Here is a 134,681-nt window from a genome sequence, read left to right as displayed (position 1 = left end):
GCGGGACCTGCCTGACCACCCATGCCGAAAGTATAGGGAATGTAATTTGCTAGCACTATATTTAACCCTATAACTTTCCAAGACACCATAAAACCTGTACATGGGGGGTACTGTTTTACTCGGGAGACTTCGCTGAACACAAATATTAGTGTTTCAAAACAGTAAAATGTATTACAACCATGATATCGCCAGTAAAAGTGAAGTTTTTTGCATTTTTCACGCACAAACAGCACTTACAGGGACGATATTATTGCTGCAATACTTTTTACTGTTTTGAAACACAAATATTTGTGTTCAGCGAAGTCTCCTGAGTACAACAGTACCCCTCATGTACAGGTTTTATGGTGTTTTCAAAAATTACAGCGTCAAATATAAGGCTTGTGTTTAATTTTTTTCACATTAAAATTCGCCAGATTGCTTACGTTGCCTTTATGACCCTATGGTAGCCCAAGAATGAAAATTACCCCTATGATGGCATACCATTTGCAATAGTAGACAACCAAAGGTATTGCAAATGGGGTATGTCCAGTCTTTTTTAGTAGCCACTTAGTCACAAACACTGGCCAAAATTGGCGTTTTTTGCATTTTTCACACACAAACAAATACAAACGCTAACTTTGGCCAGTGTTTGTGACCAAATGGCTACTAAAAAAGACTGGACATCGCTTATTTGCAATACCTTGGGTCGTCTACTATTGCAAATGGTATGCCATTATGGGTGTAAATTTATTTCCTGGGCTACTATACAGTCTCAAAGGCAACGTAACCAATCTGGCGAATTTCAATTTCAAATGTAACACGCTATATTTGACCCTGTAACTTCCCAAAACACCATAAAACCTGTACACAGGGGGTACTGTTTTACACGTGAGACTTTGCTGAATACAAATATGTGTATTTTATTGCAGTAAAAGCAAACAGTATTATGACATTGACAGTTAAAATGTCATGAAGAACGAAAAAAATAAAAAAAAATCTTATTTTCTCCCATTTTTTTCATATTAAATTATGTTTCATAGCCAAATATTTGATATTAAATGAAAGCACTGTTTCCCCTGAATAAAATGATATATAATAAGGGGGGGTGCATTTAATATGAAAGAGGTGAATTACGGTTGGACAGACATATAGCGCAAATGCCAGGTTTTGTTTACGTTTTGTTTCGTTCACAACTTGTACATTTGGCTGCGGTGTTAAGGGGTTAATTGACAAATACTTCAAAGCACCTGGCATCACTACCCTGACACGGACCTATTGTAGGTCTTGCACCATTTGTGCCAAGTGCAACCCCGGGAAAGTTATCAAGGCTGCTCCTAACCACCTGGCCAGGCCACAGTATCCCTTCCAGAGGATTCAGATCGACCATATTCAGATGCCAAAGAGTGGTTGGTACGAATATGCACTAGTCAGGGATGGACTGACAGCCTTCTGGGCCCCCGGACAAAATTTGAGCAGGGCCCTACGAAGACAAAATATTAAAGGAGCACTATAGTGCCAGGAAAACAAACTCGTTTTTCTGGCACAATAGGGTCATTAGGTTCCCCCAACCTGCTGGGCTGAAGGGGTTAAACTGTTTAAGAACAGTTTGACAACTTACCTGGGGTCTGCTGGGATATGAGGCTGTAGTAGGGCATAGGAGCAGTGGTGTGTGTGAGTGGTGCAGTTTGTGTGAAAGGTTCAGTGTGTGTGTGTGGGGGGGTGTAGTGAGTGAATGTGTAGGGTGTGTGGGGCAATGTGTGTATGGGGGCAATGTATGTGTGGCTGTGTGTCTGTGGGGGGGTGTAGTGAGTGAATGTGTAGGGTGTGTGGGGCAATGTGTGTATGGGGGCAATGTATGTGTGGCTGTGTGTGTGTGTTGGCAGTGTATGTGTGTGTTGGGCAATGTGTGTATGGGGAGGGCAGTGTGTGTGGGGCAATGTATATATGGGTGACCAGTGTATGTGTGTATATGGGTGGGCAGTGTATGCGTGTATAACGGTGGGCAGTGTGTGTATATATACACACACACACACAAACATATATATTTATATATATATATGGGCAGTGTATATATATATATATGGGCGGGCAGTGTATATATATATGGGTGGGACGTGTGTATGTGTGTGTATATATATATATATATATATATATATATATATATGGGTGGGCAGTGTATATATATGGGTGGGCAGTGTCTGTGTGTGTATATATATATATATATATACACACACACACACGTGTATATATGGGTGGGCAGAATATATATATATATATATATATGGGTGGGCAGTGTATGTGTGTGTATATATATATATATATATATAGAGAGAGAGGCAGTGTATGTATGTATATGGGTGGGCAGTGTGTGTGTGTATATATATATATATATATATATATATATATATATATATATATATATATATGTGGGCAGTGTATGTATATGGGTGGGCAGTGTACATATATATATATATATATATATATATATGTGGGCAGTGTATGTATATGGGTGGGCAGTGTATGTATATGGGGTGGCAGTGTATGTATATGGGGTGGCAGTGTGTGTATATGGGGTGGCAGTGTATGTATATGGGTGGGCAGTGTATGTATATGGGTGGGCAGTGTATGTATATGGGTGGGCAGTGTGTGTATATGGGTGGGCAGTGTGTGTATATGGGTGGGCAGTGTGTGTATATGGGTGGGCAGTGTGTGCATATGGGTGGGCAGTGTGTGTATATGGGTGGGCAGTGTGTGTATATAGGGGCAGTGTGTGTATATAGGGGCAGTGTGTGTATATAGGGGGCAGTGTGTATATATGGGTGGGCAGTGTGTATATATGGGTGGGCAGTGTGTATATATGGGTGGGCAGTGTGTATGTATGGGTGGGCAGTGTGTATATATGGGTGGGCAGTGTATGTATATGGGGGGGCAGTGTGTGTATATGAGGGGCAGTGTGTGTATATAGGGGCAGTGTGTGTATATAGGGGGCAGTGTGTGTATATAGGGGGCAGTGTGTATATATGGGTGGGCAGTGTGTATATATGGGTGGGCAGTGTGTATATATGGGTGGGCAGTGTGTATATATGGGTGGGCAGTGTGTATATATGGGTGGGCAGTGTATGTATATGGGGGGGCAGTGTGTGTATATGAGGGGCAGTGTATGTATATGGGGGGGCAGTGTATGTGTATATGGGGGGCAGTGTATGTGTATATGGGGGGGCAGTGTATGTGTATATGGGGGGGCAGTGTATGTGTATATGGGGGGGGCAGTGTATGTGTATATGGGGGGGGGGCAGTGTATGTGTATATGGGGGGGGGCAGTGTATGTGTATATGGGGGGGCAGTGTATGTGTATATGGGGGGGCAGTGTATGTGTATATGGGGGGGCAGTGTATGTGTATATGGGGGGGGCAGTGTATGTGTATATGGGGGGGCAGTGTATGTGTATATGGGGGGGCAGTGTATGTGTATATGGGGGGGGCAGTGTATGTGTATATGGGGGGGGCAGTGTATGTGTATATGGGGGGGGCAGTGTATGTGTATATGGGGGGGGCAGTGTATGTGTATATGGGGGGGCAGTGTGTGTATGGGCCTGCTTACCTGTACAATGAGATGGTTTTCTCCCTCCATCTTCCTCAAGCAGCACACTGGAGGCCAGGATCCTCTTCTCACCCTCCTCCATCCATGCTGTCAGTGTGCTCCGTGTGAGAGGGAAGCAGGGGGTGTGAGGTCACTTCCTGCCCCGCCTCCCATCCTCACACAGAGCACGGAGCAGGGAGAGAGAGACCTGGCAGTGAGAGCTGGTATAATGCTGCCAGGTCTCTCACGGAGTGGAGTGGGGGGATTGATGGGTTGCAGGGGCCCTTGGAGTCATTATGGGCCCCTGCAACCTTCTTACAGCACTTTATTTTTGCATAACTTACTTCTGCTGTGGAGATCTTTGATCTCCACAGCAGAAGCATGGCTGTGCTGCCGGGCCCCCTGACTGACTCGGGCCCTCGGTCCATGACCGAACTGCCCGACCTGTCAGTCCGCCCCTGGCACTAGTTATAGTGGACTTGTTCTCTGGTTGGCCGGAAGCTTTCCCAGTAACTAATCTTACAGCGAAAACCACAGCAAAACACCTTCTTACAGAAATTGTTTGCCGGTATGGAGTTCCAGAAGTATTTGAAAGTGATCAAGGAACTTCCTTCACCGCCCTGCTAACAAGGGAAGTCTGGACAGCACTGGGGGTGACCCTTGCCTTTCACACACCCTATCATCCTCAGAGTAGCGGTAAGGTAGAACGCATGAATGGCACGTTGAAAGCCAGAATGCTCAAAATGTCCCAGGAAACTAACATGCCCTGGCCCGAGAGTCTTCCCTTAGCACTGTTCAGTGTACGTTATACCCCGAGGGGGAAATTCAGTCTGTCTCCCTATGAGATTTTGTTCGGTACAGCACCTAGGTTAGGCTGTTATTTTCCACAGCAGCTTCAGATTCAGTCAGATGCTATGGTAGACTATGTAACTGCTCTCTCTAATGCCTTGACCAAAATCCATGCCCAAGTGTTTTCTTCTATTCCAGATCCAGAGTCAAACACAGGCACCCACAAGTTACTTTCTGGTGACTGGGTTATGGTTAAGAAATTCCTCAGGAAACATACTCTTGAACCAAGATTTGATGGTGCTTATCAAGTACTACTGACTACGGCTACCTCAGTAAAGTTGGCTGGAAAGAATTCCTGGATACACGCTTCACATTGAAGAAAGTACCTGATCCAGAGGAAGCCACCCCCGCTGAATCATGAGCTTCCTGTGTGTACTTTTGCTGCTAGGCCTGATAGAGGCCCAACAAGTTGCTATTACTAAAAATAATCATGTTTACACGTTTTGGTATAATTCTTCAAACACACATGTGGCCACATTTACTTTTGATTATTGTGACATTGTTACTTGCACTTTTCCACAGACACAACACTCTGCCATATACAAGGACATACCCAATAAAAAGAACCCATATATCTGCGTAACAGGGGGTCATTGGGGACATCACTGTAGTTCCTGGAAATCAGCCGGATGGAACACTGGTAGACCCTGGGGCTATAAGCCCCAATGTGCCCTAGACAGAGTTGACAGAAATGGGAAGTCCTTATTGTATAGAATGACACTGTGTAAGCCTACACGGTCAACCCCGATGAAACTCACATTAAATATAGAGCATCCCAGCCCAGGGGATGCTGGGGAATACGTATTGGAAGGGAGGTGGTTCACATAATCAATTGGGAACTTTCTATTTACAAGACATGCTCACATCACCTGACTGGGTAGGTACTACTCATATGACAGTCAATCCACTAAAACCTCACATTAAGACCTTGAAAGACATGGTTGCCATTGCTAACCCCACTTTTGAAGACACAATGGCAGTAGAAAATAGGTTCTCAGATACTAACCTATGGCTGGAATGGATGAGATATAATGCCAATTCACACAACAAGACTAATTGTTATGTATGTGGTGGGGCTAGACCCCATTTGGGTACGGTGCCCCTTAATCTACCTTCGGATGTTGAATTGTGTTTTCTAAGCCTTTATGTACAATCGACCACTAACTCAACAACATGTGAATAATGGAAGAAGGTGTATCCCATCACCCAGGGAAATGTTAGACCACCTGATGGAGTAACAGTATAGCCAGGTAATTACACCTGTTACACAATCCATAAAAATGCTGGTAAGTTTATGGGCAAGTTCCCGTCTGGCTATTGTGCTACCTATAATGACCCACCCATGACGTTGTTGGTCAATCACGTCAAATCAGTTGGGGACATTTATTGGCTATGTGGTGATATGCAATTAAGATCCCAACTAGCGGGCCAGTGGTGGGGAGAATGTACCCTGACCAAAGCCATAATGCCCATCCATATCATCTCAGATAATCACCAAGGCCCACTTGATTCCCCACACTCATATTTCCGAGTTAAAAGAGAAATCCCCCTCCGTGGGAGTTTTGACCCACATGTTTATATTGATGCCATCGGGGTGCCAAGGGGGGTGCCTAATGAAGTTAAAGCTAGAGATGAGGTAGCAGCAGGGTTTGAATCCCTGGTTCCGCTAATCACCGCTAATAAGAATGTCAATTGGATTAACTATATCTACTACAATCAACAACAGTTTGTTAATTATACTAGAGATGCCCTACAGGGCCTGGCGGAACAGTTGCAAGCTACCTCCCTAATGACATTTCAAAATAGGATGGCCCTAGATATGATTTTGACAGAGAAAGGGGGTGTATGTAAAATACTCCCAGACACCATACCATGTTGCACCTTTATCCCTGACAATACTGGACCCAATGGGAAGTGACTATGGCAATAGAGAAATTGGACAGTCTCTCTGACGAATTACAAAAGAATTCTGGGGTCCCCAACACATGGGATAGATGGTTTGGATGGATGAATGGATGGCAAAAGACCTTGTTCCAGGTTGGAATGGCGGTCCTCACCGTGACAGTCCTTTCCCTCTTCCTGACTTGCTGTGTACTACCTTGCATACAGAAATACTTACAGAAGACAGTAGGGCAAGCCATTGATAACGCAACTCCCACGTTTTTACACCAAGACGTCAATGACACAGAATGTGACACGCCACACACACCCCTCCAGTCTCATCGGTTCAAACAGACAACTGCATTCCTCTAGGGATAGCATAGGGATAACGTCTGTCTTCACGGGCAGAAGTCTCTCGTGAGAGAAGTAGTGGGTTAGCCACCGCGGGATACCCACGGAGTGAAGCGTTCGAGGCTTGTTAAGACAGATGAGCTGCAGCCAATTAGGGACATATTAGGGACAGTTGTAGTTGTCTCCCTAGTAAATAGCCATTTTAAGGGGGGACTGTTGTGGACATGAAATATTACTCAGATTTTTCTAGTTAGTAAAATGTCTATTTACTTTATATAGTTCTTAATCAGCATTTATAATTTCATAATATGATTTACTTAATTTACGTAAAATGGCCGTTAGGGCCAGGGAGTTTCCCTTAGTCATCGAATAACACCCTCACTAACAAGATGGCGCTGGAATCTGGGGGAGACCCGCAAGATGCCAGTGACATCACACCCGGTAGGACGAGCAATAAATCAACCACTTAACCCCTAACCAATTATTGATGTATAAATCAATGTTATCTCTGACAATGCCTATGATGTAATTTTGCTTTATAAGGGGCATGCCACCCCCTCTAATAAACATTCCTCAAGTTTTTCATTAACCTGAAACTTGTGTCCGGTGTGAATTACTTCAGGGAGCATGCACGCACTGTTTCTTTAATTTGGCCAGGGGCAGATACACAAAATAATCAATTTATTGATTGATTTCCACTTCATGTATATCGTCCAGTTGGTTAGTGGCAGTGCACCAATTCGGGTTTGCCTCCATTATTCTAAAATTTCAGACAGCACTTTATCCCTAAATTTTTTTATTTTGTAAATGCTTAATTTTCCACTATGTAGCATACAAGCTATAACTCATACACATAAAATTATCTTCTCTGAAATGAATTAGAAATTTTAATATTTTATACTCATGTTTAAAGACTTCACAATTATGGTGTCTAACTCTCCACCCAAACATGAAACTAGTTACCACTAAATAAAAGGCACCTAGAGAAAAGTTGAAAACACAGGTTGAAAAGAAAAATAAATCCTAACTTTATTAAACAACTAAGTGTCATAAAATCACTCAAATATAGTGTAGTGTGTGTGTGTGTGTAAACAAATAGAAACAACAATTCTGTAGCTTTGTGTCTACATCTCTAAGCTAAACTACCAGAAGACTAGTAGCTTACTAAAGGTTGGTTGCCTAAAAATCCTTTGCATTCGGTTGGGCTTTTTTTCTTCATTTAGCTAGGCTACCATGGTTATCTTTTAACCAAGGTTTACAGATTGCACCACATTTATCCTATTTACGATTTGCAGTATAATAATCCTTTCACATTATTAGCTGGTATTTTATCTGGCTACTGACTTCCTACCACAAAATTTCACCATCTTGTTTCCATTTCTTTGTAGTTATGATTTTAATCACCAGAAAGAAATGAATTGACATAGTTTTGTGATCAGTTGAGAGCAAACCTATATTTAAATTAAACTAAATTCTCTCCAGCTTAGAATCAATCACAGAATAAGAACGTTTCTAGAAATATCCAAAGAGCCTCTAAACTTCCTGTTCTTTACATCTCCAAGGAAAAGATGACGAGGCTGCAAATTTAGATATTTCAAGAGAGACTAAGTACCTCCTATTTATTCAACACTTTAAAGTGTATTTCTTGCTTGTTGAGAAAATGTGTTATTCTCCAAACTTGGGACTATTCTTCCATTTTGATCTTCAGTTCTGCCACAAGTTAAGTGCTGCAGATAGTGAATCTTGATTTATTATTAGCAAAAGCAAGCCAGTCTAATTTCTATACATTTCTATAAATAAATAATTGATCCACAGAGATATTAAGTTTTGCATTTTTAGACTTAAAAAGATGGAATCTGATATAGTGTCTTATTCTCAGAATTGAAAAGTTATCAAAATGTAATAGATTCAGAATTTCCAACAATTGCTCAATAGATTTTAGGTTGGTTTTTTTTCATTAGATTGTCAATTTTTAGAGCATCTAATTCAGTCTATCTGCTCAAGTCTAAATCTTTCTGCGACCGGCATATTTTTAATTATCTTGTCCTTTAACCCTGTTTGCTTTTTAAATGAAATCCATTCATAAATTATATTTTTACCACTTCAGATTTAGTTCCATACATCAGGTTCCTTAGCTTTTTAAGATAGATCCATAAGACGTTTTCCAAGTCAGAAAACCTAGACATTTCTTGTTCAACATGGAACCAGTCTTTCTGCTTACATTGCTCAATCTAAACGTTATGTGCCTGCATTAACATGAATGTAAAGGAATATCTGTACAATTGCTGTACAATGGGAATTCCTAAGTAGTTGATGCTGTCCTGTGTCCATTGGAAACTGAAGATTCCCAGAATTTGCCACTGCATACCCTCTGATAAGGCAATACTTGTTGCTTGAGATTTTTCTAAATTCATTTTATAATTTGGCATTATACCATATCCTTCTAATTCACTAAACATTTGGTCCAAAGAGTTCTCCAATGCTAAGAAATACGTCATCTGCATACAACTTTAATTTGCATGCGATATCATCAATCTTAATCCCCCTAATATTTTCCCTATTCCTAATTCTTTCAGATAAGGATTGTAATGATAATATATACAACAATGGAGACAAAGGATATCACTGACGGGTTTCATTTTTAATATCCGTCTAGAGGAAGCAATAACATTGGAATCTGTTTCTCAGTTGTTAAGTCAATATGTTTCCTGGTATTACCATTTGCCTGAGTTTAAGCCAATCTGCCAATATAACTGAATAGATTTTGTTGGCGGCATTGATCAAAGAGATTATCCCTAAAATTATTCTTATAATAATTATTCCTTATTTAATTTTGTTAAAACCTGGACCTGCTCTCCGCCTTAGTTTAAAACCTGGCAGAAATCAAAACATCACAGTCTCTGCTTGTCACTTCATGGGACATGTTGCAGTTAGCATGCTATCCTATTTTTATTAGCGTATCTCCAGTAGCAAGGTCACTTGGGTTGCTTAGTAGGCGGTGGTTTGCATTACATTTTGTTGCTAAAATGGACGCTGGGTGCTTGCATTCCAGGTGCTTATCTCAGGTTCCTCCAATTAGTCCTGCCAGGTGCTAAAAAGGAGGAGGTGCATCAGGGCTGTGGATGAGGCAGTCACATAGAAACACAAGCATGGGCTCTGATATATTTCACCATAAAAGGAGAGTATAATGTAGGGTGCATTTGTGTTGTTGTGTACCTTCACCTCAGCCCTGTGCACATTACAGACTTTTTAAAGTAGACAAATACATCCTTTATGAACTTGTTTCACATTCATTTACAACAGACTTTGTATTAATGACAGAGTCACAGCACTCCTTGTTGACCATTTTATTTCATATTATATTATATGCTTATAGAGCAGGATCAGGCAGTGAGCTGATGAGCACTCTATTATGAGATTTGCCTGTATTTTTTCCCAAACAGCTTTTTTATTTAAAAGTTGCCAACGGTTTGAAGGTATAGAGACAGACTTATGTCTGCTATTACCTTGGCATTGTATTTTTCTAGAGTGCCAAGGAAACAGATCCGTTGGCTGTGATTAGCTACATTAGGAAATGAGGCTGTGATGAGTGATCATCAGTGTAAGAACCAAAGAAAATCTGTGGGGTAGCCTTTCGTAATAATCCCAGACCCACTTAGTGAGCATAAATTAAACAATGCCGTTTTCAAAAGTCAAAATGGTATATTAGACTAGGTAGTGCTTTAGTAGAATGAGATAATAAACTCTTTCGACATATGTTGTTTTTAAAATCTTTCTTATACAGTGAAACATTATCTTAAAAGTTACACCAGATGGCTATGCTGCCAGCGAGGACAAGCTGAGTGGAGCACTTTGGATGCCTATTGCCTGCATGTTGTGTGCTGATTATAAATGTCCAATATGCACAGAACCGACATTAGCCAGCCGAGAGTTCTTGTTCCAGACTAGCTATTGAAGTTCTACTAATGCTGCCTGGTGTGGAGTTACAATGCCGCCTGGCATTAAAGGGATATATCTCTGTTTGTGTATGATTTAATGTCAGTGTTTATTCTGATTGCATTTTTTTAGAGACGCATTATTTCTTCCAATACAAGCCTGTAAAAAAAACAAACAATTTTATCTCAAGACATGGAGGCTCATATTGTGCATATCTCTTTCTTTATTCAACCCCTTAAGGACGGTGGACGTGCTATGTCGTCCTTGGGGACCCGGCTCTAAACGCTGGTGGGCGGCATAGTACGTCCCCGCCGTCTTATTCACTTACCTGCTCCCCGCGATCCCCCACCGGCAATCGCGATGGGTGGACTTGCCTGGCATCCTAGGCAGTCCCCCTGTGTCTGATCTGGCCCTCCTGGGCCATGTGATCGCGAGGTCCTTGCGAGGACCTCACGATCACATGGATGGAGTAGCCGTCCATAGCGGTGCCAGCAGGGGGAGTGCCTGGAATGACAGGCAGTCCCCTGCTGCATGAAATAAAGTAAAATAAAGTTTAAACACAGTTTAAAATTAAATATATATATATATATATATATACACACACACACATGCACATACATTCACATACACTAAGTGTATTTTAATATTAATATATATACACTGCTCAAAAAAATTAAGGGAACACTTAAACAGCACACTATAATTCCAAGTCAATCACACTTCTGTGAAATCAAACTCTCCACTTAGGAAGCAACACTGAGTGACAATCAATTTCACATGCTGTTGTGCAAATGGGATAGACAACAGGTGGAAATTATAGGCAATTAGCAAGACACCCCCAATAAAGGAGTGGTTCTGCAGGTGGTGAACACAGACCACTTCTCAGTTCCTATGCTTCCTGGCTGATGTTTTGGTCACTTTTGAATGCTGGCGGTGCTTTCACTCTAGTGGTAGCATGAGACGGAGTCTACAACCCACACAATTGGCTCAGGTAGTGCAGCTCATCCAGGATGGCACATCAATGCGAGCTGTGGCAAGAAGGTTTGCTGTGTCTGTCAGCGTAGTGTCCAGAGCATGGAGGCGCTACCAGGAGACAGGCCAGTACATCAGGAGACGTAGAGGAGGCCGTAGGAGGGCAACAACCCAGCAGCAGGACCGCTACCCCCGCCTTTGTGCAAGGAAGAAAAGTAGGAGCACTGCCAGAGCCCTGCAAAATGACCTCCAGCAGGCCACAAATGTGCATGTGTCTGCTCAAACGGTCAGAAACAGACTCTATGAGGGTGGTATGAGGGCCCGACGTCCACAGGTGGGGGTTGTGTTTACAGCCCAACACCGTGCAGGACGTTTGGCATTTGCCAGAGAACACCAAAATTGGCAAATTCGCCACTGGCGCCCTGTGCTCTTCACAGATGAAAGCAGGTTCACACTGAGCACATGTGACAGACGTGACTGAGTCTGGAGATGCCGTGGAGAACGTTTTGCTGCCTGCAACATCCTCCAGCATGACCGGTTTGGCAGTGGGTCAGTAATGGTGTGGGGTGGCATTTCTTTGGGGGGCCGCACAGCCCTCCATGTGCTCACCAGAGGTAGCCTGACTGCCATTAGCTACCGAGATGAGATCCTCAGACCCCTTGTGACACCATATGCAGGTGCAGTTGGCCCTGGATTGCTCCTAATGCAAGACAATGCTAGACCTCATGTTGCTGGAGTGTGTCAGCAGTTCCTGCAAGACGAAGGCATTGATGCTATGGACTGGCCCGCACGTTCCCAAGACCTGAATCCAATTGCACACATCTAGGACATCATGTCTCGCTCCATCCACCAACGTCACGTTGCACCAAAGACTGTCCAGGAATTGACAGATGCTGTAGTCCAGGTCTGGGAGGAGATCCCTCAGGAGACCATCTGCCATCTCATCAGGAGCATGCACAGGCATTGTAAGGAAATCATACAGGCACGTGGAGACCACACACACACTACTGAGCCTCATTTTGACTTGTTTTAAGGACATTACATCAAAGTTGGATCAGCCTGTAGTGTGTTTTTTCACTTTAATTTTGAGTGTGACTCCAAATCCAGACCTCCATGGGTTGAAAAATTTGATTTCAATTTTTTTTTATTTCTGTGTGATTTTATTGTCAGCACATTCAACTATGTAAATAACAAAGTATTTCAGAAGAATATTTAATGCATTCAGATCTAGGATGTGTTATTTTTGTGTTCCCTTTATTTTTTTTAGCAGTGTGTATATATATATATATATATATATATATATATATATATATATATATTGATACCGGAGAAACTGACGGAAGCCAAGCACAGAGAAGTGGACACAGGTTTCTTCAGGAAGGAAGAGATTCTTTATTCGATTCACCGACCGGGGCTCAGAGGGACTAATGTCACCAAAATACAACAAGATCTGAGCCCAGAACTGACTGTGTAAATGCATAATATAGACATATAGCTCCTCCTATAGTTAACTCTTCCCACATATACTCTTTACCCAATCAGCTGAACAAAGCCTAACTTCCCTTACCTGTTAGACCACATGGCTCACCCAGAACAATGGAGGAGGGGAAGTGTTTTCAGTTTCTACATTCCTGAGTGCCTGGGACTGATGCAATTCATAATTCCTGCTGAGCTGCACAATGTTGATAATCAGCTTGAAAAACCATTGACTAGGCCACTGACAAAACTGCAAATCCTCAATGTCTATAATGATGTGTTTACTGGCCCAGTAGTATCTGTCCAGGAGTGGTTCATTTTGAACTGGATCCTACCATTCCACCAGTACAATGTGCCAATAGCCATTAAGCCACAAGTAGAAGTGCAACTGGATATGTATGAAGCTGACGGACATCTTACATCAATATCAGAGCCAACTGATTGGATAAGCAATAGTTAATAGGAAGCCTGAAAATATTAGAATTTGTATTGATCCAAAGTTTCTTAACATGGCCATGAGAAGGTCACACTACATAATGCCAACACTTGAGGATGTTTTGCACAAACTGCCCAAAGCATGGGTTTTTACACTTGTTGATGCAAGAGATGCCTTTCTACAGTGCAAACTGATGAAAAGAGTAGCTACATGACCACCTTCTGGACTCCCTGAGGCCAGAAGAGATGGCTCAAGCTGCCATTTGGAGTCTCTGTAGCCCCAGAAGTATATCAGCGAAAGCAGCATGAACTGTTAAGTGGGCTCCGCGGAATTGAACCAATAGCAGATGACATTCTTATAATTGGCTGCAGTAATACAGATGAGGAATCTGAGCATGACCATGATGAGAAGCTAGTAGCATTATTGGATCGCTGCAGGCAGGTAATGCAGAGACTCAGTGTAAAGAAATTAAGAGTCAAGGTAGAAGAAGTCCGCTTCCATAGACATATCCTGTCTCAAAAAAGGCTTGAAAGCTGACCAGTGGCGTACATACCAGGGTCGCAGGGGTCGCGGCTGCGACCGGGCCCGGCCCACCAGGGGGCCCGGCCGCCCCTGCGACCCGGTATGTACCCATAGGGCCAGCCTCTTCTGCTGGGGGGCCCAGGAGCCGGCCACCTCCGGGCCCCCCGAGGCTGGCCCTGCTGTCACCCGGCTGGCTGGCGGGCGCGCGAGGGAGCACTGTCCCCTGGGTTCTCCCTCTTCAGCTCCCTCGCGCACCGTACTGAAACCGGAGCCGGAAGATGACGTCATCTTCCGGCTCCGGTATCAGTACGCGGCGCGCGAGGGAGCTGAAGAGGGAGCACTCAGGGGACAGTGCTCCCTTGCGCGCCCGCCAGCCAGCCGGGTGACAGCAGGGCCAGCAACACCACTGGACCCCAGGGAATCCCCCCAGCTCTCACACAGGTAAGGAGGCTGGGGGGATTAAATTAAAAAAAAAACAAAAAAAACATGTGAGTGTGTTTAGTGAGTGTGTTTAGTGAGTGTGTTTAGTGAGTGTGTTAGTGAGTGTGTTAGTGAGAGTGTTAGTGAGTGTGTTAGTGAGTGTGTTAGTGAGTGTGTTAGTGAGAGTGTTAGTGTGAGTGTGTGTTAGTGAGTGTGTTAGTGAGAGTGTTAGTGAGAGTGTTAGTGAGAGTGTTAGTGAGAGTGTTAGTGAGTGACAGTGTTAGTGACAGTGTTAGTGAGTGTGTTAGTGTGTGTGTTAGTGAGTGTGTTAGTGAGTGTGTTAGTGTGTGTTAGTGTTAGTGTGTGTGTTAGTGTGTGTGTGTGTGAGTGTGTGTTAGTGTTAGTGTGTGTGTTAGTGTGTGAGAGTGTTAGTGAGAGTGTTAGTGAGTGAGTGTGTTAGTGAGTGAGTGTGTTAGTGTGAGTGTGTTAGTGTGAGTGTGTTAGTGTGAGTGTGTTAGTGTGAGTGATTGTGTTAGTGATTGTGTTAGTGAGTGTGTTAGTGTTAGTGAGTGTGTTAGTGTTAGTGAGTGTGTTAGTGTTAGTGAGTGTGTTAGTGTTGGTGAGTGTGTTAGTGTTGGTGAGTGTGTTAGTGTGAGTGTGTTAGTGTGAGTGTGTTAGTGTGAGTGATTGTGTTAGTGAGTGTGTTAGTGAGTGTGTTAGTGTTAGTGAGTGTGTTAGTGTTAGTGAGTGTGTTAGTGTTGGTGAGTGTGTTAGTGTTGGTGAGTGTGTTAGTGTTAGTGAGTGTGTTAGTGTTGGTGTGTGTTAGTGAGTGTGTTAGTGTTAGTGTGTGTGTGTTAGTGAGTGTGTGTGTGTTAGTGAGTGTGTGTGTGTTAGTGAGTGTGTTAGTGTGTGTGTCTGTTACTGAGTATGTTTGTGTGCGTCTGTCACTGAGTGTGTGTCTGTCAGTAAATGTGTGCGTCTGTTCATGAGAGTGTGTGTGTGTGTCTAAAGCACTTACCTTTCTCCAGCGCCGGGCTCCCTTGGCGCTGGGGATCTCTCCGTCCCGATCCGCCTCTCAGCTCCGAATGCACATGCGTGGCAAGAACCACGCGCGCATTCAAACCGCCCATAGGAAAGCATTACTCAATGCTTTCCTATGGACGTTCAGCGTCTTCTCACTGTGATTTTCACAGTGAGAATCGCAGAAAATCCTCTAGCGGCTGTCAATGAGACAGCCACTAGAGGCTGGATTAACCCTCAGTGAAACATAGCAGTTTCTCTGAAACTGCTATGTTTTCAGCTGCAGGGTTAAAACTAGAGAGACCTGGCACCCAGACCACTTCATTGAGCTGATGTGATCTGGGTGTCTGTAGTGGTCCTTTAAGTGTATGTGTTTATGCATGCACTGGCGTACATACCGCGGTCGCACGGGTCGCAGCCCTGCGACCAGGTGCCCGCCGCCATGTGTTGCGGCCCCAGCCCGCGCAGAGTAAGCGCGGGGGGGGGGCTACAGATCAGTTTTCGCACCGGGGCCCCATGGGTTGTGTGTACGCCACTGAAGCTGACCCAGATAAGATTAGAGTCATTGTAGACATGCCACGACCTGGTGACACCAAAGTAGTGCAGCATTTTATTGGCTTTGTCACATACCTAGCAAAATTCATTTTGCATTGTTCTGAGGTGTGTGAGCCATTGAGAAGGCTTCTTGTCAGGATCCTATCCTGACAACCAGGAACATGTTTAATTTTCTTCTGTTATTATTTCATGCAATACCTGTTTCTCACCACTAGTGGCATCCCTTACCACTAACCTTGCAAGTCACCTTATCATCCTCACCTGCCTGGACTAATGAAAGGGCTTCATAAGGCTATACCCTGCTCACAACAGGGCCTTTACATTGAGAGAGAGAGAGAAGTTGTGCTCTGCTCCTGGCTCTTACTGAGATTTGTTATAACCTGATAAAGACCTGTACCTAACTCAACTGAATCCTGACATCCTGCTCCAACCTTACTTACATGCAACCATCTTGATTCATCCAATTCAACCCTGCTTTATTTCTAAACTGGACTTTGGTTTCATATTGTTTTTCCCTTATGGACATTATTATTTGCAAGTATCCTCAAATACCCTGAATCTACAGTTTTGTTTATAATCCAAAGAGGCTGTATTCCTGTTTAGTTTTTACTAATTGTTTTCATATTTCCTGTATTGGGGCATATTGCCTAAACGTCAATTTCACCTTCTACTTGCTCACCTGTAATTCTGTTTTCCCCCTTTATCTTTATTATTCCTTTTCTCTGTTTTATCTTGTTCTTCCTATTATTTCCTTTGTCTGAACCATGCCTGAAAAATCAAATAAACTACCTGAAATAAACACCGGCATAAGTCTCCTGTCAGACTTCTGCAGAATCATGACACTTCTAGACAAAGATGCAGTTTGACATTGGCTTCCCATGCATTACCAGGCAGTGGAGGAAATAAAACACTTGATCACAGCTGCCCCAGTGCAGAAATATGATGTAAAAAAGCCTGTTGCAATGGAAAGCAACTCAAGCAAAAATGGCCTAGGATGTGGTCTATTGCAAGAAGGACAGCCAGTTGCATTTGCATCCAGAGCACTCTTCAGCTGATCAAAATTATGCTCAAATTGAAAAGGAATGTTTATGCATTGTTTTGCCTGTCAGTGGCTGCTATACACTCAAATTGCAGTGTCTTTATTTATATCACCTGAAATGGTTTGTGATCATAGAGGTAATGATGGATCATTATCTCTATGGCCAGGATGCAATCATAGCTGAAACTGATCACAAACCGCTAATAGGTTTTGGCCACTGTAACGGACCGTTTTGCTCAAAAGGGGATAAAAATCGTTTAGGCGATAATCCCCTTTTTCCTGATACACAGGCAGCTACTGCAAGCACCAATCTCCCGACTGGAAACACACGAACACTGGAATAGCTGAACAAGAAAAGCATACGAACAGCTTACACTCCTGGCAGTCAGCATACCCTCCAATTCCCCCCAAGAACGAGACGACACTTCGGTTTGAGGGTTAAGCAGAATCTCTGGACTGGCACATCCAGCCTGGCTTTTATTTCCATCTCACACATATAAGACTGCCCACAGGGGAGGTGTAAAATATCCAATAGCATCACGGGTGCAACCCACACATCCCCTCCCCTTAGTGTGACACATAATCCCATTATTCATACAGTTTAAAATATACTTTTTACACAATATTTATAACTTCAAAACCATACATCACATTCACATAAAATTACATATCCACAATCAATCCATTCAGGGGAACAACATATTAAAAAATGGCATGGATCAGACCAGGGGTTCAAAAGTTAGTAAAGTATCTTTTAAAACCCCTAGCTTTCCAGCTCAGACCGGTTTTACAGAGCCATCTCTCCTGGAGAAGTAATCCAATTACCTCCCAGCACAGAGACAGACTCCATTGAGCACATGGGGACACAAAGACAGTAAAACACTTTAAAATACATAAATTCACCTTTTACACATAACACACAGACATTTCACATATCCCCATATAGCTGGGATCTGAGCGCACAAAACTACCGAATAGCGCGCAGATCCTATTCACACAGTTCACTTGCCATGGAGCCGATGTCTTTAACTACATGAATGGGCTCCATGGCATAGCTATCTGGGTTAACACATTCACATAAAGTCTGGTCCATAGTCCAAAGGCAAGAGGCGGGCAAGCAGCCCCCTCCAAGGACACGTGGCGAGGTCGGTTTTGCCACACTTCTCCCCTTTACCCCCCAGACTAACAGGGTATCTGACCTCCTGTCGGTCAGTGCCCTGGTTAGTCCAGCAACCCACCCACGAAGCACAAACAGCAGTACCTCCCACCCACAATAAATGTTTACTCCACCTGGATAAAGTCGCAGCTTGTCCAGGTTCAGGTTCCTCACCACGGCTGTGCGGGGAGCTGGTAGACTGCCTTGGTGGGTTGCTGAGTGGACAGAGACCAGCGGTACTCTGCCCTGGTGCCAGCGCTACCACTGAAGTAGCCTGATTGGAGCCTGGTTGTGGGAGGGGGAGACCGACCGTCTCCCCTCTGGGTACACAGCTCTGGGGCTGGGGGACAGGACCGACCATCCCTACCCCTTGTGCTGCAAGTGCAGAGACTACGGTCCCATCTGCACTGTTGGGGGGTGTAACATCTCCCCTTGGTGGGTTAGGCTGCCGCTGGAGAGAGGGTGTAACAAGCTCCTCTCTCTGGACTGTCAACTGCCGCTGAGGAGAGGGGTTAACAGGATCCTCTCCCTGACACTCTCTCTGCTGGTGGAGAGGGGGACCAGCTGTCTCCCCTTTCATTATTTTGTCCTGCTGCTGGGGTGCGAGACTGACGGTCTCAGCTCCCTGGGGTACACACTGCTGCTGGGAGGGAAGGATTGCACCCTCAGCTCCCTGGGGTACACACTGCCGCTGGGGAGGAAGGTCTGCACCTTCAGCTTCCTGGGACTTACTCGGCTGCTGGGGAGGAAGGACTGCACCTGCAGCTCCCTGGGACACACACTGCCGCTGGGGAGGAAGGACGACACCTTCAGCTCCCTGGGCTACACACTGCCGCTGGGGAGGAAGGACGACCCCTTCAGCTCCCTGGGACACACACTGCCGCTGGGGAGGAAGGACGGCACCTTCAGCTCCCTGGGACTTACTCTGCCGCTGGGGAGGAAGGACGGCACCTTCTGCTCCCTGGGATACACACTGCCGCTGGGGAGGAAGGACGACACATTCAGCTCCCTGGGATACAATCTGCTGCTGGGGAGGAAGGACGGCACCTTCAGCTCCCTGGGACTTACTCTGCCGCTGGGGAGGAAGGACTGCACCTTCTGCTCCCTGGGGTACACACTGCCGCTGGGGAGGAAGGACGGTACCTTTGGCTCCCTGGAACTCACACTGCCGCTGGGGAGGAAGGCCGGCACCTTCAGCACCCTGGGATCCAATCTGCCGCTGGGGAGGAAGGACGGCACCTTCAGCTCCCTGGGCTACACACTGCCGCTGGGGTGGAAGGACGGCACCTTCAGCTCCCTGGGCTACACACTGCCGCTGGGGAGGAAGGATTGCACCTTCGGCTCCCTGGGATACAATCTGCCGCTGGGGAGGAAGGACTGCACCTTCAGCTCCCTGGGATACACACTGCCGCTGGGGAGGAAGGACTGTACCTTCAGCTCCCTGGGATACACACTGCCGCTGGGGATCCTCACAGGACCAGTCTAGGAGATCTGCTACCTCGGGTACCGCTGGTTGCTGTTGGGAAGGAGGACCGGTTGTCTCTTCCCGGGCCTCATTGATGAGTCGCAGGTAATCCCCCTCCAGGTTCCATTCTTTGGCGACCAAATACTGTAGGTCTGCCTCGAGGTCAATAGCGCTAGGGAGCCCCAGCATGTCTTCTCGGTCGTAACACAGGTCCCAAAAACGAGAGTCGGTCGCTTTCCCAAAGTCCTCATCGTCAATATTATCCCAAAATCGGCCAAGTCAGTGTAATCTCCGCCTTCTGGGAACTCATATTCTGCCATCTCGGGGACACACTGAGCTGCGTACCATTGTATCGCCTGGTATGCGTCGTCTAACGCCAGTTCTGCATATACTAGAATCTCGAGTCTAGTCACCCACGCTTCTTCGGTCTGTTTTCTCAGGAGGGGCATCAGCTCTGCCATTCGAGCCATGATTCGCTGCCTTCTGCTGCGGCGCCGATCCCCTCGCGAATACTGTACTTCCTCTAGGGCTTCGTCCCACAACCTGGCTCTGACAGCCTCTCTGTACATCAACATGTCCTCCTCTGAGACTGCTCCAGACCCCAGGACGTAATCGTTCAATATATCTTGAAACTTCTCCTCCATTTTCTGAGTTCCTTTGTAGATAGGGTCGCTGTACGGGTACTAGCGTTGCCCTCAATTTGTAATCCAGGAATGGTGTTGTCTGTAGCTGTCCCTCTGGTTGTAGGAACGATCCTGCCGCTTGCCACCAATTGTAACGGACCGTTTTGCTCAAAAGGGGATAAAAACTTTTTAGGCGAAAATCCCCTTTTTCCTGATACACAGGCAGCTACTGCAAGCTCCAATCTCCCGACTGGAAACACACGAACACTGGAATAGCTGAACAAGAAAAGCATACGAACAGCTTACACTCCTGGCAGTCAGCATACCCTCCAATTCCCCCCAAGAACGAGACGACACTTCGGTTTGAGGGTTAAGCAGAATCTCTGGACTGGCACATCCAGCCTGGCTTTTATTTCCATCTCACAAATATAAGACCGCCCACAGGGGAGGTGTAAAATATCCAATAGCATCACGGGTGCAACCCACACATCCCCTCCCCTTAGTGTGACACATAATCCCATTATTCATACAGTTTAAAATATACTTTTTACACAATATTTATAACTTCAAAACCATACATCACATTCACATAAAATTACATATCCACAATCAATCCATTCAGGGGAACAACATATTAAAAAATGGCATGGATCAGACATGGGGTTCAAAAGTTAGTAAAGTATCTTTTAAAACCCCTAGCTTTCAAGCTCAGACCGGTTTTACAGAGCCTTCTCTCCTGGAGAAGTAATACCAATTACCTCCCAGCACAGAGACAGACTCCATTGAGCACATGGGGACACAAAGACAGTAAAACACTTTAAAATACATAAATTCACCTTTTACACATAACACACAGACATTTCACATATCCCCATATAGCTGGGATCTGAGTGCACAAAACTACCGAATAGCGCGCAGATCCTATTCACACAGTTCACTTGCCATGGAGCCGAAGTCTTTAACTACATGAATGGGCTCCATGGCATAGCTATCTGGGTTAACACATTCACATAAAGTCTGGTCCATAGTCCAAAGGCAAGAGGCGGGCAAGCAGCCCCCTCCAAGGACACGTGGCGAGGTCGGTTTCGCCACAGCCACCCGCAGCCGATGTCCCCTAAAGTTACAGGCAAGAAGGCGGTTGCTAAGACACGCTACTTGCTGGTGCCTGTCTCCAGAACCTTGTTGACTGATGGTCATAAAGCTATCCATAATAGTGTTATTACCAACGCAAACTAGCCTTACCATCAGGCAGAATGGAGGCATTAATGGAAAAGTGCCAGAGCACTACCTGATAATGACTCAGAATCTGAATTTGGGTTTCAAGAGAAGGCTTTGATGAAGTCTGCCTCAGAGTCTGATGACAGCTCTCCTGCTGCCAAGTATGTTGGCAAATTCCCTAATCCTAGCTCTGTCCCGTCACAGGCTCTAAAAGGTGATTCAAAACCTGGGACCCATACAGAAGCTATTTTAGATCCATTGGGAGATCCGCTCTTTGACCCGGAAAAACTGCATCATCCCCGGTCAACAGAGTGGGTTCCTGTGGACCATATTGCATCTTAACTGCAGTTGAGGGTTAGGCGTCCCCTCTTAGGCTACCCGGAGTAAGTTCCAAGCTGAATGCCCTTACCCTTTGGTGCTGGGCCGTGTGTGTGTGGACACTTGAAGTTAACCAGTTTTTTACTAAGCTGGGGTTGAACTCCTGTCACGGCTCCCGATATCTCTGCTGGCGTGGCTGCACTCAAACATAGCAGCCACGCTCCATGCTGCCCAGAATGCTTCTTCAGGTCTATTGCCAGTGGACGACATTTCTTCTTGTGGCTCCCTTCTGGCTGGTGCAGCCCTGGTATCCTCAGGTCCAGGAATTGGCCATCGAGGTTCCCAGACTGCTCGGGCTGGACCCTCTTGTCCTACTGGATCCTGAAGGACGTCCTCACCATCTGGTGCTCAACAAGTGGCTCCCCCTGTTGGTGTGGCTGATTTCAAGGGACCTTAGGATGTCCTAGAATTTTCAGTCTCGGGTAGACTCTTTCTGGCGGGCTCATGGGCCTCCAGTACTAGGGCCGGTTACTGCTCAGCCTGGCACATCTGGGCTGCCTGGTGCATGGCATGGAACCTGGATCCCATTTCAATACCTGCAATGTAGATTCTCCAGTTCATCTCAACACTTGGGACATGAACTGCGTCCTCACACTGTTCGTGTCCTGGCCTCCGAATGCAGAGCTGTTGCTTTTTACCAGTTGTCTCCTAAACTGGTGACTTTATTTTGTCTGATGTCAAGCAAAGGTGTGTCTGACATTTGGGCTCCGGACTACTCCGGAAGGCTTGGAGTTTGATATCTCCAGGCGCGCTAAGACCTCCTTCTGGTCTGTGTTTTACCCTGCATACTCTTCTAGGCTGCATTTGTGCCCGGTCTCTTGCCGCGAACACAGGACTGCCTCCGGATACCTTCTTGTGGTTTGCATTCCCTGTCTGAACAGATGCCATTGGATTGTTCTGTGATGTCTAACCAGGGTTACACCCTGTCCTTTGTGTTTTTCAGCTTGATGTTCCATGGGTTTGAGCAGGCCCGTCGCTACCCGACAGGCAAGCCAAGCAACTGCTTGGGGCCCCGAGCTGGCCTGGGCCCCAAGCAGAGCCGGCAGGGCCGCCATCAGAGCATGCGGTCCTGGGGGGCCCGGACTGCACAGGTCGTCCGGGCCCCACATTCAGTGGGTACATACCGGGTCACAGGGGGCCCGGTATGTACCCACTGGCACTGGGCCAGCCTCTTCTCCTGCGGGGCCCAGCAGCCGGTCACCTCAGGGCCCCCCAGAGGCTGGCCCTGCTGACACCCGGCGGGCGCGCGAGGGAGCACTCACCTCTGAGTGCTTCCTCTTCAGCTCCCTCGCGCACCGTACTAATGCCGGAGCCGGAAGATGACGTCATCGTCCGGCTCCGGCATCAGTACGCGGCGCACGAGGGAGCTGAAGAGGAAGCACTCAGAGGAGAGTGCTCCCTCGCGCGCCCGCCGGGTGTCAGGGACAGGGACAGCCAGGGAGGACATTTAAGTGAGTAGGGGTGGGGGAGAGGGACGGAGAAAATTTGAGTGGGTGGGGGGGGCGAGGGAGAAAATTTGAGTGGGGGGGCGAGGGAGAAAATTTGAGTGGGTGGGGGGGGCGAGGGAGATAATTTGAGTGGGTGGGGGGGGCGAGGGAGAAAATTTGAGTGGGTGGGGGGGCGAGGGAGAAAATTTGAGTGGGTGGGGGGGCGAGGGAGAAAATTTGAGTGGGTGGGGGGGAGAGGGAGGGAGGAAATTTGAGGGAGTGGGGGGGAGAGGGAGGGAGGAAATTTGAGGGAGTGGGGGAGAGGGAGGGAGGAAATTTGAGTGGGTGGGGGGGAGAGGGAGGGAGGAAATTTGAGGGAGTGGGGGGAGAGGGAGGGAGGAAATTTGAGGGAGTGGGGGGGAGAGGGAGGGAGGAAATTTGAAGGGGGAGGAAGGGAGGGAATTTGAAGGGGGAGAGGAAGGAAATTTGGGGGGGAGAGGAAGGGAGGAAATTTGAAGGGGGGGAGAGGAAGGAAATTTGAGGGAGGGGAGGGAGAGGTAGGAATTTGAGGGGGGAGAGGAAGGGAGGAAATTTGAGGGAGGGGGGAGAGGAAGGGAGGAAATTTGAGTGAGGGGGGAGAAGGGAGGGAGGACATTTGAGGGAGGGGGGAGAGGAAGGAAGGAAATTTGAAGGAGGGGAGAGGAAGGAAATTTGAGGGAGGGGGAGAGGAAGGAAACTTGAGGGGGGAGGGAGGAAGGAAATTGGAGGGGGGAGAGGAAGGAAATTGGAGGGGAGAGGAAGGAAATTGGAGGGGGGAGGAAGGAAATTGGAGGGGGGGAGAAGGAAGGAAATGAGAGGGAGGGGGAGAAGAAGGAAATTGGAGGGGGGAGAAGGCAATGAGAGGGAGGGGGAGAAGAAGGAAATTGGAGAGGGGGGAGAAGAAGGAAATTGACGGGGGTAGGGGGAGAGATTGACATCCATCACACACACACAATGCACCCCTTGCACACAGAAAAACACACAATGCATTACACACAGACACACATACACAAGCAATGCATCCCTTCCACACAGCAACACACAATGCACCCCTTCCACACACTCAGTGCATCCCTTACAGCAGTGTTTCCCAACCCAGTCCTCAAGGCACACCTACCAGTCCAGGATTTAGGGGTGACCCAGTTGTGTCTAAGGTGTTTTTTCTTTTTTTTCTAAAAACACCATAGACAAAACTGGGTAATCCTTAAATCCTGGACTGGTAGGTGTGCCTTGAGGACTGGGTTGGGAAACACTGCCTTACAGACACACACACTGCATCCCATACATACACAAACTCACCTTGCAGCCCTTACACATACAAACACAGATTCACACAATGCATTCCTTACACACATCAGGACATCCCCCCCCCCCACACACACCCCTGTGAACATTACTCATTGGTGGAACATGAAGGTGGACCCTGGGACCCAGACCTTGAGCTGTGTAAATGGCCCTCAAAAAATGGAGCTGCTTCCCGTTCTCCCAGAACATTGATTTTTGTGACCACAGTTACAAACCGCCTCCAGAGAGCCTGTTCTACACCAGACCAGTGGAGCCAGACGGCAGCTGAAGCCCATCATCATCCTCATCTGGTTGTAAGTAGGCAGTCTAGTATATTATTCGTGGCATTAATCTCTAATTTACCTCACATTAAAGGGACACTATAGTCCCCAGAACCACTGCAGCTTAATGTAGTAGTTCTGGTGTCTATAGCCTGTCCCTGCAGGCCTTTTATTGTAAACACGGCGGCACTGCAGCACTGTGTTAGTTAACATGGCAGATCATATGGGTGGGGCACTGTGATGTCACATGGGGGGCGGCAAACTTTACTTTTGCCTAGGGCGGGGGGAAGGACCCGGGTGCAGGCGCCGGGGGGCCCAGACCTTGAGCGTGCATGTGGGGGGTGGGGGGGGGGGGTTGGAGTTTGGGGGGGCCTCCATGTCCGTTTTGCTTGGGGCCCCCAAATTCCTTCAAACGGCCCTGGGTTTGAGCTGTTGTTGGTCCCCGTTATTCCCATCATGTTCTTCTTTACAGCCTGGGCTGCCATTCATCTCACTGTTTAAGATGTCTATTTGCCGCAGTTCTGGTTCCTGGTTACTACTTGGCGGTTTCTTCACTGTTGCTGTTGGACTGTTGGTTTACCAAAGAAAGAAAAGAGGAAGTTGGGGGTGTAATCCCGGATTGTATAGGGATGGCTATTCATGAGGGGTGGAGTTTGGGTGGTCACATGTTAAGCATCCTTTTTTCTTATTGTTTATTTTCTTTGCAGCTGTATTTAAGTAAAGAAAGAGATTTTCAAAATACTCGCCACTGACTTTTCATCATAAAATAGCAAAATCATGTAATTGTTGAGCTGACAATATGCATTGAACACCAAGAAAGCAAAAACAATAAGCTCCTTTTTAAATCATAATGATAATGATAAGTACAAGGCCAAATTGACCCTCCAGTGGTTACAGAAGAAAAAGGTGAAGGTTCTGGAGTGGCCATCAGTCTAGTGACCTTAATATCCACACTGAGGAGATATCAAACGTGCAGTTCATGCAAGACGACCAAAGACTGTGCCTGGAGGCATTTTGCCAAGAAGAATGGGCAGCTATACCTCCTACAAGAATAAGGGCCCCATATACAACTATTACAAAAGACTGCACGCTGTCATTGATGCTAAAAGAGGTGCTAAAATACACAGTATTAAGAACTAAGGGTATGCAGATTTTTGAACAGGGGTCATTTTTTTTTCTTTGATGCCATGTTTTGTTTTATGATTGTCCATTCTGTTGTGACCTACAGTTGAATATAAATCCCATAAGAAAAAAAATGTGTTTTGTCTGCTTACTTATGTTTTCTTTAAAAAAGAATGGTACATATATTAACAATTCTCCAAGGGTTTGCAAACTTTTGAGCACAACTGTAGTTGAGAGAGATGTTCAAATATAAAATATTAACAAGCTTTGAGAAAAAAAAAATAAGAAAACAAATAATAGAGCAATATAAAATTAAATTAAGCAATGTAGTAAATATGCCTGAAACATTCAAGGGTGGTATATCAGCCCAGTCCTAGGATATACGGCAATCAGGGACACCAGATGTCTTCATGTTGTAATATAGCAATATATGAAAATACAAGAAAAAAAAAATAGTGGGCCGATGGCAGGGTATATAATATTGTAAATTATATATCAAGTGAATGAAGGAAACCTACTTACAAATGCTTGATGCTCTGGAAAAAATAGTTTTACATTGCAGGGTTAAAAGACAGGGTCACTGTACCTAGACCACTTAATTGAGGTGAAGTGTTTGGGGTTTCGTAAGTGTCCCTTTAGAAAACTAATCAGTGGTTTCATTTGGTGTTCTGTGTGTCCTTTAATGTTTTTAGATGGCTATGGGTGCAAGACCGTTAAGGAAGTATTCCATGTCAGTTTATACATTAAATATGTTTTTTAGAAATATTTTTACGTTTAATCTTTCTTTGCCCAGATGTACTTGTAGAAATTATTTACTACTGAAACCTGACAGTTTCAGGGATGTAGTCCAATTTGCCTATGTTGCTGCAATAATATGTGGGTCAAACATTTAATTTAACAAGTGTGTAAAAAAAAAAAAAGCTATCAGAGTAAACAATTACAGTTTTATTCTCTCTCTCTCTTTTTTTTTTTTAATAATTGTTTATTTTTTTCAGTGCATGAGATCAAGACAAGCTTTGTAAAGACATTCCAGCAAGAGTATATAGATAAAGAATCATGTCAAGGAGTTACATGAGCCAGGGGAGGTGTGGCAAGGGCTGCATAAACAGAAACAAAGTGATTTAACGCCTAAATTACCAATAATTGTGCAGTGACATTGCAGGGGCGTGATCTACACACCAAAACTGCTTCATTAAGCTAAAGTTGTTTTGGTGACTATAGTGTCCCTTTAATAAAGCAACAGTAGCTTCAAGCTTGAAAATAGGGGCCCAAAAGTCTATTATGTTGACAAAATTCAAAGTTCCTCACAGAGCTCAGGCTTAGTGCGACCGTTCGGCATGGCAGTCAGGTCGTTTTGTTCTCTTGATGCATCACTACATGTGTTATACTTCATCATTTACTTTAAACAATCCATCATTATGCACAGATACAGTTAATAGAATTACAGGGGCATATTTACTCTTTAATGTAAGTCATACAAAATTAAAAGTATCCCTAATACATGATAATCACTTAAGCTTACTGGAGTGCACATGATGCAAGGAAACTATGGATGCAGCCCTTTGTTTTTCTTTATAAAACAGTTTTCAATCAACTTGACAAACACAGGAGGAATTTTCTGTACCCAAAGCCCCTCATCTTGTGATGTCGTAATGAGGAACTTGCATCTAGCCTATCGATTTTTCTGTGAGGCATTGGTACACATTGTATATTCACACCATGCCTTAAAAGGCTTAAATAGACAGATGATTCAGACAAGCTAATGTGTGTTTTTTAGGGTCACCAATTTACACAATGATGTAGCCTGCATCATTTGCAAGGGGACTCACCACTTTGGAGACATCTAATTTCTTGTGCAGTCAGCCTGTGAGTACATATAATGAGCATGCATGGTGTGTTTAAATCAAAAGGTAGATCATTTCACAATTTTTTTTGTCATTTTAATATTTGCGTTCTCAGTCCTGTTGCTGCTTTATTTTGTCTAAATGAAAATCAGTGAATCAGGTAAAAATATTATTTTGAGAATTTCGATTCTTATTCCATATAATGAAAATGTAACCTGCTTATGTACATGTACAATTATTTTTATAGTGCCAACATATTTCACAGCACTGTGCAATGGGAAACAATACAAACATTGTATTCTAACAAACCATGTATGACATACAGCAAAGGTAGGTAAAGAGGGCTCTGGCAAAACGAGCAAGCAACAGAAATAAGCTGAAGATCTCTTTAAAGGATAGTCGTTCTCCTCAATGTTGTCTTTACTTTACTTGCTGTAAAACACAAAATGGTATTTCAGCATTAATAACCTGTATTCTATGGTTTCTATGAGTAAACAGTCCTTAAAGGGACACTCTGGACCCCTAAGGACTTCAGCTTGCCTTATTGCAAAAAAGGTTTTGGGCCCCCTAGTGGAGCACCCTAAGGTGGCGTTCTGGGCACCTAAGGTGTACCTAAGGCACACTCCAGCCCTGCGGGTGGGAGGGGGCCGGAGCTGAAGAAACTTCCCTAGCTGAGAAGTGTAAACAACAATGGAATCTAACCAAGTGTTATACACATTTATCACAAATCTCTCAAGTTTCAAGTTTTTCTTGCTTTATTTTGGTTTGTATATATGTTTGGAAGTGTTTGCTCGCTGTTTAAAAAATATAATGGTCAGGGATGTATGTCCCTTTAATAGCTTTTTTGGTTACTCTACGAATAGCTGTGGCCTGATGGAATAAACGTCTACTTTATACAATAAAGATTGTTATAAAAATATTTTTAATTTGCATAAACTGAGTATACAATTCTGGGGTAAAGTACTCAGGGCCGGTGCAAGGATTTTTGGGTACATAGGCGAAGATGTATTTTTCCGCCCCCCCCCCATTCAAAAATAACATCTTCACCTATGTGCCTCTTAACTAGCCCCTCTCCCCATCCATTATTGGTCCCCTCCCTTCCCTGTCCCTTTGTGTTCTTCTGACAGTCACACACACTCAATGACAAACACAGAGACTCACTGATCTGACACACACTGATTGACACTCATTGACAGACACACTGATAGTCACACACAGACTCAATGACAAAGATACTCTCACTGATTTGACAGACACTCACAAACACACACTGACAGACACACACATACACTCACATGCAACACTCATACAATCACTCACAGACACACATACACTCACTCACGCACACACTCAGTCACTCACAGACACACATACACTCACTCACACACAGTCACTCACTCACAGACACACATACACTCACACACAGACACACACTCACTCACACACTCTCACACAGACACACTCTCACACAGACACTCACACACTCACACACAGACACACACACACTCACTCACAGACACTCACACACACAGACAGACACTCACACACACAGACATACACTCACACAGACAGACACTCACACACACAGACAGACACTCACACACAGACAGACACTCTCACACACAGACACATCACATACATTCACAAATTATTTGAATAAATAAATAATATCCACCCAGCCTCCCTACCTGGAGAGCTGGTGTGGATCATTCCCTGGGGTCCAGTGGGGCTGGTGGGCGGCGCGCGGCAGTGCTGCGATCTGCTGATGCCGCGGGAGCCGGAATATGACGTCATATTCCGGCTCCCGCGGCATCACTAGACAGCGCGCGAGGGAGCAGAGCAGAGAGGTTAGAGCTCCCACGCCGCGCCTGATCGCAGCACTGCCACACTGGGGGCGGAGATGGTGGCCGGCAGGAGGGAGATTTTTCCCTCCTGCCGGCCACTGAAATCTTGCGCCCCCGGAGCCGGTGCGCCCTAAGGCGGCCGCCTGTGCCGCCTTATGGACGCGCCGGCCCTGAAAGTACTAAACCATGGAATGTTCCTGCTGATTGCTCCACTTATAGAAAATCCCCATAACCTGTTTTATATTAATTTCACCTTAAAGGGACACTCCAGGCACCCAGACCACTCCCACTAGCCTTAACCCTGCAAGTGTAATTATTGCAGTTTTTTTTTATAAACTGCAATAATTACCTTGCAGGGTTAACTCCACCTCTAGTGGCTGTCTACTAGACAGCCACTGGAGGGCAATTCCTGCTTCATAGCACAGAAAACCTCTGCTAGAGCGTTGCTGGACGTCCTCACGCTATGTGAGGACCTCCAACGTCGCTCAATTCCCCATAGGAAAGCATTGAAAAGCATTTTCAATGCTTTCTTATAGAGAGCTCTAATGCGCATGCTCGGCATTGCCGCGCATGCGCATTAGGTCTCCACGGCCGGCGGGCAGGATCAGTCTCACCCACCGGCCGACATAATGAAGAGGATGAGCGGCAGCGACCCGAAACCACCGCCAAGGAACATCGACAGGGGTCTCAGGTAAGTGACGGAAGGGGTTTTCACCCCTTCAGCAACCGGGGATTAGGAGGTGGGAGGGAGAGGGGACCTGCAGTGCCAGGAATACAGTTTGTTTTCCTGGCACAGGAGAGTCCCTTTAAGTGCAAACCTGTTCTTGATCTAAGACAAAGGAAAGGCCTCCCAACACTCCCAATTTTTGCAGGATAGTCCTGATTTCAGGTTCCAGTGCCACCATTTGGATCTAGTTTCCTGGGGCCCCCCATCTGGGGATATCAAGGAACTGTCCTTGGTTAGCACAGCGCAAGCATTTCATTAGATTCAGTTGAGCTATGCACAAGCTCTTGGATACTGCACAGAGCTCTTCATCAGCGATCTGTGCAAGGACCAATAGATTGGGACTGGCCAGACAGGCCCCTTCAGTCCTTCAGGTCCGTATCTTTTTCTGGATGGACCCACCCACTATTGGCATCGACAGTGACTAGCGTCGCTGGTGATGCCTTTTCTCAGGCCTACCCACTTGTCCTACTTTGCATACTCCCACTGTTAGGATGTAGGTAAAGATGATCTGCAGTTCATACCTGAAGTGCTCTTCCTTTTGTTTCAATGGGCAAGGTGAACGCAGAAATGGCACAGATGAAACAAACAATGGCAAACAGGCAAAGGGCACCTATTATGGAAGCACTTAGTAAGACCTGCAAATTAACAATAGAAATGATGTGGGTTGGCAAGAAAAGAATAATACATGGTGAGAAATGAAGGCATCTGCATGACTAATAGTGATGCAAACAAAACATCTAATAATTGGAAGCAATACAGAATCCATGTAGTTGCACCACATTAGAGCTACATAATGATAATAATTCTTACTTGGGCTATAAATGGAGCAGCCATTGCACCTATTCGACATATAGAACCACTGGTCCCCATTCCTATGGCCCGCATCACTGTTGGGTAGACCTGGAATGTATTAAAGGGTGGACAAGTGCGAAAATTGTGTTAATGCATTAATCCATGGATTGCAAACCAATGCTTACCACAAGGCCAGGTTTAAAAGGGACACAATAGTCACCAGAACAACTACATCTTATTGAATTTGTTCTGGTGAGTAGAATCATTACCTTCAGGCTTTTTGCTGTAAACACTGTCTTTTCAGAGAAAATGCAGTGTGTACATTACAGCCTAGTGATAACTTCACTGGCCACTCCTCAGATGGCTGTTTAAGATCCTTCCTGGATCATGGCTGCCTAAAATGCATCCAAACATTTAGTATCTCCTCCCTCTGCATGCAGACACTGAACGTTCCTCATAGAGATTCATTGATTCAATTCATCTCTATGAGGAGATGCGGATTGGCCAGGGCTGTGTTTGAATCATGCTGGCTCTGCCCCTGATCTGCCTCTTTTTCAGTCTCAGCCAATCCTATGGGGAAGCATTGTGAATGGATCAGGCTACCACTTCTGATGATGTCAGAGGTCAGATGAAGTTCACAGGCAGAGGCAGCAGCTTCAGACGTGAATACAAGTAAGATTTTACTATCTTTAGGGAGGCAAAGGGGCCAAGGGTGCTAGATAGTGGTTTTAACACTATAGGGTCAGGAATACATATTTGTGTTCCTGACCCTATAGTGCTCCTTTAAGGATTATCCAGTTCTGTTCCAACATGGCTAACTGTGAAACTTGGACAATTGATAGTCTTTAAGAAATGGTTTGAAAACTGCTGCTTTGACTCCTCATTAGAAGATTTGTAAATCTCATATATTAAAACAAACCAGTGTGTATTTTCATGAACTGTAGCATTATGTTTTTGTAGTGTTGCTAAATTAAATAAAAAATAATAACAGATTGTCAAATGTATGTCCATTCAAACTGAGTGAAAGAGTTGCTTGCCAACTCATCACATTGAGTGAGCTTTTAGCTGAGGCTAGTGGGAGTCAAAATATACATCTGATGTAATGAGATAGTTAGTTAGACAACCAACTGGTAAACAGCTTATGCGGTATATAATTCCAATCAACCTCAACAACGGGTTGTCTGAGTATGATCAGAATTTTAGACTATGAAAGCCTTTTTGTTGCCAACGATTTAAACATTAATGGCTGTGTGTTGAGTAATTTTGGGGGGCAGGAAATTTGCACTGTTATACAGGCTGTACTTACTACTTTACATTGTAGCAGAGTTTCATTTATTCAGTGTTGTCACATGAAAAGATATAATAAAATATTTACAAAAATGTGAGGGGTGTACTCACTTTTGTGAGATACTGTATATATATGTTTTTATACAAGTCCCAGAATATTAATATAACCACCAAATTCGCATATGATAAGTTCTGGACTGTTCAAGAGGCAGTGTCATGCTGACCGTACCTTTCTGCTATTGATTCCCCTTCTTTTCCTCTCTCAGGATCTGTTCTTCTTTTTTTCCTTTCTGATCTAGTTTTCTTTAAAACATAAGACATAGTAAGGACTACTTTGTCTCATGTATTTTTCTTACGCTTGACCTTCTTTGACCAAAGGTGGAGCTAAGTCCGCTCCATTTCCTGTGGTCAAATAAATTTTCCCACAATACTCACCTATCCACCGTGCTCAAATGTTCTGTCATATAGACAGGGTGCTGGCGAAATCAAAGAATTTCATCCTAACAGAATGAGTGCAGTTTGTCCATTTGTGTTAGGACCAAATTAATTTATTTTGTTTGATTTTAAATCTAATTTGAATGAATTAAATTCTGATCCGTCAGTGCCGCCGCTGCATTTTACAGCCACTTAAAGGATAGCTCCCAAATTCCCGCAGTATTGCGGAACTATCTACTAAAAATCCGAAAGACCAAAATAGTTTTTTAAGCCAACTTTACTAATACTAAGTAAAAATTACTTAGTATTAGTAAATACAGGAGATTGACATTTCCCTCTTGTCTCTACTCGCTATGCCATGAGCAGTGTCATGTCTACTAAACAGTGAGCAGTCTGTAAAAAAAGACCTCCGACTCCCTAATCCAAGAAGGTGCCCCATGGTGGGGTACCTATTAAAATAACTAAAGGGAGAACATAGTGTCCCCCACGAGCCTCTGACCATGCCCCGCGAGTGGGTCTATTAAACTAAATGCCCACCCGCCCACACCCATGAGAGGCAGGTGGGGGCCCTAAGTAACAAAGGGGGGAAGTCCTACTGTCTTCCACCCTCGCTTGCCCACACCCATGAGTGGTGGGTAGGGGCCATAAGTGACAAAGAGGAGGACATACTAACTCCCCCCAGCCCCCAGCCATGAGCGGCGGATGGGGGCCCTAAGTGACAATTAGGTGGATCTATTGTCGCCCCCACTCATTGGCGGCGGGTGAGGGCTAAATGTAAAAATTACCCCCCGAGGTGACTATGGGTCCCCAAGCCCCTAGTCACCACACAAGTAAAATAAATCCTTACTTACCCCCCTCACCTTAAAAATTCGTAGGGAGGGGTAATAAAGTAAAAACCTGTAAATGAAAAAAAATCATACTTGCCATTAAATGTCTGAGTTCACAAGTATTAGCGTTCCAAAATGATTTTATTGGTACATTGAAGTATGCAGACGTGAGACATATTCGTGACAGGATTTTTGTGCCGTGAAATAAGAACCAATAAAGAATTGGGTCAATTTTGGTGTATCTGGGAAAATTATCCATATTGGATGATATTGATACTTGGGCCTGTTACAGTGTTGAGCCAGCTTAATTGGGCTCAATTACACTGGCACACATCACTGTGAAATCATTTGACCATAAAAGTAGGGCCATGACAACCATGTAGAGTCCTTGACACTCGAGGCATGTGTTCTGCTCTACAATATGTGAGTTCCCTCTTCTTATATGGTGAAGTGAGTTGGATTGGTCTGCACTACTATGTTTCTTTTATTTGTATTTATTTTTTTCTCTCTCTTTTTCCTCTCAAAATCGTCCCACGACATTTTTAAAACTGCGGTACATGCTATTGATAAGTATTATTGGTGTGTCTTTAGTGCACCACCTTTTGGCATTTTGTTTATGTACTTGGTCGGTTGTGTTAAAGGGTTTCACACAGTTGTTTTGAGCAGCTGTTTTCTGTACTTACAAGATGCTAACAAACGTATTCTATTTGACAATTGTAAAATTCTGGCATGGAGGCACAGTTCAATATTTATTACATACTGACCTCTGCTGTGTAAATATAAATGGTGTTGAAGTTGGCAGATACCAAAGCTCGAAGACAGAAGAGAATGGCAATCAGACCAGTGCTGGAAGAGAGAAAATAATGTTCTAGGGTTGCTTTAAATGTCTACAGGAAAGCAATAACTGATATTTAAGCAAATACACGCAGAAAGCATGTATAGAAAAAAAAAAAAGAAATACATAAAGATATGGTACTCTCAAAAATATAAAATATGGTAATATACTCTAATGATACTACAAAACAACTTTGGTGCAATACACCAAATTGTATAAATAGTTCAAAATGTTCCTTATATTTATTGGTAAGAATAGTCAAAAGATTGGTTCAGAGGTACATTAAAAAAAAAAAAAAGGTTGTGCAGTGAATCCTTACAATATATTGCTTATCAGTCCTTATGTATAAAGGATGTAATATGCCATAAAGACACATGATGTGCTGATAAGTCTATCCTTTTAAATGCAAAGCAACAACCAAAAAAGTTATGGTGAGGTTTATGGGTTACTTGTGTCTAGCCCCTTATTAGTCGTTTCCCAGCATTTCTAACAGGTTTAAGACCTATTGTCAGCCACTTTTGGCATTTTGGCTATATTTTAGTTCCAGCCAAACTGCATTTTTTTAGTACCAACTATTTCACATATATACTATAGCAGCACTGTACCCAGTCTTTCATCTTACTTGTGCAGACTTTGATGCACGGTTCTTCAGTACTTGTATGTTGAATGAGTCCTGATAGCTACACTTAGATCGGGCTCTATAGTTTACGTATATTATTTATTGCTACAGTTAACCATAAACTGCAACATTGTTTTGTTGCAGTTAAGACTTATCAGAGGTACACTGAAAACTTTTGAACAGGTCCTCTGTGTTCTCCATTTACATGAAAAATCATATGTAGAGATAGAATTGGATACTCATCTTCTCTCTATTCACACTAACATTTCTGCATACTTTGCACTCAGCTAATATATCTGATTATATTTCTACTGTACCATATAGACAGAGGAGCGCGATTATAGCGCTATATTATCAGACAACCTCTACATAGGTACGTGGATTTAGCATTCTACATATCTCCAATTGAACATTTCTACGTACATAGACCAAGGAGTATGTATATAGCACTATATTACTAGACAGTTTTTTTTTTACAGTCACCTATATTTAGCGATCTCCGACTAGATATTTGGTTGCTGTTTATCTATCAATCTCGGTGCATCTTGCACTCAGCTATTATATGTCTATTTTAATCTTAATTATTAAAAGTTACATTTTATTTCATTTTTCTTAGGGCACTCAAAAGTTTCTTTGTTTGTCTATTACTTCTTTGGTAGTTTATTGTGGGTTAACCCCACTATGAGTGTTTCCTTTAAGCTTCCATATCTATTTTTCTCTTCGGACAGAATAAGGGGAACGAACCCCAGAGGGAAAAAGTAGGAGACAGAAAATTAACTCCCTGCAATCCCAGAGGGAGAAGGAAGGCAGAGAGCCTAAACCATAACACAAACAGTCCCCAAAAATTAATAAATTAAAATAAGGTAAATAGTATTACCCAATCAATTATACTGTAAATCATAAATCACACAGCCACCAACTAAAAATAGCAGGAGGCAGTGGTACTCTGACCTCTACTGATGCGGAGCAGCAAAGAAAGAGGAAATGGAATGTTGAGATGGGAGTTATATAGTCTCCTTACTGTTTTCTAATTGGTTGTTTACTCTCTGTGTGTTTTTTTTTGCTGCTGTGGAGTTCTAGTAAAGAGAGACTTAAGCAAATATGAAGCCTCCTGTCATGTTATAAAATTGTGATTGAAAACCCCTTCCGCCTGAAGTCTGTGGATAGTTAAAAGAATGTTAAACAAAAATCTGCACACCAGTCAAGCTATAATACTTGCTTTTCCCACAGAAATCACACATTTGCAGTGATGTTACTACCGCAAAGGATTCTGGGTTGGCATATGCAAATTAGTTCAACAAAGAATTACATTTTTGCCTCATTCCATTTTAAATATAGATTCCTTAGAGTCTGTGTTTACTGTATACAATAACTTTGAAACACAATTTAGGAAAATATGCAAAGCCAGTGAACCACTCATGGACAGCTGTTTCATTGTTAATGCAAAGCATCAGCATGAGGTTGGTTACTGGTTTGCTATTGAGGCTTCGGAGGTACTTGTGAAGCAAAAACCAAAAAAGTTATGGAGGGGAAAAAATTGTGATTAAAAACCCCTTCCATCTGAAGTCTGTTGATAGTTAATACAATGTTAATAAAACAATCTGCACACCAGTGAAGCCACAACACTTGATTTTCCAACAGAAATCACAATTTTACAGTGATGTTACTACCGCAAAGGATTCACATTTTTGTATTAACGATCCTTTAAATACCAGAAGGGGTTGAATCTCTAATTGGAGAGAGCCATGCATTTAGTTTCCTCACGCTAGCCGGATTTACCCTTCTTGCTGCCCTGTCTAGTTTTCTCATATATATAGCTTCATATATACACACATGCAAAAAAGTTTGGTGTATGCTATTGGATGGGTAAATAGGACGTGTTTGGTGTATTTCTTTTTTCTGGGCAGGCTGTTTGTGAGGTTGTGAATGTTGGGTGAGGCTGCTTCTGGGGTTGTGTGTGTGGGAGGGAGGTTTTTGAAGGGTTGTGTGTGTATGGATAGAGCTGTTTATTGTGTAGTATGTGTATGTACATTTGAATAAGGTAGATAGGGGTTATAGTGTGTATTTGGGTGGTATAGGGGCTATAATGTGTGTTGGAGCTAGGGGCTGAAGTTTGTGTTTGGTTTGCATAGGGGCTATAATGTGTGTTGGGGCTAGGGGTTGTAGTGTGTGTTTGGTAAGAAAGGAGATGCAGTGTGTGTTTAGTGGGAATTGTGGCTGTAGTTTGTGTGGGGGGGGATGGGGATGTCAAAATATAATGTGCATTCACATCTCACCTGTTGCTCTGGACAGAGATTCAGCAGTGAGCAGCTTGTTTTCAGTTGATGCAACCCATTGACCCCAGGTTGCAGAAGTTGAGAAACAGAACTAGCAGTTCAAATCCAGAACAGCATATAAAGCAATAAGGAGCCACAACACCAAAATAAATAATAAAGATTTATTCCACCTGTGTGGAACGTTTCGACACAACCTCAGGGCCTTTATCAAGCCAGAACAGCAGTCAGAATACACATGTTTCAGACTGTGAGCATGCTTCATAACTGATCTAAGAATGCTTCCTATCAGTCACCATATACGTTTAGAGACCATCTGGGATAAATGTTGATTGCTGTAAGACATGGGACTTTCCTGCAAAATGCAGGCAATCCTGCCATTGGTACAGGAATTGAAATGCTATTTAAGAGATTGTGAGGGTATAGCACCCCCCTAACACCTCAATAGATAGGCCACTGGTATCACTATTGTGCATTTTTTGTTTCTGGTCTGCATCACTCCTGTATTTGTCACATTCTACTAGATCAGGTGGCACATAAACTATAATGTGATGAAACACATAGCTAACGGATTTGTTCATTTGGTATTGGACTAATATTAGATTCATCCACATTTTTGGCAATCATGTTTCATCTGATTTCATCTGGGATCTAATACTATAATAACCAAAGAGTAGGGGGGGGGGGGGGGGGATATGCCACTGTCCCACATTAGTGGCAGAGATTATTAGAACATAGAGTGCATGGCCAGTAGCATGTCCATCCCCCAAAGTCAGGGCCAACTGTGTCTGCTCCCAAGTGGCTGGGTGAACCCAAGCCCCCATCCAACATCACCAAAAAATCCTACATACCTCCTTCCCCTAACATTAGTAAGAGGGGACCCAGTATATATAATACCTGTAAAAGGGGGTCTTTCATACCAACTGTCTAACCAGTGTTAGACAGGAGCCCCAGAACCATTAATTGGCATGGCCCCATGCAAGGATGCGAACCCTTGCGCTACTCCACTCACCTGGTGCCCTTATCTCCCAGAGTAGGCACCAAATCAGTTTTTCTCAAACGCTTTTCTGATGCAAGATGCTTTAGCCCCCATTTTATGGTATCACTAAGCCATGTCCACTTCATGACACCCCAGACATACAGTCAGGTCCATAAATATTGGGACAACAACACAATTCTAATCTTTTTGGCTCTATACACCAACACAATGGGTTTGAAATAAAAAAAACAAACAAGATGTGCTTTAACTGCAGACTTTCAGCTTTAATTTGAGGGTATTTACATCCAAATCAGGTGAACGGTGTAGAAATTACAACAGTTTGTATATGTGCCTCTCACTTTTCAAGGGACCAAAAGTAATGGGACAGATTAACAGTCATTAATCAAACTTTCACTTTTTAATACATGGTTGCAAATCCTTTGCAGTCAATTACAGCCTGAAGTGTGGAAAGTATAGACATCACCAGACGCTGGGTTTCATCCCTGGTGATGCTCTGCCAGGCCTCTACTGCAACTGTCTTCAGTTCCTGCTTGTTCTTGGGGCATTTTCCCTTCAGTTTTGTCTTCATCAAGTGAAATGCATGCTCAATCGGATTCAGGTCAGGTGATTGACTTAGCCATTGCATAACATTCCACTTCTTTCCCTTAAAAAACTCTTTGGTTGCTTTTGCAGTATGCTTCGGGTCATTGTCCATCTGAACTGTGAAGCGCCGTCCAATGAGTTCTGAAGCATGTGGCTGAATATGAGCAGATAATATTGCCCGAAAAACTTCAGAATGCATCCTGCTGCTTTTGTCAGCAGTCACATCATCAATAAATACAAGAGAACCAGTTCCATGGGCAGCCATACATGCCCACGCCATGACACTACCACCACCATGCTTCACTGATGAGGTGGTATGCTTTGGATCATGAGCAGTTCCTTTCCTTCTCCATACTCTTCTCTTCCCATCACTCTGGTACAAGTTGATCTTGGTCTCATCTGTCCATAGGATGTTGTTCCAGAACTGTGGAGGCTTTTTTAGATGTTGTTTGGCAAACTCTTATCTGGCCTTCTTGTTTTTTTAGGCTCACCAATGCTTTACATCTTGTGGTGAACCCTCTGTATTCACTCTATTGAAGTCTTCTCTTGATTGTTGACTTTGATACATATACACCTACCTCCTGGAGAGTGTTCTTGATCTGGCCAACTGTTGTGAAGGGTGTTTTCTTCACCAGGGAAATAATTCTTCGGTCATCCACCACAGTTGTTTTCCGGGTCTTCCGGGTCTTTTGGTGTTGCTGAGCTCACTGGTGCGTTCTTTCTTTTTAAGGATGTTCCAAACAGTTGATTGGGCCACACCTAATGTTTTTGCTATCTATCTGATGGGTTTGTTTTGTTTTTTCAGCCTAATGATGGCTTGCTTCACTGATAGTGACAGCTCTTTGGATCTCATATTGAGAGTTGACAGCAACAGATTCCAAATGCAAATAGCACACTTGAAATGAACTCTGGACCTTTTATCTGCTCCTTGTAAATGGGATAATGAGGGAATAACACACACCTGGCCATGGAACAGCTGAGCAGCCAATTGTCCCATTACTTTTGGTCCCTTGAAAAGTGGGAGGCACATATATAAACTGTTGTAATTCCTACACTGTTCACCTGATTTGGATGTAAATACCCTCAAATTAAAGCTGAAAGTCTGCTGTTAAAGCACATCTTGTTTGTTTCATTTTAAACCCATTGTGTCGATGTCCCAATATTTATGGACCTGACTGTATGATTACATTCCTTAATTGCTTGATGTAAGTTTTATCTATCCCTGCTTGTCTCAACCAATCTGATTTCCGTATTCTTGACCACTGGCTTGTTTTTTTGATTCTGTGTACCTCTACTTTCCCTGATATTTGACTTGTATCTTGACATTGCTCATTCTCTGTACATTGTCCAGTACTATCTATCTGTGTATTTTGCTTGTCCTGTGTGACTATTCTGCATGCTCGGTTGACAACCGTTTCTTGTTTCTCCTGAAACAATCGCATAGATGAAATTTGTCTAAACTTAAATGCCACATGCACAAAACTAATGTTCTGAATTTTGATCATTATTAGTAGATATCACTACTTTCATTTCTTTCATTCTCCAATCTTTGCACAATACACTCACCGTGACATGCAGATGTTAAGGAGCAGAAAGAAGATGCCTGTTGTGGTCATGGTGATGCCAAGTGTCCAACGTCGTCCAAGAAGGTTAATGAACAGTATGTTAAAAGGATTTACTGTATGAATAGAAAAAATATTATTTGCTATGTCAAACTACTTGAAAATTTTATGGTATACATTTGTGAAGTGAATATGAGCTGCTGTTGCTTAAAAGGACTTTTACTAAACAGTGGTTTGTGGTGAACTTGACCACTACTTGAACAATTTAGGTAAAAATAGCAGTGTAAAAACACATTTAAATTTTAAATATTAATTGATATAGTAGAGAAAAGACTCAGTACCTACCTGTTACACATAAAGGGGAGGATACCACTAGGTCCCGCCTCACGAAAATCACCTATACTATGCTCCCTAGCAGGGGGTAACCCTAAATTAGTTCAATAGAAAAAGAATCCCAATATTCCTCCCTAAAGAGGAGAGTAGTGACATCATATCCTTGGACAGGGATTGTTCCGTCCTGGCGTGCAATATATATTAGAGTTAATTGAAGCTCTGGAAAGTGTGAGTGTTCTATTGGCACTGTCTTTATATCTACTGCATTTCTTACAGTATTATACTATTGTACATTTCTTTGTTAAAGATACGTCTCACAATTATCCTCCTCCGTTGATTGTATGTGTAATCCTTTTTAATTACTAAGCGCGGCTCAGCATTTGTTTGCATTTATAATCAGAATAGACCTAAAACAAGGTGCCCATTGTGCTACCCATGAAGTGTCAAATAAAAAGTGTGTGACAAACACCTGTTTCAGCGTGCTCTCATGCCGTCGTCAGGGGCAAAAATGAGAGGGGCAAACATTTTCTGGAATTAGTGAGATAACAGCCTTACATAAATTAACGATAACAAATAACTGATTTTTTTTAAAGTTTAGATATTGGTGGGGAAGTATGCTCCTAAATAACAGTTGCTGAAGACCAATTGACATAATATGTTTTTTTTTTTTGTGTCAATCTTTGTTTTTATTGAGGCATAAGATTGGTCAGTAAAGAAAGTAAAACAAGGGGTTAATGCATGAAATACGTGCGAAATGCATAACTGATTGTACAATTGTTGCATGTAATCCTTAGAATGACAGCCTCATTTTATAAACGTTACAACAGTAGTACTTTACAGGCTAGACAGGTTGTTTGTTTTTTAAAGTTTTGTCGTTGAACTAGGAATAGAAAGTACAAGATATGGATCGTAGGATCTGAGTGGTAACATGCTAACTAATTAACACAGCTAAAAGTAGGTGCATCGTTGTAGGCAAATAAAGGAAAATGTAGTATCACGTTTTTTAACGAAGTAGCTAGGGCACAGCACAGTCATGCACGTCCTATATATATAGTATTACATATTAGTCGGTCAGTGTAGGTTATACGAAAACGTTCATACTGAGATATAGATTAGCTAACAGACCTGTTCATGTATGTGCTTAGTTTGGCAGGGTATGTTGCATTGTTTCAATAAGTGCACAGGCAGATGCCCTTACACATGAGCGCTTTGCGTGTATGCCATGAGTTTTCACAAATGAGTGCTTAAGAGGGTAGAGTAGTGCAATGTATATAGTATTATGCTGGGCAATTTAAGACACGCTGAATGAGTTGCATATGAGATTGACCGCATATGCACGAGGGTGTGAGCCCCCATTTGTTAGGATGTGTGGCATAGACCTGTGGGTAAGTGCACGAGTATAAATATACAGGAGTTGCAGCAAGATAGAAGTATACATATAGGCCCGCTCAAGCGCAGTAAGGCAAGTTATTACGGTAGAAGGTAAATCAAGAAACAAGCATTACATAGTTACTCGAGTTGGACATAATATGTTTTAAGTGGACTACAATTATAGCCACAGTATCATTGGAGATGTAAATGTGGGAAAATCTGCCAATTTAAGGCTTTACCAGTGATGAAGGTGGTGTCTCTAGAATGCCCCCTATCCTGATTGTTGGGAGGTATGTGTCTATAACCTTTACAAGAGGGTTATTCACTAATGTAATATTTATCTGGAATTTAACGTTAAGTCAGCTATGCTACCAATTCTGCTACTTTGGCTTTTTTTGGAAATTCAGTTTTAATTCTCAGTAATTGTCACTTTAGTGACTAACCCAGGAAATTCAGTGGGCAATATTGAAATATTATAGTTATTGCACCAACTTCTTTCTGAGATTGGGTAGCTTAAAACATCTCTGAAATGTCTTCTTGTTCTTATGCTGTTAGAATTATTATTGATAACAATAAACGATAATGTATTTTCCTCCCTGATTGCTGTCTGCACATAAATAATGTTTTAATAATTTAAGGCTCCTGTCTGATGTACTATTTCCCAAAGACTGACTTACATGCAATCTCTCCAGCAGTGCTGATAATCATGGTTTGATAGTCAGAAGGACTAAGCATATGACAGTAACAGGGGGTTTTGGCCTCCTGTAGTACTTCCTCCTCTGCTTTATTCCCTGTGCCGCATAGTAGATTTCGCGCCAAAAGCTCTGAGCTGGCTAGGATGACCCCGTAATAGGCAAAAGATATTCCAAGCCTGAAAAAAGAAACATACATTTCTCTTGGTACGTGATGCAAAACTATATCTAACTTTTGCTGTCGAATTTGTGTCAATCAACTCTTAACGAGACTTTCAAGATCTTGCATTCGTCTATGAAAATTCTTTAAGTTGAACGTTACATCAGTGAATATACTAAGATGGGATCTTTACATTTTACTAACACATCATGCATTTTGTTTACAAATAAAAGGTGCCTGATGTAAAGTGATGTGTGTGGTTGTTATAAATATTTCTCTAACTTTTCCCTTCCATTGAGAGTTCACAAGCAAGTGAAAAAGCAAGATGGCTCTGGAAAAAAAAAAAGGATCATTCTAGTGTGATGGCGGGAGTAACACAGTAAACAAGTTGGTTAAAGGGTTACTTCAACCAAAAACAGTATTTTAGTTTAGTTTTAATAAAACACTGCTTTTTGATTGGAGTAATCTTGCTGGCACAGCATTCCCTCCCCATTAAAAAAAATAATGTTAACCACTACCACCATCCCTTATCCTGTACACATACACCTGACCGCCAGGCAACAACACTGCCACACAGCGAGGCCAGCATCTCCAAGCTTGAGGTGACAAGGGAAACATGACACACATCAATTAAGCAAATACAATTAATTAAGAAAATGCAACAGAGGTTGTCACACGCACAGAGTATGTGTCCAGTGTTGTTATATGTGTTATGTATTATTTTCAATTATCATACACTGACGTGAATGTCTGCTCTTTAGCACAAAATTCAATAAAATACAATAAAAAAAAAATGTTGTTAACAATGCTCAACAGTGCAGAAATCTGTTTCAGAATCAAAAGCGTGTTAATAGTTGGATGAACTAATCGATTAGTTTGTGGTTTACCAAATTAATTTGATTAGTTCATCATAACTTATTCCTCTCCTGAAACTGTCATCAAAACAAAACACTAAGCCCTCAGTGAATACTATCCTTGCAACCTACTTTTCTACCTTACCCTTACCTTTTGTGTCACTGTACCCCACTCCCTCTAGAATGTAAACTCATTGAGCAGGATCCTCAACCCCTCTGTTCCTGTGTGTCCAACTTGTCTGGTTACAAATACGTCTGTGTTAGTCCACCCATTATACAGCGCTTCGGAATTTGTTGGTGCTTAATAAATACTACTACTACTAATAATAATAGTAACTGAATCGGATATGTGCACAAGTCAAATGCTTAACATTCTGTTTACTAACACGGTTCAACTCTTTACCAAAACTATATATTTGTGTTATAGCTCAGGTCTTTAATAGGTCTATATATTTACTAGGTCTATATATATATTTTACTAGGTCTATATATATATTTACTAGGTCTATATATATATATATATATCCAAAAGTATGTTGGACATCACATTCCAAAATCATGGGGGTTAATAAGGAGTTGGCTTCCCTTTTGGGGCTATATGAGCTGCCACAAGTCAAGAGCATATGTGAGGTGAGGTACACAGCTAGATTTTAAATTCATAATAACGGTGCTCAACAGGGTTGAAGTCAGGCCACAGTGCAGTTCACTCGAGTTCCTCCCAATCAAACTTGTCAAACCATGTCTTCAAGGACCTCGCTCTATGCACAGGGGAACTGTCAAGCTGGAACAGGTAAGGGGGTTATTTTGCTCCTTCCTGTATATCCTAGTGTATGTCCTCTTCATTGCTTTAAAGGTAAATTAAAGGTAAATTATCCTGATCTTTGGATTAGGGCATCTTTCTTCTTCTTTATGGAGAAGATCAAGCAATTCAGCTTTCTGTTTTTAACTTTGCAACAAAGTGAGAAGTGCCTAATTGCCTAAAATGTATTTGTATCCTGAAACATAAAGATGACTCTTCACTGTAACTAAGGTGTCTAGCCTAAAGCCTGAAAAACAGCCCTAAACCGTTATCTCTCCTGCTCCCAAATTTACAGGAGGCACTATGCATTCCAGTAGGAAGCATTCTCCTGGCATCCACCACACTCAGATTCAGATGACCAGATAGTGAAGCATGATTCATCAGTCCAGAGAATACGTTTTCACTGCTCCAGAGACCAGCGGTACAGGCTCTATACCATTTCAGCCAATTCTTGGCATTTCACACCTTGATGTGATGCTTGTGTATACTTGCCTGGTCATGAAACCCATTTCATAAAGCTCCCAATGCACAGCTCTTCTGCTAATGTAGATTCTAGAGGCAGTTTTGAACTCTCTAGTGAGTGATGCAACAGATGATAGGGGATTTTTACATGCTATGCACCAGCACTTGGCGTCCCCAATGCTGTGCGTATGTTCATGCACCTAGATGATTCCACTTCATAATAATAGCACTTATATTTGATTGGGGCAGACTTATTTCTTGAACTAACTTGTGGCAAAGGTAGCATTATATGACAGTACCACATTTAACCCCTTAAGGACCAATTTTTTGGAATAAAAGGGAATCATGACATGTCACACATGTCATGTGTCCTTAAGGGGTTAAAGACTCTGATACATTGTACTGCCAATTTGTGTCAATGAAGATGTCATGGCTATATGCTGGATTTTATGCAATGCAATGGATGTACGCAAACATTTTAACTCAATAATAGTAGAGGATGTTTTCATACTGTATGTCATATATTGTGTATTGTGTATATAGTATAGCTCAGCTTAATACTGACTCTACATTAGTAAAATTGTAATCTAGGTTGAAAAAGGCTCAAGTCCATCAAGTTGAACTATACACACATCTGTAGTTGATCCAAAAGAAGGCAAAAAGAACAAACACTCTGGCGAGGAAGCCATTTCCAACTGTACCGCAAACAGTTAAAAAAATTCTACTTGATTCCAAAATTAAAATATATCTGACTTGGATATTGTTTTACATTTAGGCTATTCTGACCTTACATTTGACAATTTCTAATAAATAAACCTTTCATTCTTTTCACGTTTAAGTAAATCCCCCCAGTCCAACAACATCTCAAGATACATGACTTCTTGATAAACTGATGTTTAGTTCGTTGAAAGTATACTTATTTAATTACCAGATGACCCATATTTGTAGAGATGTTCGAATATATTTAGGGTGTAAAAGATCACAAAAGCTGCCAGTCCTCTCCTGGAATAAAAAAAGGACTATTATTTTTCAAACAAACTAATAAAATACACAACAGCACTCCATATATTTTAATTACTGTTGTGCTTAAAAAAAAAAAAAAAAAAATACATGTTAATGGTTCTGCATTGGGATGATTCTGCATTGAAAAGAGTTGGCCCATTTTAACATCCACATGTAGACACAGAAATTGTATGGAATAACACAAACTAACATAGCTAAAGGTCTCCATTTTCTTTAGTAAACTGCAAGTTTGGACAATGAAAAAAAAAAAAATAGTTGCATTTAACATAGATGCTTCCATCAAGAGTTAAATAAAAGCTGTTATGTATATTACCAGTTAAAAGAATATTTCTTACCGATATTGGTTCATTGATTTTTCCTTCTGGCATTTTTGAACGATTTATTTTGGCTATTCTTTGTAAAGTATCTGTTGCTGCCTGGTGATTTCCAACTGAGACATTGAATCGAGCCGACTCTGGAATAAACTATGGAAGGAATAAGAATATCTGAAGAATCACATGCAAGTAAGCACTTAGCCTTATGCTGTGAGTCCATTGTGATTGTTCTGTGAACAAAATACTTTAGCATGATTCAAATGAATGCAGAACTTTAAATTATAGTGATTAAACAGAAATAACGAGGTATTAGATCATAAATTAGAATTACAAACTCACATAGAATGAGATACTGTTATTCACTAGTTTGTTTAGTTTTCTCTGGCTATTTTGCCTATGCCTAACGTATGATGGTGACACTGGAAAACAAACTACAATTCATCATAAACTATATTTGTGTTCAGGGCATAATGCCGTAAAGACTCACATAGTAGTATATACGTAACACATCATATCAGAAAAGTCAGTTGTGGTGTGCCGGAACCGACGAAGCAGTAGGCCTGTAATAAAAGAGAGCCCACCGTAGGAATAGTATAAAAAGATGATGTGATTAGAGGGAGTGAAGGGAGGGGCATGCAAATCGCTAGACCAGTAACAGTGTGGGAGACAGGTCTCCAGCATCAGTTATACCCCCATAGTAAAGCATTAATTCAGTGTTTTTCTATGGGGAGAGCCTAATACGCTTCCACCCATGCACATTAGCCCCTCACCCCCGTCAGATAATGTTAAATGAGGTGGAGCACTCACTCAGCACCAAGGGACATCAGCGCTGGAATCAATGAGTAAATAAAGGGGCGAAAGGGGGGAGGCAAAGGGAGCTATAGTATTAGGAATACAGCTTTGTATTCCTAACACTGTAGTATCCTTGTAATGCCTTGCAGGTTTTGTCATTTCTCCCCAGCCCCAGCATCTCACTCTCTATGCACTAGAGCCAGTGTCCTCTCTCCCGCTGCATAAAACATAAAAACATAAAAGTACCCCAAAACATAATATAAACATACAATAATCCCACATGTCCTACATTCCCAAATAGCCCTGATCTGAGTGCCTATGTTGTCCAAATAGCACTCTGATCCATGCAGTGTTGGGGAAACGCCACCGCGTCAAAGTTGTGACTGGTTGCACACGTGCTACTATGCCCCAAATAGTTCCAGGGCGTTTGGTGCTTTGGCCGGTTAACCTTCGGGAGCTCCTGCAGCCGCCATATGGGGTGCTCTGCCTGGCTCTCAGGGAGTGTTTGTTCCCCTTAGTCTCAGGCACCTTCCCTCCAAAAAGCGCTCTCCTGTTGGGTCGCAAAGTGGCTCAAAATCCTGGACCAAGTTGTCCAGGAACTGCAAGATCATCTAGCTGAAAATAGTTCCATAGCATTCGCGGCTAAGTACCACTGAGGTCACCGGGAACCACAAAATCCTCATGCTGAAATTAGTTCCATACCATTCGTGGGTTTGGTTCATGCGAACAGCCACCAGGGAGCTAGTGTTCGCTTCCATTCGAATGAATAAGGCGCCGAGGGAAAGCTGCTAATGGCGGCTGGTAATGGTAACTCCCGAACGGGGTCTCCGACCTGGACACAAAGTCGGTGGGCAGTAGGCCAGCTTCCATACTCCTCTAGGAGTTCATGGCAAATGTTTGTGGGATGGAGCTTTTGTCACAGTAACTAAATATTCCTTTGTTTGTAACTGATATCTTGTATATATGCAAAATGCCAAGTTCTCTACCTCTAAGAATCAGTTTGGACTGCTTCTTTCTCTATTGCAATAAAGACATGATTTTATTTTTCCCTTACTCTGGCCTCTGACTGGTTATTTGGAAAAGGCTTTTTCAGAGGACTTTGGTTAACAGTACATATAAGAAAATTGAAAGTAGGACCAATAGTGTAGTATTTCTTGAAACGAGAAGGACACACAACAGAAAAGTGTATAAACGCCCACTCACATGTTAAGGAGCTTTAGAACCAGCTCTATTATAAAGTGCATGCAGTGGTATGATTCCCACTTATGGATATGTATGCTCCTCTACACTATTGGTTCTCCTTTCTATTTTCTTATATGTACCTATGTAAATATATCCCAGCTCAATAAAAAAATATCTGGTGATAAGTGGAACTTTTGGACTGTGTTCCTTGGACCTTTTCATAATTTTCCAAGGACATTTATTTCTTGCATATTATTAGACGCAGCTTGTTATGTTCTGTTGTTTGTAGTGATTCAACTCCTAAATGGCAGTGAATTAAGCAGTGAAACTACAGGGGCATGATCTATACACCAAAACTGCTTTATTAACCCCTTAAGGACACAGCTTCAAAAGCGTGTCTTACCCTTAAGGGCACAAGCCATTTTTGCAATTTTTGCTGTTTGTATTCAAACGCAATTTGCATCTCTGTCATTTATTGCAACAACACATATTATATACCATATTTCAGAGGGCAAACAGGGCTTTAATTTTATGTCACATATACATAGATACATTCTCATTAATTACAAAAAAAAGCCACAAAATGGAAAAAAATATATATATATATTTTTTCACAGTTTTGGTAATAATAGCGTGTGCATAATATGTCCTGCTTAGAAAAAGTAATTCAAAATAAATTAATTTATGTGTCTTGATTTATAGAATACATAATATGTATAGGATTTCAGCTTATTTTGAAAGTTACAGGTCACAAAATACAAGGACTAAAATAAAATTTTAATGTGAAACAATTTTAGAAGTTGGTATGTGTGTCTTGTAGGTTTAGTAGCCACCACAGAAAACAAAATTGCCACACAAAAGTATATATTTATATAAAGTAGACATCACAGGCTATTTACCTAAGGTTAGTTTGACACTTTTTACGTAACCATTTCATCGATAATCTCTGCTAAATATTGGAGTAAAATTGTGTTTTTTCTCTATTTTGGCATATTCACACAAAGCAAAGTTTTTTGTAATGTGTATTTCGTAAAGCTGGAGTGTGCTATTCCTGCACAGAACCCCATATTGTGTTCAGCTACCTCTGTTGAGTATAACGATACCCCCATTGTATGCCTTTGGCACTTTTCTGTAAAGCTACAATGCCATATATGAGACAAGGCTATTTCAGTTTCTATAGTTAGAATTTTCCTAGATGGATTTGATGGGCCTATGTCTCATTTTAGGGTATTCTAGCAGTATGACTGTTCAAATAACCCCACAAAGGGCTTATTTGATAAAGCAGACACCCCAGGGTATCTATTATGGTGTATATTGTACCTTAACTTGTCACAATTTTTTCACCAATTTATGTCAATGTTTGAGGTGAGGGGGGAAAAAATTGCATTTTTACATATATGTTGCATTTTTTTTCTAAGTATTTCTTTGTACCACTGACATAAAAATCCACAAATTATGCTCAGTTACATCTTCTGAGTAAAACAATATGCCCAATGTATGACCTAGACACTATTATGTGAAGTTACAGAGCTGTAAAAAAAAGACGTGACAAGTTCAGATTTTTAAGTGTGAATTTTCATGGAGGGTTTTGATGCGTCCATGTCCCACTTTGGAGCACTTGAGCAGGCTACATATTCCAGCTACACCATAAAGGCATACCATTTCTTAAAGAAGACATCCCAGGGCAATTCAAAAGGCATATTTTGAACCTTAGCGTGGGATAATTTTTCCGCTAGCTTGTACCAAGTGTAGTGGTAATAAGCATTTTTTCTGCCTTTTTGACACACAAAGTAAGCTTGCGCAGTATATTTTGCAAACCTTATGTGTGCTACTACTGTATAATACTTCATATGTTGCTCAGCTATGTCAGCTGAGTACAGCAATACCCCCATATGTACCTTTGCCAGGTATATGTGGACATGGAAGGGGCACATTTGAGACACAGCCATTCCAGTTTTTTTCAAACTTTGAATTTTTACGCTGTGTCCATGTCACATTTTAGAGTATTCTACCAGGCTATATAATCCAATTACCCCATAAAGGCATATCATTTCTTAAAGAAGACATCACAGGGCATTTCAAAAGTCATATTTTGAACCTTAGCGTGGGATCATTTTTCCGCTAGCTTGTACCAAGCACATTTGAGACGCAGTCATTCAGTTTTACGCTGTGTCCATGTTCCATTTTGGAGTAGATTAGCTGTCTGGTTATTCAAACTTCCCCACAAACACATACTATTTATTAAAGAATACACCACAGGGTAATTCAAAAGGCATATTGTGAACCTTAGCGTGGGATAATTTTTTCGCTAGTATGTTGCAAGTGTAGTAGTAATGAGCATTTTTTAATGTATTTTTTTACTTTGTAAAACTTTTTCTACTTTGTAAAACTCGTTTTTAAACTTTTTTACTTATTAAACGTTTTAAACTTTCTTAACTTTTTTTACACTTTTAAATTTTTTTTAGAAACTTTTCTTTTACCGTTAACCCCTAACTAGCAGTAAGCAGCACTAACAGTAAATTTCCCACTTTCCCATAACTCCCACCCCAGCTAGCAAAATATATAATTATGAAACCCTAAAGATTAAAAAATAAATAAAAGTTAATCGTCAGTGGTTAAAAAACATTAGATCACAGTATAATACTGTGATCTGTATTTTGATCACTGTAGGCAGTGATCAACTGGCAGGGAAGGGGTTAATTTTTATTTGGACTGGGTAAAGGGGGGGATTGTATTTTTTTTTTTTTTACTTAAACGTTACTAAAATATATATTTTTTTTTTTTACTTTTAAAGCTTATTTAAAAAAAAAATTAACGTTAACCCCTAGTTAGCCTAACACCAAATCCCCCAATTCCCCACTAACTTCCACCCATCCTAGCTAGCTAAATATATATTAAATTAAAAAAAATAACCCTCAGGGGTTAAAAAAAAAAATCAGATGACAGTAAAATGTAATCCCTGCCAATTGATCACTGTGGTCAGTGATCAATTGGCAGGGAAGGGGTTAATTTTATTAAAGCAGGGGAAAGGTGGGATTTAACTTTAATTTTTTTTTTAAAAGGAGAAGAGGATCAGCATTGATCCGTCTCCCTGCACTTCACAGTGAACCCTGAAGCGCAGGGAGGCGGATCGTGAGTCCCTGCAGCACATGTGCTAGCTCTGACAGCCTGTCAGAGCGATCGCTGCTGCAGGGGCAGCGCGATTCGGTGCTCCCGGTCTGCCTCGGATACCGAGGCAGACCGGGTGAGCGTTAACCCCGCGATCGCCGTGATCGCGACGATCTGGGGTTAACCATAGTAAATTGTGGAAATTTTCCGTCAACGGTCCTTAACTGTAGGACAAGTTTGACGGAAAATTTCTGTCTCCGGTCGGGAAGGGGTTAAGTTAAAAAAAACAAAGTTGTTTTGATGCATATTGATGCACCTTTCACAAGCTGACAAATCCAGGATAAATCTGGTAGTTTCCAGGGTGATTCCATTCCATTTTCTGTCAATTTTTTTCAGGTATAATAATGCCAATTTTTCATTTAACATACAGGTATATAATAAAATAGAAAGACACAATTAGAGAGGATGTGTGATGCCAATATCTTACTTTAAATACGGTGATAAGTATAATGCCTGGAATGGATGCAAATCGAATGAGCCAACGCCAGCCTAAAGTGGGAATGGTGACAGATCCCAATCCAATGATTAATAAGGACCCAGCCAACCAAAAGAGCTGTAGGTAAACAAAATAAGATAAAACAAAATAAGGCTCATCTTATTCTACTTTAATAACAACTTCCACTGACAGTGCTTTTTAAACATCTGACTGATATATAATTGCATCCTCCACATGTTGTGTTTTCTAAGTAACTAACTGACATACATCATGCTATATAGAGTTCTCTTAAAACGGCTCTATAGATACTAATACCTGCCATTGATAATAAACCACAGAGATATGATTGACATACACTAACATTTGGCTATATTTAAGACTCTACATTGATCTGACTGATATACTAATATCCTCCATATACAATGTCCTGCAGGGTCTGACTGGTATATTGTACTGTTCAATGTTCATTTTACATTTTACAAAGCTACTTAAAATCACCGATCTCGGCAAACAAATATAGGGATTCAGTTGCACCATATGGCCATATCATGTTAAGCCCACCACTATGCCACGGAATCCCAATACCTACACTAATTTTAACATGGGGGACAAATTAATTAGTGCTAGTGCTCAATTAATTACAGTGTATTTACTTAATCTGTTAGAGCATTGTGAATCTGTATAATGTCAAATTAATGTGATAATAAAACAATTTTAAAAATGCAGTGTCAAAACGAAACAATTAAAGATATTATATATCTGCTCTATATCAAATAAGAATTATTATTAAAGTGACATTGCTATCAAAAACCTTTTCATGTTCCTGTGGTTACCTCCAAAGAGGCATCTGAAGCTGGGGGGCAGATTGCTCAACCCAAAAGGAATCGGGTCTAGACTTTAATAATAATTTATATTGATAACAATGTGACTTTAACAATAATTGTATTCATAACATTGTAACTTATGAGAGGAGGAATCAAGGTCCCCCCCCCACTTTATATTATAATAGGGCCCACACCCACTGCCCTTATATTAGAAGAGCCCACTAGTGGGGGCAAGTAGGGATATTAGGATGTCCCCCTTTTCATTTATTAAATTACTCTCACCCGCTGGCCACAGGTGAGGGCAAGGGGATGGATAGTGACTGTCCCCCCTCTTATTATTTTAAAGTTCCTCACCAAATGTCCACGGGATGGGGGAAATGTGTCCCCCACCTGTTATTTATTAGACATCTCCTCTCCGTTGGCACCTCCTCTCCACCCCATCTCCATGGGATGGGGCCTTTCTAGCAATTGGCAGGAATGGCACAGTAATGCAAATATTCATTATTTTAAATAGTTTAAGAATGTAATAGTTAAAATTTAAAGCATTCAAGTCCAGATTTCAGCTGCCCGGCAGCGTTCTGTATGTCTGAAATGAAGACTACATTTAGGCTCGTTTGGCTGGGCCGAATGGAGGTACTGGAGCTCGGCCATGCTACAAGAATTGACCGTCAGGAGAGGAGCATAATATGTTTCGGTCCTGCCAGTTCCCCATACATTGCGCCACCTGGGCCAGTGTGCCCTATGGTGGCCACCTGTGCTGCCCTATGGTAGCGCCAGCCTTAGTTAAGACCTGCCCAAGAACTGTGACCTTCAAGAAGGAATATTTAAAGCTTAATTTCTTATAAAATAAATTAATGTCTTGGCTCAATTACAAATTGAAATAGCGAGGATCACAGAACAAAAAAAATACACATGTACACTAAAAAGGAAAAAAAGTATAAACAAAAAACAATTGACATCTAGTGGTTGCTCAATATATTACAGTTGATTCACAATAATGTAACAGCGTCCAAGGTTGGTCTCAGGGTTGGTGGTGACTTTGACCCTAGCAGTTTCCCTGGTTAGTCTTCTTGTGATATGATAATTGGAGGAAATATAGAAGGGGTGGTTGAAAGTATTAAACAGAAAGCAACCAAATGATAAGGATGAATGTTTAAAGAGACACTAAAGTCACCAGAACAACTACAACTTGATGTAGATCTGGTGAGTATAGCCTGTCCCTGCAGCTTTTTTGCAGCAAACACTGGCTCTGCCTCCTTGACGATCTCAGCAATTTCAGTGCTTTTCTGCAATGCAATTCTGATGACATCAGTCAAGGAGGCGGATTGGGATTGGGTGCCACCCACACAGCGCTGGAATAAGGTAAGATTTGTTAGGGGAGGGGTGGGCAGGGCAGCCACCTAAATGGTGGTTTTAAATCTATAGGGTCAGGAATACACGTTTGTGTTAATGATCCTAGTGTGCTCCTTTAACATACTATAAAAATGTAAACATGAATAGGTTCAAAACATATTATACAGTCTTGGTAAGTAAGTATGTAGTAATACTCCAAAATTATGAAAACAATATCAAAATACCATGGACAAAGGCAGCATATATCCACGAAACTTCCTCGGCAGAAATTCTGTCTTAATAATGAGGCTGAAAAAATAAATTACAAAATAAAAACCAATTAATCATTAATTCCTACTAGACACAAAATCAATGGCACAAAGCATATACATCCGATTTTATATTTTAATTCAAATCTACATTTTACTGAAAATACTGAGCATACAGAAAGTATTCCTAATCACATTTTTCAATGTAGTCAATCATGCATTTGGAGACTTGTACCTGGCAATTTGGATATAATGGGTGTTTGCCAAACCTCCAGTTGTAAATTAATAACTGACTGGGAGCTGGGATTCATTCTTCCACCCACTCCCTGTCCCATAAAACCCATTGCTCAGCCCTTACGGCTTATTCCAGCCCGTATTTAAAGCCTATTTCTGCTCTGGGCAGTACAGGTCTGGACCACCCCTCTATAGTATTAAAGGGACACTAATCTACAACTTTAGCTTAATGAAGCAGTTTATAACAATCTATAGAACATACCCACAAAGTCCCAATGCTAAATTCACACTACCACTGGCTGTGACCCACACAACCTATATTAAAAAAAAAAGTGTTTTTTTGTTTGTTTTTTATCAGATATTACAGCATAGTGTTTTCTTTAGAAGGTCTTATATACTGCTCTGTTAAGTAGATAGTCTATGCACCAAAACAACTTTAGATATGTTAGCATAGTTAAGCAGTTTTGCTTTATAAATAATACCCCTGCAGTTTCACTGCTCAATTCTTTATCATTTAGGAGTTAAATCACTTTTGTTTCTATCTACGCAGTCCTAGTCACATCCTGCATTAAAAGAAAGGTTTACGTTTCTGCATTATCACTCTAGCATGAGATAGAAAAACTAAATCAAACACACTGTGCAACAAATGAAGGTTAGAAATTGTAGACAGTGTGTGTAGGGAGGTTGTATGGCTAGAGATGCATAAACAAATATATTTAGCTCTTAAATGGCAGATAATTGAGCAGAGACTTGATATATACACCAGAACAACTACAGCTTAATGTATCTATTTTGGTGTCTATAGCCTGTACCTGCATGTTTTTCAGTGTAAACACTGCCTTTTCAGATAAAAGACTGTGCCTACATTTCTGCCTAGTGACACCTCTAGTGGCTGGCACGTGTCAGACATATTATGGATAAGATTGAAATGAAATAATACTGTGAAGTCACTACTTGATGTGACTCCATTTTGTAACAAAATGTAACAAGACACAGACACATTTTTTTTTCTTTCTACATTCTATTCGCTGCCTGACCAAACAGATTGGAATGCATCTTATGTTAACAGAGAGATAAGGCATCTTACTAGTGATGTCAAGAACGGTTCGCTGGCGAATAGTTTCTGGCGAACATCGCATGTTACTATGTAACTATGTTTGCGTTCGCCACGGATTATTCTTTTTTTTTTGTGTGTTTATTATACATTATCCTCCATAGCCAGTAACCTGTGTTTATTATACATTATCCCCCATAGCCAGTAACCTGTGTTTATTATACATTATCCCCCCATAGCCAGTAACCTGTGTTTATTATACATTATCCCTCCCATAGCCAGTAACCTGTGTTTATTATACATTATCCCCCCATAGCCAGTAACCTGTGTTTATTATACATTATCCCCCATAGCCAGTAACCTGTGTTTATTATACATTATCCCCCATAGCCAGTAACCTGTGTTTATTATACATTATCCCCCCATAGCCAGTAACCTGTGTTTATTATACATTATCCCTCCCATAGCCAGTAACCTGTGTTTATTATACATTATCCCTCCCATAGCCAGTAACCTGTGTTTATTATACATTATCCTCCCATAGCCAGTAACATGTGTTTATTATACATTATCCCCCCATAGCCAGTAACCTGTGTTTATTATACATTATCCCCCCCATAGCCAGTAACCTGTGTTTATTATACATTATCCTCCTCATAGCCAGTAACCTGTGTTTATTATACATTATCCCTCCATAGCCAGTAACATGTGTTTAACATACATTATCCTCCCATAGCCAGTAACCTGTGTTTATTATACATTATCCCTCCCATAGCCAGTAACCTGTGTTTATTATACATTATCCCTCCCATAGCCAGTAACCTGTGTTTATTATACATTATACCCCCCATAGCCAGTAACCTGTGTTTATTATACATTATCCTTCCATAGCCAGTAATCTCTGTTTATTATACATTATCCCCCTTAGCCAGTAACCTGTGTTTATTATACATTATCCCTCCCATAGCCAGTAACCTGTGTTTATTATACATTATCCCCCCCATAGCCAGTAACCTGTGTTTATTATACATTATCCTCCCAAAGCCAGTAACATGTGTTTATTATACATTATCCCCCCATAGCCAGTAACCTGTGTTTATTATACATTATCCCCCCCATAGCCAGTAACCTGTGTTTATTATACATTATCCTCCCCATAGCCAGAAACCTGTGTTTATTATACATTATCCCTCCATAACCAGTAACATGTGTTTGACATACATTATCCTCCCATAGCCAGTAATCTCTGTTTATTATACATTATCCTTCCATAGCCAGTAACCTGTGTTTATTATACATTATCCCTCCCATAGCCAGTAACCTGTGTTTATTATACATTATCCCCCCATAGCCAGTAACCTGTGTTTATTATACATTATCCCCCCCATAGCCAGTAACCTGTGTTTATTATACATTATCCTCCCCATAGCCAGAAACCTGTGTTTATTATACATTATCTCCCCCATAGCCAGTAACCTGTGTTTATTATACATTATCCTTCCATAGCCAGTAATCTCTGTTTATTATACATTATCCCCCTTAGCCAGTAACCTGTGTTTATTATACATTATCCCTCCCATAGCCAGTAACCTGTGTTTATTATACATTATCCTTCCATAGCCAGTAACCTGTGTTTATTATACATTATCCCTCCCATAGCCAGTAACCTGTGTTTATTATACATTATCCTTCCATAGCCAGTAATCTCTGTTTATTATACATTATCCCCCTTAGCCAGTAACCTGTGTTTATTATACATTATCCCTCCACTATCCAGTAACCTGTGTTTATTATACATTATCCCCCCCCATAGCCAGTAACCTGTGTTTATTATACATTATCCTCCCAAAGCCAGTAACATGTGTTTATTATACATTACCCCCCCCATAGCCAGTAACCTGTGTTTATTATACATTATCCCCCCCATAGCCAGTAACCTGTGTTTATTATACATTATCCTCCCCATAGCCAGAAACCTGTGTTTATTATACATTATCCCTCCATAGCCAGTAACATGTGTTTAACATACATTTTCCTCCCATAGCCAGTAATCTCTGTTTATTATACATTATCCTTCCATAGCCAGTAACCTGTGTTTATTATACATTATCCCTCCCATAGCCAGTAACCTGTGTTTATTATACATTATCCCCCCCATAGCCAGTAACCTGTGTTTATTATACATTATCCCCCCCATAGCCAGTAACCTGTGTTTATTATACATTATCCTCCCCATAGCCAGAAACCTGTGTTTATTATACATTATCTCCCCCATAGCCAGTAACCTGTGTTCATTATACATTATCCTTCCATAGCCAGTAATCTCTGTTTATTATACATTATCCCCCTTAGCCAGTAACCTGTGTTTATTATACATTATCCCTCCCATAGCCAGTAACCTGTGTTTATTATACATTATCCTTCCATAGCCAGTAACCTGTGTTTATTATACATTATCCCTCCCATAGCCAGTAACCTGTGTTTATTATACATTATCCTTCCATAGCCAGTAATCTCTGTTTATTATACATTATCCCCCTTAGCCAGTAACCTGTGTTTATTATACATTATCCCTCCACTATCCAGTAACCTGTGTTTATTATACATTATCCTTCCATAGCCAGTAACCTGTGTTTATTATACATTATCCCTCCATAGCCAGTAACATGTGTTTAACATACATTATCCTCCCATAGCCAGTAACCTGTGTTTATTATACATTATCCCCCCACAACCAGTAACCTGTGTGTATTATACATTATAGCCAGTAACCTGTGTTTATTATACATTATCCTCCCCATAGCCAGTAACCTGTGTTTATTATACATTATCCCTCCATAGCCAGTAACCTGTGCTTATTATACATTATCTCCCCCATAGGCAGTAACCTGTGTTTATTATACATTATCCTCCCATAGCCAGTAACCTGTGTTTATTATACATTATCCCCCCATAGCCAGTAACCTACATAGGCGTGCGCACGGGGTGTGCCGGGTGTGCCTGGGCACACCCTAATCCCCGTGCGCCGCGCATGGATCGAGGCTCAAGCACAACAGATTAGCCCGGAGAGAGGCTCTGAAGTGCTCCGTTCCATTTTGGATACGGAGCAAAGCGCCTCCAGGCTGCACGCAGGGCAGCCCTCTCGCGATCTCCGATATTTTCAGAGCGTTGCCGTGGCAACGCTCTGAAAATATCGGAGATCGCGAGAGGAAGGCATGGTCTGTACCCTGCGGAGGTACAGACCACATCACTAGCCCACTGGATCACCAGGGATGATCAGCAGCTTGCGCCCTCTTCCCCCCTGCAAAGTAAGGTAATAAGGGGAAAGGGGAGTAAATGTGTTTTTTCTTTTTTTTTTTATTTAAATTATGAAACCATCAAAATTAATTATATCATTATATTACAGAAACTATATTGTATTACAGAAACTATACCCCACCACTTACTCACTACACCCTATATACACACTGCACTTACACACACTATACACCTTATATACACCCCCTGCACCTACACACTATACCCACTACACCCCCTGCACCTACAAACTATACCCCCTATACATCCACACTACACCCCCTGCACCTACACACTATACCCCCTGCACCTACACACTATACCCCCTATACATCCACACTACACCCCCTGCACCTACACACTATACCCCCTGCACCTACACACTATAACCCCTATACATCCACACTACACCCCCTGCACCTACACACTGTACCCCCTATACATACACACTACACCCCCTGCACCTACACACTATACCCCCTATACATACACACTACACCCCCTTCACCTACACACTATACCCCCTATACATACACACTAAAACCCCTGCACCTACACACTACACCCCCATACATACACAGTACACCTACACACTATAACCCTATACATACACACTACACCTACACACTATACCCCCTATGCATACACACTACACCCCCTGCACCTACACACTATACCCCCTATACATACACACTACACCCCCTGCACCTATACACACTACACACTATACCCCCTATATACACACTACACACTATACCCCCTATATACACACTACAATCTATACCCTATACACTGCACTCAATCACTATACACACGCTATACTCCCTATAAACACACGTATTACACTGCATACACACACACAAAAGCACTACACACTCTATACCCCTATAAACACCCTACCACTGCATTCATACTATGCCGTTATACACCTCCTGTGCACCCACTGTGCCCCTATGCACACACAACTCCCCTAAACACACACTACACCCCCTATTATTACCACACCAATACACACATGTGCACAACACCTATACGCACACACAATGCCACCCCCTGCAATTCCTAGATACATGAAATACAGTCCTTACATGCAAACGCAACACACCACTAGGCACACACACTCTAAAGGCCCTATAAACACAAACACAAACACACACACACATATAATATACAGCCCAAAAACACACCTATACACTACATACATTTTATACACCACAAACAGACCCCTTTACACTCTACAGCATAACCGGTCTCCTCTACACACATGCAATCACATAAAAAACATCCAAACATATATAACACCGCAGGGAGCATTCCCACACGTGCAAAATATAACACCGCAGGGAGCATTCCCACACGTGCAAAACACACTTTAACAATCCTTTTCCACTTGTGTTCTCCAGTACCCACTACTGGGGACATCAGAGACAAGTCACTTGGACTTTTTTTCCATCAGACAGCACTGAATGCTCTGGTGGGGTATCACACTAACATAACAATTGAGAGGACGGGGGGTGCTTGTCTTGGTGGCTGATATAACGCGCCACATTTCTGGCCCACCTTTCCTAGTGGGCTGCTCTGTCTGGGCTGACTTTTTGTCCCAGTCCAGCCCTGCTCACCGGTCCACAGGCAGGAGAGGACCCGGGGAGCTCTAGCCAGCAGTTCCGCTGGGTTCCTCTCGCGAGGTCACACTAGGACCACCAGGGATCAGGCATGGCAGCACAGACACACACACACTAACAGCACCCTCACACACACACAGCAGTGTATGTGTATGTGTGTGTGTGTGTGTGTGTGTATATATATATATATATATATATATATACACACATATATATATATATACATATATACGCGGCGTGTGTGTTTGTGCTTTAGGGTGCACACCCTAATGCAATAGGCTGCGCACGCCTATGGTAACCTATGCTTATTATACATTATCCCCCCCATAGCCAGTAACTTGTGTTTATTATACATTATCCCCCATAGTCATTTATCGTTGGACCTAGGCAGCATGATGTCTTAGACCGGCCCATTGAGTGAATGAGTGAGTGAGTGAGTGAATAATATAATATATATGTTCAGAAACATATTAGTAATATATGTAAATCGGGTTCATGCAAAGAGGGTGAAAAGATATTACAGAAAAACACACTTATTGCATCAAATTTACAAAGCCAAACTTTTAAAAGCTTTCTTCATTTCTTTCTCGGGATGAGGAATATATCGGTTGTAGACTAAGGATTTCCATCTACCCAATCTTTTAATAATATGCACTGGAGTGTCAGTGTTGAAGGAGACCGAAGCTGCCCCTATTCTAAATGAAAGACCCGAGACATGGATACAACCCAATCTTAGGAGTAGTGTTCTGATGTAGAAGATGAATTTAGCCGTAGTCAGAGGGATTCAGTGAGAGTAGTGGTGAAATGTGTGTGGCATGACTGAGTGTGGGTAAGTAAGAGTCAAGTATTTTAACTGGGCACTAGTTCTAGGTGGGATAAAGTGGTATAGCGGATGGATGAGTAGTTTGGTTCATTTTAGAGGTTTGTAGAGAAAGTATATAGTGATCATGATTTTTAGCGATATCCAATATTTTTAAGGTGGTCCCAGAGCCACCACTCATATCTGGTGTCACAATAGCTTGCATTTAAAAAACAAAACAAAACTTTTTTGACTGTAATATAATAGCAGTCAGTTTCCTTCACACGTGTGCGTTTCAGGGCCTGCCAGGGTACAGTGTCACACCAGTGCAACTCATATCTGGTGTAACAGTAGTGTACATTAAAAAAAAAACTAGAAATTTGACTGTGAAATAATAGCAGTCAGTTTCCTTCACACGTGTGCGTTTCAGGGCCTGCCAGGGCACAGTGTCACACCAGTGCAACTCATATCTGGTGTAACAGTAGTGTACATTTAAAAAAAAAAATACAGGGGGCTTGTTGTCACCTTTCGGGGACCCTTGGTGTTGTACGTGGCTGGGTGGAGGAAGATACCTTCAATGACATCAGTGAGGACAAGGAACGGGACATGGCTAGCTTGGTATCCAACCTTGTGTAAATGGGGAGTTTGCGGATGTGCAAATGGACTGTTTGCGGTTGTTTGCGGTGCGTTAAACGGGGAGTTTGGTCTGTCACTGTGAAGCGGGTGTAACCCTTACACTACCTGATCGATACAACATCATACCTGATGTTTTAAAGCATGTTATTCCAAACAATTTAGGAATGCTAGGAGATTTATGCCCTTTATGGATTAAAACCAGACTCTGCATCAACTATGTAATTTTCCATGGGAGTTTTGCCATGGATCCCCCTCCGGCATGCCACAGTCCAGGTGTTAGTCCCCTTGAAACAACTTTTCCATCACTATTGTGGCCAGAAAGAGTCCCTGAGGGTTTTAAAATTCGCCTGCCTATTGAAGTCTATGGCGGTTCGCCAGGTTCGCCCGTTCGCGAACATTTGCGGAAGTTCGCGTTCGCCGTTCGCCAACGGAAAATTTCATGTTCGCGACATCACTACATCTTACATATAGAAACCAAAGTGTTTGGAAAAGTGGGGTGAGAACATATATATATATATATATATATATATATATATATACATATATTGTCACATATTACTAACACAGACACACTTAGCTCTGTACAATAGGACAGTGTAAAAAGAAAACCAGACATAGATTAGAATTACCAAGAAGAGATAGTCCCTACCAGTAATTTAATTTTACTTTGAGGAAAGTCTATTTCAATGGCAGTTTTCTATATGACCCATTGTAAGATGTGAGTTGACATCAAAGTCCAGATGCGTTAAAAAGATACTATATGGCAAGAAAAGGAGACTGGTAGTCTACTGAGACCAACCACTATCCATTTGAAGTGTGACAGCCATCTATAACTTAGTTGCTATAAAGATAAGACATGTTTACATAATTTTTGCCATGGATTTCAATTAACGCATTAGACAAAGTGGTAATTGGAATTAGTGATGAAAATTATTGTGATGCAATGATGTAATCTTCTGGTTATAATCTGTTAAATTGGTCATTAGAATAAGGTACACCCATCTAATCCCATTGGTCACTTCAAAAAGACCAACACATAAAAAAGTAGTGATAACAAATTCTTTAAAAAGAGATAACACAACACTTTTAGAATATTCAGGAGAACATTATAAAATCATCATCAGATCAGACAAGGGAAGACACCTCTGGACACACCCTTACTTATACTCTTGGGAATAAGACTCTAACGCTCTTTGTTAGCCAGACAACACTGCTCTTGCTAACTTCCTACTAAATTTCTCTATCTTTAAACAATCTTACTTGCATTCATCATCCATTGGATTATATCTCCAATCTACATAAATAATATTCTACTAAGAAAACTGGTAAATATGCCGGTTTAACTTTATTTAATACATTTTTACTAAAAGCAGAAATATACATGGATAATGCTGATCGGATTTTAAAACTTTTAAAATCATATGTAGCTGAGAAATATATAATTCCATATTCCATTCTGCAGCTGGGATAAAATAATAATATATTTACTGGTAATTTGCCAAGTTTAGCATATCAAGCTATTATCCAGAGATATTGACATATCAGAATTTCTAGGATAAGTTAATATTAAGTCAGAAAGTATCTGCTGTGTTAAAATTTAGGGTTTTCTTCTGGTTACTGGATGATAAAGAATAGTTAACCCCTTAAGGACGGTGGTCATTCTATGCCGTCCTTGGGGACCCGGCTCTAAACGCCAACGGGCGGCATAGAACGCCTAATCCGTCCAATGTACTTACCCGGTCGCCGGCGATCCCACGCCAGCAATCGCGGTGTGGGGACATACCTGGGAGCCCAGGGAGTACCCCTCCTTCCTCTTCTGCCCCCCTGGGCCATGTGATCGCGAGGTCCTTGCGAGGACCTCACGATCATATGGACGGCATAGCCATCCAAGGCAGTGCCAGCAGGGGGAGTGCCTGGAATGACAGGTACTCCACCTGCTGCCTGAAAATAGTAAAAAAAAATGTAAAGATACAGTTTAAAATAAAATATATACTTAGATCATATATATATCTATTATATATATGATCTAAGTATATATATATATATATATATATATGTACACATATACATACATACACTGTCTAAGTGTATTTTAATATTAATATATATAATTATATATATATATATATATCTTAATATCAAAATACACGTACAATGATATTGATTAAATATATATATATATATAATTTCCATTATATATATTTATATATAATGTAAAATAAATAAATATGCAAATATGTTAAAAAATTAAATTAAAAAATAAAAATAAATAAATAAAATATATATATATGTGTAAATTTGTTCTAACTGTACACAAACACTGGCCAAAATTGGCGTTCAAATTTTTTTTTTCATTTTTTCACACACAAACAAAAATTAACACTAACTTTGGCCAGTGTTTGTGACCAAGTGGCTTCTAAAAATGACTGGACATACCCCATTTGCAATACCTTGGGTTGTCTACTATTGCAAATGGTATGTCATCCTGGGGGTAATTCTCATTCCTGGGCTACCATACGGTCTCAAAGGCAACATAACCAATCTGGCGAATTTCAGTGTGAAAAAACTGAAAAATTTAACTTGCTATATTTGACCCCAAAACACCATAATACCTGTACATAGGGGGTACTGTCTTACACGCAGGGGTGTATCCTGGTTTTGTGCTGCCCTAGGCAGGACAAAACTCAGGTGCCCCCCTCACCCCCTCCACTGCGCCACCCCCACCCAACCCTTCCCCCCGCCCCGCCTTCTAAACACACACACACACATTCACTGACAGAAACACACACTCACTAACAGAAACTCACTAACAGACACACACACACTAACAGACACACACACACTAACAGACACACACACCCACTAACAGACACACAGACCCACTAACAGACACACACACACACTAACAGACACACACACTAACAGACACACACTAACAGACACACTAACAGACACACACACACACACTAACACACACACACACACACACACTAACAGACGCATACACACTAACAGACATACACATACACTCACTCACATTAACACTTTTTTTTTTACTTTAACCCCCCCAGCCTCCTTACCTTTGGGAATGCTGGGGGGGGGGGGTTCTCTTTCTCCCTGGTGGTCCAGTGGCTGCTGGGCAGTGCTGGCGGGCGGCTGGCGAGGGAGCACTTCCCCTGAGCTGTCTGCTCAGCTCTCTCGCGTGCCGCAGTGAGGCTGGGAGCCGGAATATGACGTCATATCCCGGCTCCCAGCCTCACTCTGCGGCACGCAAGGGAGCTGAGCAGACCGCTCAGAGGAAGTGCTCCCTCGCCAGCCGCCCGCCAGCGCCCCCCGACCGCCCAGCAGCCCGCCGACATGTCAGTTAGCCGCAAGGCTAACAAGACATTTGCCTTGGGCATTTGGGGGTGGCTTTTTTTGCCGCCCCCTGGAAAATTCACGGCTAAATTGTCCCTGCTTACACGTGAGACATCGCTGAATACAAATACGTGTATTTTATTGCAGTAAAAGCAAACAGTATTATGACATTCACAGTTAGAATGTCACGTAGAACTAAAAAATGTTTTTTAAAATTCTAATTTTCTCCCATTTTTTATTCATATTAAATTATGTTTCATACCTAAATATGTGTCCTGTTTCCCCTGAATAAAATGATATATAATAAGTGTGGGTGCACTAAATATGAAAGAGGCGAATTACACCTGAACAGACATATAGCGCAAATTCAAGTTTTTGTTTACGTTTTGTTTTGATCACAGCGTGTACATTTTGCTCAGTCCTTAAGGGGTTAAATTGCCTATTTGTGTGAGAAACATTGTATATTTTGTTTACAATGCTTAACCCCTTAAGGACCAAACTTCTGGAATAAAAGGGAATTATGACATGTCATGTGTCCTTAAGGGGTTAAAGGACCACTATAGGCACCCAGACCACTTCAGCTTAATGAAGTGATCTGGGTGCCAAGTCCATCTAAGGTTAACCCTGCCTGCTGTTTCACACAAACTGCTATGTTTACATATGGGTTAATCCAGCCTCTAGTGGCTGTCTCATTGACAGCTGCTAGAGGCGCTTCCACGCTTCTCACTGTGATTTTCACAGTGAGAAGACGCCAGCGTCCATAGGAAATGCTTTCCTATGGACTGACTGAATGCGCGCGCGGCTCTTGATGCGCATGCGCATTCAGCCGATGATGTCGGAAGGAGGAGGAGAGTCCCTAGCGCCGAGGGAGCCTGGCGTTGGAGAAAGGTAAGGGTTTAACCCCTTTCACCCCCTAGAGCCCGGGGGGGCCATGAGGGTGGGGGGAACCTATTAAGACTATACACTAAAAACGAGTTTGTTTTCCTGGCACTATAGTGGTCCTTTAAGTGTTTACGCTGTGAAAATTGTAGCCAGCAGTGAGTGATCTAATTGATTGTGTGCTGATTCTAACAGGCTCTCAGCATCTAGTTTTTATGACTGTGTGCTGAGTATTTCTCTGTGTACTGATCCTAACTAACTGTCGTCATCTAGTTTTTACAACTTGGAGTTGTGCTGCTAACTCTCTGTGTACATTCTGTGTAAAGGATTTCTAAAGCAGAACTCTGAAAGTTTCCTATAGAATTGGTATGTATATATGGAAAAACAAATGTTAAATAAATTCTAGAGGAACAATCTGTAATTTTTGCATGTAACTCCTTTGGAAATTAATTTAACTTTATGTTGCCATGGTTGCTTAAATGGTTGATAATTTCTATGTGGATTAACACTCTGATCACCTTAAAACAAGTGATTTAGAAATTATATTTGTTGTGGTTATTGTTGTCATAATTATTGTCATATTTTATACTATTGTTATACCAAACATTCATTGATTATTGTCACGCATGTTATATATTATTATTATTATTATTAAATATTTGTCACAATAAATTATATTCTTTTAATCGATTGTGATTAATGTGTGGTATAGAAATCTTTTAATAAACATACTCCAGGGTCAATAAGAGTTAAAATAGTGGGTGACTCTTTGCTTTAAATCAATCAAGGGGAAACAGTGCCAAAATATTGATTTTTGATCTTAATAAAAATGATTAATTTTGATAATTTTTATAAATTATTATTTTTTTTTTTTTTTTTTTTTTTTTTTTTTTTTTTTTTAAGGAAAGTCACTTTACTATATGAAATGCATCCCAAGATAAAACAAATTGCAAACAAAGTAAATATAGGGGTCGCCTGAATGGCAGTTATGAATGAACAACAACTGTATGATCCAGGTGTGTAAATATACCCTGGAGGGAACATTCTGCCTAGCCAAAAACAGCTGGACTGCTCATATTTATTGACTTGGTAACAAACCCATGAGGAAGTCAAGCATAGTTGGGAAAAACATTAAACATGAAAGATACATTTCATAAAAAAAAGTTTGAAATCACAAGCAAACACACAACTCAATTAAGTGCTCCGCAAACAGACAGATCTGTGCTTTAATACTCTGCGTCAAGTGAGATCCAAGTACTTAAAAACATGCTGACCAAGAGTAGTAGAGTTTGTGTACAAGAATTATTTTTTTTTTTTTTTTTTTTTTTTTTTTAATTCTTTATTTTTATTTGTGCATATGAAAACAGATTACATGTATTCTTGCAGTGCCACAACAGCGACTGCAGGCGGATTTTGAACATCAAGTTGTCATGGCATGCAGTGAAAAGCAGCACATTTTTGTTAGTTATTTTTCATGCAAAAGTATCACGTTAAATAAGACAAGTATATTAGTGCGTAGATTACAGTGCTAGACAAAGATTTACAGACACTTTAATGCCTTGCCCAGACATCATTAACATGAACTATTACGAAGTATGCGTCTGAACTAAAAGCTGGTTTATCAATCTAGTAAACAATATAACCTTGTAAGATTAGCCATGCAGGTTGAGCATTGTGAAGCTTGAGACATACGTAGAGTCCACATAATGTATGCCCCGGCGCGCCCTGTGTGTAGTAGAGCCAGTCGGTCCCTGTGGGGTCGGCTGATGCCTGTGCCAGAGGCAGCAGGTGTTGATGCACCAGGTTTTTCGGTGGTCTGGATCAGCTGCCCGCACTGTGACTCCTGGTGGTTGAAGCCAAGGCTGTATACGGTTGGATAAGGAGCTGAGATTTGGTTCGGTGCTAGTCCCCAGGTGAGTTTTCGCCATTGTTTGTGGCTGTCTCCGTTGAGCCCAGGTTGCGATCAGGAAGGGGCCAGAGCTGAATGCTGCCGGGTCACATGGTTGCCATTACGGACTGTGTGCCGTCGTTGGATGCCTGAAGGAGTGGATAAGGTCTCTTGCCGCTGCTTGCTTTGGGGCTTTTCTCTTCCACTTCATCTCCCCCTGGGCTGCCACTGATGTGTGAGGCCACGTTGCGTCCTGCCGCCATCTTAAGTAGCAGAATGTTGTTGCTTTCACCCGCCTTATGGCCGTCCAACAGGGTCCATGCTTGCATGCCCATGTGTGTGAGCGCGCCGTGGGGGACCGCGATGACCCCCGCTAGTCCAAGGGGGGGGGGGGGGGGTTCTGCATCTGCAGGACTTCGGGGCTGGAGGACCGGCCGCGTCCCCAGCCCCGCATCAACTGCTAGGCCGCAGGTCGGACCTGCCTTGGCTGGTGCCTCCAAAGTGCCGTTATTGCCCCAGTCTTGTTCCCACCCGGGGCTCCATAGGGTGAGTAGATGTGGAGCCTGTTTAGCCTGGCTGGATGGCTACATGGAAGGCTTAAAGTCCGCCATTTAGTGGGAGCCCCGGGTGTTTGCATCCTCTCCGCATGGCGGTCGAGCTCCGCCCCCCATAAATTATTATTTTTAATATGTATTATCCCATAAATATCCTCATACACTAGAGGTGCTCCCCATAGAAGTGCAGTAGGTTATTCAAAGAGATGCATTGCTTCAATGCATCTCTATGAGTAGATGCTGATTTGCCAAGCATGCACAATAGCCTCCCAATGATTTCCTATGGGAAAGCAGTGGATTGTCTGAGATCATCAGAACGATGATCTCAGCCATGGAGGCAGGACCAGCCACAGGGAGACCAGTGATGCATGGGAGAAAATGTGTAAAATCACCTTTTCAGAGCGATGTAAAGGGGGCTTGTTACCTAAACAGCAACACATGCTCTATAGTGTCAGGAATAAATGTTTGTATTCTTGATACTATACTTTAATTAAGCTAAAGGTGTTTAAAGTGTCCCTTTAAAACAAATGGGAAAAACATATTGTTTCCTGGTATCATAGCTGTACTTCCATACCAGTGTAGCTTTAAGTTATTGGAAGAATCTACCAACTATCTGTAATTTGTATTAACATGATATTGAAATAATATTGAAAGCTAAAATGGTATTCAGAGCAACTAGGATCAATGTAAACTATTTTTATTCACCCAGTGTGCCATTGGTAATGATGAGCAGGGGAATTTTGGTGTCTTTGTGATCTATTAGCTATCCATTCAGAATTAGAAAACGCATTTTATTTACATAATTTATACATAATGTATACATTTCTTGTGAGTTGTAATTTTATATATATGAAAAAGACCCGGCAGGGTCGAAACGTCGATTAACTCCTATATGGATTGAATTATTCTATTAAAACACCATTATTCACGATTTTTGAGACCTGTGAGTGCATCCTGTTTTTTCTTCAATGCAAATACTGGACCGTTGTGGATACAGCACCCAGGCAAGAATTTGTTTTCAATTGTTTATAAGAAGAGTGCCAAGCTTCCATTATTATATGTATAAATATATATATATATATATTATTAAAGTATATATATATATATATATATATACACACTTTAATATGTTTATTTTATTCATCTGTACTGTTTGTTTTTAAATTTTGTTTTAGGTTGAAAGAACCAACTTTGCTACATAAGTATTGGCAAAAATATTTAGCACTGTTTACAACGCATTTATCTTTATTTGCACATTTTAGTTTATTGGAGAACACTTTATTTTTACACATATTTACTGTTGGAAAGTTTACTGTGCACACCTATTATTTATTTTAATTTATACATTCATTTATTGCAGATAGATTTTGATATACATCAATGTGTGTTTTATTGTTGTAGAACTCTGTGATATATACATGTAAGGAACATAAATATAGTTTTTTTTTATTGCTGTGCAATTATGTGATACATCAATACATATGGCACATTGTTGTTATTCTTACTGCAAATAATATACTGAATGGTGTATTTATGTACTTACCCCTGAGCGTGTCCTGAGACGCCACATCCCACCATACATCGTAGAAAGACAAACCAGACGTACGATGGTGAAAAGGAAGTTAGCAGGGAGAAGAATGCTCCCCACATAAAAGAGATCACGAGGATCTGGCACAAAACAAAACATGAGAACATGAAGCTATACAAGATTGAACAATGGGAAAATTATCACAGTTTACCAGTCAAGACAGTATCTTTAAATAAAAAATGTTGTTAAAAAAAAACAAAAACACAATATGAATTTGCTTGTCTCCTAAAAATCCAGGTTGTCAATCATACTTCAGAAATTAGACACACTATGAGGTAACAATTCTCTATTTAAAAAAGCAATGGAGCCTGTATTAGTCTGTATTATGTTACATTCACTAAATTGAGAATTCCATGTGAATTCAAAGTGAATTTCAAATTTAAGGTCAAAGTAGCCAAACTTGAACATTTCTCTAAGTCAGCTATTTGTCACCTTAAATTTGAAGTTCACTTTGAATTGTTACTTTATTAAATACCCTATCTGAGTAAGTATGGAGGGTACCTGTTGTTCCAGACGATTCAATAATTTTCTATGGTGGCAGCTTCCTTAACTTTTAAAAACAAGCTGCTGAGCTGTTTGTAATGCATGTTTAGTGTATCCTCCAAATGTAAAATACTGTCATTAGTACTTTAAATAGGACATTCTTTCTATCTTTCTTTGTATAGTTTTTATTATTTTCATATTAAATATAGTGTAAATTTAGCAATATTTTTCTTAAAATATAGTTTACATATATTTAAACAAATAATATAATAATAATGATAATAATAATAGTAGTAGTAGTAAAGCATTTAAAATTTACATAACTCATTTATATCAAATTCAAGTGTAAATCATACAGGGCTTGTACCACTCCTAGAAATGAACACTCAGTAAAATCTAATTAACCAGACCATGAAACGTATGTATAATATTATAGAAATCTGCACAGAAGTAGAAATCTAGTTGAAGTATACTGCTAGTCACTTATATGAAAATAGTATGCCACCAAATAGTTTTTAATAAAATAAAAATTTCCTTTGATCAAAAATTTACGTTTCTAAATATTTTATAATATTCCTTTTTAGCCATTTCTTTCCTATAGTTTATGGGTGACTGTGGCATACATTTTAGGTATTTTGTTATACTAAATATTTGTTATACTGTAAAGTAATACAATGTGAGCAAGATATTACTTTGCTGCAGAGGGATTTAGATAGACTGGGGGACTGGGCACTCAAATGGCAGATGACATTTAATGTTGAAAAATGCAAAGTTATGGGCGTCAAGAATGCACAAGCAACTTATACCCTTAATGGCAGTGAATTAGAGATAACCACACTTGAGAAGGACTTGGGAATTGTTGTAGACAACAAACTATGCAACAATGTGCAATGTTAGTCAGCAGTGGCTAAGGTCAGTAAGGTATTGTCATGCCTAAAAAGGGCATTCATTCTCGGGATGAGAATATCATTTTGCCTCTTTATAAATCTATGGTTAGAACAATAAGGACAGGGAATTCTCTGCCTGAAGAAGTGGTTTTATCAAAGTCTGTACAGATGTTTAACCCCTTAAGGACTGGACTTTTTTTGCGATGGTGTACATTTGCGACCAGGCATCTTTTTACACTTTTGTGGTGTTTGTGTTTAGCTGTAATTTTCCGCTCTCTCATTTACTGTTCCCATACAAATTATATATTGTTTTTTTCAGGACAAAAGGGGCTTTCTTTACATACCATGATTTATATAATCTCATGTAATTTCATTTTTTAAAAATGAAAAAATATGATGAAAAATTGAAAAAAATACCAGTTTTTTGACTTTTATGTGAAAAATCTTTTACTCATCTACAAAAGCGAATGAAAAAAACTGCTAAATAGATTCAAAATTTTGTCCTGAGTTTAAAAATACCCAGTGTTTACATGCGTTTTGCAATTTTTTTGCATGTTATAGGGCTATAAGTACAAGTAGGATTTTGCGATTTCAAAACATACATTTTTAAAATGTATCAATAGTGACATTGTAACACTATTATCTGTCATAAATCTCTGAATAACATCCCACATGTACATATTTTTTTTAAAGTAGACAACCCAGGGTATTCAATATGGGGTATGTCCAGACTTTTTTAGTAGCCAGTTAGTCGCAAACACTGGCCAAAGTTAGCGTTCATATTTGTTTGTGTGTGAAAAAAGTAAAAAACTAAATTGAACGCTAATTTTGGCCAGTGTTTGTGACTAAGTGGTTACTAAAAAAGACTGGACATACCCCATTTGCAATACCTTGGGTTGTCTTCTTTTGCAAATGGTATGCCATCATGGGGGTAATTCTCATTCCTGGGCTACCATACGCTCTCAAAGGCACGTAACCAACCTGGCCATTTTCAATGTAAAAATATTTGACCCATATATTTGACCCTGTAACTTTCAAAAACGCTATAAAACCTGTACATGGGGGGTACTGTTATACTCAGGAGACTTTGCTGAACACAAATATTAGTGTTTCAAAACTGGAAAATGTATCACAACAATTATATCATCAGTAAAAGTGCTGTTTGTGTGTGAAAAATGCAAAAAAAGTCACTTTCACTGACAATATCATCGCTGTGATATGTTTTACTGTTTTGAATCACTAATATTTGTGTTCAGCGAAGTCTCCCGAGTAAAACAGTACCCCCCATGTACAGGTTTTAGGGTGTCGTAGAACGTTACAGGGTAAAATACAGTGATAACAAATTAAATTCTCTGGACTTTCGGCCTGGGTTGGCAGGCAGGTCCCTTAAATTGCAATCAATAAAATAACTTCATTATGTAAAAATATTACATAAATACGCACGTAGAATTTAAATATATATGCATATTTATATATTTGAAGTCTACGTGTATATTTATATAATTATTTATGTAATTTTTTATATGGACATATGAATAGTTCGTATTCTTTTTATTTATTTATATATACATAGATATATATACAATTTCATTCTAAGTGTATTTTGATATAAATATATATATATTAATATCAAAATACAGTTAGAATAAAATTTCGTATAGATATATAATTTTTTTTAATTTTTTATTATTATTTTTAATTTTTTTTATTTAATTTAATTTACTTATTATTTGTATTTTATAATAATATATATATACAATATATATAGTTATTATATATATTATATATATACGTGTGTAATTTAATTATAAGTGTATTTTTATATTAATATATGTACATATTAATATAAAAATACACTTAGCATGACATTATATATATGATATATAGACATATATTATATAGGTATAATATATGTCTATATATCATATATATATACACATATATAATAATATATTTTTTTTATTAACTTTAACTTTAATTTTTTTTAATGATTTTACAGCAGCGGGGAGACTGCCTGTCAGCACAGACAGCCCCCCTGCAGGCAGACACTAGGACACCTATTGTGACCATGTGGTCGCCCTGTTGGGCGATCACATGGCCACAGGGGTCCTAAACCGCCATGGGGAGACTGTCTGGGCTGCAGGCAGTCTCCCCACACCGGGAACACCGCCGATCGCCGCCGGGGGAACGACGGCGATCGGGTAAGTACATTTTAAATTAAGGACGGTTCAGGACCGTCATCGGTCGGCAATGGGAAAATGCCGATGACGGTCCTGAACCGTCCCGCGTCCTTAAGGAGTTAAACAGCAACTAGATGCATACTTGCAGAAACAGAATATTCAAGGATATAATTTTTTAATGTAGGGTAAATGCTTCTTGATCCAAGGATTAATCTGGCTGCCATTCTGGGGCCAAGATGGAGTTTTGTTTCCTAGTTTGTTGCAAAATTGGAAGTGCTACAAACTGGGTTTTTTGCCTTCTTTTGGATCAACAGCAAAATCAAATATGAGGAAGGCTTTACTTGATGGACACATCTCTCTTTTCTATTTAACTATGAAACTATGTAACTAAATATTATATGTTGTATGCAATATGGCATGTTGAAATGGAAAAGTGCCACTACACAATGTCAGCACGTACCTTCAAACGTCCGTATCTGTCTGCTAAAAGGCCAAGAACAATGCTAAAAATCATGTATCCAAAAAACACCATCTAGAAAATGGGAAAAACGTATGATAAGTTAAATTCAAAATACACATTTTCACATTTAGACACAACACAAATGCACAGACAACACTCAGCCACACTAAGACCCCCCTAAACATACAACACCAAGCCACTATATACATTGTCGTACACACAATAACTCAGCCGCCACACATACACACAAAACAGTCACAGAACAGAGCGCATGACTCTAGTAGATTCTTGGTCCAACTTACCGTAGTTACTAATGCAACTTGCCAGCTCTGAAGGTGCCATTCACAACGTATAGAAGAGGACACAACAGCCAAGAGCATTATTTCCATTGCTTCAGCAATCTAGAAAACAGACAGATTTATTTAGCTATATTTTACTCTTCGTGTCCCCTAACTCTCCAGCATAGCACTTAAAGGACATGCAACATGGTTGCAAGATTACTGTCCAGCTAGTGTTTCTTGTACTGACTAGAGAGTGTGGGAAAGAAGTGACTAATGTTATTTTGTTCAGGTAATGAAGCCAGTCAGTATCATGGAGGAAAATTGTCTTGCTTGAGGAACTATTCCTTAGCAATGCAAACAAACAGAAGCGTGGATGGGACACAGGGAAAATAAGGTTATATACACTAACTTAACAACCACAGTGTCCAGTAAACCCGTAGATGTAGGACAATATTACAAAACTAACATAAAATGGAATGTTGTTACATTACATGATTTGAAATGCTACCTTAGGTCACTTCCTCTGAATCTGTAGCTTGAACACAGACAAACTAACCCCAGATAAAATATTTATTCTTACATCAATGTGTTGGCAATGAAGCCAGCATGCCTGTGTCATGGAGGAGGATTGCAAAGTTTGGAAAGTGGGACAGGAGAAAGGATGTCACATTAGTTATATTGGGTGCTGGAGAAATATCACGACAGGTTGACTTTAGACATGTTAATTCGATTTTTCTACACTTTGTTCTCTAAGTAACACTATTGCTTTTCTATTTACATTTGTCAGTGTTTGCCATATTTCCCAATTAATTTCACCCACTGAACAGGAACAAGGTATCACTTACCCCAGTGCTTCCCATCACAAAAAACAGCATGATATGGAAACGACCAAAGCCAATAGTTTCTACTGCATCTTCTACTGTATACGTCTTCTCACCTAACCATGAAAAATATACATCGTGTTATGTTGCCGGAGGCTTTATAAGGTAGCTAAAATCAAGTCAAATCACATAGACATGTTTAGTAGTAAAGCTGATTATCTCCCTAAAAAAATATTTTTCATTCCCTTTAGGTTTGGAACGTTGGTTTTACATAGTCCTACATAGTTTACTCTTTGTGAAGCACTGCCTATGACCTCCATGCAGTATCCACCCAACCTGTCTTTAAATAACAATGGTCTTGCAAGGAACATTGTTGTGCCTTCTTACATCTGGTGAGAAAAGCAGACTTATGAAACATGTGACATGTCTGATCATGTTAGAAAACTGTGTTGTAAAATTGGCAATATATGTTCATAGAGGCATCATTTTTTTTAAATGTAAAGAAAAAAAAAGTTAAAGGCACCATCAGGATATTACTGCATTATTATAACAATGTTTACTAAACACACGGACATTCTGATGCTAATGATGCTGCCTCAGGTGGTGTTACACATTCGGCTGCAACCTCAGTTATCTCTATATGTGCATCATCATTACTACTTAAAACATTGGAGTGGTCATGAGTCTTGGAGTAACCCTTTAAATCACTTTTTTTTATGTAGCCCTAGTCAGACCTCCTCTGGCTGTGACTCCCGACACACTTCCAGAAAAAAAAAAGTATTTTATTTTCTTCCTAACTGCACAGTGTGTTTAGTTTAAAACGTCTTATCTCCCTCTCTGTTAATAGCCTGCTACAGCTTGTAACACCCTCATTTGTGTGATTAAAGTTCAAATAATAGCGCAGGAGATAATAATGTCTACAGTAAACACCTGTGTTGTAAGATCTGATTGAAGAAAAAAGCCAGGGAGGGGTGTAGGCTGCAAAAGCAGTAATTATCTTAAATGGCAGATAATTCAGCAGTGAGACTGCAGGGATATGATATATACCGCAAAATAGCTTCATTAAGGTAAAGTTGTTTTGGTGCCCAGAGTGTCCTTTTAAAGTTGCACTTACTTTTCTGAGAGTCAGTTTTCTGTGGAGGCACTTCTGCCAGATTTATGGTGTTGTTGACATATTTTGACAGTCGAGGCTCCATTTTCTTCTACAGGATTTTTAATGCTAGATTTAATATTTAGAAACTAAAAATATAAATTCCTGTATTATTACCACAATGCTTTCAAACAGCAAATCAGTAATTCCAGTTGCCCAATGTACCTGAGAACATGAATGTCTGCCTAAATTATTGCTCATCTTGATTAAATTGTTTAGATGCTAAGTGAACTTTAGATACTATCACTGTCACAAATGCACCCTACTTCAAGAGTGTACGTGAAATAGTTGTGGTGGTGAACGGGTTAAAGTTCACTATTAGTTTGCACTAGACCGGAAATAATGATAAAATCCCACTTAACAACACCCACACTTAGGTATAATGATATAACTATTACTATTTTAACACTGCCACCACCAACACAATTTATAAATGGGGTGCCTTGGTCCTTCAGGTAAATCAATAATAAAAACCCACCAAATACAACTTAGCCCAATATTTAAGGAATTGCAAAAATACTAATTAGTCTCTTCAGGTGACGTGATTCTTTACCAGACAAAGGCAGAACTTAATAAAGGAATATTTATTATGATTAAAAAATAGTCACAGTGCATACAAAAATATAGATGACAAGCAAATTTTTTACAACAACAACAGATAAAAACAAACAGGGATAAAATACCAGAAAGTCCTAATCAACTACTCAGCTCTTCAAAGTAAATACTTCTGCCCCAGCGGGTCTCTGGTAGGAAAGATGGCGACTCACTTAGAATTAGCTTCTGCCCCTCAAGAAAGTACAAGGCATACTTCAGTATCACTAGAGATATACCCTGTGGATTACCATGCCTCACCCAGAGGGGGAGTTAAGGCATATCTATAGAGACACTAAGTGACCACCCTCTTATGTCCAGACCCACATCAATCCAATCACCTACCTATTACCTTCACATGCTATCAGCTGCTGCAGTTATACCATTAACTCTCTCTGCCATCACATACAAATTCCTCTGCTATCTCTTGTCTCATACCCCCATTTGAACCTTTAGATTGTAAGCTCACGGGCAGGGCCCTCTACCTGTTGTATCGGTCTGTTCTTATTGTGTTTGTCTTTTTCCCAATTGTACAGCGCTGCGGAATTTGTTGGCGCTTTATAAATGCCAGTAATAATAATAATAATCCAAATGGAACCATTTGGTTCTATCTTCTCTTATGTACCTGCCACAGAAATAATAATTGCATCTACGAATTTATTATTTTTCCATTCCATAGATATGTCACACACCTTACTTGCAACCAGATATAGCAGACATCACAATCCTTTCCCCTATGGTTAAGTTATGCCAAACATGTTTGGGCTTGTTTAGAAGATGGTGGTTGTCACATTCCAAATATAACAAAAATGAGGCTTAATTATTATTCTAAAGGTAAATATTAATGTTTTTTCTTTTAGATATAATACTGGAACAAGGCTAATGGCCATTAACATATCAAAGAGATTGACTCGTCAATTAAGAAGTACAGGGCATATAGCTGAAGCCAGACATTCAGGCTTTTCAAGTGTAGAATCTCACACCTTGCAGAGTCATTAATTAATTCACAGGATCCATCCATATGGTAAAACCCTTTTCACATTCCTATGCAATTTACATTACCCCTGTAGTATTGCATGAGAGTCTTTTTGGTTCATTTCACAATCAGCACAATTGCCAACATTGAAAAAAATCCTAGAGACCCGTTGGGTCAAATACGAACACAGTTATACACAGTCACACACACAGATACACTCAAAGAGATAAACACAAAATGACACATACAGATGCACAATGTACACTGAGATAGACACACTGACATATTCGAGTATATTCGAAGTATATTCGAAGCTTGGGCTTGTCACCAGTGGGGTACCTCAGGGATCTGTACTTGGACCCATTCTCTTTAATATTTTTATTAGTGATATTGCAGAAGGTCTTGATGGTAAGGTGTGTCTTTTTGCGGATGATACTAAGATATGTAACAGGGTTGATGTTCCAGGAGGGATAAGCCAAATGGCAAATGATTTAGGTAAACTAGAAAAATGGTCAGAGTTGTGGCAACTGACATTTAATGTGGATAAGTGCAAGATAATGCATCTTGGACGTAAAAACCCAAGGGCAGAGTACAGAATATTTGATAGAGTCCTAACCTCAACATCTGAGGAAAGGGATTTAGGGGTGATTATTTCTGAGGACTTAAAGGTAGGCAGACAATGTAATAGAGCAGCAGGAAATGCTAGCAGAAGGCTTGGTTGTATAGGGAGAGTTATTAGCAGTAGAAAGAGGGAAGTGCTCATGCCATTGTACAGAACACTGGTGAGACCTCACTTGGAGTACTGTACACAGTACTGGAGACCATATCTTCAGAAGGATATTGATAACTTAGAGAGAGTTCAAAGAAGGGCTACTAAACTGGTTCATGGATTGCAGGATAAAACTTACCAGGAAAGGTTAAAGGATCTTAACATGTATAGCTTGGTGGAAAGACGAGACAGGGGGGATATGATAGAAACATTTAAATACATAAAGGGAATCAACACAGTAAAGGAGGAGACTATATTTAAAAGAAGAAAAACTACCACAACCAGAGGACATAGTCTAAAATTAGAGGGACAAAGGTTTAAAAATAATATCAGGAAGTATTACTTTACTGAGAGGGTAGTGGATGCATGGAATAGCCTTCCAGCTGAAGTGGTAGAGGTTAACACAGTAAAGGAGTTTAAGCATGCGTGGGATAGGCATAAGGCTATCCTAACTATAAGATAATGCCAGGGACTAATGAAAGTATTTAGAAAACTGGGCAGACTAGATGGGCCGAATGGTTCTTATCTGCCGTCACATTCTATGTTTCTATGTTTCTATGACACACACAGGAATAAATAAAGAAATAAAGATTCCTCTGTAATATGTGGTGGCTACACAGACTGCACCACCAGTTCTTCCTAACTTGGAATGCGGGACAAGTCCCAGAACGCATTTTTACTGGGACAGAAAATCCAAACTTGGGTCTGCTCCAACAAATTCAGTTGGCAACTACACATTAGTAGGCAGAAACCTTATCATATCCAGATACATTTGATTCTGGATGCCAACAGTTGATTTGGCTATAACAGAAGATTTAGCTCACTCTTGACAAAGGCTTGGAAACTAAGGATATTCATACATCTCTAAGAGCTCTTCAAACACCTAAGATTATAGGGGTTATTCACCAAAGTCCAAATGGCCCCTTACCGAATGGGACAAGTTCAATCGTTGCTGTATTCAACATTGTCCAGATTTGAATTTCATCCGAATTTTAGTTGGACTGAAAGCTACTGGACAGCTGAAATTTGGACCACATACAGCAAATCTGTGTTCAGAGGCTTCAAATCTGAGCCTGAATTTTAAAAAATCTCTGAAGTATTTGCCCTGGACAGCACTAATAATATTAGTAAACAGGGGTACTTAGTGTCACCCCCAAGGCGATGTGTGGAGGCCCTAGTATTAATAGAAAATGGAGGAAGGATCTAACGCACCAGGCCATAATATTAATTATCAGATGACAAGTGGAGAGTAATGGCATGCCCTTGGGTGGCTATTTGTGACGGACCCTTTGGTCACCAAAGCTGGGTACATTTCTCCCCGGCCCTCCACCTCCACCAAAAAGACTATAGCACTATGAACAACCCTCCAGCCCATGTCTGGCTGTCCAGAACCACCTATCTTCCACCAGGGGGACTGCTGAGACATGGTGTGTATGACCAAGAGCGACTCTAAAATACCCCCTGGAATGCTAAAGTGGATTTCAGAGTCACTAAAACTTTAACTAGAGTACTTTCAGTCCCAGGACACTTAATCAGAGAGCTTTTTGGAGGGTTAACTGAGGAGGTGGAGAGGCATCGAATGATACCAATGACTTGGGGGAGCTCCATGTACACACAAAAAGCACTGTGCTTTTAAGTGGCCGGGTAACTCTACCCAGCACTCTGGAACTCTGCACCAGATTGGAGGCTAGCCGGATCCCGCTGAAATTTGTACTTCCATCAGATTCGGGCTAGCCACATCTGATCTTTTTAACACTTTTTGGACAGAATGGGCACTCCATAGAGACATTTCTAAGAATATATGGCATTTGGGGTGCTTTCCATTATTAGATGTATTTTGGATCTTTCTGTGTCTGGGAGATAATCTGGCTGATTCAATTATCTCCCAGACACAGAGGCGAGTTGGTGGGCTTGTGTTACTCTGAATGGAGACTCCATGCTGGGGATCTGTGTATAAATGTTTGTGTTTTGTCCCAATAAAACCAATTTTTCTTCACCCTTTACTAAATCATGGCTATTGCTTGGGTGAGACAGCGGTACCTTGTACAGGAGGGTATAATCACTCTGGAGCGATACCGACTGGGAAGGGACAATTCAGGTGGTAGTAACCCCTCTTCGCAAAGGTATACTGCTACACTAAGGTTCCCAAATCCTCCAGCCACCCCCAATGCAAATGAATCACCAGTCCTACCCCACCTGTTGAATTCATTAAATTAATATATGTTGAAAAAATATATATAAAAAAATAGTTGAAAAGAGAGCGCAAGTTGAAAATAAAAGGCCGACGTAAAAAGTCGATAAACAATCAAGATAATACAATAAATGTAGTACCTCAGGTACTCAAACAATAATAGCAGCTAAAACAGAAAAATAATTTTCCCAATTCTAAAAAACAAGTATGTATATAGGTTTCAGCGCTTAGTAGATAATCCCCTTAGAATTAAAAAAGGTGCATTTGTATGCCAAAATAGGAAAGTCATATAACAAAGTGTCCAAAAAATATAATATATGTACAGTTCTGTAACAAAGTCCTGAAAAAAAGGGAAGTCCAGATAACGTAGTGATATGTAGGAGCTCAGAGAAATGTAGAAATACCTTTGAAGAAAAGAAACAGAGAAAGATACATAGCGTAATTCTGTATCAAAATTCATTATCCAAGAGACAGGAACAAATAAAGTCCCCCCCCCCGCCCAACTTAAAACTCTTACACTAAATAAAATCTTGTACTCATCGTAATAGATGATGCAGGACAGAGTCTATAGCAGCCGCTTGTGTATCCTCCGGGGACAGCTCCTCTCCGGTGCACTCGGGAAGGCTGTCTGCTGATCTTTGTGGGGAAACGCTGGCTGTAAGTCCGACTTCTGCTGAGCACTTCTGCTGCAGATAGATGTTGTAGAAAAAAAAGGATAGCACCCTATCAACGCGTTTCAACCCTTCTGCCGAGGGCTTTTTCAAGATAGGTGCTTAAAGTTCTGTTCGGCAGTTTTATACCTTGCCGGGCAAAAGTAATTCAAATCTCTTAAAGGTATATGCCCTTTTTAAAAAAACATATGGATAAAAAATGTGGCAAACTCATGGAAACAGGTGCAAATTGGATCATACATCTAAACTATGGTATAAAATGGATGTTGTATGGATTCAACTTTGTGCATTGACAATGTGCATAAACATAAAACATGAAATAATTTTAATGATAGCTAAGACTGTTCATACTAAGGCTTCATACTTGAAGGTGCAGTGTAAAGCAGTCATAGAAATAATGATTGCTACCAGCATCCCCACCATGGTCACATACAGTCACATGTTAATGTGATATCGTTAATAACACATTGCAAGTAGTATAAAATTTCAAAACTGGCATACTTACTCCTAATGAATAAAAAATAGTGAACTAGTAGCTATAGAGTATATAATTATGTCTGAAGTCTTCCCATCAGGACAGAGACCTGCTAACCGGGAAATGTTCTGGATTTATACCCTTAAGACTCTGATACCTTTGGGCCTCAATGCAGAGCTAGAATTAGCCAATATACTATAACATAAGATTAGAACTTCCATCAGCTCATAATATATATAATTTCTGGCTAATCTGTTTAACCCTTCAGCATTTAGAGATAAATAGGGATCTATATTCCCCAGCAATTGAGAACCCTTGACAAATAGCGTTCCATTATTGTACACACAAAAATAAAGTTTATCCATCCCTAATGTATATGCATTTTTACATGTAATCATCATTATCAAAGTTTTAATTTAGATGTTTAGAATTTTTATATTTTATAAGTACGACCACAATGAGTTTTGGGAATATTTTTGTACTATACAGAGATTCCAAGTTCAAGATTTATGTTGATTTTGTATAACTGGTATATTTCCCCTTTTTATATAGAGATTATTATGCTTTGAGATATAGGTTGTTAGCAGGTCTCTGTCCTGATGGGAAGACTTCAGACATAATTATATACTCTATAGCTACTAGTTCACTATGTTTTATTCATTAGGAGTAAGTATGCCAGTTTTAAAATGTTATACTACTTGCAATGTGTTATTAACGATATCACATTAACATGTGACTGTATGTGACCATGGTGGGGATGCTGGTAGCAATTATTATTTCTATGACTGCTTTACACTGCACCTTCAAGTATGAAGCCAACAGTCTTAGCAATCATTAAAATTATTTCATGTTTTATGTTTATGCACATTGTCAATGCACAAAGTTGAATCCATACAACATCCATTTTATACCATAGTTTAGATGTATGATCCAATTTGCACCTGTTTCCATGAGTTTGCCACATTTTTTATCCATATGTTTTTTTAAAAAGGGCATATACCTTTAAGAGATTTGAATTACTTTTGCCCGGCAAGGTATAAAACTGCCGAACAGAACTTTAAGCACCTATCTTGAAAAAGCCCTCGGCAGAAGGGCGAAACGCATTGATAGGGTGCTATCCTTTTTTTTCTACAACATCTATCTGCAGCAGAAGTGCTTAGCAGAAGTCAGACTTAAAGCCAGCGTTTCCCCACAAAGATCAGCAGACAGCCTTCCCGAGTGCACCGGAGAGGAGCTGTCCCCGGAGGATACACAAGCAGCTGCTATAGACTCTGTCCTGCATCATCTATTATGATGAGTACAAGATTTTATTTAGTGTAAGAGTTTTAAGTTGGGGGGGGACTTTATTTGTTCCTGTCTCTTGGATAATACATTTTGATACAGAATTACGCAATGTATCTTTCTCTGTTTCTTTTCTTCAAAGGTATTTCTACATTTCTCTGAGCTCCTACATATCACTACGTTATCTGGACTTCCCTTTTTTTCAGGACTTTGTTACAGAACTGTACATATATTATATTTTTTGGACACTTTGTTATATGACTTTCCTATTTTGGCATACAAATGCACCTTTTTTTAATTCTAAGGGGATTATCTACTAAGCGCTGAAACCTATATACATACAGAAAAAAAAAATATACTTACCATCAGAAGTCGTCTTTCTTCAGACCCCAAAAAGGCTAATTTGAAATCCATAATTTCTAATGCAACTGTTTAAAAGAAAACAATGGCCCTAATCCCTAATCACCCATGGGAAGGCCAGGGAGGGGGTGGACATTAGGTTCTCTCCCTTTTATTATTAACAATAGGGACCCAATCCATTGCCTATGGGTGGTGCTCAGGTGGGACACTAAGTCCTTTACCCTATACTATTATAATTAGGGCTCTCATCTTTCACTAATAGTTGGGGGCCGGGAGAGGACACTAGGTTCTATCGCATTAATAACAGAATATCCCCCATGCAATGCCTATGGTTGGGGGCATAGTGAAACTATGTCCCAACTTTTCTAGTGACTAGGCAGCAATGGCTGCCTGGTCACTAGGTTAAACACATGCAGTGGGTGGGGGTATGTCTACAAAGTGTTTGAAATACCTTAAATTTAGTAATATAGGGGTCTTATTGCCCCCCTTAGAATGTATTAATTATTAATTTATTTAAAAAAATGTAATGTCAGGCCTGTCAAGCAATGCCTGGCCAGCCACCAGATAATTAAATAATTAACTCTTGCGCCACCACTGAAGGTTTTAAACTATTTGCTCGCAAGCCAAAAGCAAGTGAATGGAAGTTTGTGAATGAAAGTTTGCGAACGTGCATCTTGCTGGATGCATTCAGTTTATCTTTGGCTGCCATGCAGTCATTAATAAATGTCAGATTCCCATGCTTTATTTTGGTTTGCTTCAGTTGCTCTTGGCACTCAAGTTTGTGTCATGGGATAATTTTACAGGGTACTCTTAATAGCATTGGCTGGAGACCCTTTTCACGTTGTGAGCTATACACAAGGGATATTTGTCTTAAGGCGATAAGCCTAGTTAAGTGGTGATGAGCAATGGATATCCAGGATACCTGGAGAAGACATAGCGTCCATTTGCCAGCAGGGGGACTGTCTGAAATGTCAGACAGTCCCCCTGCTGGTGGGAAAGTAAAAAAAAAATGAATTCAACATGTTTAAAAATAAAATAAATGTATTTATATATATATATATATATATATATATATATATGTATAATAGATATACATATTATATATATATATATATATATATATATGTGTGTGTAAGTCATACAAAGTATATTTTAATATTAATATAAGCACATATATTAATATTAAAATTCACTTAGAATGACGTTACATATATATAATATGTATATATAATAGATATATAATAGATATATACACATATAATATATATATATATATACGTATAATTACAATAATAAATAAATAAAATAATAAAATAAATAAATAAAATATTGAAACAAAATTTAATATAAATTATATATTCATATGTAATTTCATTCTAACTGCATTTTGTTATTAATATATATATATTGGTAACAAAATACACTTAGAATGACATTCTATATATATCTATCTATATATAAAATACAAATAACCGCAAACATAGATATATAGATAAATACATATAATTACATAAAAGATTACATTAGTATACACGTAGAATTTAAATACCTATAAATGCATATATATTAAAATTCTTTTTTTTTTTTTTTTTAACTCTTTTTATTATTAATTTTTGATTTGTTTTTTACAGAGAAAAAGTATATAAAAACATTTTATACAGACATGTAGACAAAACAACAAAAACATTCATCCCCCCCCCTCTCGAGAGCTCAACATATTTCCAATTTCTTTTACTTTTTTTTTTTTCAAATGGTAATCATATTGCCTTTACATTTGTAGTAATTTTTTTTCCCAAGTTACCCATAGTCTCAAATTATCATCCAGGGCCCTGCAGTGGTCCTTCTCCATTTTGATTTGATAAATCAACTGACTTATAATCAATTTGATACTGAAGACAGTGTTTCCCTTCCAGTTTCTTGCAATTATTATTTTACATGCTATTAGACATTGAATAATTAAAAATTGGTTTATTTTATTTAATTTTGGCCATTGATAGTGTAATAGCATTGTTTCTGGTTTTAGAGATATTTCAACACCGCAAAGCGTATGGATGATAAATTGAGCCCACTGCCATACCACAATCACTAGTCTACAAGACCACCACATATGAATGTAGTCACCTTTTTCCTCTCTGCACCTCCAACAGTTTACGTCCTTATGTGTGTCAAATTTAGCTATTTTAGTTGGCGTCATATACCATTGATGTATTAACTTAAAGTGTGTTTCTGTCAGTATAAAGGAATGTACATTTTTATTAATTTTCTGTATAGTTGATAGCCATTCATTCACTTCTACATTTATTTTTAGTTCCATGTTCAGTTTTTTAATAGCATTAGGAAGGACTAAGTCCTCCATTGAATCCAACATTCTTACACATCTCGAGAACATCTGCTTTATTCTGTTCTGATGTATAATTGGTTTTAAAGTATCATACAGCTTGCCGTCTTTTACTATCTCTACTTTCTCCAAAAAATGTTTAACTCTAAGGTAGGTGTATACTTCTTTGATGGAAAACTTAAACTCTTCTATCAGTATTTTATAGGGTTTGATTTTCCCATCCTTAATCAGTTCTTTTATTGTATTTATTCCCTTTTCCTTCCACGTTTTTAAGGAGATATTCTCTATATTTGCTTCTATTGTGTCTATTCTTTGGAAATCAAATATTTTGTTGGTTATGTCCATTTTTTTCCTTATTTTTTGCCAAACTGGCATAATTTGGCCTAGGATATATGATCTAAAAAAATCACTTTTTTTATTTTTCCAGATTAAATTTTGGGAATCACTTAAGTGGCTAGATTCTAGTTCAGACCACCACCATGTTTCCTCTTTATTTTGGGCTATCTGAGTAGTCAAGACGTGCATTATGATCCCTGCTTCATAATATTTTCTTATGTTTGGATATCCCATACCTCCCTTCTTTAGTCCTTTTGATAATACTCCATTTTTAATTCTGGTTTTTTTTCCTTGCCATACAAAATTGGAGAAGGAAGTATTAATCATTGTCAGCCATTCATTTGGGATGCTCAAAGGGAGCATTCTAAAGATATAAATCCATTTTGGCAAGACATATGATTTCAGAATATTTATTCTCCCACCCCAAGATACCTCTATTTTCCTCCATTCTTTTAGATTTTTATTTGTTTCTTTTAGAAGGTCCATAAAATTAATTTGCATAGTATTTTTGAGGTTTTTGCATATTTTAATACCTAAATATGGAAACGTTTTGGCTCTGGTAAAATTACAAGTTTTTTGATAAAAATCTATTTCTTGGCTTGACATATTGTTATATATAGCTATTGATTTTGTTTTATTTAATTTGTAGTTTGATACTGAACTGTACATTTCAATTTCAGTCATTACATTTACTATTGATGTTGCAGGCTTATTTAAAAAAAGAATAGTATCGTCTGCGTAAAGAGAAATTTTCAATTCTTTCTGTCTTGCTGTAAATCCCTTAATGTTTTCATTATTTCTAATTCTATTGGCTAGAACCTCTAAAGTTATTATGAACAATAAGGGAGACAATGGGCAACCTTGTCTGGTTCCGTTGTTTAGTTTGAACCAATCTGCACATATGCCGGGGCCTATTGTTCTAGCCATTGGGTCTTTATATAGCGCGAGAATTGCATTAAGCAGCCATCCCTGAATGCCTATTTCTTCTAGAGAAAGCTTCATAAAGTCCCAGCTGACCCTGTCAAAGGCTTTTTCAGCATCTAGAGACAGGATCAGCATGGGACTTTTTTTACACTTTGATATGTCTAATGCATCTATCAGACGTCTAATGTTGTTATTTGACATTCTGTCAGGGACAAACCCTGTTTGGTCGGGATGGATTATTTGGTTAATTACTTCTTTTAATCTTTTAGCTAGAATAGAAGAGAATATCTTAACGTCTACATTAATCAATGATATTGGTCGATAACTCTGAACTTTTGTTGGGTCCTTGCCTGGTTTCAGTATAGGTAAAATATTTGCTTTAAGCATTTCTTCTGGAAAACTACCCTTTTTAGCTGCAGTATTGAAAGTATTTTTTAAATGGCCTGTTAATTGAGTTTTCATTACTTTGTAGAATTTGTTTCCAAATCCATCTGGGCCTGGCGTTTTATAGGTTTCTAAACTATCTATTGTTGTATTAATTTCTTCTTCCGTAATTTCTTTATTTAAATTTTTTACTTGTATTTCTGTTATTTTATTCAATTTTGCTGATTTAATGTATTTTTTTATTTTTTCTGAAGAGGTGAATGTTGATTGACTATATAAATTTGCATAGTACTGATTAAATGCTTTCCCTATCTGATCTGGTAGAAGGGAGATAGTGTCATTTGTTATTATTTTATCAACCTTATTTGATATATTTTTTTTTTTCAGCATATTCGACATAATTTTATCGGCTCTGTTGGCTTTATGATAGTGTTTAATTTTAAGTTTATGCATATTTATTCTTATTTTTTCGTAAGTTTTTTCCTGAATCTCAGCTTTGATCTTATTTATTTTTAGCTGATTCTCCTTATTTGGGTTTACGTTGTTTATTTTATTTAAGTTATATAGATCAATATATAGATTTTGTGCGCTTACTCCTTTTTTTTTTGCTTTAGTTTATTAAGCATTATGCAATGTCCCCTTATTACTGCTTTAAATGTACACCATAGAGTGTCATTCTCCACTTGTCCATTATTGTTTTCTTCAAAATAGCAGATGGTCATTTTGTTTATATGATCTTTATATTCCTTGTCATCTAGTATGGATTCGTCTAACCTCCAAGTTATGTTCTTACTACCTTTAAGTCTATTACTCTTTAGTTCTAGGCATACACTATTGTGGTCTGACCATATTACTGCTTTGTTTTCTATTTTATATGTTCTTTCTATCAGTTTTAAATCTCCGAAAACAAGATCTATTCGAGAATATGAATCATGTGGCCAGGAATAAAATGTAAACTCTTTCTCTGTGGGGTTATTGAGCCTCCATATGTCGAATAGACCTTCTTTTTTCATCAGGTTACTAAAATTCCTTGCATTTTTCAGTACTTGTTTCTCCCAAATATTATTTTTTTTTTCAGAAAACTTGTCTAATAAAGGATCTTGTATACTATTAAAGTCTCCTGCGTATATCTTTAGTCCCACTGCTACTTTCTCAGCCTTGTGTAATACTTTTCTCAATAAGCTTATAGGGTTTTTATTTGGCAAATATACATTAATTAAAGTAAAAAGTTCGTCCTCTATTGTCGCTACTAAAATAATAAATCTCCCCTCTAAGTCTGTTTCCACATACTTTATGTTTATTTTTAAATCTTTTGAAAAGAGTATTGCTACTCCTCCTTTTTTTCCCTCCTCTCTGGATGAACAGACTTTTAAGGGAAAAGATCTACTGTTCCATCTTTTTTCATCCTGTTTACGCCAGTGTGTTTCTTGAATCATAGCAATGTGGACCTGTTCCTTTTTTAGGTATTCTTGAAAAGCTTGTCTTTTTTGGGGGATATTTAAACCTTGAATATTTAACGTAATTATTTTAACCATTTTCTAAAAAAGTTTTTTTCTTTAGTTATTCTAATGAGCTCTCGTGACCAATACAAAAAATTGACATTACAGTACATAACTGAAATACCTACAAGTATCTTCATAACTTGGAGTGTATTTCCATTCATTCCATAGACTCTAAAAAGAGTCAAAAAACACTTTACTGAGTGGATCTTAATATCCACTATTAACCTTATCCAGGTTATAGCAGGGGAGGCTGTTTCCCGAGCTTGGAGGAACTGCAGAGCTTTCCTTTTTCTACCTTCCTCTATCTTCCCTTCTCACACTCATTTCCCTCTGCTCTGTGAAGTATTGTTTTTGCTCTGCTCTCCTCCCTCTCTTCAAAACGAGAGATCGAGGTAGGAGGCCGAGAGAGGGGAAGAGACAAGCGAGAGGGAGAGAGGAGAAGAAAAAAAAAAAAAAAAAAATATAGAAAAATGCTCTGGTGATTATCTTACTATTATCTTTCTAGATTGTTTCCTTTTTTCAAAAAAATGTGTCTTTTTCTTCTCTTTCCTTTTTCTTTTTAATCTATATTAATCACTTGTGAATTTTGAAGTGCCTCCTTAATTTTATTTCTTTCTAGTTAATTAAATGCATGTTATTATTCCTGAGTATATAATTTTCTCCTCATAAACTGTGAAATTTCAAACATTGTTTCGTGTGCCTTTTCTTATCTAAAACTTAATTTGGTGAGAAAAAAAAAAAGAAAATATTATTTACCTTTTGAACTGTGAGTTCTTTAATCAACCTTTCTATATCACTTTTTTTCTTTTCTATTTCCCCCACCCTCTCTTCTCCTATACATACTATCTTCATTTATTTCTTACACCTTGTGATTTAACTTTATACTTTTTAAAGTTGTATTGATCTATTGTGATTTTATAGTGGCTCATTAAATTCGTATTTTTCAAATATTTTCAATGTGCAGATTCTGTTTCTAAGTGTAACATTTTTTCCTCATATAGTTAATATATCTTACTTAGTGTCATATACATATACATACTTATGCATTTACTAACTTAAATCTTATAACTTAATTCTTATAGAAAAAAAAAAAAAAAAACTTTAGATTTAAAGATTTCTTCTCTGATATGATTTCTCCTTCTTTAGGTACAAACTGTTCTTTGTATTTTTATCATAAGTATTTTAGCGTCCTTTAAAGTCTCTAGATTTCTCTAAAGCAAGTAATGTTACTTCTTTTAATCTCCAGTAGCCTTCTTCTTTCTTCCCTCTCACCTCCTCCCCTCTCCCTCCCCCCCTTCTTCCTCTTTACTTTTTTCATTTTTTCTCTCTTTTTTTCTCTCTTTTTTAAAGTCATCTCTCTTTCTTCTTTATCCATTCTTCAATCTGAGATGGAGTCGCAAATATCTCAGTTATTCCTTCTGTGATAATTTTTATTTTGCTGGGGTAGATCCACGAGTATTTGATGTTTGAATTTCTTAATGAGCTTGTAGCCGACATGAATTTCTTTCTTTGTTGTCTAGTATAAAAAGATAAATCCTGAAGTATCTTTATATCACCAAACTGTTCTGTGTTGATCTGTTTTTTTCGGAATGCATATATTATTGCTTCCTTAAAGTGGAAGGACTGAAAGTTAATTATTATGTCTCTCGGTGATTGTTGAGGGGCTGTTCTGGGTTTGTTTATACGATGATATCTCTCCATTTTAGTATTTAGGGTCACCAGATCTAAGTTGAGTATTGCCCAAAGGGTATTCAGGTACTCCGGTATTTTCTCTTGTGTAACAGCCTCTGAGACATTTCTTAGTCTCAAATTATTTCTTCTTGAGCGGTCTTCTAAGACACCTAGTTTTTCTTCTATTTGTCTCACTTGCTTATTCAGCTGGACATTTTGTTCTTTAATTACTTTGCTTTCGTATTCTAAAGATGTGATTTTATCTTCACTTTGCTTTAGTTGTTCCAATATTTGCCCAAATTGTCTTTTTGTCTCGGCTGTGTTTTTATTGAATTCAGCTGTTATTGCTACTAATTGCTCTTCTAAGCACTGTTTTAAAAAATCTGCTGTAATGTAGATTTCTGTTTGACTAGATGGACTTTGAATTGACTCTTCACTTTTTGATGTATACATAATTGAGTTATCTAGGTTTTTTTCTTCGTTTGATTTTTGTCCTGGTGAAAAAAAGTTTGGAGGTTTTTTTTTTTCTGTTTGTAGATCTTGTTTTGCTGCTTTTTTTATGGCAGCTTTTCCTGAAGATTTAGTTGCCATTATCTCTCTTTACTTATTTCTTTTTCCTCCACTTTTTTTTTTTTTCGCCTTTCAATGAGGCTTTTCAATTGGGGTTTTTTTTGGGGACTTATTGGAGACTTTCAGTTAGATTTTCAGATTTTCAGGTTAGGGATTTTCAAAATCTTTCTTTCCCCCCGCCTTCAAATTTCCAACTTTTTCAGTAGCTTTTTCGGATTATAAAACTCTTTTTTTTTTCCTTCTTTCTTCCAATACTTCCAATATTCTCCCTTTAAATAAAGGTTGTTTTTTTTCCTCGAGTCTCTTAGTCTTAGACCTCTTAGTTTGGGCATATAATTCTGATTAGTTAAATTACTTCTATAGTTTGATATATATTTTTTTTTTATTTTCCTCTTCTCTCTCTACTTCCTTTTATTGTATCCTCCTTTCTTTCCCCTGTTCAGTCCTCTCACTGCTTCTTGCGTTTTTTTTCTCTTGATTATCTCATAGTATTTGAATTAAATTGAACTCAAATGATTCATATATATCGTAAAAAAAAAAAAAAAAAAAGAAATTCTTGTCACCTCCGCCTTCTCTTTACTTTATCTTTCCTTTCTTAGTCTTCTCTCGTCTCTACCCCAGTGCAAAAAAAAAAACAATGTAAGAGGAAAGTACTTAGCTTATCTTCATAAGAGCCGGTTGTTTACTCTTAAAAAAAAAATTTTTTTTTGTGGCGTCTCGGAGCTTCTTGGGCGTCTTGGGCGTCTGTATATGCTCACTGATTGGATCCGTGTATGCTCCCGCGTTTCCAACGAACCCCAACAATCACCTGTAGCCACCTGGCTCAACGGTCAGATCTATCTGTCCTGTGTCAGCACTCCTGCTCCTGCGCTAGACCCGACCTGACTTCACGCAGCCCCTTCAACCGGTTCAGGAGATCGACTTGCTTCCTCTGTTACAGGGTGCTCCAAAAAGCCGCCGCTCATCCTCCATTACGGGTTCAGCCTCCCCGCCTTAGAGTGCGTGCGCATCTCCGCCCTACGTCATCACGCAATCCCCGCCGCATTAACGTTGTATATCATATATTAAAATTCTACATGTATATTTAAGTAATCTTTTAACATAATTATGTGATTTGATTAATTCAAATTTGATTGACTTGTCTGACAACACAGGGAGAAAGTGCAGAGAATTTAATTCGCAAGCACTATATTTGACCCTTTAACTCTCCAAGACACCATAAAACCTGTACATAGGGGGTACTGTTTTACTTGGGAGACTTTGCTGAACTCAAATATTAGTGTTTCAAACTGGTAAATTGTATTACAACAATGATATTTTAAGTAAAAGTGAAGTTTTTTGGATTTTTTTACAAACGAACGGCAATTTATGGACTATATTATTGTTATAATATGTTTTACTGTTTTAAAACACTAATATTTGTGTTTAGTGAAGTCTCCCGAGAATAACAGTACCCCCCATGTACAGGTTTTATGGTGTTTTGGAAAGAGAGTCACATATAAGGCTTGCATTTCATTTTTTTTTACATTGAAATGTGCCTTTGAGAGCGTATGGTAGCCCAGGAATGAGAATTACCCCCATAATGGCATACTATTTTCAAAAGTAGACAACCCAAGGTATTGCAGTCTTTCTTAGTAGCCACTTAGTCACAAACACTGGCCAAATATTAATGTTTTGCTTTTTTCACACAAAAAAAATATGAACACTAACTTTGGCCAGTGTTTGTGACTAAGTGGCTACTAAAAAGGACTAAACATACTCTACTTTCAATACCTTGGGTTGTCTACTTTTTTAAATGGTATGCCATTATGGGGGTAATTCTCATTCCTGGGCTACCACACCATCTCAAAGGTAACATTACCAATCTGGCAAATTTAAATTTGAAAATGAAACGTTCTATATTTGACCCTGTAACTTTCCAAAACACCATAAAACCTGTTAATGGGGGGTACTGTTGTACTCGTGAGACATCGCTGATTACAAATATGTGCATTTTGTGTAGTAAAACCTAACAGTATTATGACATTCACAGCTAAAATGTCAGACGGAAATACAAATTTAAAAAAAAATCTTATTTTCTCACATTTTTTTACATTATATTCATAATAAATTATGTTCTATATATGAATAGTTAATGATAAATTAAAGCCCTGTTTCTCCTGAACAAAATGATATATAATAAGTGTGGGTGCACGGTTGAACAGACATATAGCGCAAATTCCAGTTTTTGTTTACGTTTTGTTTTGATCAGAACGTGCACTATTGACTCCGTCCTGAAGGGGTTAAGGCATTGCCTAGTAGTTCCCACATCATCTTTACATAACATTTAATCTGCTCCATAAGCATACAACATCTTTTTTTCATCTTGTGCAGAACAGGTGTTTGTAATCTTATAAGCAGGGCTTATTTCTGTGTGTGGTTTTATTTGCATATATATTACACAGCTATATTACAGTGCCCCAAGTGTGCCCAATTAAGGGTCTGTAACAGGGAGGAGGCAAAAACCAAAAGCGCAGTACAGTTTAACCCCTTAAGGACACATGACATGATTCCCTTTTTATTCCAGAAATTGGTCCTTAAGGGATTAAGGGGAAATCCAAAGGCAGGGTCAGACGGGAAGCAGAAGTCAGGGCTGGCAGCGGAGTAACAAAGTCGGTAAAGCAGGCAGAGGTCAGAGTCCAGGAAATTAGTCAGCAGAGTAACAAAGATCTGGCAAGAAAAAACAAACAGGCAAAATGACCAGATACTAGGTTTCAGGCAGTGCTGGCTTTTACAGCCTGCTAATTAGATGCAGCGAACCCTCATTGGAAAAGGGTTGCAGGTGGATCAGTACTACTCAATCCAGGCAAGGGGTCAGGAAGCAGAATAATGCAAAGCGCTACTGAAGCCCCATGGTGGATAGCATGGCAGAGACCCTGACAAGGATGCTGGAGCTGTGAGTTCAAACCCAGCCAGGTCTCTTAAAGGGGCAGTTATGCTTTGCTGTCTGCAGGGTTTGGGCTGTGATAGGGTTTCATTAGAAACGTTGACTTTTAGCTAAAAGCAGCTGCAATGTGAATTGCTACTGGTAGTGTAGGCTCCATTAGCTTCCACTTTGAAGGCCCTGCAGTGACACTAAAAAACACTGTTATTTAAAGGATACTCTATAGTGGTTTTTTTATGTATGCTATTTTGAAAGAGCATAAAATAAAATGTATACATTGTTCTGCAGTTTTGCTAGCAAATGTATAGATTGGAGAAAAAAAACTAAAATTATTTTTTCGCCCAGCTGTCAGTCAATGCCTGGGCATATTTTTCATTGAATATGTTACATATCTTTGGGATATTTGATGTATTCAATGTATATGGGAGCATTTAAGGTAAGTTGAATTTTTCATTACAAATAGTAAGTTATATTTTTCACAATGTGGATAGGGATTTGGTGTGCTGCACTGGTACATTTTTTTGATTTTATTACACAACACACATAGTTACATAGTTACATAGTTACATAGCTGAAAAGAGACTTGCGTCCATCAAGTTCAGCCTTCCTCACATTTGTTTTTTGCTGTTGATCCAAAAGAAGCACTTCCAATTTTGCAACAAGCTAGGAAAAAAAATCCTTCTTGACCCCAGAATGGCAGTCAGATTTATCCTTGGATCAAGCAGTTATTACCCTACATTGAAAGATTATATCCTTGAATATTCTGTTTTTGCAAGTATGCATCTAGTAGCTGTTTGAACATCTGTATGGACTCTGACAAAACCACTTCTTCAGGCAGAGAATTACACATCCTGATTGTTCTTACAGTAAAAAAACCTTTCCTTTGCCTTAGACTAAATCTTCTTTCTTCTAGTCTAAACGCATGACCTCGTGTCCTATGTAAAGTCAGCTTTGTATTCCTGGCATTATAACATCCCTTTAAGTGCTGCCTTTGGTAAAGAATAACGCTACCTAAAGACACTTATGTAAGTGTATTCTTGATTGCATAGATAATTTGCTAACTTGAATGCATGGGTTTTTAAATCTGATTTGCTTGGAGTAAACTAAGGCACTCCATTTATTTATTTATATTTGTAAATTAATGGTTATTGAAGTTTTCCACACATATGTCACAGATGTCTAGTTCCCTTGCATGAGCAAGTTGTAAAGGACTTGTGTATCAGTAAAATATTTAAACACAGATAACATGCAAAAACAACACATTATGTGAGATACATTCTGAAAACACCAGACATAATACATGGAGCGCCATTTATAAATTGCCTTGGTGGTGGCAGCTTTTGATAATAGAGTTAAATGTGGGTGATGTTAATTTTTTTTTTTATTATTATTTTCAGAATATTGTAGACTAATAGTGATTTTTAAACCTTTCGTCCCAAGAACCAAGCTGCGAGCGTACTTGCAGAAGTGTTGTCTGTGAGACGGTACAAGATCTAGGGTGCATAATGAGTAGGCAATTTCCAATCAATATGCTGTTATACATTAAAGGACTGGGCTGTGGGTCCTGGAGATTTATTTTGTTTTTATCAAACCAAATAAAATGTCTATGCAAAAACACAAGGGGCTGCACTTCCTGCTAGTTCTAACCACTAGAATACAATGCTCTGAAGTGATTATGGTGCTTGCAGAATGACTCCATATTACCTGCTCCTGTTGCTTCAGTGCAAACATACAATTGACTACTGTATTCTTATATTAAGAATCATCAATACAGACTACTTACATAGAACCTATCAATGGGAATTCCTCAATTTTGAATTTTCAAAGGACTCACAAAGTTTTTTCGGTGGTTATAACATAGCAATTGAGATATCATAGGGGGAAACTCATCAACTGATAGTCATCCATTAAGGATTCATCAATGGAAACTTATCAGTAGGGACTCTTTACTAAAGAATCATCAATCAGGACTCATTAATGGGAACTATTTTACAGTCAACTGGTAAACTATGAATTTATTATTATATATCATGTAAATTAAAAGAAAAAGGTTACAGAAAGAAAGCATAAAAAATAGAAAATAGAGGTTCTACTGGCAGTTACCCAGCAGGTAATCCATAATATAAGGCATATAACAAGTATAAACAACATACAGACTAAAATGAAAAAATATAGACCTTAACCTGATTAGTTAAAACAGTAGGTACTTATAGAAATATAGGAGTAATCACTAAGGTGTTCTGTAATTGATTAGAAATGTAAAAGGCGTGAGTTCAAAATTCCAGTTAACATTGAACAGGATGAACTATTACACTGACTGATAACATATCATTAAAACAATTACAACTGAAATTATGGTATCTGCCATAAACCCCAAAAATGAGTTTGGGGACCACTAGCCAGCCTAGGGATTAATTTTGAGTCCAAGAGACTGTGCATCTCCTGGTCTTCTGGCATTTTAGAGATTAAACCTCTTTTGCAGGGTCACCCCTTGGAGGCAGTTTTGGGGCCAGAGGGCAGACCATCTCCTAGCTAGCCCATATCATTTTAGAGATTAACTATAGCTCTTTTGCAGGGTCACCCCTTGGAGGCAGTTTTGGGGCCAGACGGCAGGCCATCTCCTAGCTAGCCCATATCATTTTAGAGATTAACTATAGCTTCCATCTGAGGTCTCGCAGCTTCACTGGAAAAATGTCATAGTGTTTGCCAGCACTTAGCTGACCTCATAACTTCTTCCAGAGGGGAACTTGATTTGTCCTATATATGGAAACGATATTATGAGCTATTTAACAAGAATCATAACATTTTACAATCTACCAATGCTTTTTTGAGGTGACTGTCACTGACTAGGCTGAGACATTGACTGGGCATTCTTGAAGAATCTTGGAGATAAATTTTCATTTTAGTAGAGCATTTAGGCATTAATTTTTTTCTCATGTGTGTGAAACATTGCAATGTACATGCTATCATTGAGTTAAACAAACAATATCAAATACAAGAAATATTGATGTATTCTTCTTGGTTAACACTTCATATATAAAAGTAAAGTAATGAACAGTGTTGGACTGCTGATTGTTATTGTGTTACCTTTATGTCTGCCATTTATATAAAGTTCATATATACAAAAAAAATTAATCTAAATATGCCCTTTGTACACATATCTAGTAGGGCAACTGGGGTAACTGGTATATATATTTTTTATAAATTAATTTAAAAAAATAACTAATGTTAGTCATTTTTTTTGCCTTACCTGGAACAGCCTTGGAGAGAATTTCAAATAATATTAAACTTCTTTGTCAGTGTTTTCATCAGTTGGATTTTATATGAAAATTCATCATCACTTGTATCTTAATGAGGGAAATCTACTTTGCACAGTACAAACTGCCAAATGTATCTGTTGTCTGTATTATTTGTTAGTTCTGAAGGGGATACTCAGATTGAGAGTATTTGTTTCAGCCACACCTCTTTCAAATAACTTATATTTCATCTGCAGTTTCTTAATCTTCTTAAAGAAAATTGCCAGAAGTATATTAAGACACAGGAGGACAGCCAGCTGTGCTCTGTTAACAGTCTTAAATATGCAATAGCAGGTAGTCTAGAAACACAGATACACACATGCAGATACACAGACACACAGATTTACACACTGAGACACATGCAAATACACACACCGACACAAATACAGATACACATGTACTTGCAGTTACAGTGGCACACACAATGACACACAAATAGATTCAAAGACACACAGATACACACAATGAAACTCAAACAGATACTACCACCAGGGCCGTCTTTAGCGCGGGGCAAACGGGGCAGCTGCCCCGGGCCCAGTTGCTCCTGGGGGGCCCAGAGCAGCTGCTCCGTGGGCCCCGCGATTTGGGCAGCCCCCCTTGGACCCGGTGGTGCGGCTGCACAGAGCCGCACCATCCCGCATGCTAAAGAGGGCCCCCGGGTGGCCCTTCCTGTTCGTCAGCCGGCTGGGAGGAAGTGAGTGCCGCGCGTCACTTCCTCCCACCGGAGATCAGAGCCGCACAGGAGGAGAAAGGCAGGGAGGAGGGGAGTTTCAGAGGAGAACTCCCAACTGCCTCAGCCTGCCACTGTTCCCCAGGGAAACCACCCTCCAGAAAAGGTAAGGGTGGTTGGAGGGTAGCTAAATGTATGTCAGTATGTTTGTGTGTGTATGTCTGTCTGTGTTTCCGTGTATCTGTGTGTGTATATCAGTATGTCTGTGTGTGTCAGTATGTCTGTGTGTGTGTCAATACTTCTGTCAGTGTGTGTGTCAGTATGTCTGTGTGTGTGTCAGTATGTCTGTGTGTGTGTGTGTGTCAGTATGTGTGTGTGTGTGCCAGTATTTCTGTCTGTGTGTGTGTCAGTATGTCTGTCTGTGTGTGTGTCAGTATGTCTGTCTGTGTGTGTGTCAGTATGCCTGTGTGTGTCAGTATGCCTGTGTGTGTCAGCATGTCTGTGTGTGTGTCAGTATGTCTGTGTGTGTGTGTGTCAGCATTTCTGTCTGTGTGTGTCAGTATGTTTGTGTGTGTGTGTGTCAGTATGTGTGTGTGTGTCAGTATTTCTGTCTGTGTGTGTGTGTCAGTATGTCTGTGTGTGTGTGTGTCAGTATTTATGTCAGTGTATGTGTCTGTGTATGTGTGTGTGTTAGTATGTATGTCTGTGTGTGTCAGTATGTCTGTGTGTATGTCAGTATGCCTGTGTGTGTCAGTGTGTCTGTGTGTATGTCAGTATGCCTGTGTGTATCAGCATTTCTGTGTGTGTCAATATGTCTGTCAGTGTATGTGTCTGTATGTGTGTCAGTATATCTGTCAGTGTATGTGTCTGTGTGTATGTATGTGTGTCTGTATGTGTGTGTCAGTATGTCTGAATGTGTGTCAATATGTCTGCCAGTATATATTTGTGTGTCAGTGTATGTGTGTGTCAGTATGTATCTGTGAATGTTTTAATATGTCTGTCTGTGTGTGTGTATGTGTCAATATGTCAGTGTGATTGGGGGTTGGGCGTAATTGGGGGGTTGGTGGATTGAGAGGGTCGCAGGGCCGAGGGGGCCCAACAAAATTCTTTGCCCAGGGTCCTATTCATATTATAGACGGCCCTGACTACCACATATACACAGTTACATGGGGCACACATTGATACACATCCAGACACACAGATACCCAGACACACAGATTCTCATACAGACACACAGATAGATACACAGATATACATATAAATACACTGACATATATAGAAACACACAGATAGATACACAGACACACACACACAGACAAATACATAGACACACAAGACACATATAAAGTCACGCATTTTAAGCCACACTCCTGTCTCCTACATTTGGGTGCAGGAGAGTGGGTTCCCTGCAGTCCAGTCGACTATTGGGAGTCATAGGCTCTCCCACTCTGCTCTCCCTCCTCTCTAACTTCTCCTCCCGTGTGGTCACGTGTTATCTGAGAGGAAGTGACAGGCTTTCACTTCTTCACAGCGCCTTGATACCAGTTGTGTGCTCCAGCCCTTTAACAGTGCGACTGGGCCCCTCAAAACACTTGGGGCATGCGGCCCCCAGTGTAGCCGCACCAGCGGTAGTTCAGATGCTGGTTTTCAGCATTCATGGGATGGCACACCTACGGCAATAGACCATCAGCAGAATAATGCAAAGCATGCAACACTGATAGACCTGGATGGATCATGGGGTTTCTTGCAGCGACACATCCTGTTGTGCAATGAATAACTAAATGTAATGCTAAATCTAAATATAATCTTTATGAATTAGGAGAGATCTAGCAAGTAGCAAAATGATGTAAATTTTCAGCAGTGCAATTTTTTTGCCACAATGGTATTGTTACCATCATTTTAATATATTTTAGTAGTTACAGTAATTTTAACAAAGAACCTTACCAAATCCTACAGCCATGACTTGATCTTCAGCTTAATTATAGCAAGAACAGGGAATGGCCTATGAAAAGCAAAACACACCATAATAAATATTTCTTAAACTGTAATATGCTTAGACTTAGTATGAGGAAGCATAATTACAGGTGTTTTTGATTTGCATTCTGTCTCATTTTTAACTTTGTCAGTTTTTTGTTGGTGATAGAATGAAGTTTTTATCTCACACCTTTGTTGCGTGTTTCTGTAGCATCTCTCACACCAATTGAAGTAAGAAGATAACTACTGAATAAATACCAACATTACAGTGCTCCAGAAGAGCTATACAAGGCAATACCAAAAGTGAGTGTATATTCGCAAATCTTCTGTGGAGATTCGTGTAAAGTTGTAAAGTCTAGTTATCTTCATTTATAGTTCTAAAACGTCAACGGGACACGCAAAGCACCAATGCAACTTTAGCTTAATGAAAGGGTTATGCTGTAGAGATTATGCCCCTGCAGTCTAAATGCGTATTTCTCTGCTATTTTGCAGTTATATCATGTTGTTAATGCAGCTTCAGCCACACCTCCCCTTGCTGTGGCTCACATAAACTCACTTTACACTTAGGTCTCCCCCCCCTCTGCCGGCGGTGCATGCTCAATAGGTCTCCCCCGCCGGGGAGGAGCGTTGGCGGACCCTGACCCAGCGCCGAAATACAACGGTGCGGGATACAGGTAAGTCACTGAAGGGGTTTTAACCCCTTCAGCAACTTGGGATGGGGGGCGGGAGGGAGATTTTCCTGGCACTGGAGAGTCCCTTTAAGGTACAATTTATACAATTGGAGAGCTTCTAAGGGTACCAAGTTGAGTTTAGAAATAGGACCTGTAGTGGAACCCTGTGGTGGTTACCTCCACTAAAGCCTTCCTTCAGCCATTCAGGAACCCTTACAACAAGCAGGCCTCCATTTCCCCCCCAGTAACTGGACAAAACACAGCTCTGGAGGTTACAACTCTGACAATGCTTTATTGGTACAGCTTTCTTTTTTTCACAAATCCCCACAGGGGGTCTACATTCAGTTCAACACACTTCCAGACTGGAGGTGGATGGTTTACAGATAACCATCTCCCGCCCTGAGAGATACCAGCAGCACATACAGTTACACACATTAAATATATGGGGAATACTTAGGGGCTCTGCGCACCAGGAAGGGAAGGGGTTACACATATAAAACACATATCACTGGATAGCCCCGGTTCCCATCTAGGATCCCTGTATATAGCGGGGCTATCGGATGTACAGAGCCCGAGAAACTATAAAGTCTGGGCACAAGGCTCTGTATATCTCTGAAATCAGTTCCATGGAATTGCTTGGTTTAGGCCGGTGAATTCAAACTTCGCTCCTAAGCCAAGCAATAGTCAATAAGGTGAAAGGTGTGAAACCAATTCACGCCAATCAGCGCTCGGGGAGGAGAGGGTTTTCGCCACCCAATCAGGAGAAAGGGTGCAAAACCCTGTTTGAATGGGCACTTCTTCTCCGATAGGTCGCCTGTGTCCCGCAGTGACCAATCAGAGCTCACTTGTGCCTACCTATCAGGAGAATGGTGTGAACCCAGTCTGAATGGGCACTCCTTCTCCATTGGTCGGCACAAACTTCCAGTCAGACTGCAAAACTGACCCACAGCTCCAGGGATTCCGCGTCTCTCTCTGGTGGATACCTCCACTTAGGCAGCACCGGAGAGAGCTCTCTCTGGGCAGCTACGAGCCTGGCCTCGCAGCTCCCGGGTAGGGAAAGCAGTGATTATTGCTCCGTTAGGAGCAGGTAGGGCGATCTAAACCGCCAGTAGCCCAAAGGTGTCCCCACCAACCTCAGGGACCCGTTCCTGGAGTCCCGGTGTGAAGACCCCGAAAGGGAAGCGTCTCCTTTCGGGATTTGAATGCTCCCCCTGGGTGGTGTTCGTCTATGGGCGGCCACCCAGGAAAGCACTCAGTAAGTACTTCCCTTGTAGTTTTGCATTTTTGCCGCAGGTGCGAACAGTCTAATTGTTTGGTGTGAACATTCTAATGGGGTACCGTGGTGGTCCCCATTCGGGAGACGAAAACTGTGAGTTGTTACAAAATGACAAACAACAAACAAAATCTAGGTAGAAATAGCTGAATTTCATTTGTATTTACTATTTGGGGGCGAATTAGTTAATTACATCTGATCTAGATTTTTTCATTCTGTGCCTAGGCCAGATATCCAAAATAACTCTTTTTGACAAATCCTGTTATCCAGTTTGTTGACCAGACCAGAGAAGCAGACAGAGGAAAAATTTTAGGCATAAGATCTATTTCGTTAAAGCAACACCTGGCAATCTATGCAGTAAAACGACTAAATTTAATGCCAAATAACTGAAACATGATCCTTGTAATTATCAGATGTTCCAGAACTTGGTGGATTTAGATATGGGTCATTGGACAATTTAATCTCTGGGATTCTATACAAATGTTCTTTTGAGTTATTAGGATATCACCATGTGGTGTAGGACTGTTTTGTAAATTCTGACAGCTGAAATATCATGGCAAAGAATAGATGACAGCAAAATACTGATAATCTAGAATGCCTTTTTTATTATTATTTTCTTGTTTTATAACTGTGTATATGTGGTGGAACAGACCTCACCACATGTTCTTGGAGGGGGCTGCTTGCCCGCCTCCTACCTTCTGACTATGGCCCTGGGATATATGGCATTTGAAAACGCTATTTGTGCCCTGTGACAAAACTGGAGATTGTGCACAAATATGACTATTGTCCATATTTTTTATGATTCCCTTAGTTTGTTACACTGTTCCCCATGTTTTTCATCTGTTGGTTCGGCTGGATAGACTACCAGACAAACTGTGGAGTTACTGGGTGGCCACCATTTCATGTATCAGAGGCACATGGTGAGAACAATGGATGAAGCACATGGAATGGATGGCGGCCATTTTAACTCACAGACACTGTTTTGACTTTTCTACACGGTGCCATCTCCACGGTATTTGGTGCACAAAGACATCGTTCAGTAGTTTTAAACTACAGAACAGGAGACACATTTAACATGAATCATTTTTCATATAGCCTGTATGTGTTCTGCGGAATCTGCATTAAAACGTATTTTCCAAACTACTGAATGGATCTGGGTGAATTTTGGATATGTGGTTCACCCAGATCCCCCGGCATGTTTTGGGGTGCCTGTGATATGTTTTATAATACTGTATTTTCCTGCCTGTGATAATTAAGTTAGTCTATTGTGTTGAGATAATTGTATCACAGGCAGAGGGGAGGATTTCTGATATAATGAATGGGAGTGTTAGCTGTGTTGTAATGTGTTGATTGGTTGTTCTTCAAACCCTGTGGGCAGTACTATGTTTGTAGAATGTGAATAAAAGTGGCTGTATGTGCAAGTACAGTCAGTTCTACTTCACCCTCAATTTGGAGTGCCGTCTCTTATTGGGGGAATCTGCTACAAGGGATTGCTATGCTTGTCATACTCCCTTGCTAAATCACTACTAAGCTCTTGTAAGAGCTTGTTCCTGCCTTGCTCTCTGGAGGAGTCTACGGTGGTTATGGTGTCTGCTGGAGTGCTTGGAGCCCTCAGGAAGCGCTAGGAGCATCCTTCAACGGAGGTACCCAGTCGGGGTGCCAGGTGATCCGTTACAGTATACTAAACTATAGACTTTTTTTCATTTTTATAGTAATGTGTGCACCATCCTTTTCCCTTCATTCAGGGTGCTGCCTGACCATACTCACAAACCTTAATTTTTTCAATCATTATATTCTTTTATTCTGATGTTCCCCTCCCACTGCCCCAATCCCTGGTCTATCTTTCCTCCTTCACAATATTCCTTGCGTTTTCCTTCAACTAACTGTTTCATATTTATTTGTATGTTTTTAGTACCGTACAGATTGCTTCTCAATGAATTTTATTGTGGGCACTCATGCCAAATCAGAAATGCTCTCTGTGGCGGAACCAGCCTCGCCACTGGGTATTGGAGAAGACTGATTGCCAGCCTCCTGCCCTGTGACTATGGCCCCATGTTGAAATGCTTGATTTTCCCCTCCAAAGACCCGAAAGCCGGGTCATTCGGTACTTTCCCTATGTGAGCCATGTTACCCCAGATAGCTATGCCATGGAGCCCATTCGTATAACGAAAGACTATGTGAAAGACTTGTGCGCTCAGATCTAAGCTATCTGGGGATATGAATGTACCTGTTTTATGCAATAGCTGCACAGTTATATATTTTTATGTATTTTATTGTATTTTGCTACCATGTGGCTATTGGCGTTTTGCCTCTGTCCTTGGAGATAATTGGGTTACTTCCCAATTATCTACAGGATAGAAGACTCTGTGGAACTGGTTTTGGGTAGAAAAGCCATGCTTCGTTTGGTCACAAAGGACGTCGATCTAACTTTTGACCCACTTGACCAATTTGTATGATTTTGACGTATGTTGGTATTTGGAGTATGCTGACTCTGAAAATGTAAGTTTATGTGAATGTTTATGTGAATGTGATGCATACTTTTAAAGTTATGAATATTGTGTAAAACTGTGTATTTTCCTGCCTGTGATAATTATATTAACCCATTGTTTAAGGTAATTGTATCACAGGCAGAGGGGAGGATTTTGTGTGGAAGTGTCTGAGTGTATTGTACATGTTTATTGGCTGTTTTACAAAACCCTGTGGGTGGTACTAATGTGTAAGAATGTGTATATAAGAACAATAAAATTATAATACTGTATTTTCCTGCCTGTGATAATTAAGTTAGTCTATTGTGTTGAGATAATTGTATCACAGGCAGAGGGGAGGATTTCTGATATAATGAATGGGAGTGTTAGCTGTGTTGTAATGTGTTGATTGGTTGTTCTTCAAACCCTGTGGGCAGTACTATGTTTGTAGAATGTGAATAAAAGTGGCTGTATGTGCAAGTACAGTCAGTTCTACTTCACCCTCAATTTGGAGTGCCGTCTCTTATTGGGGGAATCTGCTGCAAGGGATTGCTATGCTTGTCATACTCCCTTGCTAAATCACTACTAAGCTCTTGTAGGAGCTTGTTCCTGCCTTGCTCTCTGGAGGAGTCTACGGTGGTTATTGTGTCTGCTGCACTGCTTGGAGTCCTCAGGAAGTGCTAGGAGCATCCTTCAACGGAGGTACCCAGTCGGGGTGCCAGGTGATCTGTTACACTCTCCTTTACTGCTTACTATAACTTGATGATATCCTAAGTGTTCTGTCACCTACAGTGATGCCACACTATCCTTGTTATGTCACTGAACAAACTTGTCCATAGCCAGCACAGCTGAGGTCCCTGCTAGACCATCTTAAACTTTGACAGCGCATGGACACAAAAGAGAAGAGCTGAGTGTCACAAAGAGATATAGCTGTCCTGTTAAACATTTGTCTAAACTGGAAGCAATAAGAAGGAGGTGGAGGATTTTAAAGCTACGACCAGCGTAGATAAGGTAGGGGAATAAAAATGAAATTAATTTTCATGACGTGGAATTGTTTTTGTCATGTCTTGATGTGTGGTTGCTTATGTAAAGTGAATTGTGTATGTGACTTTTCTAATGTTTTTTAAGTAGGGGCTGTTAATAGGCAATTAGCAAGACACCCCCAATAAAGGAGTGGTTCTACAGACCACTTCTCAATTCCTATGCTTCCTGGCTGATGTTTTGGTCCCTTTTGAATGCTGGCGGTGCTTTCACTCTAGTGGTAGCATGAGACAGAGTCTACAACCCACACAAGTGGCACCGGTAGTGCAGCTCATGTGCCAGGATGGCACATCAATGCGAGCTGTGGCAAGAAGGTTTGCTGTGTCTGTCAGCGTAGTGTCCAGAGCATGGAGGCGCTACCAGGAGACAGGCCAGTACATCAGGAGATGTGGAGGAGGCCGTAGGAGGGCAACAACCCAGCAGCAGGACCGCTACCTCCGCCTTTGTGCAAGGAGGAACAGGAGGAGCACTGCCAGAGCCCTGCAAAATGACCTCCAGCAGGCCACAAATGTGCATGTGTCTGCTCAAATGCTCAGAAACAGACTCCATGAGGGTGGTATGAGGGCCCGACGTTTACAGGTGGGGGTTTTGCTTACAGCCCAACACCATGCAGGACGTTTGGCATTTGCCAGAGAACACCAAGATTGGCAAATTCGCCACTGGCGCCCTGTGCTCTTCACAGGTGAAAGCAGGTTCACACTGAGCACATGTGACACATGTGACACAGTCTGGAGATGCCGTGGAGAAAGTTCTGCTGCCTGCAACATCCTCCAGCATGACCGGTTTGGCAGTCGGTCAGTAATGGTGTGGGGTGGCATTTCTTTGGGGGGCCGCACAGCCCTCCATGTGCTCGCCAGAGGTAGCCTGACTGCCATTAGGTATCGAGATGAGATCCTCAGACCCCTTGTGAGACCATATGCTGGTGCGGTTGGCCCTGGGTTCCTCCTAATGCAAGACAATGCTAGACCTCATGTGGCTGGAGTGTGTCAGCAGTTCCTGCAAGATGAAGGCATTGATGCTATGGACTGGCCCGCCCATTCCCCAGACCTGAATCCAATTAAGCACATCTGGGACATCATGTCTAGCTCCATCCACCAACGTCACATTGCACCACAGACTGTCCAGGAGTTGGCAGATACTTTAGTCCAGGTCTGGGAGAAGATCCCTCAGGAGACCATCCACCACCTAATCAGGAGCATGCACAGGCGTTGTAGGGAGGTCATACAGGCACGTGGAGGCCACACACACTACTGAGCTTCATTTTGACTTGTTTTAAGGACATTACATTAGTGTTGGATCAGCCTGTAGTGTGGTTTTCCACTTTCATTTTGAGTGTGACCAGGGGCGTATTAGCCGCGAGGCAAACAAGGCATTTGCCTTGGGCGGCATTTTCCAGGGGGCGGCAAAAAAAGCCGCCCCCAAATGCCCAAGGCAAATGTCTTGTTAGCCTTGCGGCTAACAGACATGCCGGCGGGCTGCTGGGCGATCGGGCGGCACTGCCTGGCGGGCGGGCGGCCGGCGAGGGAGCACTTCCCCTGAGCTGTCTGCTCAGCTCCCTCGCCAGCCGCAGAGTGAGGCTGGGAGGCGGAGCCGGAATATGACGTCATATTCCGGCTCCCAGCCTCACTCTGCGGCTGGCGAGGGAGCTGAGCAGACAGCTCAGGGGAAGTGCTCCCTCGCCGGCCGGCCGGCCGGCCGCCAGGCAGTGCCGCCCGATCGCCCAGCAGCCACTGGACCACCAGGGAGGAAGAGACACCCCCCTCCCCAGCATTCCCAAAGGTAAGGAGGCTGGGGGGGGGGGGGGGTGTTAAATAAAAAAAAATTGTTAAAAATAAATAAAAAAAAAATTCTTAAAAAAAAAAAATGTCTTAAAAATAAATTAAAAAATGTCTTAAAAATAAATAAAAAAAAGTCTTAAAAATAAATTTAAAAAAAATGTGTTAATGTGTGTGTGTCAGTGTGTGTGTCTGTTAGTGTGTCTGTCTGTGTCTGTTAGTGTGTGTGTCTGTGTCTGTTAGTGTGTGTGTCTGTTAGTGTGTGTGTGTCTGTTAGTGTGTGTGTCTGTTAGTGTGTGTGTGTCTGTTAGTGTGTGTGTGTCTGTTAGTGTGTGTGTCTGACTGTGTGTGTCTGTTAGTGTGTGTTTGCCTGTGTGTGTGTATGTTAGTGAGTGTGTGTGTCTGCTAGTTTATGTCTGCTAGTGAGTGAGTGTGTGTCTGTTAGTGTGTGTCTGTTACTGAGTGTGAGTGTGTCTGTTAGTGTGTGTGTGTTTCTGTTAGCGAGTGTGTATTTCTGTTAGCTAGTGTATGCGTATCTGTCAGTGAACATGTGTGTGTGTATTTAGAATGCGGGGTGGGGGGAAAGGTTGGGTGGGGGTGGCGCGGGGGGAGGGGGGGTGCCTGAGTTTTGTCCTGCCTAGGGCAGCACAAAACCAGGATACACCACTGAGTGTGACTCCAAATCCAGACCTCCATGGGTTGAAAAATTCGATTTCCATTTTTTTTACTTTTGTGTGATTTTGTTGTCAGCACATTCAACTATGTAAAGAACAAAGTATTTCAGAAGGATATTTAATTCATACAGATCTAGGATGTGTTATTTTTGTGTTCCCTTTATTTTTTTGAGCCGTGTATTAAAGTCAATAGGTTTCTGGGAATTAACGGACTGGAACAGGGCAAGTTGTCGTGGCACAGGCCAAGTTGCTCTGATGAAAAATCCAATAATATAATAACGTTTCTCCCCAGACTAAGTTGTCAATGTGTTCTGATTGAAAAAAGTAAAATGTTCTTATTTTCTCCAGGCAAAGATGTTCCTTAAGGAACAATTACCACCTTTCTCATTCCCTTGCCTTGGCTCCAGTCATGAAGTGTCTCCCCTCTCCCACCCTGCCCCCCTCCCCCCCCCAACAGCAAGGGCTTGGAGGAAGACAAATGTTCTCCTTCATTGCCTGCTGTGCCTTGATGACATCATCAGTGTTCCATCAGCTTCAGTGATGTCATGCTGTCCTTGTGATGTCACTGAACAAACTTGTCCATAGCCAGCACAGCTGATCTCCCTGCTAGTCCATCCTAGACTTTGACAGAGCAAGGATGCAGGAAGGCAGAACTCAGACTCGAGAAGGGATACAGCTTTCCTGCTAAAGATTTTCCCAAACTGGAAGTAAGAAGGTAGGTGTAGAGGATTTTAAAGTACAGCTAGTATAGACAAGTTTGAAATAACTAGAGGATTTTACATTTTAGGTATAACTAATTTTTAATTTAGTTAGTGTTTGCATGTATTTAATATTCATTTGACAAGCTCTTTTTAGTGAATCATAAAATGTAACTTTATTTTTTAAATTGGACAAAATTAGCATGTTTCTGCGTTTGCAGTGTAATTATCCTGACTGGATAAAACTTGAGCATTCCTGGTGATTTATAAGCTTATTCTATGACATTATAAAAATGTGTGATATCACTGTTTTCCATTTGGGAAATGGAATACCAATGATATGAGCAGGATAAAATACATTAGCATGTAATGTGGTAAAGTGATGTTTACTAATACTGAACTTTCACATTTATATTATTAAATTAACCCCTTAAGGACACAGCTTCAGAAGCTTGTCTTGTACATAAGAACGCAAGCAATTTTTTCTATGTACATTGCTGAACTTAAATAAGAGTGTTTTCGATCAGAAAAACATATAATGACAATGATATCATCAGTGAAAGTACTGTTTGGATAAGAATTAAAAAAACAAATATTAATGCTTACTTTGGCCAGTGGTTGTGACTAAGGGGCTACTAAAAAAACTGTATATACCCCCATTTGGAACACTCTGGGTTGTCTACTTTTGCAAATGGTATGCCATGATGGGTCTTTTTTAATTTCTTGGCTGCCATATGGTTTCAAAGGCAACATAGGCCCAGCAAACTAAACAAGTAAATTTCAACGTGTAAAAAACGAAAAAGGCAAAAGTCCTATATTTAACCCTGTAACTTTCAAAAACACCATAACACCATTACATGGGGGACACTTTTGTACTAATGACACATTGCTGAACACAAATATGAGTCATTTATTGCATTAAAAGCTAACTGTATAATGACATTCAATGTTAAAATGACACGCAGAACTTGAAATATAACATTTCTTAATTTTTCAATCTTTTTAAAATTTTGTTTACATAAAATTGTTTAAATTTGGGGCTTGTCCTGACCCGGATCAGAGCGATCGCATGTGCTAACAGCTCAGCTACTCGAGAGCTTCAAATTAGCAATTAAGCTCAAAACTACATCGCCAATCCAGGCATGTCGCAGCCTATAAGAAAGAGTAACAAGGAGAGGTCCAAAAAAGCAAACTCTTTCGCCTCCAGAGACAGGCAAGGCAAAACCCAGCAGTCGCATGACCAGGCCCAAGAAGGGGCTGACGACGACGGTGATCAAGCATGCTGACCCCGGGCATGTTGAAAACTCTGTATGACGAAATGTCAAATAAAATTCTACACAAGCTAGACACAGCTATGAAGGATATTCGTAAAGATCTGCAGGAGCTAGGCACAAGAACCTTGCATGTAGAGGATAGACTGGAAGAATATGATGTAGCACATAATGCACTGGTGGACACAGTGGAAGGCCTCATCGGAATTGACAATCAAGACACGAAGATTGCGGATATTGAAGATTGAGCCCGCAGAAACAACCTGCGCCTAAGGGAGATAGCGGAAAGTGTGAGTGTACCTGACCTCATGGCCCACGTTACAGGCCTCTTGAAACACTTTCTGTCGGACTGGCCAGAAGATATGCTTCTGATAGACAGAATACATTGTACAGCGAGGCCATGTTTTCTGCCCCCTGAAACGCTGAGAGATGTACTACTTTGCATGCACTCATTTCAAGCAAAAGAAGCCGCTCTCACTGCTAATAGAACAAACAAAGGCCTGCCAGATGCCTACAGAGGCATTGCAATATATGCAGATATCTCAGCTTACACATTGAAATGCCAGAGGGACCTCAAAGACATAACACAACAACTGAGAGAACAACATCTACCAAATCGATGCGGACATCCAATGAAGCTCCTCGTCAATAGAAGAGGGAAAACCATGTTCATACAGAATCCAGAGGAAGGAAGCCGGGTCCTCGCATCCTGGGACATCAGAATACCAGAGCAACCCACCACTGGGAAGAACGCTAACAAACTCTCCCCGGATTGGAGAAAAGCAAAGAAAAATTTAACTGACTGCCTTTAGGTCCGTGCTCCAACAGGACCTAAACTCACCTAAACTCACTGCTAGCCAAGAAATAGCCAGGGTTTGGTAAAGTAACTGCTAATGTTGTCATGTATGGGATATGAATATGGGAGGGAGAAAAGACCGAGCATTGTTACTGGTAGAGGGGCAAGTAGTATTCAAGCCACACAGAGATGTACCCTAGGCATGTTCACAGAATGCCCATTGTGACGGAGTACAGGTGGGGAGGCTCAAATAGCAAAGCTCCAACCCCTAGCACTGACAACGCACCCAGTCCCTCCTGGCCAGCTGTAACCTCAGAGCACCCGGACACCACAGACGATTACTTACCTCACTGCCCTTGCACAACACTAATCACATGGCTTTCCTAGGGCAAAATAAGATTTAAGTTTAACAACTGGAAGCCCCGATTCAGAGGTTCCACCAGGATGTAAAGCTTTGCTTCAACCCCCAAGGCACAGAGATGCAGTGCCTGGCCACATATTGTGCATATGTAGTGTTTGTATATACTTTTGGTATAGTTAACTTATGTTTAATTCATACCTGTTATGTTTACAATGACCTTGTTCAAATAGATGTAGAGGGGCACGTGGGTAGCCCCACAACAGCACTCATATACCACCCAGACCCCTGGCACCAAGGGGTCAGAATCCCTACTTATGGGGTCACCATTAGATAAACTGAGGGACCGACCACCCGGCTTGATATCGCTGGAGGAGTTGCGGCCCTCGCAAGAATAGAGCTCACGATGCATTACACGAAGCTACGCACTAGGGAACCACCGTGAGGTTCTGCACCTTTAATGTGCGGGGACTTAATATCCCTGCAAAGAGGCACCTCCTTACAAGAGACCTCAAATCCCTAAATGCTAACATATTATGTCTATAGGAGACCCACTTCAGACACAATGATCACCCCACAATCCAATCTGCAGACTTCCCATACCAATATCACTCAACCTCACCTACCAAATCTAAGGGAACATCCATTCTCCTAAGCAAGCATGTCAACTTCACACCACACTTCCACAAAGCTGATACAAACGGCAGATACATCATTGCATTGTTTAATCAATTACATGTCCTACACCAGGGGTAGGCAACCTATGGCATGTGTGCCATGCATGGCACTTGAGTTGTCTTTGCACGGCACTCAAGGCTGCTAGAGCCAAACAGACTCTGGCCTATCAGGAATCCCAGTGAAACTTCAGATATCTGCTAATGTGAAAAGATGGTGAAGAACAATCCTCAATTTATGCATTGCAGCACGTAGAGGAAGTGATCTCAGATCACTTCCTCCCAGCAATTGTGAATGGGAATCCACACTGTAGTAGAGCAGCCCACAGCTGCTGTTGCAGCTCCTGTCCTTGACCTGTACCTGGCCAGCCTGGTCCCCACTGGAACCCAGGGGAGCCACCCACACTGCTAGATATACACAGAAATGCAGAATAACCCTCCCCTCATACCAATAATATAAACAGCCCACACACAAAGTCCACACAAACACAACACCACCAATCAATCCACATACATGCACAAAACCCTGCATGCAGCCTCTCACATGCAATACCGTAAATAACCCCACACATACACACACTACCAAACACACAATGTGACAAATCCATCCACACACACAATTCCACAAGTAGCCCCCATACACAGCCCACATTCATATGTTTTATACACGATACCACAAACTACTCATGAACATATACAATATAATAGCTCATATAAGCACAAATACAATGATACAAAGCAACTGCAGTATAAATAACACAAGCAGAATATGACAACATGCACACCTAAATTTAAAAAAAATAGGACAGGCACGCTACGGGACATCACAATCCTATTTCGGTACAGTGCTGCCGAAAGGTTGCCTACCCCTGTCCTACACGATAATGAACATTTACGCATCAAACACTAACCAGCGTAACTTTCTCCACAGCATATTCCAAAAAGTGAGTAAAATTCAGCAGGGAATCACAGTGATATGCGGGGACTTTAACCATGTCTTTGACCCCAAGGTAGACACCACACTATCCCAACACAGCCATAGACACCGCCCATTTAAAAGGCAATGCAAAGCTATCCAGAAACTCCTACATGAATACCACTTCTACAACTAATGGTGTACCACACACATGGGGGACAAAGCATTTACCAATTTTTCCACTGTCCACAACTCCTGCTCCAGGATAGATGGATTTCTCCTCTCAGGCTCACACTCGAATCAACTGCACATATGCGACATAAAACATATCACATGGTGAGATTTCGTACCAGTCCTATTAGACATGAAAAACCTATTTGACTTCAAGCACCGCAACCCGTGGAAACTTAATGATACACTACTCCAAGATCGCACATTTACAGCAGAACCTACAGAGGAGTTGAGATCCTATTTCAACACTAATGACACGGGGAAGGTATTGTACCCTGTGACTATGGCCCCTGCAATAGAACTGGCTAATATACTTCAAACAGGCTCTGTTCGTATGAAACTCGGAAGATCATAATGCTATTATAACAACTTAAATAATACAAACAAGCACTGACAACATAAAGATACATTGGACACAGAGCTTTTGAGGACGTAAAAGTATCTTCTTGAAGCTACTGTTGGACAAGTAAAGAAGAACATATAAAAGAAAAAAAAACATCAGAAGATCTCTTAAAGAATTACAGCAAAGAGGAAAAATTGTGAGTACCACTGAATATACTGCAATATACCTGCATATAAATATTGGTTTGGGATAAAAGCACATATAACAACCAACAACTAACAACAATTGAAAGTCAAAAAATTTTCAATCTATCTATTTAACTGTTTAACTGCTGAAAAACGGTTGAAAATTTGTCAAAAGTAATTTAATTCAATTAAGCTACAATCAGGGCATACAATCAATCCAATCACCTTAAGCAAAACCGATATCGAATAAGTAAAATATAATAGAAGTTATCAACTATAGAAAAAATAAGAAAGTATTGCTGAAATAAGAGAAAAGGGAAGAAAAAGAAGAAGTAAAAAGATAAGAAGAAGAAATGTTAATGAACTGAAATAAATCCCTTGGAAATTGAAATACTTCTATTTTTTTTTTATTTTATTTTTTTTCCTCTTTTTTGCTATAAACAATAAGGTTGATTATGACTAAATGATTCAATTAAAAGCCCTTTTGAAGTAGCTGTATTTAAGAAAAAAAATGGCAACTAGAAAAACTACTATGGAAAAAAAGAAGGAAATTAAATCAATTCAGCAAACAGAAAAGAGGGGAGAGTGAGGAGGGGAGAGCAGCCAGTCAGTGAGTGAAGTGAGTCGGGCGGGGGAGGGGTGACTGTCACCGGAGTCCGAGGAGCTGCCGCCGCCGCTGACACCCGGAGGAGGAGGAGACAGGGGGGGAGCACGGAGCGCCGCCATGCCGAATAAAATCAAGAAGGAGAAAGAACCTCCAAAAGCTGGAAAAGGTGTGAAAAGTGGAAAGGAAGGTCAAGATAATCCTGAACATGAGGTATCCAACAAAAAAGCAAATAGTACCCCCCCACCAGCTCAAGTATCCAAAATAAAAGTACCTACTCCTCAAGCTGTTGTAAAGAAAGAGAAACGACAGAGTTCCTCAAGGTTTAATGTGAGCAATAATCGAGAACTGCAGAAACTGCCAGCTCTAAAAGATGTGCAGCTGGCAGAACAAGAAAAGTTGTTTGTGCAGAAGTTACGCCAGTGTTGCGTACTTTTCGACTTTGTTTCTGATCCCCTAAGTGACCTCAAATGGAAGGAAGTAAAACGAGCTGCTCTCAGTGAGATGGTAGAGTACATAACACACAATCGCAATGTGATCACAGAACCAATTTATCCCGAAGTGGTTCACATGTTTGCTGTCAATATGTTTCGAACCTTACCGCCATCATCAAATCCGACAGGAGCAGAGTTTGATCCTGAGGAGGACGAACCTACATTGGAGGCAGCATGGCCGCACCTGCAGCTTGTTTATGAATTTTTCTTGCGGTTCCTCGAGTCTCCTGATTTCCAACCCAATGTAGCAAAAAAATATATTGATCAGAAATTTGTCTTGCAGTTGTTGGAGCTCTTTGACAGTGAAGACCCACGTGAAAGAGATTTTCTGAAAACAACTCTTCACAGAATCTACGGAAAGTTCTTAGGGCTTCGAGCGTACATCAGGAAACAAATCAATAATATATTTTATAGGTTTATTTATGAAACAGAGCATCACAATGGCATAGCAGAGCTATTGGAAATTCTTGGAAGTATAATAAATGGTTTTGCGTTACCATTAAAAGAAGAGCACAAAATTTTCTTACTGAAGGTGTTGTTACCGCTACACAAAGTGAAATCACTCAGTGTCTACCATCCGCAGTTGGCGTACTGTGTAGTACAGTTTTTAGAGAAGGACAGCACCTTAACTGAACCAGTGGTCATGGCGTTGCTGAAATACTGGCCGAAAACACATAGTCCAAAGGAAGTCATGTTTTTAAATGAGCTAGAAGAGATTTTAGATGTCATAGAGCCTTCTGAGTTTGTGAAAATAATGGAGCCCCTTTTCAGACAGCTAGCCAAATGTGCATCAAGCCCACATTTTCAGGTGGCGGAACGAGCACTATATTATTGGAATAATGAGTATATCATGAGTTTAATCAGTGACAATGCAGCTAAAATCTTGCCTATTATGTTTCCATCATTGTACCGGAATTCAAAGACGCATTGGAACAAGACTATACATGGATTGATATACAATGCTCTGAAGCTCTTTATGGAAATGAACCAAAAACTATTTGATGACTTCACTCAACAGTTCAAAGCAGAAGGAAAAGCTAAAGCTGAAAGAAAGGGAAGAAGCATGGGTTAAAATTGAAAACTTAGCCAAATCTAACCCCCAGTACCCTATACATAATGACTCCTCTGCTCTGAGCAGTCCTGTTGCAATGGAAACAGATGGGCCTTTACTTGAAGATGTACAGATGCTGAAAAAGACAGTGAAAGAGGAGGCATCTCAGGCTCTTAAAGATCTAAAGAAGGAACGACCTCTTGTGCGACGCAAGTCCGAATTGCCTCAGGACATTTATACCATGAAAGCCTTGGAATCTCATTGCAGAGCTGATGAATTAATAACACATGATGGGCATTAGACTATGACAAATCTTATTTTGTGGATATTCTTTTTTTTTTTTTTCCTGAAGCAGTTACACAGTAGAAAACTAAACCATTAACTTTTTTTGTGCCATACCAATCTATTAGATGCATCAACGCTTTCTTCGACCCAGTTCTGTAGGCAATAACTTAACACAGTGTACAGCTCAAGATTAGTCGTTCAAACAATGGTAACATACCTGTCTCTGTATGCAGGACATTTGGGTTAAGGCTGGTGAAACCACAAGCACCAATTAAGCATCTACTTCAAGAGGTCTACCAATGCATAGTATCAGTGCTGTGATTTCCATCATTAATGACAGACATGCAAAAGCAAAAATTAATTGGTGCTTTAAAGAGAACCAGGTATTAAAGTACTAACCTTTTTTTTTGTCTCACAACTGAGTGTCTGGTAATTTGCAATTAGGGGAATCAAACTAGGCTTTACTTGCATGTGCTGTACAGATTTCATTGAGTAAGTTTTCTGACCATCCCAAATAGTTTTCTGTTCAGAGTTCTGTATATTGGTTTGCTTTGGATTAGCTCATATAAAGTTGAGTAATTTCCGTGTATTGAAAGCCATATTTTCGTCAGTCGTAACTATCGAAGTATTACAGTACCTTCTAAAAAAAAAAAAGTGCACTAAACAGTCTGTTGCCTTTGGGTAACTCAAACTACAACTCAAAGGAAAACAAAAGTGTTCAAAAATGTATTCTTGAAATAAAATACTGTTTCACTGCTGAGTTCCTGAGCTTTGAAGCTTTGCCTTTTGTTTAGGGAATACTTCTAGTTTCATAGCTGGTAAAAGCACGCGTGCTTTACATACAGACTTTCTGTGTCAGCTGCGGGCATCTTATAAAGGTGTATATTTTTAGAGGGACTGCTTGTTTGAATATTTTATATATTGGTTGAATATTGAATATGGGCAAAAATGGTCTCATGTAAAGGCGGCTGTGTGATCCATTGAATGCGCCCATATTTTCTATATTTCTATTATAGAGGCACACGTAAGCAGACCTCACAGGTAATATGTAAATATGTCAATGTTGCTGTTCAATTTCAGATGCTGCTCTATTTTCATCAAGATTTCGTGCATATTCAGTCTTGTTTTGTGAGTAACAAAATTTGGCTGAACATTAGTGCTGTTTATTTTGTTTTGGGGGTTTTGTATTTTTGCGTTTATATATAATTTGTTTTTTCCCTCAGGGTGGCCAGTATATATATATATTTTTTTATTTAGTTTTTTTTGTTTTATTTTTTAGTAATCACAAAGCAGTACAGTAGACTTTAGCAGTAGGGAAACAAAAATCCCTTTAGAATGAACACTTTACCAATTTAAAAAAAATGAGTGACACCATGTCTCCAATGGGCATGTGTTCTTTTTATGTATATGTGTTATACCATTGTTTGAACCTCCATCTTTTGCTGGTTTTGTCCCTGAATTCGTTTTTACCTTTTTCTTTTTGATTTGTGGTGCTCCTTCTTGTTTTGGGCAACGTTTTGCTGGAGAAAAACATCGCACGCCCTTTTTACCCAACACAGACTTGTGTATTAATGTTTGGTTGACTGTGTAATGCGCAGCAGACAAAAAAAAAAACTTCTATTGTCTAAATTTTATTTCTGTACTTTATGAAAGATAAACATTCACCAAATAAGGGAACTGCCGTGGACTTTTCTTTTCTGTAATACATTTTTCCTGTTGAAAAATGTTCTTTTGATTGTAAACCATGGCACATTTACAAAGTCCAATTCCATATTCAAAATTGAGTAACCATATTTGTCTATTAATATTCCCAAATAAAATGTGTGTGTAGGCTATTCCAAACTAATATAACTTTATTATATGGAGACAAAAACAGAAACTTAGGAGTTTTGGTGATTGTTTTTCTTAATAAAGTTTGTGTCTTGACACTTTCACGTGTTTTTCAGACTTTTACCTGTATCTGAGGAATATCGACCGTACTACGAAGAGTGTCTTTTAGTGTGGCTTCAGTATGGCTTCATTTTAATATTGTACATACATTGTACTTTGTTTTATGGTAATAAGTAATAAAAAATTAGACTTCAAAAAAAAAAAAAAAAAGAAAGAAAAGAGGCTATCTGGCTTTTTTACAACGCCCATTAAAGATGTGCAGGAACAGAAAATTGAATGTGTGACACACCTGGCGAATACTTCCAATACTAATCTGGAAACTTTAACTGCTCAAACGCCATTACAACCTCATGTAGCCCCATGTAGCTAGAGCGCAGCTAAGCGGAAAAAGGCCTTGACAGGGGTTAGGAGGCGGGCTTAGGAGGAAGTAAGCAAGGGTTGGAATTATGGGTAAGTAGGATTGGCTATTTAAATGAGCAGCCATTTTAGGTGAGTCATTCTAACTTTCTACCTGGTTGAGTTTGTGTTCACCCCTGTGTGCACAGATTTGGCTTGGTGGGATTTTCTTTTGTCTCCTCTGCAGGTACGATGGACGACGTGGAGCGTTTGCTGGAGGGGATCAGGTCAGCGGCGAGGAATCAGGGAGCAGACTGGCTGCGGGCCCAGCTGGGCCCTGCCCTGGCGGAGGCGGCGGATTGGGACGGCGGCGGTGGCAGACCGGTCCGGGCCAGGAGGCCCCCGAGGAGGCTAAGCCCGGGCGTGGGGCCCGGTGAAGACATCCCTGGTGGCAGTGGCGGTTCCGCTGCGGGCGGCAGCAGGCCCGGTAGCCGCGTGGTCGAGGCTCCGCCTCCCCGCGAGCGGCCGGAGCCTCGGATAAGTGCTCGGCGGCGGAAGGATGTCGCGGACGGGGGCGCTGCTGCTTTCGGGACGGAGGTGTCCGGGCGGCCCCCTGGTGGTTCGGGAACCACGGAGGGGAGGTCCAGGAGGGCTTCCCCCCCATCGGAGAGTGATGATGCCGATGAGTCTGGATCCGGGAGACCGCATGGCCGGCCTGGGAAGCAACAGGCAAGTGCAGAGGGCTCCGGACGGGGCCCTCTTGGCGGGAAGGACGCTAGGGGGAGCTCTGCCACGAGGGGGGGCAGGAGTAGGCCAGTAGAGGGCGCCCGGGCCCTAGTCGTAAGGGGGGAGGGTCTTGGGGCCCCTAAGAGAAAGTGTGGTCAAAAAGGGTTAAGTTCCAAGGGCGGTGGGGGTTCCCGGGGTGCGGCCAGGTCAGTGAGCGGGTCCCCCGAGGGGGCGGATGGTAGGTCTGGGCTGGTAGGGTCTGGTAAGCATGGGGGGAAGGGTAGAGGGGCTGTGGCAGTTGGTGCGGGGAAGGAGGTCCCGGAGTTAGATAGGCAGAGAAGTGGGGTAGGCGGGGGATTGGGATCCTCTGTAGTGGGTGGGCGGCGGAGGGGCTGTGGCCTTCGGGGGGGCCGGGTTCTGGGAGTAGTAGTGGTAGCCCCTCGCCAGTTAGGTCTCCGGGGTCCCGGGATACTCGGGGGAGGTCAGGTCGGCACTGCTCCCCCTCGGACAGCTCGGCAGGGGATGGTGTGGCAGCCCCTAGGTATGGTCGGCGGGGGCGGCCTACTGGGAGAAACGGGAGGAGTCGTAGCCCCAGGGGTTCCCAGGTGCCGTGTGGTAGTAGAGCTCAGCGGGAGGCTTCGGTACAGAGCAGGCGCTCCCGGGGTCGTGACGGGAGGGGAAGTGATGCTCGTTACACCCTACCCAGGACTTCTTCTCCTTGTCCTAGGTCTCGGAGCCGTTCCGCCTCCTCGCAGGCAGGACACCGGGTGGGCTCCCCGGTCGGCGGGACAGCGGCGGAAGTTCCTCTTCCTGGACGTCGGGCGATCAGCACTGCAGCCCCCACCGTTCAGGTGTCGGGGGGCTTGGCCGGTGAGTCCAGTGGGTCACTACACTCCAGCGCTTTAGTTACAACACTTCAGGCACTACTCCACTCATTGGGGGCGGGGGGTGACACTAGCGGCATTGGTCAGGTGTGGGCTCCAGGAGCTGTGGCTACAGGCTCTCGGGTCGGGAATTCCACAGGGCCTAGTTCGGGCGGGGACATGGTGGTGCCGCAGGAGGTAGTGGAGGTTGGGAGTGAGCGGGCTGAGTTGACAGGGGGTATCCCCGACGCGGCTAGGCAGCCCGCGTATGTATCTTTTGCGGGTCCGCTGGGGGTTCACTTGAAACAGGACGTAAAGGATAAGATATGGAAGGGTGAGTTATGTGAGATTTTCTCCCTCCTCCCATTAGAGGACTTTATTGACCTCAAGGAGGAGGATAAGAAGGATGAGAAAAAGGAAGAGGAGGAAAAGAGGAAGCGGTATCGCAAGATTCCGAAATCCTTTGGAAATTGGTTGAGGGCCTTTTGCGTGCTGGCTAGCGTGCTCGGCGAGAAATCGCCGGGGTTATGCTCGTCTCTGTTTTGCTATCTGGATGGCATTTGGGAAGCGTACCGTACTTACGGGGGGTTGGCGTGGTGGCGGTATGACGAGCAGTTTAGGGAACGGCTGGCGGCTAATCCAGGTATGCGGTGGGATCAGATGGACCTGCCGCTCTGGATGAAGCTGATGATGGCGCAGAAGGCGCAGCCCTTTCAGAACTCGGCCGGCGCAAGGGGGCAGTCCGCCTCGTCGGCCACCTTACAAAAGGGCTTATGCTGGCTCTATAATGAGGGCCAATGCAAATGGGGGGCCACCTGTCGTTTCAAGCACGAGTGCTCCGGCTGCAGGGGCGCTCATGGGCTCAACTGCTGCTTCAAGAAGGGTAAGTCCGGAGGCGCCGGTGCGGCTGTCGCGGCCGGAGGAGGGGGTGCATCCGCTTCCCCGGGGCTTAACCCCAGTGAGGCTAAGCGCGATGGAGCCGTGGCTAAGCCGCTACGGTAACAGGGCGGATGCTGCTGTGCTCCTGGCGGGTTTTGCGATGGGGTTTTTTATTCCGTTTCAGGAGCGGGAGGGGGGATCGGGGAGGCTGCGCAACCTGAAGTCTGTCGCTGACTTCCCGGACGTGGTGAGGGAGAAGCTGGGCAAAGAAGTCGGGCTGGGCCGCATGGCGGGCCCGTTCGCAGTGCCTCCGATGGAGGGCCTGCGGGTTTCCCCACTTGGGGTGGTTCCCAAGAAGGAGCCGGGTAAATTTAGACTCATTCACCATCTCTCATACCCGAAAGGGGAGTCGGTGAATGACGGTATTAGTAAGGACTTATGCTCGGTGTCGTATGCGTCTTTCGACCGGGCGGTCGAACTGGTCAGGCGGGCCGGGCATGGGGCTCTGATGGCTAAAGTGGACATTGAAGCGGCGTTTCGGCTGCTGCCGGTCCACCCGGACTGTCATCACCTACTAGGGTGTTTCTTCGAGGGGGCCTACTTCGTGGACTTGTGCCTGCCCATGGGTTGTTCCATTTCGTGCTCCTATTTTGAGAAATTTAGCACTTTTCTCGAATGGGTGGTACGGGAGGAGGCGGGGAATCGTTCTATTGTGCATTATTTGGATGATTTTCTGTGTGTAGGGACGGCTGATTCCTTGGATTGCCTGCGCCTGCTGCGGACGGTTGAGTGGGTGGCGGGCCACTTCGGGGTTCCGCTGGCGGCGGATAAAACGGAAGGCCCGACCACGTGTCTGAGTTTCCTGGGACTGGAGATAGACTCAGGGCTGGGCGAATGTCGGCTGCCCCGGGATAAGCTGGACAGGCTTCGAGGGGCAGTGGCTGCTGTGGCTGGGGCGCGCAAGGTTACCCTGCGGCAGCTGCAGTCTTTGATTGGGCTGCTCAATTTCGCGTGCCGGGTCATACCAATGGGGAGGGTCTTCAGTCGCAGTTTGTCGGCTGCTACCGCGGGGGTTAGGTCCCCACACCATTTCATCCGGGTGTCGGCGGCCATGAGAGCGGACTTGGGCATCTGGGATGCCTTCTTGCGGGATTTTAATGGGACGGTGTTGTTCCGGCAGGAGGGCCAGTCGTCGGCCGAGCTGGAGCTTTTCACGGATGCATCGGGCAGTGTGGGCTTTGGGGCGTATTTTGGTGGTAGATGGTGCGCGGAGAGGTGGCCGGACTCTTGGGGATCGAGCCCTCTTATGCGCAACTTGGCTTTCCTTGAGTTGTTCCCATTGGTCGTTGCAATGGCACTGTGGGGCGACGGGCTGCGCGATCGGAAGGTGGTCTTTTTCTCGGACAACATGGCAGTGGTACACGCAGTAAATCGTCAGTCTGCGGCCTCGAAGCCGGTGGTTAAGCTGCTTAGGCGACTTGTATTGCTGTGTATGTCCCGGAATGTTGTTTTTCGCGCGCGCCATGTTCCAGGCTATTTGAGTGAGGTGGCTGATGCTCTGTCTCGTTTTCAGTGGTCCCGATTCTGGCTGGCGGCGCCGGGGGCATCGAAGGAAGGGCAGGCTTGCCCGGACGAGATTTGGCAGCTGGGAGCATCCTGCTTGGAGGACTTGTGAAGGCTTCCCTGGCACCGGCCACTTGGGCTTCGTACAGTAAGGTTTGGGGCTTGTGGGAGCGGTCGCTGGACGGGTTGGCCTTGGACGGCGGGGATGCCCTGCGGGATGCTTTCCTGTGGTACACCTGTCAGTTGCTGGCGAAAGGGCCGTCCCCTGCCGTGGTGGACAGGTCCATGGCGGCGATGGCGTTTTGGTTTAGGTGGCATGGGAAGGAGGACTTTACCAAGACCTTCATCATCAGGCAAGCCCTGAAGGGTTATCGCAAGGGACGCAGGTCGCCAGATACCAGGCGCCCGGTGTCGGTTAAGCTATTGGGGGATTTGGTGGGTCTATTGCCTGAGGTCTGTTTCGATGGGTTCGAGGCTTCGCTGTTCAAGGTGGCGTTTATTTTGGCCTTTTTCGGGGCATTCCGAATTGGGGAATTGGTGAGTGACACTGTGGGCCTTGCCGGGCTCGGCTTTGTGCCCGTTGGCTGCTACGGCGGAGTACCTGGCGCGGAGGCCGGTGATAGGGGGTTCCTTGTTGGTACATGCTGACGGGTCGTCCCTTTCTCGGTTCCAGTTCACGAAAGTTTTTCGATTGGGCCTAGGTAAGTTGGGGCTTCGGGCTGAACGATTTGGTACGCACTCGTTCCGTATTGGGGCGGCCACGGAGGCAGCACGGTTGGGATTGGGGGACGAGGTGGTGAAGCGGATAGGGAGGTGGGAATCGGTAAGATTACGTTCCTATGTCCGGTTGGGATTGTTGGAGTGATGGACTTGGGGTCTATATAAAAAAAATAAAAAAAATAAAGGATAACTGAATAAATTAAAATGGAACACTTCGATGTTTTGGGCTGGGGTGGGGGTCTCTGTTAGACTTCCCTCAACATTTGTTTTCTCCTCCCCAGGGCGTGTGGCATGGATCCTGGGCCATTCGTTTGTCTTCTGGGCCGAGAGGAGGGCCGCAGCTCGAGCACAAGGCCAGCAGCTGGGTTTTCCGAGAGGCCAGTTGGCAGTTCGTTGGTTTGGGTATCGGGGGTTTTGCTGGGGGGATGTTTGTGGTGCACTGTTTAGGATGCTGGCGGCGGGGTTCGCGCCGGACTTGCTGGTCCTACATGTGGGGGGTAATGACCTGGGCCTTACGCCGCAACGCCGGCTGGTGAAGTGGATGAAGCAGGACATTAACAAGTTGAGAGGCCTGCTTCCGGGGGTCATGTTAGTTTGGTCGGAAATTGTTTACAATTGGTGGATTGGAATAATGTTGGTGTATGTTATAAATATGTATATGTGTTATTATATGGGGGTCATTGCCTTTTGTATGGTAGCCGAAGGAACAGGATGCGAGGGGGCGGAGTATGGGGGGCAATGACCCATGTTTATCTGTTAATTTATTATCGTTATTATTATTATTATTATTATTATTATTAATATTATTATTATTATTGGTTAATAAAGCTGTGGACAAATTTCCCCATATTCATTAGTGTCTGTGTGTTATTGGGTTAGGATATGGATTTGGTTTGTCCTGGATTCCGACTGCCTAAAATGGCGACTATACACCTGTCAAGTAAATGTTACAAGCAGTATACAAGACCAACTTAAACAATTGTTGGAGCTACAACTTAATACATTAAAACAAGATATGCTTGTAAGTTTTAATGACATTAAACAGGATATCAAAAAAATGCAGTATCAGTGGTAGAAGTGGAAAAAAAAATGAAATGTTTGGAACTCAAATAAACACAATTAAGACAAAATTGCAGTCTTTAACAAATAAAGCTGAAAATCTAGAACAAAAAATAGCAGCTTTAGAAGATAGATCAAGAAAAAGTAATGTAATACTCAGGGGGTTCCTAAAGAAATTACTATTGAAAAATTAAAAGAATATCTATGTCATTTATTTAAAGACGTTCTTCCTGAAATGTCTACAGTCGACTATCAAATTGAAAATTTCCATCGAATTCGCAAACCTAATATAATTGCTTCACATCTTCCAAGAGATGTGATAGTGAGTTTTTGCTCACTATCAGTGAGAGATAATTTAATTAAAGCCAGACGTACAAATCCCTGAACAAATCTTATTTATAAAGATATAATTTTTTTGCAAGATTTATCTTATTTTACTAGGACTTGGAGAAAATCCTTCTCAACATTAACAGATTTCTTAAGAAAAAACGACATCAGATTCCAATGGGGCTTCCCGGCATCTCTAAAGTTTATCTGGAGACAAGAAAAAATGTATTTTACTGACGTAAATGAAGCAAAAAGCTGGTTAGCCAATATTAAAGACGAAAGATAAAAAGACTGTTGTGAGAGAAGATATAAAGTATAATTTTTTTTTCCTCATATGGTTAAATCACAAATTTTGTTTTTATTTATGTTTAAAGGGAGTCTCCTACTTAGACACAATCAATTTGTAAGGTTTGGAAACTTCACCTGTAAAGTCTCACTTGTATAGTTGATTAGTCGATAGTTATACATAAAAAATAAACACAAGGGCAATTTGTTGCGATAATAATTTATTAAATGTTATATAAATAAAGGAAGGGAAGAGAGAGAGAAGGGAAAGGGAAAGGAAAGAACAGAATGGGGGAAAAAAGGAAACACACACATAAACACTAATATAAATGTGACTTAAAAATCTAGAAAGATAGTTTAATAAACACTATTTTTACACAGTTAAAATTCTTTAAATAAACTCACACTTCAGTAAAAGATAATAAGATTAAATATATCTGTAACTGTAATTATGGTAAAGACTGATTGCTTTAATCTTCGTTGAAACACGTAAAAATATTATAAGAGGAAAAAATATTTAAAGAAAAAGTGGGGCACGATGTGTTTAAATATTTCTGTTTTTTGTTTTTTTTCGGGGTAAGAATTCTAAATAGTATCATCTCATTTCGGACATACCTATTTAGTGTCTGAAATTAAAGACACAGTAAAGACTGATTCTCTAAATGAAAATTTATAGTCTTCATGCAAAAAAAGGAAGATTTCCTCCAATGATTTTAAATTTATGTTTTTTGTGCTATTATGTGTATGTTTCTGCAACAATGAGGAAAGACATTAGAGATTATGGGGTAGAGAAGGATGCAAAGATGTTTTGAGAAATAATATGATAAAAATGCTCACACTTAACGTTAAGGGTATGAATACTATAGCAAAAAGAGCTCTATTATATAAATATTTGAGTGAAAAGCAATAAAATTTTATATTTCTACAAGAAACCCACTGGAGGAAAACAGATAAAAAAAATTGGGGAGGAAAAAGATTCCCGCTTATAATACATGCTTATAATAAAGATAAAAAAAAAAATGTGGAGTTGCTATAGTATTTGGAGAAAAAATAAATGTTGAAATTATTCATCAAGTACAAGATGTTAAAGGTAGAAGTTTGGTGATAATATGTAAAATTGACTCTTTTTACACTTTGTGATATATATCTTCCAAATAACTCACCAGCTTCCTACTTAAAAACTATATTAGAAAAAGTAGATGAAATTAAAGTGGGAAATTTAATATTAGCAGGTGATTTCAATGCTGTATTGGATCCACAGATAGATAAAAAATTAATGAAAGGAAATAATTTAATCCAAATGGTGATGAAACAAGCTAAAGCTTTAAGGAAGATTAAAGATGAATACAATTTATTTGGCATTTGGAGAATTTATAACCCTAATGAAAGGGACTATACGCACTTTTCCAAAGTTCATTTTTCTTATTCAAGACTAGATATGATCTGGGTGGATCCAAGTCTTATTGATATGATTAAAAAAACAAACATCAATGAAGTAGTATGGACGGATCATAGTGGAGTGTTGTGCGAAATAGGCCTATGTAAAATTAAGAGAGAAACATATACCTGGCGCTTAAGTGATAGCTTGCTTTGTTCTGAAATAAATAAAACTTACCGTATTTATCGGCGTATAACACGCCCCGGCGTATAACACGCACCTCATTTCCAGAAGGAAATTCCAGGAAATTTCCACCTCTCCCATAGTATTCCCCCCCCTCATCCCATAGTGTTCCCCCCCCTTTCCATAGTAATCTCCCCCCCTCCCATAGTATTCTCTCCCCCCTCCCATAGTATTCCCCCCCATAATATTCTCTCCCCCCTCCCATAGTATTCTCCCCCCCTCCCATAGTGTCCCCCCCTTTCCATAGTATTCTTCCCCCCCATAGTATCCCCCCTTTCCATAGTATTCTTCCCCCCCCATAGTATTCTCCACCCCCCATAGTGTGTCCCCCCCCCTCCCATAGTGTCCCCTAGTGCACTTTCCCTCTGTCCCATATTTACTTACCTGTCTTGAAGCGTGGGCCGGCTTCACAGCGCGCACCGCGGAACTGGAACTTAAATTTCAGGTTCCGGTTTCCGGCGGGACTGAAAGGAAGTGTGCACACAATAGTGTGCACACTTCCTTTCAGTCCCGCCGGAAACCGGAACCTGAAATTTAAGTTCCAGTACCGGCGGGACTGAAAGGAAGTGTGCACACAATAGTGTGCACACTTCCTTTCAGTCCCCCTGGAAACCGGAACCTGAAATTTAAGTTCCAGTTCCGCGGTGCGCGCTGTGAAGCCGGCCCACGCTTCAAGACAGGTAAGTAAATGTAGGATATCGGCGTATAACACGCACCCATGATTTTCTCCCTATTTTCAGGGAGAAAAAGTGCGTGTTATACGCCGATAAATACGGTATATAGAAAATAATATAAAAAATTATTTTAAAGAAAATATCTTAGATAATACTGATCCACCTATTTTGTGGTGCGCCTTTAAGGCTGTAATAAGGGGCCATTTTATTAAGTTACAAAGTCATGTTGATAAAAATATTACTTTATCTTATTTAAATACTAAATTAAGAAATTTGATTCGTATTAATAAACAATCTCCGTCCCCTGATAATTACGAAAAAATATCAGTAGTAAAACAAAATATAAAGCAAAAATTAATAGAAAGAACTGTTAAAAATATGGATAGATTAAAACTTAAATATTACTATAAAGGCAATAGAGCTGATAAAATGCTATCCTAAAAACTGAGAAAACAAAAGGGACAGAATAAAGTGGAGAAATTGATAAATAATGGAAAAACAGCAACAACTCCTAAATAAATAGGACAAGATTTCAACGAATTCTATAGCAATTTATATAATATACCTCAAACTTCTACAGATGAAAATATTGAAAGATATCTAGAAAGTATAAATAAGTTCCACTTAACAGTACCTGATAATGAACTATTAAATAAGGCCATAACTATAGATGAGATTATGAAAGTTATAAATGAGCTAGAAAGATCAAAAACACCAGGTCCTGATGGGTTTAGTAATTTGTTTTATAAAACATTTAAAGAATTACTTTGTCCCCATTTGATTAATGCTTTCAATACAGCTGCAAATAGAGGATTTCTTCCGGCAGAGATGTTGAAAGCTAATATTTTGCCAATTTTAAAGAATGATAAAAATCCTACTGATGTTAAAAATTATCGTCCAATATCTTTGATAGACGTAGATACTAAGCTATATGCTTCAGGTTTGGCTGCTAGAATAAAGAAACTTCTTCCACTAATTATTCATAGAGATCAAATAGGATATGTTCCAGGCAGAAATTCCTATACAAGTATGAGAAGAATTATAAATATCTTAGATGATGCAAACAGAAATAGGATTCCAGTTTTGGCTCTGTCGATTGATGCTGAAAAAGCATTTGACAGAGTCAGCTCGAAATACCTAGAAGCTGTTTTATCACATTATGGTTTTGAAGGCTGGATTAAGAAAGCCATTATGGCTCTCTATGTAAACCCAGTTGCACGTACTATAAGACCTAATATTATTGCCGCATGGTTCCAACTTAATAATGGGACTCGGCAAGGGTGTCCACTTTCACCATTACTTTACTTACTGTCTATTGAGCCATTAGCCGAAAATATTAGCAACAACAAAAAGATTAATGGCTATAAAATAATGGTAAAGATCAAAAAATCAGTCTATATGCTGACCATATTTTAATCACTGTGACTAATCCTAAGAGGTCATTGGAGTTTATTATGCAGGAAATTGATCGGTATAGTCATATATCAAATTACAAATGAAATGTAAATAAATCTTTGATTTTAGATATTAATCTTGATAAGAAAATGCAACAAGAGATTAAAAACAGATATGACTTTATTTGGGTTAAAGACAGTATGGATTACTTAGGAATTCAAATCACTAGAGAGGTTAACAAAATTATGGAGATAAACTTTTTAGAATTATTACTAAAACTCAATAATAGTGATGTCGCGAACATAAAATTTTCGGTTCGCGAACGGCGAACGCAAACTTCCGCAAATGTTCGCGAACCAGCAAACCGGGCAAACCGCCATAGTCTTCAATGGGCAGGCGAATTGGGGTGGGGAGTGGGGGCGGGGGGAGGACAGTAGGTCCTCCCCCCATTGTGATTTATGGTCCCCACCCACCGCGCAGGGGTGGGGGCCGGGGGGAGGAAGGTAGGTCCCCCCCTCATTATTTTTATGGCCCCCACCCACTGCGCAGGGGTGGGGGTGGGGGGAGGACAGTAGGTCCTCCCCCCATTGTGATTTATGGTCCCCACCCACCGCGCAGGGGTGGGGGCCGGGGGGAGGACAGTAGGTCCCCCCTCATTATTTTTATGGCCCCCACCCACCACGCAGGGGTGGGGGCAGGGCGAGGACAGTAGGTCCCCCCCAGTGTGTATCAGGGTCCCTGAGGACAGGTGTCAATCCATATCTGCCAAGTGACCCTATGTAGGGGGAACAGTCCCTATTCTGCTCTGTGTCAGTGTGTATCAGGGATCCTTAGGATAGGTTTCAATCCATATTTGCCAAGTGACCCTATGTAGGATGAACAGTCCCTATTCTGCTCTGTGTCCGTGTGTATCAGGGATCCTTAGGATAGGTGTCAATCCATATCTAGTAAAAACCAAAGAAAAACATGTTACTTGCGCTCTATCCTTTATCCCTATGTATTTTTAAAACAAATGGAGGTCTTTTAGTTACCTCCAATGGCCATGAGAGGATTGAGCCCACCTGCCACATCAAGGCAGACCCCCCTAGGTGGGTCCTAACTCTAACCAGTCACCTTGCTTCCTTGAGCCTCTGGCTGTTTAAGCCTCAGACGAAGGCGCGTTTTGTAGCGTCGAAACACGTGTTAGGTAGCAGAAAGGGGGGACAAGTTTTGTCCAGACACCAACCAGTTTAGAATCTCGTTACTTCAGCAAGCTAGTTTAGCTATCATAGGATCCTGTGCAGTTCATTAGGGGATCGGGGGCTAGTAGGGGCAGAGGTGACTACGGGGGTTTCTATCGTTGGTCAGATTGTGCTATCTACTTTGCTAGCCGGCCTTTTTTGGCTATCAACTAGACCCTGTATATATTCACCTGTTTTTTCCTCACTCGGTTTGTCCGTCCCCTGGTGACAGCACCACTATGGACACTATGCAATTTGCAACAATGTATCTGTGTATTTACTAGCTACTGGCTCTGTGTAAGCCTTCCTATCGTTACCTCCTGTTACAAGTGTGTATTATATATTATTCTTGCCATTAGCAAGCACTCTCTATATTAACAGGTTGTATGTGGAGCGGTTACAGGAATGGCTACTCTAATTTGATATTGAATTTCATTTTTTGCAATTCCAGCTGGGATTGCCCAGATGAGACGCACTATACTGTTTGGGGGGATTTATAGCTCTATCCAGCTTTATATACCCTTTAGGTGGAACCTTTAGTTTATCTACCCCCATTTGGACATTTGTCCCCCCCATTTTTAAGTTTACTTTTGTTTTCTTGTTCTTACTCCCTATCGGAGTTTTTTATCACAGCAAATATTAAAGGTTATGTTTTATAACTTCATTGTACATATGTATATAGTTATGCACTAGGGGGCGCCCTTTCTCACTTGACCAGTTCAAGTATGTCTTTCTACTAACACATGTATGTGAGGGTTATCCCCTGTTTCTTGGTCGCCCCTCAACACACACTCAGTTGTATACCCCTTGGGGTACTCAACTACTCTATTTATTCGTTTACAAGGTTTTAATACCTCAGTGTGTTCCGCATAATCTACAATCTTTTCCCGAATGTGCTATTTTCTTATACTATCATGGCCAATTTTCTGAACCAACTAAAAGATCCAAACCAGTGGTGTGTGGACGCCGAAAAGGTGTTCACTGACAAGGAGAGTGTTTTCCTCTCTCATGACACCAGTATTGACTCAAAGTTTAGAGTCATATCAAATGCATGTAAACAGCAGATTAGACTGGGCTGGGAAATTTCATCCATCCAGAATTATCTTAATAAGTCGATGATCCCCAGGGGTCTCAGAATACAAGTAATGCCTAATATGCAGATGGAGGATACGGCCCTCCTTAAAGAATGGGAGGAGGCAGCTAATTTATGCTCACGAACCTTCATGGATATCATCTGTAGGTTTGAGAGCCAAAGGTTGGAACAAATTAATGCTAATGTCAAAGAAGCAGTTGAGGCTGTACAGAATAACAAAGACGACCCAACCTTTGACTCCCAAGAACTCAGGCTCCAGCAAAACTTGAATAAATACCAAGACACTATTAAAAATCGAAAACATAAAAAGTTTATAAGAGATAATTCAGACTACAAAAGTGGACGGGTGTATAGAAGGTTTAGTAAAAGAAGTACACGTACTGACTCAGACCAATACTCAACGTCAGAATATGAGACTTCTGACACAGATACTGAAGGGTCAAGTTCAGGTCCAATACCTTCCAGTGCCATCCAAACCAAGGGTATACTAAAGAAAGGGGTGGCTTTTTTAGGCCAAACCCCCCGAGAGGGGGAAACACAACCTCAGTACAGACAAACAAGGTACAGGGGGAGGGCGCGCAAACGGTATTGAACAACAGCAATAAAGTCATCAATCTCTCCAATAAGGCACTTACTGAATCCCAGATTAAGGTCTTGGCTAAAGGGCTATCCTTTGTCCCTGTTCCTCCATTCAATAAGTTTGAATGGATCAAGGACATCCATCTATTTGGGAGGAGGTTGGCCCTGCATAAATTCTTTCTTATAGAGAAGGAGAAGCGAGCCAGAGATTTGGGTTTCAATGTAAGGGAATACCAATGCCTTAGGGAACTGGTATCCCTATTGGAGGAGAACGATGACTCATCCCTCTTGCCATATACTGATCTACGACATAAAAGCAAGTTCACGCCGAACATAAAGGATTTTAAGAACATTGACATGTTCGTAGAATCAACCTGTAACCTGATAAATGAGCTCAAGTTGGATTCCCTCCAACCCCGACCACATAGCAACCTCTCCAGAAAAGAATGGCAGGCTTTATGTGAATTACAGAGTGACGATGACATCATCATTAAGCCAGCAGACAAGGGGGGCAATATTGTGGTTATGAATAAGGCACAATATATACAATTAACCCTCAATATACTGAAAGACAGCACCACGTATAAACTATTGAGTACAGACCCCTCAGTCAAATTTTTGTTGACCTTAAAGAACCTTTTGGATGAAGCATTTGACAACAAGGTCCTGGGCAAAGATGAATATACATTCATCTATACAAAAAGCCCGACTGTGTCCACATTCTACTGCTTACCAAAGGTACATAAACAATATAAGATCTTAACAGCCAGACCCATTGTGTCCGGCTCGAATAATTTAACCTGTAAAGCGAGTATCTATTTAGATAAGATCCTTCGCCCATTTGTAGAAAAATTACCCTCCTACTTAAGGGACACGAAGGACACCTTGAAGTGTCTAGCCTCCACCAATTTACCTAAAGAGGCCATCCTGTGTAGCCTCGATGTGGAGGCATTATACTCGTCAATTCCACACTCTCTTGGGCTGAGACACATCAAAGATTACCTGGAAACACGAGGACCTGCCCACCAATGTCACACCTCATTTGTACTGGACTTGCTACAATTCGTCCTAACCCATAATTTCTTTTTGTTTGATGGTCAGTATTACCACCAGGTGCAGGGAACAGCTATGGGTACATCTTGTGCCCCATCATACGCTAACCTGCACCTGGGATGGTGGGAGGAACATGTGGTATTCACCAACAGTAACAGCAAATACACCAACCACATATTCTTGTGGAAGAGGTTTATAGATGACATCTTGGTGGTATGGACTGGCACAAAGGAGGATTTTACGTCCTTTGTGGAGAGCCTAAATTCCAATGATCTTAATTTAAAATTTACGATGGAAGTAGGCGGTTCGTCCATCAACTTCCTTGACTGTACCTTTAGCACCTCCCACCAACAAACCTTTGAGTCAACTCTGTTCAGAAAACCCACCTCAACTAACACTATGCTGAGGTGGGAGAGTCACCACCCGACTCCTTTAAAAAGAGGCATCCCCATTGGCCAGTACCTCCGCCTGAGGAGGAACTGCTCTAGTGAAGATGACTTTATTCTTCAAGCCAAGTCTTTGAGAATGAGGTTTAAAGAAAGAGGATACCCTAATCGCTGTTTAAAACAAGCATACCAAAGAGCGCTATACAGCGACAGAACAGAACTACTCAGGGATAAACCTATTCCCAATGAACAAGCCCCTACTAGATGCATAGTGAACTATGACTCAGGATGGGACCAAGCAAAAAGGATAATGAGTAGGTTTTGGCCACTCCTTTCTCAGGACCCCCACCTTAAAGGGACTGTAACCCCATATGTATCCCTCACAGCCCGTAGAGGTAAAAATTTAAAAGAATCACTAGTACCAAGTCACTTCTCCGCCACAAAACCTGGCCGGAATTGGCTATCTGTACAAGGCACGTACAAATGTGGCAGATGCGTAGCATGTAGGTACATACTAAAGGATTCTAAGCATCTCACGGACTCTAGTGACAGGGTGGTCTGTGATGTCAAACAGTTTTTCAACTGCAGCACCAAGGGGGTGGTCTACCTTCTAGTGTGTACATGTGGCCTCAGGTACGTGGGCAAAACGATTCGGCCCTTTAAAAGACGTATCATGGAGCATGTACACTCAACTAGAAACCAAAGGGACACCCCTATAGCAAGACATATAAGAGACCGACACGATGGAGATCCAGGAGGGGTCAGGTTCGCTGGGATTGAAAAAGTGACCATGGGTCGCAGAGGTGGAGACTTGGATCACACTCTCCTAAAAAGAGAGTGTTATTGGATCTTTAGATTCAAATCATTGGCCCCTAATGGATTAAATGAAGGGTTCACCTTTACCCCCTTCATCGATTAGAAATAACACAGGGAAACCATATATATTCTTCATTTTTTGTACATATGTATATATCATTTACCTAGTCTGTACACACTTTATTTTGTTCACTTAATATCAGTCTAAGCATCGTTGGTTATTTTGTACCCCAATTACCCAGATGGAGCCACATTACAAGGAATTATATCCATCCAATGGCTTATATCTACAGTTCCTCCAATATGGGACCAATATAACATCGATACTATGGTGTTATTTCCATTGATATAATCTATAGCTGTAATGTGCAAAGATCCATGCCCGTGTCATGACTCAGATTGAGTAAAACCCCTTTAAATGGGGGACTCTACCGAAACTTTTATGTCATTTCTCGTGGGCAGTTTGCTATTCTACAACCACTAAGCAGCTGGAGTCTCTATGCGTGGATACATTGTGTAATGCTTCATTTACTTTTTCCATGTCTGTGCGATACCGGCACACACATGGTTAATTGACACACTGCAGCCGATCCACCAGACGCACACCAGCAGGAGGAGGAGTTGTCAGTAGGGGCGGGGCCTCATCCGCGATCAACCAATCCTGGCGTGATCG

The 134,681-nt window shown here is 41.1% G+C and overlaps 1 protein-coding gene and 1 pseudogene across 1 annotated transcript; one reads left to right on the top strand and one right to left on the bottom strand.

Annotated features, from left to right (window-relative positions):
* Window positions 1–28,073: 28,073 nt before the first annotated feature.
* SVOPL (SVOP like) lies at window positions 28,074–75,780 on the bottom strand. The gene is made up of 14 exons (XM_063445311.1): window positions 75,691–75,780; window positions 74,867–74,965; window positions 74,565–74,636; window positions 70,510–70,634; window positions 54,623–54,686; window positions 52,213–52,338; window positions 46,665–46,793; window positions 46,235–46,308; window positions 43,017–43,210; window positions 40,640–40,751; window positions 34,529–34,610; window positions 31,234–31,323; window positions 30,945–31,058; window positions 28,074–28,284 (listed from the first exon to the last, which is right to left on the bottom strand). The coding sequence occupies exons 1-14, from the start codon at window positions 75,718–75,720 to the stop codon at window positions 28,273–28,275; spliced, it is 1,323 nt and encodes a 440-aa protein (XP_063301381.1). The 5' UTR covers window positions 75,721–75,780; the 3' UTR covers window positions 28,074–28,272.
* Window positions 75,781–114,674: 38,894 nt separating this feature from the next.
* Window positions 114,675–117,283, top strand: LOC134602581 (serine/threonine-protein phosphatase 2A 56 kDa regulatory subunit gamma isoform-like; annotated as a pseudogene).
* Window positions 117,284–134,681: the final 17,398 nt, after the last annotated feature.

Source organism: Pelobates fuscus, chromosome 3, assembly GCF_036172605.1.
Source record: "Pelobates fuscus isolate aPelFus1 chromosome 3, aPelFus1.pri, whole genome shotgun sequence".
Classification (NCBI taxonomy): Eukaryota; Metazoa; Chordata; class Amphibia; order Anura; family Pelobatidae; genus Pelobates; species Pelobates fuscus.
Note: the sequence above shows the minus strand (reverse complement) of the source record. Positions and strands in the feature narration are given on the sequence as shown.

Coding starts and splice junctions, on each gene's coding strand:
- SVOPL (XM_063445311.1), bottom strand. CDS start 75,720: ATGCTGTTTTTTGTGATGGGAAGCACTGGG. Junction 43,211..46,234: donor CTACAAATATGGGTCATCTG/GTAATTAAATAA, acceptor TTCTTTTTTCAG/GCTTGGAATATCTTTTGCCT. Junction 34,611..40,639: donor CTTAACATCTGCATGTCACG/GTGAGTGTATTG, acceptor TCTCTCTTCCAG/CACTGGTCTGATTGCCATTC.